Raw genomic sequence first — 121,896 nt, forward strand, 5'->3', positions numbered from 1 at the left:
GTTTTTCACCAATGCGAAGATAAAATTCAATTAAAATTACATATTTATATCAATACAAATGTATGTCAAGGCGTATCATTAATGAGGATAAGTAAAGAATACCCTTGCACATCTGCGTCTTGAATATATAAAACAATGAATATACGTAATTCGCGTAATGTTTGCAAAGAGTTCGTTGACCGAATTGAATGGACAAAAGCAAATATTTCCTATAATATTACATAAATTGAAAGTAGAATTTCAAGGATTAAATGAAAACAATTAACTATTTTTATTTAAATGGTATTTCCAGAAATATTTTTGTAGTCAACCTTTTTGAAAATTAAGTAGCAATTCGCACCGGAATATGTTTATTGAAATTCCAATGTTCATGATCATTCATAGTTGATGCATGATTATAATGAATAAATATTTTTTCATAATTTTAATAATAATTTAACTATGCATTAAATGTATAAAAAAAATAAAAGTCGAAGTTGAGATAAGTATTACGTATATTACTTATACTGAAATAAAAAATTATGGAACATAAAAATAAAATGGTACCTAAGAGTAGGTAAAGGTATATAGGTAGGCTCATTACATGTAGGTACAAGTATACAGGCGCAGACATAAGTACTTACAGAGATGTATAGTGTAAGTAGGAATATTTCCAGCTGTTGTTGTTGTAGGTATAAATAAAAAAATAATTTTCATAACTTGTATTTTATAATTATTGTCATCATTGTTGCTCAGTATGACGATCCCCATAATTTCTAGAATATTTGTTCTTTTACGATATGTAGTATATTCATGTACTTATTACCTATCTGATGTAGGTGTGTAAGGCTCATATATAAATTTTTACTACCTATATTATCATAAATGATAATATGTAGAGTTGTTACATAACATAAAGCTTTGTGTGTTCCTATTTTTGTTTCATACAAACACTACATCACGAGCTCGAATTAATAAATTATTTATAGTAATAAGAACATTTCCCTTTTTTTCTTTTTTTTCATTTAGAGTCAAATGGAGGCTCTTATTGTCGGAGGCCAAGACTCACTTTGGGTCCCTGCGCCACTCTAGTAAGTAAGTAAGTAAGTAATAATAACATTTCTATTTAGTTCACTACTTCTTCAAATAAATATTATTGGAAATAGCTTTATAAATACATATATCTAAAGTATCATGGCGCCTACTTTTCATTTGGCTCCATTTGAAAGTTGTGAGAACGCAAACGATGCCTATAAACGACACAAATTATTGGAAAGGTATTTCATCTTCTGTACGTACTACTAACTAATTGTAATAAATCACAGCCTTATAATAGAAGATTACTTAGTGGGTACGTTTGTATCATCAAATTACATTTTTTTTTCAAAATAATTTGCATATTAGCGCATATTGTAAACAGTTTTTTTTAAAGCAAAGAAAATCCAAATTCAGTAAAGATTTATTTAACTTTATTTATTCGACTTCATTTGTATATCGTAGTTTCATCATTGTTTCACATTTATTTTAAAATTAAAAAAACGTGACACAGAAGCAGGAAATTTTTCAGATAAAACAATTGAACATCGTGAAGAATCAAATGACTTACATCTCTCTGTGTGTTTGTATTTAGTATTTATTTTGGTTAACAAGCAAACGGTTACACATTCCCAGCTCGGCCCGTATTATAATATCAAGACACAAGACACAAGCATTGCAACAAAAGACCCAATGTGACGGTCATTGATCTTTTGGCCGAGTGCTCGTTGCACTCGTTGGTGAACTTAATCTAACGTTGTCTAAAATCTCGGACACAACGTAGGTCTACACAGCGATCTTATCGTGCAATTGCGTTTTACTTATTATCAATTACACACTTGTAGAACAGCAAATAGATAAAACGCCGTAATTGATAGGCAAATATTAATTAGTACCAAATTAGGTCTCTCACAGAATTGTACGGCGTGTACCTACATTGTGCGTAGTCATGTTTTCAAATCAATATTTGAGAAAATATCGCGAGAAACGTTGCTAATAAAAATTAAAAACCATAATTTATTAACTTAACTATACTTTAACACTTCTTATAACTTCACTTACTAATAAATTTTCGTTTAATTGCTATTTTTTATTGAAGATAGTTCTATAAATTATTATATAATAATTAGGAAATTTAAGGAACATGTAATTTTGAAGCAAAAAAAAGACTCGGCAAATAATCAAGATTATTTTCTTCCATCTAAATTGTTAAGCAGCAGACAGTTAAAAAGTAGACACGTAGAATTCCTGACCAAATAAAAATATATTGGATTCCATTCTAACGTCTGTGAAGTCTTTCTTGGAATTAGAACAAAGGGTTTAGATTTATCTTTTTGTTATCAAAAATCTTAGTCCTAGAATGCTACCCAAACATTAAATTTAACAATCGTCTGTTTCACTTTTTATATCACGTCTGTTTTGTTTGAATAACTAACCAACCAATGTATGGGATTTATTTAGAAAATATATATTAAATATTTCATGATTAAATTAAAATTTCAAGAAACTATGTATCTAATAACTACCTAATAAAGTAAAAGCAACACGACTCGCAGCAGACACATTTTTTGACGTCGATCACAATTCAACATTTATCATCAAAATTAAAAAAATACCAATTACATACAACCTTTGCCAAAAATACAAACAGTTATTTAATTATTAAGTTTATTTACTTACTTCTCACATTAAATGTTCACGTATCGAAACTATGCATATAATTTAGTCAATTTGGAAACGATATTCGAGTGTCGATCAGAGGTCGAAACTCGTAGAGCTCTGCCCAAGGCTCTCCGGCTTGAGTCGTCGACCCGCCTTTACCTTGCTTCGCGGCAACTTACGCAATTCGTTAATCTTATCATCTGCATGCACACCCGCTCGACCTCGCTGGCCTCTTGCACCCCTCGCTAAACACATCTCTTGCTCACAAATCAACACCAATAGTTTTGTTCTTATTATCTAATACCGCTTCACAGATGATACTGTCTATTACACGAGGTTTACAATACAAATTTATTGTTTGTTACCTTAATAGCTCTTAATCCTACACAATTAAAATGTACAAAAAACTTTTACTTTTCACAAAGTGGAAACTTGATATCTACGGGTGTAGTGGTGCTACGCCTCGTAGCAAGCCGGCGATCGATGGAAAAGCAGAGGAGAGAGGAGTGCCGGTGGGACGAACCTGCGCGCGCGCCACCCGCGCGTATTTATTCGCAAGGCCACGCCAGCGCCGCGCCAGTGCGCAAACGACGGTCGCACGCGGTATACGATTAGCGCTTACAGCGACGTACTACCGCGATAACTACGCGCACGAATTTTGTTCAGTTCAGTTCAGTTGACTGTTCATAAAAAATATTTCACACAAATAAAAACAAAGACATTCAAAATGATAACGATGTTTTCAAATTCAAAGTTATTATGGGGTTTGTGGCAAGTGTTGAATTATTGTTCTTCGCGGACGACTCTACCGTTGCTACTAGCAGTCGGCGTAGCATACCTGGTGATGCGGCTCATGAACGTTGTGCGTGAAATCCGTAAGCTGCCGCCGGGTCCGTGGGGGCCGCCTGTGGTGGGCTACCTGCCGTTCCTGGGCGTGCGACACAAGACATTCCTGGAGCTGGCTCGTTGCTACGGCGCCTTGTTCTCCGCCCGCCTCGGCAACCAGCTGACTGTTGTGTTAAGTGACTACAAACTGATTAGAGAAGCTTTCCGCCGTGAAGAATTTACAGGGCGCCCAAGCACGCCTCTGATGCATACATTGGATGGTCTCGGTAAGCAATTCAATATTTTTAACTGTATAATTTTAGTCGTTTTTTTAATTTAAAAGTTCTTGCTATAAATTTCAATACTTGAAATGTTTAACAAAAAATTATAAGATCTATTTAACATTAAAAGAAAAATTTAAGTTGAGTATTTATTTATCTACAACAAAAATATAACTTATGTTTTTTAACGTTCGTAATTGTTAGTTAGCAGTCAAATAATAACCTGAAATTTATTACATTATATAAATTTACCATTTAATAACATTTTATAGAATTCAATACATATTAGTTTAATTGTAAGAAAAGTATATAGTAGAGATAATAACGAAATCACATGTGCGCGGGGCGTCTCGTGCTCCGTAAGGCCTCCCGTATATACAAAGCACCGCCCACATGCATATACTTCAACCTCCTCCCTCTGTGCAGGAATCATTAACAGTGAGGGTCGCCTCTGGAAGAATCAACGTCGATTCTTACACGAAAAACTACGTGAATTCGGCATGACATATATGGGCAACGGCAAGAAAATTATGGAAGGCAGAATTAAGGTTCGTACTCTCTAAATGCCAATAATGTGTCGTTAAAAATTATTCAGATATAAAAAGAACAACGAGGCTAATATCAATTAAAATTTTAGACTGAAGTTCAAGAACTAATGGTGAATCTGCATTGCGCTGATGGCGCGCCTATTGATGCCAATCCTCTGTTCGCGCTAGGTGTTTCTAACGTGATTTGCGGCATTACCATGTCGGTCCGCTTCAGTAACGGTGACGCTCGATTCGCGAGACTTAATCATCTTATCGAGGAAGGCATGAGACTGTTTGGACAAATTCATTATGGAGAATACATACCACTATATAATGTAAATATAATTTTATATATTTTGAAGTTTAATACATAACAATATCTTATCCTTCCAGTACTAATTTGTAATGTGTTTCTAGTATTTGCCGGGAAAAGCCCAAGTTCAAGAGAAAGTGGCAAAAAATCGAGAAGAAATGTTTTCGTTTTATCAAACTTTGATTGACGAACACCGAGAGACGTTAGATATCAACAATGCGAGGGATCTCATTGATGTTTATCTTATTGAAATCGAAAAGGCTAAAACTGAAGGTCGTACTGGAGATTTATTCGATGGAAGAGACCAAGGTAAGATAAAGTACTTGAAAATAAAAGTACTTAATGTCATTTTATTATTTTAAAAGCTCAAGACTCGTTTTTTCTAAATTTCAACTTCTCTTACAGAATTGCAACTTAAACAAATACTTGGCGATCTTTTCTCCGCTGGAGTGGAAACAATAAAGTCATCACTGCTGTGGATGCTTGTGTTCATGTTACGCAACCCCGACGTGAAGAGACGTGTTCAGGAAGAACTCGACGCCGTCGTGGGCCGCGACCGCCTCCCTACTATTGAAGATATGCCTAGTCTCGTGTATACTGAAACGACTATCTTGGAAACACTGCGTATGTCGAGCATTGTCCCCTTAGCTACGACTCATTCACCTACTAAGTAAGTATAATACTATCTTCTGTAACGATGCATATCTTTAAATTAATATCGTATCTAACATTATTCTTTTTTATTTAACAGGGATGTCAATCTTAATGGCTACAGGATTCCTGCCGGTTCACAAGTAGTACCGCTCATCAACTGTGTCCACATGGACCCGAACCTCTGGGATGAACCTAACAAATTCAATCCGAGCAGATTCATCGATGACAATGGCAAGATTCGTCGACCTGAATACTTTATGCCATTCGGTGTGGGACGACGTATGTGCCTGGGTGACGTTCTCGCCCGGATGGAGATGTTCATGTTTTTCGCAAGCATGATGCACCAATTCGACGTTCAAATGGAATCCGGGGTCGCTCCGCCGTCGTTGGAGGGCACGGTGGGCGCTACGATCGCGCCGGAAGCTTTCCGCGTGAAGTTCGTGCCGCGCGCGCCAGCCGCGCCCGCCCCGCCCGTCGCCAGCGTGCCAGACCACCCGCACCTACGTCACGTCGGATCGCACTGAGCGCCCTGACGTATTGCCGCCACACACCCACCAGTATTCAAGATCACTCGTTTTAGAGCGCATCGATGATAAATATAATTAAGTTTAATAATAAGTGACGACTTCGCCTCGGCGATAGTCAGGCTGTGCATAAAGTGTTCAATTAAATAGTAAACCGAACTAATTTTAGATGTATGTACTAAAATTCCCATCGTTGAGATTATAAATGTTATTTTTGTGTCAACAGTATTATTTATAGATGTCCGATCTTAGAGATCGCCGCCAATCAAGCATTGAGTAAAATTGATAGGAAACAGGTTTATTGACATTTTAAGCTCTAGTTTCTTTATACCAAATTAATGTATAAATCTAGATCATTATTTATTAGTGCGAGTAGTGTCACTTGAGTGTTGAATGTTGAGTGTGATCTCATGTTAATTGTGTAATGAATGTGTTAGTTAGTATTTGATTAAGAAATTTACGTGTTCACTCATACTTTTCTAGTTTAAATGTACCTATCATGAGTAATATACGTAGTAACATTCCATGGTAGAGTAGAAACCAGCAACTAGTCTAAGAGCGGTAATATTGTCGCTATAAGTATAACTTTATGAAATAACTTAATGACATTTTGTATAGTTTTGTTTACAAGCTGTTAGCAACCAAGTTGCTTTACTGTCAATACATTACAAGCGTGAAGCGACCCATCATCCGCAGTAAATTACCATTGTTTACCCTCGCTTTGTAGATATTGCGTTATTTTTTAAAATGTTTACAGATTGATAATTTTATAAATAAACTTTAAAAATTCGTATATATTTTTCTCTTTGATTTATACATCCTTTACCTGTCAAATAATCACTATTCAAATTTAAACACATTTTTGGTTTCAAAATGTTTAAGTCATATACAGCATTCATGGTATAAATACCATGTAATATCTAATTACATAAGTGAAGACTGAACATTATCAAAAAGTTAATATCAAAACAGAACAATTGCAGTCCATTAAACAATAAACAAACAATAAAAAGCAAAAAACCTGTCGTATGACAAAGTAAAAGCTTTTACTTCTAACTACCTTCAATTTACAGAAGCATTAATTTTTTTTAAATATACATATGTACGTAACTTTCATGTACGAAAAGGATTTTCAAGAATTAAACAAATCACATTTATCCATTATTTTATTAGTTCCAAAAAGCTTTTCATGCCTACAAAAGCTCACATATATACATCGTTTTGGGCGGAGCTAGCGTCAGTCCAACTTTGCCCATAAGATCTTCTTCTGAAGGTGGTTCAGATGCGAGTCGTAGTCTCACGCAGCGAAGGAATCTTGTAATCAGACCAACTGACAACATTCTAGATAATTCATCCCCAGGGCACATTCGCTTACCTAAAAATATCCGCATTCATTAAGAAGTGTTCACATATTTTTGCTATGACTTGTGAACCGGTTTTGGTTAAAGCAGTGGTATTAAAATACAACCAGTGAAATTATTTTCAGTCGTTTCATTCTTTTTTTACGTCACTTGTGCAAACTCACTCGCTTGCCTTTCCGCCTAGTCATTATTCCATATTAGTATCTTATATCTACTTAATATACAATAACTATTGGCTATGTATCTATGATAAAGGACAGATTAAAAAAAATTGCGACATGTATATTTCACATTATCTCTTACCAGTTTGGAACGGTATAAACTCTTGTGGTTTCAGTAGATTACCCTCATCATCTATAAATCGCCGAGGTCTAAATTCATTAGGATCCTCCCAAATATTAGGATCCGTGTGTATTGCCCATTGTAGAGGCACCACCATAGTTCCTTTTGGTATACGATAATTTGCCAAATAAGTATCCTGAAATTAAAATTACCTTAATTACTCCATAATAATCGCTCATACCAGCTATATCAGCTGTCATAAGCGACTTCTTTTCTATTGCCTGTATAAAAATGTATCTTAAATAACGAATATTGAAATAAAGGAGAAAACATTCATGAATAGACAGAAGAATAAAAATATTATTTGTCTAAAGTCTAATCTCAAAGGGCGTCGTAAGCTTTACCTTTTACGTAATCAAAATGCGCATATTGGTGAGAATGCCGAACCCGAGAACGGTATCTTATGTCTACTATCTTATGTATAAATTTTCCATCCCGATTTCTTCTTTTAAAATATCGTAGTTAAGCTTGTAATTTAGCATATTTATAGACGAGTGTAAGAAAAAAAATGTATATATTTAGTTAGAAAAAAACAAAAGTCAATATAACATTTCTATACTCGAAAACAAATAATAATATGTTTTACCTATTGAAAAACAATGTCTAGACATAGGAACAATTTATTCAATTTCGGAAGATCTTTGTTTGTTCGTCATTTTTTGTTAATTAGTTATTATACAGTGACATCAGTACGTCCGCGTCGGATCGACTTGTAATAATTATAAAATTAAACGCTATCTATAAAAAAAGCAAATAACCAATAATGGTCATTGCGATTTTAGAAAAATAGTGGTCATCAAATAGCCAACGTAGATGGAGCCATTATCAACTTTAGACTTCTAGTTGACAGATCAAATTGAGGGTACCACATGACATCTTTTTTTTATAAAATTTTATATAAAATAATGTCGCGGAGCTGATAATATAATTTGCACGCCATTTATGGCTAATGTGTTGATTCGACCTATAATGTAATTTGTTATCTTTGTACACACATTATGCAAATAAAGAGATTTATTTATTTATTTATAATTTATCTCAATATGGTTATTTTAACTATAGACTTCATTAGCGAGGTCTGAACTTACTTGTGTGCATCCATGAGGTATTCCAACTGGTACAATAGAGCGAATTCTTTGAGTCTCACATATTGTAGCCATTAAATAAGGTAATTTTGAAATATCTATCTGAGAGTCATCAGGACATACAGACATAATTTCTTGGCGGACACGTTCCTAAAAGAAAAGGAAAAGTCATAAGCTTGGGACTTGGAAGTTTCCAGATTCGTTGCTTTATCTCCTACCGCAAATTAAAACAATGTCATATATCTGGATATTACTAAAAATTAGACCTCCATGATTCAAGTTTTTATTACAATTATTACCAACCTGTTCGTCTGGAAATATAGACATGTACAAAAAGTACCACGCAAGTGTCACTGACGTCGTATCAAGACCAGCTCCGAACATATCTGCTAAGAGATACATCAATTGTTCATCTTTCATATATTTGGCCGACTCTTCGTTAGATTCAAACCTTCGCTTTTGCTCTTTGAGGAAATTGTCCACAATACATTCATCTTCAGAAGCAATTAGAACGTTTGGATCAAAGTAATGCTCTTCTGTGTTACTTGAATATTTACTGTATTTTATACATTTGATAAAGCCTTCGGGATGTTGGCCATAGAGATCGTCATGTGCTGCGTATGCTGCCCCCTCAGGTGTTTCAATTCCAAGCATTTTGCGACGTCTTGCTACGATGCTCGCATAAAGTCTATGGGTTTGAGCTTGACCACGTACAAGAACTTCTATGGTCTTCTGAATGGATGGTTGAATAAAACTGAAAATTAATTTCAATTGATAAACTTATTACCTATTGACTGTTTTATTTAAAGTTGATAATTCTTATAAATTTATAAATAATAGAAAAAATTCGATCACGAGGCGGGACGATCGAACCCGCATCCTTTCGCGCCATTCCGGGGCGGATGCCTGACCAATTCAGCCACTCGTGACCCGCCAGAGCAATCGAATTTATTCTATGCTTTCAGTTTTATGTGTCAAAGGAACACACCGCGCGCCATCTATTGAGGTGATAAACAACCATCTCAACCAACACGAAACACTTTACAGTGAATACAGTAACGATGGAACACGACCTTTTTTGTTGAAATTGAAATTTTTGGTTAAGGCATGGCAAAGAATAGAAAACATAAAATGATAATTCTTTTCATTTTGTTCGATAATCATACCGAAGAAATGGAAGAAAATTGACAGCACCGGCTACACCCATTTCATGACATCCTTCTTCTTGTATTTTCCTAAACCATTGCCAAGTAACATCGTTTGGTGGAAATTTGTATCCAAAAATAATATCATTAATAACGTTTCCAAGTGAATTTGTCACTTTTTCTGCCAAATCAGTAGGGGTTCCTGAAGCTTCCTTCACGTTCTAAAATTTAAATTATCTCATTTATAATCTCATCAAAAATTATGTAAAAATATTCGAACCGGGCTCGACACAACGATTGTTGAACAACCTATTATAAAAACACATGTAAAGTGTCTGAGTCGTTTTTATATATCTTTAGATTTGTTGTTGCCACCTAGAGGTCACTTTCTGGAATATTAATGTCATTTTTTGTTATCTTGAATCATATTATTTGCATGGGTCGCAGTATCGCCGAATAAGCTCTGAGATTTTAAATCTGTACAAGTTAATGCAAACTTAAAGCTTTCGTATTATATTGTCACATACATATATTTAACTTTATATTAATTATGAAATGTTACTAAATTTTAATATTAATCTTAAAAATATAGTATCATTTTCCAGACGACTTATATTTAAAAATTCTTATTTATATTATTTAGTTGATGTTATTTTCACTATTACTTTATAGGTATGTATTAAACTATTAAGTGTTTTTTCCAATATTAAATATTCAGAAGATACAGATAAAATCATAAAATTACTTGTAATAACTCGTACACGCCTGAAGCGATCCTCTTCTCCAATTTATCACGAGACGTACTGTGTTTACTCATACCGAAACTCTTAAGCCAAGCCGTTATCGATTTACGCTGATCTTTCCACAGGGCTCCTTCAGCACAAATAATACCTTCGAAAGCAACCGACACCATTAATTTGAGCGTGACAAGACTAATAATCATGATTATCAGATCGAATACATACCATTTCCCTGCATAATGCCATGCGTCAAATACAACGGTGCGCGTCCAGAGAAACTATCTTTAGCAAAAGCTTCTCGTATTAACTTGTGGTCAGAAAGTACGACCGTGTATACACTCCCCATTCCAATTGAATATATTGGTCCATACTCCTTCGCTAGTTTCGTCAACGTTAGATGGGGGTTAAAACGATCAAAAAATGGTAAATAACCAACTACAGGGAGACCCCAGGGCCCTGGAGGTAAGTCCTTCCATTGCTTTATTTTCTTGCAAATCCAGAAGCCTAGGACGAAAGTAACCAGCCAAAGAAATATAAAATCCATTTCTGTAAATAATAAAAGAAGTTAAGTAAAATTAACTTGAACTGATTTATAATAATAAACTTGTTAGATATTTGAATATATAATCGTTTTGTATTTGAAATAATTCTGCATATATAGGTACAACGGACATATTCAACAATCGTGTAATAACAGGTATGTTATACGAGAAAATTATGAAGCTAGCTGCACATTTTGAGCTTATAGACAGATGCTATCCATCAATTAACCGCCGACACTTGTGCGACCAAACGAACCGTAGTTGTGTCTGGAATTAATTAACAAAACTTCAAAAGGTAATACGAAAAACGTAGCTATACATTGAGGGTATATTACTATACTGGTAGTTGGGATATTGATTTTTTTATTACTTGGCCAAAATAACTAGCTTTCATATAATTAATATTTTGATACTTGATTTTATGAAAAGTTGGATAAAACTTATTGGAATCCATAAACAACGATTTTTTTAATTAGATACCATCAAGTAAAAATAAAAAATGGCCGTTATTTTGTCTGAAGCTTTTGACCTTTACTTATGATATTTCCCAAAAAAGCTCTCTGAGATCTGGATTTAAAACGATACTAACAAAAATGTTTTCACACGGCATTGTATGTTATCGCTCTACAATAAGTTATCGTCTGCAAAATTATTTAATCTTTGTTATCTTAATGACATAAATGACCTTTGTAATATTTCTACGTTACGGTGCTACCAACATAAAAACATGCGCGTGAGTATGACGCATCTAGAGCTCTATAAATGACATGCCTATTTACGGTAAGCGCCAGTTAATTCCAGTGCAGTGATTGTAAATAGCTATAAATAAAGTGGGTTTCTTACCTTGTTGGCAAGCTGCAATCTATCTCGACAATATGATGTCACACTGCAATAAAGATTCGCTGGAATCTGACACGGGACGAAGCCAACGACATCTACTAAAAAAAATCTTTTAGACCACTGATCACGTGGCCCGGCGACAGTAAACTGACGGTATCACTCAATATAAAATGATAATACATTCGTTTAATAATACAGAACACCAAAATGGAGCACATACGACTACCTGGATGGGCATTTGAAATGGTAATCGTAAGGAGATACCTGAGCAATCCACGTCTTTTATTTTATTGCTTATAGTATAAAATTTGCTAATTATATGTATAAAAATTACGCTTAAGTATGTAATAAAATAGAGCAAAGAAAATAACCACTTAATAAACAAACAAGATTTCATTTTATTAGTCATGAAATTCTTATAGTAATGCGTGTTGTGTATTTGTGGGTTATTTTACAATTAATGATAAAGTTATCATTTTAGTATTAAGTAGGAAATCATTATTTTTTATTAGTTATTGTTTCCTCTCTTTTTTCACACTCAACACTGATGAAAAACTTCTTTCAAGATCGTGATAGATCGTTACATGCGATTATTAGACCGATCGACATTAATTATTTACGACTATTTTTGTAACTTTTGATAGGTACATCAGTGATGATGATTTTGATACAACCACATACAACAGTGTGTCCTAAATCAAACTATACTTACAATTTATCTTGACGTATCTGATCACACTTCACCGTTCCACTGTTTTAGTTTAATAGTTGGAAATATTTTAAAATTAAAACAAGTTTGGAAACGTCGGCATCAAGCAAGATTATTCTAATTATGAAGCTCTCATAATCATCGTTCGCGTTAAAAATATCCGTATTTCCATGTGTACAACAATTTTTTTATACTTTGGGTTAAAATTATCCAGGCCTTAATTATCAAGGAAAAACCTTTGGTTTATAATTCAAATTAAGCAGATTAATTTAATTTAAAGATTTTGTAGTTATCTGTCTTATCTTTACATTCAATTAATAAGAATGTTCAGAAAAGTTTTACAATATTCTCGTGTTAATTTGGTCATCGGAAGCTCGAAAGAACGACGCTAGAAATATCTGGCCTCTCCTAAAAAATATCAAGTTGAGTTATGTAGACAAGCACGATGTTCCATTCTTTTGTTGTAGACACAAAAACTCTGACCTAAATAGTTCACTTTGAATACCTTAGCAACAGCGTCGACCCTAGCGCAAACCAAACAGTGGACTTTTTGCGAAGCAAACATTTTCAAACATCTCGATCTTCTTTGTTTTAGAATCTTTTGACAGAGAAATAAATACTGAGCTGTCTTGTGAATTGTTTGGCATAAGATATTTTAGGGCCGATTTTTCAATCTCTGGTTAAAACTTCTCCGCCCAATAAAGTATTACACGATAATATTAAAATGTCACCTGTAAACTGTCAATTGCGGGCAATAAGAATACATTTTGAAATGGTAGTTTTATACGTTATTCGACGAATAAGTTTTAACCAAGGATTGAAAAATTAGCCTGGCGTATTGTCCTTAAAAATGAAATAGATGTCTCTAAACAGTTTTTAGCTAGTTGGTTTATTGATAAAACAAATAGTTGGCGATATAAAATTAAAAAATGACTGATTTTTTTTTAAATCGTACTACATTTTTTTTGCTTAAGAATCAAATTTGTAATTTTAAATCAAAGTTCCATCCTGTGCACATCCGTGATCAAAAAACGACTGAACCGTGCCATAATGTACATTTTTTTTTAATTCTTACTCTTTAAAGTTTTTAACTTGAATTGTGTCAGCCACTATTTATTTATCGACAATGTTGTAAATTTTTTTGTCAATTTCGCGTTCTATTAAAAAAATGCTACATTATATTTGAGGTAGTTATAATTACATTACATACTTAGACAACAAGTTATGTAATGTATGAAGGTAATGAGGATAAATTTTCATAGAACACAGATGATTCCAGAATAATCTTTAAGTTTTCCTCCTTTGAATCCATTCATGTTTCTGATTCATATTCGTTTTATGCTCATCGCCGAGTTCCCATAAATAACTACGGGTTCTTTTTTTCTTTTTTAACGTATAATCGTATGAGCTCATATAATAAAAGGATATAATAATCATACTCTATTATTACCAGATAAAAGCTATGAAAGTCTCTCCAGAAAATGGCTCTCCTTAGTTATCATTTTTGTTTTAAATATTGTTACATTTTTGATTACATTCTATGCTTAGTTCCATTGTTAAAGGTGGTCGAAGCATTATTCTTACAAACCCTGATAGGTGGCATTTGTTACTTTTGTATAGAGGATAGAAATGGGATAGAAGTTAAAAGCGTTGCCTTTTATTCTTATTATCTGATGTGATGTTCAAATATCTGCATTTACATAATGAGTGTTTTAAATTTTAATATCGACTTCAACATATTCATCACATCGTAAACAATTCCGTTTGGAAGGCGAGTCGTAATAAGTTGTAGTTTATAGATGGGCTTGTTAGCTTGGTCAGCCTGAGACGGACGGCGAGGTCATGCAGTCACAGGCGCAGGCGACGTGAAGTGTGAAGGTCGGTCAGCGGCCGAGCTGCTGTTATCGGACCAATAATAGCGACCAACTCTTAGCAAGATTCCAAATAATGCTCATAAGCCTATCCACGTGCCGCAGCCGCCACGGATCATTATGTCAAACACATACAAATGTCAACGCACACAGATGCACACAACCAAACTTGTGGCGCATATGCGATAGAGAATGTAACTTCTTTGACCATGATACGATAAGTACTGTAAATGTAAAGCATTAAATTGAGCGATCGCTGACATTAAACAAGTTATAAAAGGCTACAATGTAATTAAAGATGTTAAAACTGTCCTTCATTAATTCCACGTAGATATAAATCAAAATGTTAGCCTGTTTTAAAAGCAATATTTAAGTTATTACACAGCATTTAGTCGTAAATAAAGTGTTAAAGTATTCAAACAAGATTTTCGAATATGGTTACATATTTAAATATTGAGAATTTAGTAGATCTAATGATTTAATACAAAATAAGGAACCACAGTAAGGAACCTTATTTCATCATTGATGTAACGATAAAGAACAGAAGTCACAAACAAGAATTTTTGACTTTTTAGTTTCCATTCAATTAATTCTCTTGAAAAACTTAATGTAAAAGTAGGTACTTGTTACTGGACGTGCATGCACGGACATGCACAATTTATATTACTACATACTATGTAAAACTGCTTTAAATTGTGCAAGTAACTTAATGAATTTTCCCGATTACGCCACAGGACTAAAATACCTTTAAATCCTACACGTATCCCAAATGACATCATGAGTTCGGATGCGTTGATGAATCGACCAATTTCTCCTCAATCTTAAAATAGTTTCATATGCATTACTTAAAGTCTATAAATACAGCTTACGTCTAGGACTCACGACGGAGCTGTACTTGATGTGGTCCCTTTTTTTTCGTTATTCTCATTCAACTATCGTACAGTTATCCCATCGCCGGTGTTACTGACACAATGCAAGGCTAACTTGAGGTGCACGGCCCCACAAATATAAAGGGACCTTACGACTTTATCGGACGCGAAACAGGACAAACGCTTCGTCCATAATTAACTTTACGTACGGACAACAGATTTAAATTAAGCCAGTTCCCCGCTGACAAGGAGATGAATAGTCTTTTTGGAACCAAAATGTGTATGTTTTGACGAATGTTCGGTGACAAGATAGAAACAATGAAGGTATATTCATTTTCTTTAATTTTTTATTTTTAATTAATTAGAGAATAAACTATTGTTATTAATTTTAGAATAAGTACTTATTTTAATCATACTTCAAAATATTTCATTTATTTAAAAAATAAACCTAGATTTCTTATATGCTTCACGGTTCGTTGGTTCACATTTTCGTAGTACGCATTTAGAATATTTCAAACCACCGCATCGGCCTGCATCATAAATTATGTGACATAAAATTTCAGAAATTTGCATAAAAAATCACACTTTTAGAAAATCTATTATAAAATATCTTTCCTTTATAAATTATTATAGTTTAAATGAGTATGAAAACATAATTCTATATTCCCCAACCCCTCTTAATCGAACGTCGACTTAAAGTGCGGTCGTCTACTCGCCGTACGGGCCATTGAACGTCTTAGATTCTTTTATTTCCTTTTGAAAATTTTATGGTCTGGAATGCTTGAATCCTATGTACATTTCTTCCTTCTTTTATTTTTACTTTAGCGAAAAATGTAGTCGAAGACGGGTCAATGTATTCAAGGTTTTTACCCTCATACACTGCAGGTGTTGCACAATTTCGAGAATGTTCCTGGAATATCCAATGAACGCTGAAGTAATCAGCCTATTTATAGAACCTGCGGAGGAAAAAATATGTTCCTTGTAGAGTTTTCTAGGTTAACGTAGCCTGTATGTTAATGTGTAGAGTTTTCTACTCCATATATGTTGTAAAATTAAGTGACATTATTAATTTACATATTACCTACTTCCTACGAAGATAATATTTTATTAAAAACGTTAGTTCTAAACAAGCCGCATTGATACATTTATCGAGCCATGAAAATATTTAAAAATATACTCGACTCAGATTCTTCATTTTTGTTTTTCTTAATATCGACTTCAAACGAAAGCGTTCGTTATTGTACTTTTAAAAAATTCGATACAAAGAATGACTCGACGAAAGTACAAAGCTATATACGTATAAAGTATTTTTTGTGTCGATACATATTATAGATAAGACACATCATCTCGTATTCAGTGGATATTTCATAAACAAGCAGCTGAGCAGCTTAGGGCAAAAACCGAATAGGTACATACCAGAGATGTAACGGAGCTTCGATTCCGGTTCCGTTAAGTAGGAACTTCCGATTATTATTACACTTTCGGTTCCGACTTCGGTTCCGATACTTTTGTATCGGATGTTAATCGGAGGTCGAACGAAACAAAGCGGGCGGCGCGCGACGGCCTGTACCGAACAGGTTCATACATGTCGCGCGGGGAATCCCCCGACCCCCACTACGTGCACTCTATCATCAATTATTTTTTCACTTGTTAGTTGTTACAAAGCATCAAAGCTTTTGTTCATAAAGTACAATACATTACTTTTGGAGTCCATTTTGATTTAATTTGCTTTAGCTTTTGTTCATTTATTGTAATGTCACCAAATGTAACACGCTACTTTGGGTTTTAATTTTAATTAAACTTTAAATTCATTAATTTTATCTTTTGTTCATTTGGAATTATGCCAATTTTTTTTCACAGTTGTTTTTTATTTTATAATAAAAAATAAAAATGAAAAGAATTGACTATAAATCATGTTTTATTTGTCTTTAAACAAACTGACCCTGCCTCCGATTTCGATTCCGATTCCGATAAACCAAATTTGAAAACTCCGATTCCGATTTCGGTTCCGATAAAACTACCTCCGTTACATCCCTGGTACATACCTATCGCGAATGACTAGCGGCTTCATCTCACCCTACCGGTAAACTGCTGCGTGAGTAATTGTGCCGGACTTTTACTTTTTATATTATTTCTTAATACAAAATTAAAATATAAGGTTGCAATTGTTTGACATGCCGTCCCATAAATTAAGTACGTTCTTTCCCAACTTTCCGGTAGGTAAATTAAAATAACCCAAATAACATAAGACATTGCTTATCTCAGAATTGGTACCAGTAAAACTCTACTTCAACTATTATTTAACCATACTCTAAAACAAGCTCAAATTAACATTACGTTTAAGCGTTGAAACTTTTGCATTATTCAGTGCAGTACCGGTTCATTGACCTGTGACTAGTGAAGGGATCAAGAGTGTATTTACAGGTAGTTTCCATGACAGTTTCAGATATGCAACAAAAAATATAGATTGCATCTTTAACATTCCATGGCATAAAATGTGTAGGTATGCGTTTATTTACTGAATTATCATTATTGTACCATAAAATATTTTTAACTGTGTCAAAATATTATACCTAAAGACGATATGATGGTACGTTCTAAATTCTCTTAAAAAAAATCTATTTAGCTATCTGAATGTAGAAGTGAACATCATGGACATACGAACAGATAAAAAAATACTATGGTCATACATATTATTATCTTGTTCTACCACCAGTTACCGTCAAAGATCTAAAAAAATATAGATACTTGTTAACACAACTTACCGGTAATTACAATTACAAAATAAATACATTTAAATAACTTTGTGTTTTTATTTCGAATAGCGATGTATAATTCAAAATAGTAGCTTACCTATACTGTAATGAGTTTCCTAACATTTCATATGCAACGATTATATTATAGAGATATCCAAATTTAGGTATCTTAATTAACGAGTCCACTCAGCTCATGGACCATGGTGGCAAATGGAATGCCCGAATTAGGGTCAAATCTCATGCGATGTTCATACGCACGAATTGTTTCAAACCTATGATGACCACATGGTTACCTATACTCATGAAATAAACACACTGCTCACTTTCGACGTTAAAATTACGATATAAAATATCTCGTATGCATTTTCTGAAGTCGAAATATAATTTTCTTAGTGTAATGTTAGTACAGCCGCTTGCTAATGAAAGTCAAGTACGCAATGAATAGCCCCTTGCAATGATCGTGACATTTTGTAGTGGTCTATAAAATTGAGCCAAGTATAGGCTGAGAGCTGACAAAGCTTTGTTACTTACATATCAAGGTTACGATCCGAGTGTTGTTTTATCTATTTTTAAGCCGCTAAGAGCTTTACATGTATATAATATTTTTATTGAAATTGTAAACTTGTTCATTTAATTCCATTTGCTCTTTTACTAAATAAAAGCCAGTAATCTGACAGACTTCCTCAGTAAACATTAAAATTTTACTGACACGTCAATTTAATAATAAGCAATGTTGAAAAGTTTTATGAAAAGAAATACAACGAGCGCACATGTCAACCGGTTTAGATAAAATAAATAGTGACATTTAAAAACTTACGACTTACTTTCAATTATCAATTCTTTCCTGGGAACGATTAAGCAAGAGAGGTTTTGAGAAAAACCACAATATATTGTAATAATAGATTAAGTGGCATTCATAATTCAGTGCCAACTAGCGGATAAAATAAGAAGCAAACTTCTTTGAATTAAGGTAAATGTCAATTGTATCGTATACTAGCGGTCCGCCCCGGCTTCGCCCGTGGTACATGTTTACGTTTTCTCTACATAAGAACCATCCTCGTACTTCAAGGAATATAATAAAAAAAGAATTATCGAAATCGGTTCAGCCGTTCTCGAGTTATGCGCTTACCAACACATTTTGCGATTCATTTTTATATATAAGACTAGCGCCGCCCCGGCTTCGCCCGTGGTACATATTTACGTATTCTCTACATAAAAACCATCCTCGTACTTCAAGGAATATAATAAAAAAAGAATTATCGAAATCGGTTTAGCCGTTCTCGAGTTATGCGCTTACCAACACATTTTGCGATTCATTTTTATATATAAGAAGAAGAAGATACATATAGACTACAGGCCCATGTTGAAAAATTTATGGGTCATTTGAACCACCAGGTGACCTATCTAGAACGAAATAAGAGCATAAAATAATAAGATTCAGCACTATGTCGTCACTTAGTGCAGGTCCACACTGCGAGCCTAGCGCGGTTGCGACGGCGGGCGCGAAATATCAAACGTATGAAACGCGCCTTTGCGTCCACATTGAAATGACTATGGCGGAAGCCTAGTGCGACGGTAATGAGCGAGCCAGCGCGCGTAGTTTTCAAACTCTCCTATCCGCGCGTTCTGGCCACACTACGGGCCTAGTCAGCAAGCGACCCAATGCGCGGACGGCGGGGGTATCAAACCAGTTCGGTCTTGTCGCTCGACTTCTTATATTATATCCTTTATTGTTTTTCGTAAAATAGCGGTAAATACTTAATTGTTGAAGTGAAACTTCTTTATTTATAAGTGCGATTCAATCTAAAACACTTATATACACCACAGTAATTTTGTAGGGTATAATCTCAATTCTTCATATAAGATTCACCCGTTATTCCTCTGTTTTATTTATTTCGTGTACAACTTCTATAATGATCTCATCTCAAAATCGGACTGTCCAGTAAAAATAGCAAATCGTCCAAAGTTTGCAACACCCGAAAAACGTCGAACCGCTACTTGAGCTCGCGCGTCGGTGTGGCCACCGCGAGCGCCCGCTCGTCGCGCCAAAGGCCGCCGCCACCGCGCATTCAGTGTGGACGCACACTTATAATACTATTTCACATACTGCTTTTAATCCATTATTCCGCAACGCCCTACAAAAATCATGGAGACAAGGGGAAAAATCTCTACCTGTACTTTCGAATTCTCATCTGCACTCAGATGGACTGCAGCTTACATATATATACCTATCCTACAGGGTGTCCCACTATCCCGCGAAGGGATATGTTATTTTTGCATACACTGATGACTTATGTCAATTTTTTTTTGCTAAATTTTTCCTTAAAATCCATGTTTTCTTCTCTAACTTCGCGCAGCCGGCATATTCCGCTTCGCTAATGTATGCATTTTGTCTATGAAAACATAGTTTTAAAATATAGTTCGCAGCAGTTAGGCGGGTTGCTTATTAGGGGTGTACACTGTACATATATAGAGTTTTAAGAATTAATCTATTTGAAAAAAAAATGCGTCTGGAATTTTTTAAGTGTTTTTTACGTACTCAGCGTATGCAAAACTATAACCCCCTTTGAGCTTAGTATACCAACGGTGGGACACCCGGTATATCTATACCTACTCAATAATTTTAACGTAAGTAATAATATGATTAAACTTCTCTGTACCATACAGATGTGTTTTTTTATTTCTAAATATAAAAATTTACTAGGTGGTAAACCCTTCCTATAGTAGCTCTACATTTTATAAAACGTAAAATTTTATTCTAAATGTTACTTCATGTACGTATTTTATTGCCACTGCCTATTTACTGACCCAGTATAATAAAAAAAATCGATTCCATATGCTGAACAATAAATTATATGAATTTAATTAATTAAAAAGCTATATAAATACCTAATGCCCACAAAAGGAGTAAAAATAATTTAATCAATGACTAAAAGTAAGCAAATTGACATACATTTATATTTTCTATATATTTTAATATGATTTATCACAAAATTAATAAATATCTATTTAAAGATAAACGACTTCTATAATTTAAATAATATAGGTAACACGATTCAAAATCAATCAACGCTGCAAGTCCAACATGAAGACATTGGCGTTATCTTTTTTTGAATCAACTATGCCGCTTTCTTAAAATTTGAAAATGAGCTAAAAAGTACGTATCTATATTCAAATTAAAAAGCATTTGGTATATGAAAGTTAAACTTCGAGTTTCATATTGGAGAGGGCGCGGTGAAGCGGTGGCAGCGACGCCATGTTTACAAACAAAGAGATCAACGCACCCCAAGTAGGTTACCGCAACGGGCCGAGAGCGCCCGCGCAGCGTATTGCGCGGGTCGTGGTCACGCTCACCTCCCAAATATTGAACAAACCAGCCAATTAACATCCACAATCTTTCCATACCAAATGGCACATGGCAATACGTCGGCTGACGTATTTGAATAATCGACCAATTTAGAATCTATCAGTTCGAACGACTCTACATTTGGATTATTTGATTAAAATCTTAATATATATAAATCTCGTGTCACAATGTTTGTCCTCAATGGACTCCTAAACAACTTAACCGATTATAATAAAATTCGCACACCATGTGCAGTTCGATCCAACTTGAGAGATAGGATAGTTTAAACATGTAGGTACCACGGGCGAAGCCGGGGCGGACCGCTAGTACTTTGTAATAATAGCTTTGATGGAATTTGTTTATCTGTAATACATGTGTTTATATTATCTGTAATAAAAAACTTTATTTATACAATACATTATCAATATCCATGTGTAAGTTCAACTAAGCTTTGCTCACGAATTCTAAAGCTTCAATTGAACTGCGAGGGCCGACAACCATCACCGTACAATGACATCGTTTTACACGCCGGAAGAAAGTACCTACTGATTTGCATAGAGTTCAACATTTGAGTACTATCCCGTGTCTCGCGATGACCTACATAGACACGCTATAAGGTTTATTGTCGTAAACCCATTTCCTCGGTGCACGACTACTTTGGCCGACATCGATGCACTCCGAAAGTTTCACCGAAGGAGAAATTTACTATATCTAATAACTTCAACATCCGTCTATGCAGATTTCCAGAGCAAACCTCTATTGAGAAGTCGTTGACCTACTTTCGGTATTACTGTTCAATGTCCTTTCGATTGTATCAAAATAATTGATAGTTGAGGCTTTTGATAATATTGGGACGATATTTAATAGGCGTGGAGAGAGACACAATGTTGTTTCCAAATAAAAATTCAAACAGTATTCATAAAGTATATAACAAAAACTTTTTATCAGGCTATCAGGGCATTTACTATCTACAAATATATAACTCAGATAAAATATGGGATCAAGATTGTGTCAAATTCATGGTTATCACGATAAGATTATTGAACTAAAAGTATGTACATAACACAACACAACACATAAAATGCGATGAGCGCTTAATATATAAAGCGGTATCATCTCGTTTTCATTGAAAGGCGGGTAAGAAAAACTTGCACTAGTGTGACGTTAGAAAGCGTAGGCATTTCACCATGAAACCTAGAAAGTGTACATAAGAAGAAAGTGAAGAAGTAGGGGAAAAAAGTGCAATGAATGCACCGAGTCGCGGCTCACGTGAATGATACACAATGCTCGCTCCCAATCAATGCGGTTTCCTCTAGAATCCTCATTACTTTTTCTCCCTACAAGAGATAAATCGCACCGCGTTCACTTGCACACTTTTCTCCGTGCATGTTCGCCTAGTTTATATTTATATCATTGCACTTATTTTTACTTTCTTTTCATTCGCTCTTGTTTGTTTCACTTCTGCAGTTTAAAAGTTTTTGTTCGCGTCTAACTCGTTCTAGTGTAAAAGAAATCAAACAGTAATTAAACAATAAGTAAATGCCTTTACTGCCAGATGTTTCTAGGTTTATACAAAGACATTTATGTCTTACTTTCCTTATAGGTAGGCTATAAAAAAGAAGGTTTGATGTCAGCTATAGTTGTATTCCATATGAGGATATATTTTAATATGCAACGATATAGGAGCTCTGTGTTTTATGCCAGCGTTATATAGGTCGGTCCTTTGTGAATATGATACATTCACAATTACAGTTTAACAAGTCCATGTTCCATTCATACAATTAACAGAATTCGGGATGTTGATGTATATTATACATATTGTTATGATGACAAACACATGATAACGTTTCGTATCATAAAGCTGGTCTCTCAGACTCCGACCGGGTGATCTTTATTTTTTTTAAGTTTTTAAAGTTTCTAGAAGTTATTATTCCAATACAAGCTGAGATAAATACAACAACCAAAAAATAATTAAATTCCGTTCGGTCGTTCATGTGTTATAACTGTGATAAACAATCACGACTTTCTTTTAGATATAACTATATAGATGTTTACTTTATATTTCGAAATTCAATGAGAGTAACTATTATTTTACTGGTTTATTACAACGTTTTTATCCATCTTATATTAATGATTTTTATGCTTATTACGTTAGGTACGTAATCGTTATTCTTGAGTGTGTCATAATTTACGTCTTGTCATAGTCATGTCATAAATCCATTAAAAATACAGTGCATCCTTGTATCCTATGTTGTAAGCCAAGAAACAATGTGATGTTATCCAATTATTCCTTTTAATTCGTTACTTATTATTTAGATGTCTGTCAATTTAATAAGAAGGGGCATATTGACATTAAGAAAACTCGGAGGATTTATTACGTACGGCTTGCTTAATTCTTAATGAACAATATCAAGACAATATCAGTCTGAAAGTGAAACGGAAACGTGGTTTCAACATTCTAAGAATTACTGTAAACGTTGATCACGTTAGCACCGCACACACACGTACCTACACACTACACACGAAGATGCAACCGCAGCATTCGTTCGAGATGATTAATTTTCACGTGCATTACCTGTCGCCTTGCGTAAATTGCGAATAACTGATTATGGGCAAAAAAGAATATTTCGTTTTATTTGATATTTTAATGACAATTTCTTATGTGTCATTTCCGTCAAATAGTTCGAATGACAACATGCAAGCGGAATATCCGAGAGAAAATTATAGGTACCGGCACGATAACTCGTGCACATGACATTCTGTTGGATATTTATCAGACGACATTTGAAACTCCTAGTTTTTTATTGGCATCATTATCGTATTCGTGCCGCGCACTTCAAGCTGTCGATCAAAAATAGACCAGTCAGGCAGTTCTGTATACGCAATTGACTCGGCACAGAGGTGTAAGGTTATAAGCGTGTAGGTGCCGGGAAAGCCGTTGCTAAGTGACAGCTTTGAGAGAAAGAGTGTAGGAGAGATGTTAGCATTTCACCGCGCGGGGTCAACGCGCTCGCTGTACTGTCGCTGATTGTGCCCCAATTGCAGTATGTGGGTCTAGGCCGGCGTTCGTCGACCTGCGTGACACACTTCGAGCAGCGCGCGACCGCGGTGCTTTCACGCGCGGTGGGGAGTGCAGAGATCACAGAAAGCCATGGAAAATTAATACACCGCGTGGATGGGATCACGTTTCGACGACAAAAGGTTTCCCTTCACGATACGGATGTCATCGCGCATCGTGCATCGGCTCGATGCGTTGCGACACTCGCAGATCATACCAATTGGTACAATAGACACGTCTTATATAATTTATTCGTAACGTTTCTCAGAATTTAAATGAAGGTGTAATAATAAGCAATGTTTTTTCTTGACATGCTAACCCTCATTTAGTTTAATCTCGAAGATCCATTCAGAACGGAGTTTTTATAACGTTTTCAAGTACGTCCTAACTTTGAATGAGTCATTGCCACAATCATTGCATTCTTATTGTACATCTAATTTTAAACCTGTAATCACCTCGCAGAAGTTTGCACGGAGTATCGATTACTCAAATACATTCATTGCATGTCAAATGACAATTGTACTGGATGTAGGTTGGATGTAGGTATATGCTGCATTACGTCATGTTTAGATAATTTAAATTCAATATTTTCTCTGAGTTGCATAAAACAGATCTCAAAGATCCGAAGACCTATATGGGCTTTAATGGTATTTTCTATTGCAAACAATACCTATTATTATCGACATAATAATATGTTTTTCGGCTTCCTTTTCACTCATGGCGTAGATACACGAGTGAAATCCTTTTCACTCATGGCGTAGATACGTGAGTGAAAAGCGCTACGTTAATTTAAATGCATTTTCAGCGTTCTCTTCTTGCTTGCCTGTATGTTGCCTTTCTGTCTCAGGAAAAGACATTAAAACATTTAGCAAAGATACCTTAAATCACTTTGAAATGAAGAAAATCAACAATGAAATTTCAAAGCAAATAAATCCATTTAGCTGGCTTATGAGTAAGTAAATTATTACGTATTTCTCTAATTAATGTTATTTATTTATATTTTTAATTTAAAGCATTTCGTCAAATGAAATGTTATTTCTAAACCTTTTGCATCACTGCGATGACCTAAAAATATAAAAAAACACGCTATTTGAATTCCCGCCTTAAAAACTTTTCCAAATTAAAAATAATAAGTTTTCCTTGGATACTCAACCCACTTTATAAATGTTTATGAATTTAGATATTTGAATATTTATAACGAAATCAAATGGCTTTCCCAAGTTGGGATGCAATTTTATGCATTTGATAAAGCACACAAAATGGCTGATTTAATTTAAATTGAATATGATAAGTACATACATACATATATGTATTAGAAAATATGTATTCTATATTTATTACATGGGTATCGTGGTTAGTTCGAAATTATGTATAGTAATTATAAATTTTGAGAAATCTACTTAGGATACTTAAATGAAAAAAAATTGGACAATACTATTTTCAGATTAAAGTGTACATATGATTTATTATCACGATTAAGATTAGAATATATGTACATATTATGTATCTTTCTGTCCAATTCGAATATACCCACTGTTTCAGTTATGTACCTACCTTATTTTGTATTAAGAAACCTTTGCAAGCACCTTCCACCAACGCCTTCAGAAAATCACCTACGATGCTGTTATTTTTTTATCTTTTGTAAATCACATAGAAATCAAAGAATATCTTTTAACACAATATATATAATTCCGTAACTTGTTAATTGACTATTTTTCGAAAATAATGTAAGAAAAAGAAAATGCATCCTGCGCAATAATTAAAATTTAAAATGTTTGAATTTTATACAAAATAAAATTATAAATTAAACAAGCATCAAAATGCATGGAAATAAAACACATTTGACCTATATAAATATCATTCCGTATGTATAATTCACTGAAATCATTAGTAGCAAAGCCTACGCTTATTAAAAACAGCGATTTCAAGTATCGCTTGAAATGTGAAAATCTTTCAAAGTGCGCGCAGAATTATAGCGATACAATTTTTAATGAACGTGGCATATTTCTTTTTTTAATTACTCCCACTTAATATCGACATTCAAGTTGAAATGCATAGGCTTCAATAACCATTGACACAGTGCCTGCGTTCTTTCATCTTTGGACAACAAAATTGTAACATTAAGTGTCTGAGTATATTATCTAAGTCAAAAACCCTACGGGCATATGCGTGGTAACGAGTGGGAATGCCACTTAATTAAGCGCAGTGGGCCAGCCATTGAAACTAATGCATAGCTACGAGATAAGAGACAGTACTCGTTAGCCTGGTGGAGAGAACAAGGTCGGGAGATTCGGAGCAAGGTCAGAGCGGGCACTCATCGAGTGATAGCATGACCTTTACATTCATTATCGCTTCGATCGCAAACGTCAAATGTATACACGGTACATGTAGGACGGGACCAACGTCACTCGATTGCGTGAGTAGAGATACACCTACATGCTCTGTTTATGAAATGCAATCACTGAATTCATAACGCTCGGTGCTCAAGTTTTCATGTTGAGTCCAACAGCCGTGGTGGCCACTTCCTCGCTGTAAAAACCGTCGTCGATTTATAAGGTATGAAAGTGAAATGTGAATGTTGAATGAATACGTACTCTTTAAACCGGCGGTGTAAATTTGAAATGCCATTAAAATATTTGAAACAGAAATAAATAAATGCTAAGCGAGGCGGTGAGCACTCTTTTCATGTTAAACGACGTTCTCTTATGAATGATGTGGGTATGAAAAGAAGCTTTTCATAACTGTGTAAACAGAAACCACGGCTGAAAAGGTTTTATATTTAAAAATAATTCTATTTCAAAAATTGTATTTATCTTAAGTACTTTATCTATAAGTTCTCGGGATACGATAAGATATTCCTATCTACCTACATAAGCATTGTCTTTACATGCATAAAATATGATAACAGAGACCTTCCCATTGGCCTACAACTAAGCTGTGGATACGAGTTATTATAACACACATATTGTAAGCGAGTCGAGTCAGACAAAAAGAAGCTGTCACGATAATTGATGGCCGCATTCGCTACACGCTTACAATTAAAAGAGGTCCGAATAAGAGCAGGTGCAAAGGAAGTATACTTCAAGGAAACATGAGACCATTCTAAGAACTTGTTGTGGGAATATAATTTATCTTTCTATTATTAAGAGTATGTATTGTGCTTCAACTAGACATGTGTAACGAAAACGTCGACCTTCCTTCGCTGTTCCTTTTTGTCTGTTTTGTAAACTCGTTTAGATGTGCCTACTTTGAAATACTTTTTCGCTTTGTGATCTTGTAATCAGATTTTTTAAGTATGGGTTTGTTATTTGTCTTAACAATGACAGGATACGACGAATTATGTGTAGGTATATTTTACAAAAATTAACCTTCTATTTAATGAAAATTGAGGATACTATGAGTAACAATACAATAACAGGAAATGCGAGTTGAAAATAACTCGTATCGTCGTTTTAATAAAAAGTACCTTAAGATAGTTCAAGACCTTAAGGATAGGAGTCATTGGCTAGGCGTTATGAGTCAGACTTTATTTAAGGCACCAACGCTTCTGAGAACCGCCGCATAGCAACTAAAGAATACATAAAATTTCCGGATCTGAATCTTTAGAACGAATCGTAACTCGCTTTGCATATCCTGTTATTTATTTACTGTTATTTAAATAGTAAAAGTATTCATTAAGTTGGTAACACTATAAATAAAAATTACAATTACAAACCGGATTGCCTAAGCAGCAGCTGTATTTTGTAGAAAATCTATTTAAAAAACCAATATCGATGATTTCAGGTCACCAGTCCTGAGAGGCGTAACTCGTACGTAACTCTGAAAAGCACAAAAAGCCTTATTTAATTTAGATTCGTGCAGAATGATTTCGTAGAATAAGTAATGTTTAAGTAGTTGCTATTTAAAGAAAATTAAGAAAACTTTTAAAGCGTATGGTGGCATTAAGCAAAATTAAAGAACGCTTTAGATGCAAAGACAAAATTAGTGATTATAGTTTTAAGTTTTCAATAGGTATTCTTCCGTTTCCAAAAAATAAAGATATTATTCACAAAGATTTTAAACGCAATTAGTATGCAATATTAAAACAATCTCAACTCAATATATTTTGTATATATTCACAATTTTAACGCAAGATCTAGTTTACCAGTACATATATTTTACACGAACATATATATTGGAAAGTCGGAAAAGTTAATAGACTTGTGTCTACGCCGTAGTTCATCCGGTGTTTAGTGATCCCATCTATTTCCCCGACTGGTTCGAGTCGTTAAATTTGCGGTGAAAAGCTAGTCTCGTGGAAACTGTGCCACGGCGTACGTCTTCGAGTAAAAGTACTTTCTTCAAGCCACATTCGGAAAGTAGTTTAGTACCAATTTCCTTACACTAACCTTGTGAGACATGACATAAGGCGTTTCCCTGCGTGTGTTCTATAATTAGATCTGCCATTTTATTGGCTTTCGAGTAACACAATCTATATATCAACCACACCGCGATGAACGTGTGAATAAGTAAATAATAAAAGTTATATGTACTACTAGCTGCTCCACGCGGTTTCACCCCCGTGGCTTCACTCCTGTTGGTCGTAGCGTGATGATATATAGCCTATAACCTTCCTCGATAAGTGGGCTATCTAACACCGAAAGAATTTTTCAAATCGGACCAGTAGTTGCCGAAATTAGCACGTTCAAACAAACAAACAAACAAACTCTTCAGCTTTATAATATTTATTAGTACCTATAGATTGTTTAACAAACTGTATTATGACACGTTTTAGTGGTATATAACATTTTATATTTCTTTTTCTGCATATATTTGTTTATCAAAGCACAGTTCAATAGCTTGCAATTTGGAAAGTAGTAAGCTTTCGAAATGGGTAAATGAATACTGTTATAAGTTTAAGAGATTATTGGATGTGCTGTGAAGTTCGGTGTTAGCTATGTATTTTTTTATATTCTATTAAAACAGAATACGTATAAGAAATAATTAATTGTTTGTTTTTTGTTAAATTATAATATGTATAAATAATTTTGTTTCTATGTTTATAAGAGTTTGAGACATCAGTAATAGCAATATTTATAAGGTTTTAATCGAGGAATCAAATCAAGTAATGAGTATATAATATTTGTTAAGTCATAATCAAATTAGATCACTTCATTCTTTATTCATTTTACACGACATGTAAAATTGAGCTGTTTATACCACCATCGGCGTGCGTCGCTTCGGTTTCGCCGTGCAAACTGCAACAGTCAGCAATTCACTACATATGCAACAATAAAATTGAAATGCATCCTGTAAAATAATCCCGAAATGACTTTTAAGAAAAATGCTCAGTTGACTTTCAGACTTTCGCTATTTTTCCGACGAGTTCGACTAACGCCCACGCGACTAAGCCGCCGGTACCAGCGTTCACACCATCGTTTTTTTAGGGTTCCGTAGCCAAAATGGCAAAAACGGAACCCTTATAGTTTCGTCATGTCCGTCTGTCCGTCTGTCCGTCTGTCCGTCTGTCACAGCCGATTTACTCGGAAACTATAAGTACTACAGTGATGAAATTTGATGGGAATATGTGTTGTATGAACCGCTACAAAAATATGACACTAAATAGTAAAAAAAAGAATTGGGGGTGGGGCCCCCCATACATGTAACTGAGGGATGAAATTTTTTTTTTCGATGTACATACCCGTGTGGGGTATCAATGGAAAGGTCTTTTAAAATGATATAAAGTTTTCTAAAAAACATTTTTCTTAAAGTGAACGGTTTTTGAGATATCAGCTCTCAAAGTCGTAAAAAGTATGTCCCCCCCCCTCTATTTTTATAACTACGGGGTATAAAATTCTAAAAAAAATAGAGGTGATGCATGCTAATTAACTCTTTCAACGATTTTTGGTTTGATCAAAGTATCTCTTATAGTTTTTGAGATAGGTTGATTTAACTGTAATTTATTATATTTGCTGCTACGGAACCCTTTGTGCGCGAGCCCGACTCGCACTTGGCCGGTTTTATTCTTTTTGTCATTGCGTACTAAGAACCCTGTAGAACCGCCATCCTGATACAAATGACTCGAAATTTTGTGTCAGTATCTCCCGGTCTAATACTGCTTACCTTTAAAATAAATGTCATTCAAATAAGTTTCAACAGTTCATATATTGTTCAGAATTTGCTTCGGTTCGTGACGAGCGTGAACAAAACCTAATCTTTCCTTCGTGTGGTAATTACCCGGAAAGGGCGGATTTACTATAATGGCTGAAGTCGTAGCATTTAAGTATTAACCTTTTACCTTTGAGCAACATACATTACATTCATAAAAACATTACATATTAAATTGTTGTATCAATTATTTCTTATCGACGTTAGTTTAATTTAGGCATTTATTCCTGCGATGGAAGCTAATGATACCTTAGCCTGACTATATATAATATACCTTAATTTTTTAAATTACATTAGGTAATTATAAAAGTCAATTATATACCAACATGAAAATATCAGGCAAATCTGATCGAATAAAAAAATTAATAATATATGAAAAATAAAGACATATTTAATAAAATGATTAAACGATTAAAATTTTGTCAACTGCAAATAATTTAATAACAGCCCTGTCAACATTAATTATTTACGAGTATGATTTTATAAACAAAAATGTTAAAATGTTAGCACATCTCAATTCTGATCATTCAGCACAAATAAAATAGTAATAGTAGTAGACAAATTTAGTCATCTAATGATAGGCATATAATAAGACTTACGCATACAATTTACAGTGCTTAGGAAGCAATTGTTCAGAATATGACACAGTTTTCTAATTAAATCCGTAAGTTACAATTCCAGTTGCGAAGAATTTTGTACTGTTGTTAGGTTGTTATTGCTAATAGATATGTTTTTGTGATCTAATAAAATTAGCAAGTATGAAAAATATAAGCCTAAATGAGGCTTATGTTAAAACACATTATAATAAAAATATTTTTCAAACAAAACAATCGTCTGTTGATGCTGTGTAAAATGTAAATAAGGATCATATATATGTTTTAGATATCTTGGATTACTGGTACATAATATAATATGAGGTCTATATTATCGTGTATGCTGAAGTCCCGTATCTGATACAATGTAAAAGCTATTAACCAATGCATAGCGAGGCGGGCCGTTCGCAGCGCTGGCACGGCCGCGGCGCGCGAGCGCATGCGACGCCCGCGCCGGTCGTTCCGTGCGCAGACTCTCGACTCCGCAGCAAATTTCGCCGCTCTCGCCCACTGATCTACATTTCACTACCAATATGGGTCAATAACTGCCCACGCTCAGCCCCTCCGAGCGCGGTCGTTCACCTCGCCACTCCAAATCATTGTTCGCCAAATGTAAAGCGAAGCCGGAGGTCGACGACCGGGCCGATGGTGTGGCAGCTGTCAATGCGAGATTCTTCTTCGAATGATACTCGACACACTGCGGTGATCTACGAACATAAACATCCTTTGGATGCTAGATATAATAGCTGAGTAGGGCCCTTGATTGTCTGTGATAAGTGTCACACACACGCTATAAAATATATGTGACATAGAGCTAGGAATGTTTACGATTATTCGTATTTGTATTTTTGCTATAACCTAAAGATTATAGATATAATATCAAAAAACTAGCCTCTATCAATTCATAATACAACTAGATTATCTATAATACTGTGTAATTGTTCAAACATAATATTCTATGAAATTAAAACAAAAAAACCGGCCAAGTGCGAGTCGGGCTCGCGCACAAAGGGTTCCGTAGCAGCAAATATAATAAATTACAGTTAAATCAACCTATCTCAAAAACTATAAGAGATACTTTGATCAAACCAAAAATCGTTGAAAGAGTTAATTAGCATGCATCACCTCTATTTTTTTTAGAATTTTATACCCCGTAGTTATAAAAATAGAGGGGGGGGGACATACTTTTTACGACTTTGAGAGCTGATATCTCAAAAACCGTTCACTTTAAGAAAAATGTTTTTTAGAAAACTTTATATCATTTTAAAAGACCTTTCCATTGATACCCCACACGGGTATGTACATCGAAAAAAAAAATTTCATCCCTCAGTTACATGTATGGGGGGCCCCACCCCCAATTCTTTTTTTTACTATTTAGTGTCATATTTTTGTAGCGGTTCATACAACACATATTCCCATCAAATTTCATCACTGTAGTACTTATAGTTTCCGAGTAAATCGGCTGTGACAGACGGACAGACGGACAGACGGACAGACGGACATGACGAAACTATAAGGGTTCCGTTTTTGCCATTTTGGCTACGGAACCCTAAAAAAAGAAAGCTAATTGTGTACAAAAGAACAAAGATAGGCAAATAGAAAATAATATATCATACTAGCGGTCCGCCCCGGCTGCGCCCGTTTTCTCTACATAGAACCATCGTAGTTCCAGGAATATAATAAAAAAAGAATTATCGAAATCGGTCCACCCGTTCACACGTGATGCCGTGACAACGCGGCACTTCTATTTACTTTGAAAACGTAAAAAAGTTGTTGTAGTAACATAACTTCTGAAGATGGACATAATATGGTATCGCGGACTTTCTTGTAGATATTGATCCATTCTATGTATTATACTGTAGAACATTTTTTTGTTCTATCTTCAATAGATTCCGCAGCGCACGCGATGACACAATTTTTATTAAGGAATTTTTTACACCTTTATTATTTGCCACCACATTATTGCATGTTTGGTAAGGATCTCTAATTTTTTTTTAAAATGCAATATAATATGTTGCTCAGTGAAGATGCAGCTTTCTAATGAAAAAAATTTTTGAAATCGGTCCAGTAGTTTATGCGTGAAAACCATACATACATACATAATTACAAACCTTTGCTCTTTATAATACATATTAATATAGATTATTTTCTATTTGCCTATCTAATACGATGAATATTTCTTAATAGAAGCAAAAATTAAGAGATTCTATTTTTTATTCAAATAGCACAGATTTCGATGGATTCTGTTTACGATTAGTTTACTTAGTTTGAAATATTTAAGCAAATGGACGAATATATCGCGGCACATTTGCTCGGCAGCACAACAAACATAACAAAGCAAACGTTTCACAAGAGCTACTCACTTGTGGCATTAAGGTAGGAAACGTTCTAACATCTAGAATGACCTACAAAACTCTAGAACCTGTATCACGATTCTCCCCGGGATATTGCTTTCACTATTTTATTGCATGAATGAGAACTGAAATGCCTTCGCCTATCATAAACTTTGACACGACATATTTAATAAACGTTGCGATGCGAGGTATTAAACGCTAATATTATTGCCTGGTGAGTTTCCATTTACACAATGTCGAATGTTGAATCGTGTTCGCTTATCGTAGGGATACTTTATGAAACGTTGTTAAGCAAATATTTGGTCAGAAGGAAAGTGGCCCGCAGAACGGCCTGCGACGGCTCCACGAAGTATCACGTTGAACTCTTACATAAGGACTCGCTGTGCTTTCGAAAATATAATCAGCAATTTGAGCATTTCTTTACCCAACTATGGACATGTCGTGTAACTCATGTCGCCGAATATCTTATCTGTGTAAAACCGTTTAATGAATCGGTGGGTATATTGCGATTTGCGATCTATTTACATTGTACGAGTTGAATGTTGTAAAGATTGAAAAGCGGCCGATGTTACTGATCCTTGCATGCATTCTTTTTTGGAAACTTGCGGTATTGCAATAGGGATTCTTTCAAAATATTTAATGTATTGATATAATAAACTTTTATTGCTACAAGAACTTTAAAATAATTCTTGTGAGTACATATAGTAACCACCATGATTATAATTATGTATAACTTCAGGTGACTAAGACATAAAATATCTAACAGTCAAGAAGTTCCAGTTACCTGCCGTGTAAGTAGAGCCATAAATAATTAAACGATTTATTAGCATCTAGATACACAAAGCTTACATTGTAACGTTTAAGTACCAGATAGAGCAAGTTACTTTGACCAAGGTTTTAAGCGGCATATTTCACTCACTCTCCAATCTCTACACAGTAACAGTGAGCGAGTATGTGAAGCGAAGATTCCTTTGTAACCGTGTCCTCTTTAGTACTACTATATTCACCAAATTTCTCTCTTCTGTTCCGAATATCCATGAACAAAAAGCCAAAACCCGTTTGGTGTAATCGCGTCCTAGTTGCGATGTTGCCGTGGCATCAAATATTTCTACGAGTTCGTCAAAAATTTCAACTTTTCTTCTTATTTATAGCATATAATATTATGGCCGAGGTGTGTATGGATGCTATTGTGCAATTTTGTTGATAATAGAATAATTACATTTGAACGTTTATTTTTTAATATTAAAAAACTATCATACATCAGTTCAATTACAGATATAAATATACTGAAATTTAAAAAAAAACTTGGTTGCTATTTTATGATTTGCTTTGTATTGCAAAAAACATGCATAGGCTCTTAATTGAATATTTGGATTTAGAACAAAAGTATTAATTTTTACAAAACTAATGCTGCCTATAACCAATTTTCTTATACTGAAAGAAGTTCGAGCTTTTTAACTTCGTAATCATAACATTAATACCTTGTTCGACGTAGGTAATAACGTAATAGTATGTGTTAAACATTGATAAAACAACATTATCGTAAAAAAAACTTAGCTAATAGCTTCTACGTGTAACTTTCACTGAATTTTTATTTTACGACTAAGAAGAGTACGCGTATAGATTAACGACTGGGTGATTTAACACTTACGATTGTTTGAATAAATAGAAGAAATTTTGAGGGTCCATATTACGTTCACTTTTATTAATAAAAACGGTTCATAAAATAAATGGAATGTTGAGTGCATTACCGATGCGTGCACGTTTGGTCAGGGCGCGTCCACATCATTGGTAAATGTTATATGTACATGGCCTCTACTTACAAACGGCCTTTGCAGTTCGGTCCGGTCGACGACCCGCATGGGGTCAATGACCATACCCGCATTTAGTTTTCACTTTCGTTCACTAAGGATAACTGTTCCATACCTATACGTCACTTGCATACCCACAAATGCGTTCGCGACCGATACGGCATCGAAGTTCCTACAACCTGCACAGAATTTGCAAGCGCTCGCATATTTTAGCACACGCTGTATCATTTTTTTTTAATTACATATAGTACATAATTTAGTCCTTGCATTTATTTCATAGTGTCATCTTGTGATCATAAGTACGTCGCAACGATGTCGAAGTTCTAGCATTTACAAATTAAATAGTCACACATTCACAGCAGTTTTGCATAGTAAATGTTAAACGAGATGAACGCAAGTTAAATGTTAGAATTGAGTTCGCTGAGGTTGTTGCTCCAATGATTGCCGATGTGGTAACGCGGGCGTTAAACCAGTGTCCTTTTGACGCATTTTGGTTACAATTAGGTAATTTTCATGGCGGTGGGGGATCGGACCGTGAGCGGCTAGGAGGTGCGGTGCGTGGGGTTGCGGGTTCGGCGGTGGTTGCGCAAGAGCGGTCGTCGACTCGGTTATGTCAGCTGTTTACGTAAGCGTCACCTCGCAACGCTCTCGGGCAGCCGTCAATTGTAGCCCCGCGACCGATTCGCACTTCTCGCGGACTATTTGCGGTTCACCGATACTACTTAGCGCTTGCATACTTGTTAACGCTCTCAATGGGTACGCCGTTTATCACATCCAACTTAAAACAAATAACAGCAAATATAACGCGAACGATACACTTTTATTATCGCTAATAAAATGTAACGTTTATAAATTAGATTTTTCAGGCCAAGCGTTAAGTATAATAAATGTTATTTAAACTATACATCCGATCGTATCTTATCACGTTCCGCAAATAATCGCCTTCAATTAACTGCAACCTTTCAAAAGCCGATTAAAGGGTGCTTAATAATCATTCATTGTTGTCGATAAAGAATGGATATGCCCTAAAGGGATAATTATGTGAATAGTAGAATTGGAGAAGGGGCTGAAGCGGTTGCGTCAGCGTACGGAGAGCGGTTGGACTCAACGCACAAGGTTGCAGAGGTTCAATGCTCTAGAAATACGACACCCGACCGCGAACCACCACACGCTAGCGCCCGCGCCGGAGTTGCGGCGGCTAGCGGCTGCGTACTCGGTACTACGCAGCGCATCGTAGACAACGCGACTACGAACCCGTAGTACATCAAAACTTGCCTATTTTGTTAAAATATATTAATACGCTGAGCACATTTCTGAAACCATATAAAATTATTTCAGTGCAAACTTTATTAAAGGCAACATTTATTCAAGTTTCACAGAACAAGTCCGGATCCCAGTACATGGTTATGTGAAAGATTCATACCAAAAACCGCCGTAGTCGCGTTTCATATGTATACAGTTACATTATCGTTGGTAAACTAGGTCTTCGAAATTATGACAGTTTTGTTTTAACGGTACACACACGCACAACTTCGCGGTGTAACCTTCAAAAGAGAGAACGGGGCGCCGTAAGCACGTCCAATGTGCCAACTCTTTTTATGTAGATGTTTCGCAATTTTTTATAAACCATTTTGCCTTCGACCTTTGTAAGGCGCCCAATTCAGCTCGATTGGTATTCCTGTGGCGCCGGCGATGCTTTTCGTAACATGCGTTTCAGCGCAACGCGACCGCAACGTGATCCACATAAACCGTGCATGGGAATTAACTTGGAATAAATTATAAAACTTAAGCCATAAACGTTATAATCACACGTTATATAAAGTTATTGAATGAGCGTCAGATTGGATTGTTTTATAGTCCTGGCATGATTGAGCATTGCTCTGTAATACAAGAAACAACTTTGATTATATATTATAACAGAGACTTTCGCATACACTCTTTCAAATAATATGTCTATGAAGTGTATGTATTTATTTTAAATAAAATAATAAGATAGAGATGTTTTTAAAAAATACTATCAATGTTTCCTGCCAATTGAATTTGTTTTATTTTTTTACAAGGAATAACATACTTAAACCTTTTTACGATAGAAATAATATTTACAAATTAATCAGGAAATATTTGCTTATCAACCCAAAATAACCAAGACATAATCATGTTTACAATTATTGTGACTAGCCTTAAACAGGGACACATATAATGAAAACAGTGGCACAATTTATGTTAAAACAACTCTGCTTGGCGAATGGCGAAAATGGATATCATGTTGTAAGTGTCTTTACAAAAAAAGCTTCATATAAATTCAATAATTGTAAAATATCTGTTACATTTTATCAGCATTTATTCTCCATACAGTATGCCGTTATACGTTGAAAATTTCTCCGCTCACTTCTTTGCTTATTCTGATTACAAGCCGTAGAAAGCGTTACAGCGCTTATACAACTCTTTAAGAACTCGCCTCGGGTTACCAAAATCGTCTTCGGATTCGCAATGAAGCAGCTACTTAACCTTAAGTTCACCGACCTCGGTTACTCAATTGATTGCTTGCGAAGAAGCTGATCAACATGCTACACAAAGAAATGCTTTTTCAATTCTTAAGGAATTAAGGTATAACACCTTACAGAACATTGCCTTTCGAGAGTAGATTAGTAGTAGGCCTCGAGCCGCCTCATTGGTAGCTATCCAAAGGCATGGCTACGCAGCCTTTCACGTACTTATTTTGGCAGGACCCCCTTCACGCCTCCCTACCGTGCCCCGCTTTGCCCCAACATCAAGAGAAAGTAGCTAGCCTACGCAATTCTAGGGTCAACGACCGAACTCGAAAATGCTTACTTCTGACAAAAAGTGACACATTAAACTGCGTATATTTCATATTCAGTATGAGTGGTCAGTTTCTTGAGCGGATGTTGTATGGCCGATGCGATTAGGTCAGGTAGTAGGCAAGCAGCTATTGTTACTGAGGCGAATACCTACCGATCTCACGTGTACGAGTTCGTGATATTCTTCTATTAATACAGTTAGACTGATTGATTTCTGAAAAAAAAATCAACTATACGAATACTAGCGATTAAAAAGATAATTGCACATCAATGGTTGAGTAATCATTTTTGTAGGAAAATAAGCTATCATTGCAAAATAAACTGTTAACTCTGTATTTCTAAGGTTATGTATAATTTCACTTTATCTTCCCTCTTTCAAAATAATAATAATTCATTTTAAATTTGACTTCTGATTATAATATCTGATTGCATTATAATTTGAGTCTCTGATGTTGTAAAGAACTTGAAATATGTATACTACATTTTATGTGATTTCAAAATATTCAATGATTTTTTAAAGTAGTAATATATAGTATTTAGAGTATAGTTTAAATATTTTTAAATATTTATCACCAAAAAGCAACGCACATTGGCCAGATAGTTAACTAGGTAGAAGTTAGAACGTTTTTAAAAGCATAGAGTAAAAAAGTGTTTACATTATAAAGAAAAAGTAAATCAAAACACCGAAGGGCTCCACTTAAACCCGACAACTTCGTCTGTCAAAAAAATAACCGTATTAAAAACATAACAGAATAGTGTTCCACTGCTCTACTAAGAGCTTAGCAACAAAATGTGCCTCTAGGCTGTGTCAAATTATTATTACTATCGATCTCACTATGTTCACAGAACAAGTTTTACAATTATTTATCATTCTGATCTCTCGAAAAATTGACGTGTTTAAATGGATGCTACCAGTTAAAATGCGTAACACTTTTAACCGATCTCCAATTTAAATTATGTACAAATCTGCTTCGAGTTTTGTATATGAATTAGTTATGTTAAAGAACTCGTGAATATATTCATAATTATGATGTACTTACATATTATTACAAAACTAGAGTATTCATAATGCAGTATTTACGTGTAACTGAAGGAATTTCTTCAATTATTTTAATTTTTTTAATCAGTTTTATATCTTAATGACTTTTTCCGTATCATAACGAAGTGGGATTATAACTTTCTTTTAACTCAATTAAGGATCGTTATTAAAATTACATAATGCTTTCTGCTCTCACTTATTTATGATTTCTGGTGTAAAACCCACACAATTTAAAAGATTTCACTCTGCTAAAGAAAGGGTTGCTTTACCGGTAAATTAATTTCTACTATACACTTTAAGCAGTAATAAAACTGAAAGAAAATATTGTCATGTGACTCAAAGCTCCATGGATTTATTATTTTTTATTTTGTTTTCTTTTACTAAAAATGCTTAATTGGAAAATTGATATTTATTATCTACGTTGTTAAGGAGCTGAAATTTAATATAAATGGTTAGAATATCACAATGATCTTCACTTAACGACACCTTGTACAATTGGCATTGCAGCGCGACCATATTCATTACATATGCGCAGTAAGTCTAGGCAATGTACTCTGTAGATGTATCTAATCGAGCATTAATTAACGTGCAGTATTATCTTGCATACAAATCAGTTGTACAAGATGCACGTGAGAATGGCTTCGATATCTGTGTAAGTACCAAAAGGTATGCCAAGATCTGATTGTTAAGCACGTGCCACGACAGTCCGCCATGGAAAATCACAGAAAACAAGGACACGATGCAATGGTTCATTCAACCGGACGTTATTATTCAACAAGCGCACTGTGATGAAACTACGCAGATCTTCATTATTATTAACAAAGCCCAGCGTTTCGAAATGTTGGACACGAACCTACGAAACGCTGCAACCCTGGGCCCTTACGCATAATCTGTCGCCCAACTTAACTATGTATGCTCTACAGAAAGAAGAAAGTTCCTAAGTTTTGTTCGGTGTATATGAGGTCTTCTTAATTTAACTCAATTATCCAATCCCTGAAGGAGGTTCTCTATTGGTATTGTATTAATTATTGTTGTCCAAAAATCTGAGATTATGCTCTACATGAGATGATTAGTGAAATGCGTCGGAAGTTTGACGCTTATTGCGTTATTTATTTATTTATTTATGATAAGGTACCTTACAGCTAGTGATACAATTTTTGAGATGAATAAATACTAAGCTACGCCAATTAAAAGGTACACCAATAGGTAGTAAAAATAATATACGTATGTGAACAAAGACTAGTATTAGTACTTATTAAATGTAAAATTAATTGTCCAATATAACCAATCAGGTTTCAATAAGGTTCTATAAGTTTCAGTAAAGTTTATTCAAATAATTTTACTGAAGCTTCATTGAAATTTTTATACTTCGTACATAAAGTACTTTACACAAGATATAAATTATAACATAGGCAGATTCCAATACGCCATTTTATTAACTGCGTACTTCAAAATTATTTTGTAATAATATTGACTCAAATGGGAAAATACCAAAGGCCTAATTAATTCCGATCTAAAGTGGTTTCGATATACTTGGTTTTGATCAATGAGTTATCATACAAGCAGCGCACCACAAAGGTCGCAGTATAAAATTAATTAATATACGAATAATAAACGTTATTTACTACAATACTATATAATTTATTTAATAATTTATCACTTATTTTAATAGCTATATCATTTGAAGTAATTTTCATAGCATGAATACATAATAGCCGATATTATTTACCATTCAGGTAACTCTAGACTTAAGACGTATGTTTACTATTACGACTCAGTTATAATGATTCATATTTTAATAAATTCATTTTATTGTTGTTAACAATAAAATTTTATTTAGAAAATTCCAGAAATAAAGACTGAAAAAAAAATGCAAAACGCTATCTAATGTATCTAACATCATACAATTTTTGTTAACATATTTTGGACAGTCAAACGTGTGAATGCAAAGGCGCATATTATCGATCTAAAAAAAACAATTTGAATAATATTCATAATTATATATGATCAATCCATATATTGACTAAATAGCAATTGCACAGCAGTAGGTTCACGCCATGCACCAAAGAGAAATCTTACCATCACAATCCTAATAAAGTGGCATTAGTATGCATACCGATACGACAAACGTAGCCAAAACCGACCTGCGTGATGGTGTAACCGCGTGAGTGCGGTAGTAATGGGCCGGGTTCGTTCTCCGATAAAAGCGAAAGTGCTGCGTTCAGTGGGACAACGACCGGCTCCTGCTGCCCTGTCCACTTCCTGCACCCGACTCATCATCATACCAACGTCATCGGATAATCTCACTTGGCAACACACGCCAAGGAAAGTTTATTCACCTCACTGGCCGTACCATAAACCAACATAATATTATCTAACACGATTTAGAACTCGATAAAGTTTATGTCCATGATGTGCATAGTTTTGATACTTAAGGTCTATTTTGGGACATGCGACGTATTAAGATCGTTCATACATGATGAAAACAGGATAATATGTCTACTGGGAAAAATAGAATAACTATCGTACCGTAGGTACCTACCTATGTATCGGTATGCGTGCAGATTCTAAATTTCCGCGTATGATTAATTGATTAATCAACTATTTGAATGTAGCCAGAGCAAGAAAAATATTTTCGGTATTCACAAAGAATACTAAGAATTGCAAAATGACTACCTAGTTAACACAATGTTATTAAATTATTATGCATACTGTGTGCATACTCTTATTCTGAAAACGAAAATGTATTTACGTTTTCAGATTATTCTGAAACTGCTTAAAGATTTTTTAAACTGCATAATATACTTTGATGGTAAAGTTTTTTGAATTTTGAATTTAATATACTTAAAAGATTTTGAAAATCTAATCTCACATCCAGAACTAAAACGAATGTAACGAATCTTAGCGATGTAATAAAAACCAAACAACACGACATCTGCTCTTTTTTTTTCATTTTATACGTTTAATTGAAATACTAATGGTACCTTTAAATGTGAAAGTATATCTGGGCTTTCTATCTGTTACGCTTTCATGCTGAACTGCAAGACTTTCATGCTGAATTCTCGGAAAAAAATGGTATGGAAACAGCTAAACAACAACCATCATAAACATATTGTCTTTGTAAGGTCTTTGTATATTTCTCGAAATAAATTATAGATATGTAAGGGAAAGGCTTTCGCATGCTGTATTAAGTTGCGTCCATTTTAAACGAATTAAGTACTTTTTATTTAGTACCTACATATTTTAATATTATGTATTATATTTTATTATGATGATATTTGGCTTGGAGATTATACCCCCTAATTAGTGAACAATCTTAAATTGCTATACCTATATAGAGCTTTTGTATTTATTAAAATTATCTACACTGAAAGTGATTGCTGATTAAATATGGCGATCCCCTTTTATCATCAGAGACTTGATCAGAGATCATGTTTCATTGTTTCTTGACCGAATAAACTTCTTATTTTTAAACATAGAGAATAAAAAAGTTTTTTTAATCATCACAATCATTTGACTCTACAAATTAAGTATGCTAATATTTTAGTGTCGGAATATTTTAAGAAACAGAATTGTGAGTTTTTGCATAAAATTGGCATAAAATTCATTTCTTATTCCTATAGTAAATTTAATTATTGTATGGAGTAACAATTTCAGTAACGAATTCTTATAGTAGGTACCTATTGAGTGTTTCAAAGTTGTATCGAAAAGATCGTGAATCGTGATTGCCGTCATTAAACACTATCAAGTATCAACTCCTTGAAGATTGGTTGATGTACCTACATTGGTTGATGTTGTTTATGTTTATGTAAAAGACTTAGATTAAGGATTGGTCTCCGACCAATCCATAATCTAAGGTAAAAGACTTGAAATTATCAACTCGGAAAAAATAAGCACCGCAGAGAAAGGATGGTTGCAAACAAAGACATAGCAAAATAAAGTATTATAACTGTTGAACATTGACTAAAAACCAGAACTAGGTATAACTAGATAATAATTTTATTATATATAATACTATACTAGTAGATAGTATAACTAAAAAACCCTCCCTTAGCGCCTGCTTCGGACACTTCAATACTTCAAAGCTTGCATAAATATAGAATTAAAACGAAATAAGTAAGTAAGTATATATTTTTTGAATAAAGTCTGGAGTATTTATAAATAAAATGAACTATTACGAGGAAGAATGAAAAATGAAAAAAGGTACCTATATCTTATGATACCACCGATATCGCTAAACTTAAATTATTGCTAATTTGTTTGGAATAACACCTCGATCATCGTACTTACAAAGTAACTATAATGCACGTTCTTTCAAACGACTTCAAAAAAGGAGGATATTATTTGTTACTTCTATAGAGAACTGGCAGTTACTCATATGGTCATTGGTCACACACCCACACCCGGACCTCCCATATAATATATATTCGTAATTACCCTTAAAAATCTTTATGTTGATACAACACTAATACATTTTGACAATATGTTTTTTTCAAATTACTTTTAAAATCATTAATTTTGTATTTTTATGTATCTAATCTATTGACACCACTCACATAAAAGTCCGACAAGGTTGCCGAAGAAATATAATATATACGTGGGCCACACTGAAAGTTTTGCGTAACGCATATGTAAAACAATTTATTTGAGTAATATTATATTTACTCCTTTTTAAAGTATTCTCCGTTACATTTAAAACACTTTTTCATCCGTTCAAACCATTTCTGGAAACATGAGGACCATTGGTCCGAGGGTATGTTTTCTGCGTGCTGTTTGAAAGCATTCGCGGCCTCTTCTGGCCACGTAAATGTCGAACCACTCATTGAATCTTAGATTTTTGGGAAAACGAAGAAATCGCACGGTGCTAGGTAAAGACTGCGTGCGGCATGGGTCACGTGCTCTATGTTTTCAGAAACTAAAAATGACTTTGTTTTGTTCGCGGTGTGCGCCGAAGCACTGTCATGGTGCAACTTCTAGATCGCTTTTCCCTCATTTTTTCTAAGACAATGGGCAAACAAATAGTAGTGTATGACTCAGCATTAACAGTATTTTGTTGCTCAAGTGGGATAGTACAGACAGAACCCGTCTTAGAGAAAAAAAACGCAATCATTTGTTTGTCGACCCTTCTCGCCTCCCTCAATTTTGTTGGTTTGCTGTCACTTTCAAACACCCAAAATTAATTATTGGTAATTTCTTTCTGGAATATAACAATATATTCATGTTTCATATCATCATCATCATCATCATTTCCAGCCTTTCAGGACGTCCACTGCAGGACATAGGCCTCCCCCAAAGATTTCCAAAACGACCGATCACCAGCGGCCTGAATCCAGCGGCTCCCCGCCACTTTGATCAGGTCGTCTGTCCATCGCGTTGTAGGCCGTCCCACACTGCGACGTCCTGTACTTACGTGGTCGCCACTCAAGAACCTTTTTGCCCCAACGGCCATCGGTTCTGCGGGCTATATGCCCAGCCCAGCGCCACTTCAACTTACTAATACGGTGGGCTATGTCAGTGACTTTAGTTCTTTTGCGTGTTTCATATCCTGTTACGATATTATACACAGCATTAGAATGTCCGTGATTGTACTTTAATAGCATTTATTTACATCAATCTACTCGATGTCGTTTTGTTCTGGAGTGAGTTTGTGAGCAATCCACTGGCAACAAAGCTTCCTAACCTTGAAATGTTCATGTAAATTTTTCTGACTTGGGCTCATACCAATCCCCAAATGTCCTCGAATCTCCTAATAAGTGATATGGCAATTTTCTTAAATTAGTCGTCTGACGGTAGCCATATTTTCCTCCGTGATCGCAGTTGAGGGTTGACCTTCACGAATGTCATCATGGAGAGAAACATGGCCGCGATGAAATTCAGCATATCAATGCCTTACAGTCCTCAACTGAGGTGCTTCCCTCCCAAAAGTATTTTAAAGGCGAGCAGTGCAAGTTTTCGGAGAAAGCGAACTTTTAAAATCTTAAAAAATCATCGCCCTAAAATTCTTTCGTATTAGCACACCCCGGACACTCCATACAAAATGATCGTTTTGACAGTCACACTGTAGAGACTGCAAATGTGTGTGTTAACGCTTTATGGTTGGCACATTTGTGACTAGCGTAAAAAAAAATCGCGTTTTTCTGATGAAATACACAATATCTAAACAGTAAACAGCACAATATCTAACCATTTTCTACGAAAAACGATAATCACAAATCCAAAATAATAAAATTACTTTAAGTCAATTTTTTGATTAATGTTGTCAATCTTCGTTGCGTATCGTCCTTGCAGAAAAATATGGCCCATTTTAATGTCTGATCGCGCGGGGGTGAGGTAAGTTTAATTTTGGCGGGAGGCGGAGAGTGTCCGTTCTGTAGCGTTTAGCTACTATTATGTATTCTGTGGTATTAGCTCCATTTTTGCTACGGACAACGAACTTCAAGTTGAGATAAAAAAACAATTGACAAGCGCTTCCCGCCAAATTTTTTTTTCTACAGCTAATGAGACTTCATATGTTAAAAAAATATAACATTCAAAATTCTAACATTTATGGTTGGCCCGCAACGCAAAACTTTTAGTGTGCACTACGTACACACATGCACTACATGAGACATGACCGTCATTATGTCGCAGTCGGATAAAAATACAATCCTTTCATTATTTACTATCCAATTTTATTTCTAACTCGTGGAATAACAAAGCGCCTAACGGAAAAGTGCAGCAATTTACGCATTTTTGTGTATTTGAATTACAGGAAACATTTGCATAATATACATACTTATAATCACAGCTTTTAATTTTATCTTACTTTTCTCTATGTTAAATAAACAATAAATATAATCGATAGGTGCTGCTCCAATGACAACTTGAATTTATATGCTTAAGACAAGAATGAAATTATGTAATAGAATAACTCCAATACCAAAAAATTCAAATATGGACTACTTAGGTGTCAAATTAATAGTATTTTTTCTTATTAAAAAGAACAACAACATTATATAAATATTAACAAAACACTACATATATTATCTCACACACAACAAAAATATGTTTCGTAATGAAAAGCTGATACATGTTTGATGACATTATCTTTAACTTCAGTTCTAACTTCTACCACGATCTACTATACAAAATTATAAATCCTTCTCTGTATAAAATTGGCGATATCCCGTTTAAAATAAAGAGCGCTGAAGTAAACAAAGACACTTAAAAACGGTGACTCATGATTTATTTGCTGCATCGGACTTTTTAAATTTCCCTCGTGGCAGTGGAGACAGTAAGTCTGTATCGCAAAGCGTCGCAATCGTTATTGTGTTATGTGCGTCTGCATCTACGAGCATGCGCAGTGTGTCCATCCCGACGATCAGGCAAAAGGGAAGTGAAGAGGATCGACGCTGCACGCGGCCGACTGGCCTGTTCCGCCGACCGCCACCGCGCCGCACCGCCCGCACCGCAGTTCTCCCGTCGCGCTGGTTGTGCGCGCTCCACGCTAACTGCATCATGGTGAGTCATGCTTCAGTGCGAAACTATTCATTTGGGACGACCTTTACTTCTAATGTCGGCATGTTCTCATTTGCTTTAGTAAAAGTTTAAGCAAATGTTTTAAATGAAGGTCATGTTGATAAGTGTAACGTAATGTGTGTATTTTATATCTACGCTTAACCTAATTATAACATAAAGATTTAAAGCCTTTGAGGCTTAACAATAATGACAGATTTTCAATGGCATAACATGCAATAATAAAATTATTTCCAGGTAATGGACAACCGAACGAATGAACCAAACAGAAATGAACAAAACTCTATATTTATTACAAATTTTCAACACGGTGAAACCGTAAATTATTCTTTAGTTTTGTTAAAAGGTATTATCACATATGGAGCTTGTAATAATTATGAAAAAATAAAATGTGCTCTAACGACCAGTGGAAACAAAATCGAGACGTTTTGGGATGTATATAACCGAGAATTTAAAATGATAATTGATCTTCAGAAAGGTGAAAACATCATTGATTTAGAATTTAACGGTGTGCAAAAAAATAATCTCATTTTAAGGTACGAACCACGCAGGACGAATCTGAGAGTTACACCAGTCTTTATAGTCTGTCAAGGCCACGATGGTTGTTTTCAGTGTCCACCTGAAATCGATAACTCCATTGAGAGTGCCTGCTCTCGTATTGCTATTGGTGCAAAGATTATACAGAGTGTCACGGCCGAAAAACTTTATGAAAGCGGTGTCGGCCGTAAAACATTTCAACTTGAACATGAAGTAAACAATAAAAATCCCGAATGCATTGTTTTTAAGAGTTCCTTAAATGTAAATAAAGCGCGAAAAATGAAACAGGATGAGCTATGGACTCATTTCGGAAGAGAACTCATGTTATCAGACTTAGGAAGTAATGAAAGAAAGTTCTTAGGATTTATTTCCTGTACAAGATTTAAAGGCACCGATAATGATAAACCTCTTACCCATGACGAAATTGTATCTTACACTGAAGCATATGCGGCTTTAGGTGGAGGTGGATTAGCTTTGTTTGGATCAGCTTGCTTATACACATGGCCATCGACTATTGCAGACATTGTGCCAAAATTGTTGGACCCCACTCCTGTCAATACCAGAAGATTTATGGACGACAGTGGATATCGTGGAACATGGGGAGGGTGTTTTGCAACAACATTGGGATCTGTATTGCATGAATTGGGTCATACTTTTGATCTTGGACATACAAAAGATGGAATCATGGGCAGAGGTTTCGACAATTTAGATCGTGTGTTTCTAGTCGGAGATAAAAGATCAGCATTAACAAAAGACAATATGAATAATTTTAATGGTAAGCCAGTGCAACATTCTACAGTTTCTTTACAACGAAATATAAACGTCACTATGAATGTGGCCGAACCCTTGAGAATATTGGGACCCCGAAGTAAGACGACCCTTGGTAACTTTGTTTCTATGTCCAAATCGGATATAGTTCGACGGAGTCCCAACGTTACTCCCATAACAAGACCTTCTAGTGTTTATTCTACTATAACTAATAGAATGTCAGACTCTAAGAGAAATGCAAACCGTTCAAATGGTAATGATTCAATTTATTGGACCCGAAATTGTGCAGTTCTGTTATCATACCATAGGTGGTTTAACAATGAGTACGGCAGAGAGAGACAAGCCATAACAAGATCATTAAAGTTTGATAAAAACAAGATGTTGATATTATCGACGGCAGGAATAAGAATTGTGGAAGTTAGAGATGAGACGAGTGGAATGGTTTTGGATTCATACGAATTCACTAATGTTCTTCCGGAAAAGAGATTTTTAGTTCCGTTTACATTTTCTCCAAAAAGCAGAGTATTAACAATTATTGTAGAAGATGACTTAGGAAACGTGTTAAAACAAACATTTTCATACTAAAACGTGTAATAGTGATGGAATCGTTATAAACCAAATGCAAACTCAAAAAGTGACAATTATTATGGTGACAATAAAGAACATGTACATAAATGTCAGCAAGGACTGAAAAGTGGCGAAATCAGCAAGTTTGCAATAGCATATTTACAATAAGTAATATACCTAGTTAGACTATGCTTTAACATTTTCAGCTAAGCATAAAAATAGAATAATAATACGAGAAAAATTACAAAGCGGAGCCCATACTAAAACAAAATTTTTAATACATAAGACTGACTGACTACTCCACCCTTTTAAGTGTAGCCTATGAAATTCGAAAAAAAATCTATAAAGTCCAAAAAAATAATTAAATTTTATGTTTGACCCTAAGTACAAATAAGCAAAAATACATTGGATGCCATACAAATATACATTTAATTGAATATCCATATGTAAATAGTTACTTAATTTATTTTTAAACAAGTAACTATGTTAAAAATAAAAAATGATGTGTAACAAACGACAAATGATTTACCATCGACGAGGAAATTATTCTATTTAGGGATAATCTGAAGTATATTTCTGTATATTTTAGCAATTATCTAAAATCTTAGTTATGTTAAATACTTATTGCCTTAGCTTAAAATATACTAAAACTATCAAATGAATAAGTTTTTCGCTGTATGCCGCCGGTGATATTATAAGTAAAGACTATAACTGTGGCTATACATACTTTTGTTTTATTTTAAAAGTTGTATATGAGAAAATGTCCTTTACTTCATGAGCTATATGCATAGAAATCTAAATAACAAGACACATAGAAGTGCTATAATGTCATAATTCGTATGAAAACCGCTGTCGCCAAAATCAACACATTCAAACCGAAAGCTAAACAGTACACACAAGTAAACTATGCCTTTTATTGGACAGCTTGATTTTAGTGAAAAAAAAACTTATCTATTAAATTAAGCTTTTGAATATGTATCCTAACGCACGAATTTACGGTTTATTTTAGAATAACATCCCTAAGTATATGAGACTTTTTGCTCCAATACGAACAAACGTGATAATAAGAATGGTCGACTGTGTCATTCATTGTTATTTCGATTACTATGGTGACACTCGTAATACTTGTAAATATTCTATAATTTTAAGGAAAAACGGCATTATTTCTAAAAAAAATATTTTCCGATGAAATATTATTCCTTTATAAGTATAATTACAACTTGTGGAAGAATTTCCGCAATGGGAATTGCTGAAACACACCATGTATACACTCATACGTCTCCAGAGCAACTGAACAGTGACGAATGCACTGGTGATGTGCAAATCACCTGAGTGGCGACAAGGTCACGCACGCTTACGACTTCTAGTGCCTTGTTATTTAGATTTCTATGGCTATATGCTCAATCTATATCTCATGTGTACTAAAGTAATAATCTCAGAATTATAGTTTATTTTAAGAATAATATTGTATGTACGCTGTACCTACAATTTTATTATTAGTAGATACCTATTTAATGATTATATTTTAATCAAAGTTAAAGGTAACAGAGTCATTAATTATTTCTATATAGACCAATCTCAAAGAGTTCTTACAGAGCCGGCTATACAATCATACCCTAGTAAGTACTACGAATTTTTTCCGTCCCTATATTTTATTCTTACGGGTGTCCTATTCTGTTCCTTTTGCAAGTTATTTTAAATGTACTAAATTATTGCCTGAGCATATGAGCAACGCTAATCACTGAAGCTATGGAACGATTTAAAACCTGCAGTGTTGCCGAATCCCGAACAACTACGACGTTGGGGAATGGGGCCTTCAAGAAAAGAGCTTATTTGTACATAAAAGACCGGCAAAGCACCTGTAACACCGTCAGTGTTACTAGTGTTTACGTATGTGTTACTGTATGTTTTTTGGTGGTGACCACTAACATCAGATGGCCCACCTGGCCCTTTACTTGCACTGACATAAAAAAAACTGAGTATCAGGTGACGCGTCTGCTCCGTTGCTTCCTCATATCTTATAAAAAAAATCTGCCGCTGAATGCGAGTTCAAGAAAAGCCGCCACGGATTTTGCAAGCAAGTCTAGTACTTAAGGGGGCGCATAAAGCAAAATAACCAATCTTCTATTAGATGATACGTGTAATATGCAAGACCAAATCTAAAAAATAAAATATATATCAAACTAGATGATATGTTCAACGATTCTGTTTAATCAAAAACATAAAATATTAAAATTTACTCGATAAAAAAAAATCACCAAGTTAGCTCTAATTTTCACACTTTTACGTTTTCTACTTGACATGGTAATACTTATTATGATTTTTTTTTCATAAACAATTATATTAAAACATTTACAAGATATTTGTCAGAGCATTTTGTGTAATTACTTTTAGTTTTGGTTTTATCTGCGATAAACCACTTTTATCGTGACAAAATCAAACGTTTATCTCGAGAAAAAAAGAGCGCCAAAAGTGGTTTATCGCAGATAAAACCAAAACTAAAAGTAATTACACAAAATGCTCTGACAAATATCTTGCAAATGTTTTAATATAATTGTTTATGAAAAAAAAATCATAATAAGTATTACCATATTGTCAAGTAGAAAACGTAAAAGTGTGAAAATTAGAGCTAACTTGGTGATTTTTTTTTATCGAGTAAATTTTAATATTTTATGTTTTTGATTAAACAGAATCGTTGAACATATCATCTAGTTTGATATATATTTTATTTTTTAGATTTGGTCTTGCATATTACACGTATCATCTAATAGAAGATTGGTTATTTTGCTTTATGCGCCCCCTTAATGTATTACGCTAATTTTGCCTACGGTACGTGATTTTGTATAAGTACCTACATTTCGAATAGGACAGATACTTACTTTATACAATAATATCTTACCTTGGTCACAGAATAATAACTAGTAGGTACGTTGGTACCAAAACGGAGCATTATGGGTGTCAGTACTAACTTATGCAGCTGTTCTGTTTAGATTAGACCCAACTAATTGAGTATAATATCAATTAAAATATTATTTGACAGTTATAAAATACATAATACCAAATCTCATTTCGTTTATTCACATGCTATGTGTTCATCCAAACTTGATAGTTAGCTAATGTGTGTATATATAATGTTTATTGCACTAACTTCGAAGTGCTTGACCATTTGCTTGACTGGAATAACTCTACTTCCCGAACGCAAATTAGTTTTTAGTGTTTTTTTTAATACCACTTTTGTACAATATAATATTTTCAAGTTTCAACATAATTATTATAACTTCAGTCGGATAAATAAAATTCAAGACATTTTTTCATATTGTTCCTATGGGAGACAAACTCCAATATTATAGAAGGGATTTATATGTATATATATTTTTATTATAAAGAATTTCTTAACATGGCTTTGTAAATTATGTACGTTTGAAATTTTATTTTTTAAAATTTTAAAGTGCTTAAGCCTAGCAACACAGTAAGTTCGACTGTCAAATAATATTGTCAAATTATTTTATCCATTTTATCACTGTGATCACACCACAACCAAAACATGATGATTTTTTTTAATACCTATCTACACTTACAATGAAATGATATTTTTATCACTTTGCTTATCTGATAACAATATTGTAAGCTGTAACAAAATTATTTAACAATGAAACATACGTTGTCCCCTATTTATCTACCATGGCAGGGCCGTCCACTCAATCGCAAAAACAAATTGATTTTGAAGACCTGAATTACTTTCCACCTATACAGAATGGACGAATAAATTTAATGGAATTTGTGAAGGCTTCATCAGATTTAGTATCAATTGTTGGTAAGTAAATTTAACTAGTACCTACTTTTCATGGTTAGATAATCGACATACTTACAGAAATTTAAAATGTACAGTTTATAAATTATTAGATTAGTAGTTATATAAAATATATGTATTACATACATATACCACATACAGTTTATTTTAATGATGAAACGAATCCCACTATATTCATGGGAATAAAGTACATAGTAGTTAGCTAGTAAAACATTTAAAATTTTTGTCATTATGATTGGACTGACTGATCATAGTACTTAATTTTTGGTTAGAGTAAATAGTTTAAAAAATCTTTGAATACTATTTGTTATTATGTTTTTACTTTAATATAAAGAATTAACTTTAAATTACTTACCTACATGAGCATCTATAATATGAAAGAAGGTACATACAATATTGGTTTCATACATAATAATCTGGTTTTTTCTGATAAGAAAATGTCTTCTATTTTTGTATTGCAGATAGTCTTGGCAAAATCTTTAGTCCTGTAAAAAATGACATGCAAGGTAATATAGATGTAAGTATAATTTCTTTTTTAAAGCAATCATTATATCTATGACAAGTTAAAACTAAATGATTAAAGAGTTTTTTTTTTATATTTTCCAGAAAATAAAAAACAATTTTACTTATGATGAGAATTCCTGTCTATTTGAATTAATAATGAAAGAAAAATCAAAAGGTGGATGCACGGGTGCTGAGGCTACATTATGGCTCAATAGGTAGGTATGTACAACTCTCAATCTAACTAAAGGTTGACAGTAAAATCGTTTATATCTCACTCATAGTTCTATGTTTTGACTGTATCAATAGAAAAGATGTGTACAAGGTTTTATTTCGATGTATTTAAATTGATTCTTGCCTATTTATTGGCATTATAAATAGAAAAATGACATAAAAAGGATATTAACATAATTATCATATATTTTCTTCATTTAAGCTTTTGAGTTTGTATGTTGTTAATCTTTCAGGCTCTATGGTACGGGAGCTATTAACGTTTAAAAAAAAGTCATTTTAGTATAGTTGGTTTTTTTATATAGGTACTGTTCCTCTTGCTATTTCGGTTAGAGTCCGGGCTGTCTGGCTGGTCGCAGTGGTTGCGTTTTTTAGTGCGCATCTTATCTGCACAGGATAATTTCCTTAATTTTAAGTCATTTTTTAACGCATAATTTTTAATATTTTGCCTTTAGATAGATCCATCAGACATAATTTTTTTATTGCAAGACGTTTTTTTCGTTGTTAAATAGGTGCCAGACGCAATTTTTTATTTCGTTTTTATAAAAAATTCAAATTATTTTAGAATGTCTGTAAATTTCATATTAGTTATGTTCTTCAAACATAATATAATCTAAAATTAATTAGCCAGACGCTAATTCGATTGTTAAGTATTAAATATGTACAAATAAAAACGTAGTGAAAGTAGGTAAGTATAACAATTTGATGATTGTGTATATGGAGAGATAGTTTAAAGTGCAAGAGAAATAGAAAGGGTCGGCCGCGAAAATTAAATAACAATAAAAATAACTTTTTTTTTTCGAAAATATAAGATGCATAGAAATTGAATTGTTCCTACTCTAGGATTCCCTGTGTTGTAGGAACAAGTACCTTTCATTGGTACATTTTATTCCTTAGGCTAAAAAATATTCCTTAGGCTAAAAAATAAACTATTAGGGTACATCAACAAAAAAATTTTTTTTATAACTAACTAGCGACCCGCCCGGCCCTGGCTTCGCACGGGTGCAATGCTGATACTAAATACACTACAGAAAAGCTGTGAACGTTGAATATAATAACATAGCGGCCCGCTCCGGCTTCGCACGGGTATAAAATATATAGCCGGGTGGCCGGCCGGTACCGCCGCAAACGCTATGTCCCGCAATTTTTAAATCCATACTAATATTATAATGCGAAAGTAACTCTGTCTGTCTGTCTGTTACTCAATCACGCCTAAATTACTTAACCAATTTGCATGAAATTTGGTATGGAGATATTTTGATACCCGAGAAAGGACATAGGCTACCTTTTATTGCGAAATATGTACCACGGGAGAAGCCGGGGCGGGCCACTAGTCTGTAATATCTTCGAAAATATTCACTTAAATCATACGGTGTAAAGGACCATATACATAGATCTATATTAAATGAACAATGTATTCAAGGTATTTAATTGGTTAAGGATTAATGCTGTATTGGTTAAAATCGCATCGAAAATTAGCCATTATTTGTCGTAAAAAGTAAATGACAAAAAAAAGTTATTGTGGGTTATCCATAAGAGATAGACATATACCATCGCGGACTTTTCTGTAGACCTTTTCAATGTGTATAATACTTAGTACATTATTTTGATAAAACTCGTAGGGTTCAGCCTGCGTTTGCAATGTAAGCGGAAAAAATGTAATTTTTTACGACATCACATTGGAAACCTCAAAAATAACAGTACTTCTCCACTATTTAATGGATGTTATTATACATATAAACCTTCCTCTTAAATCACTCTATCTATTAAAAAAACCGCATCAAAATCCGTTGCGTAGTTTCAAAGATTTAAAGGGACATAGGGACAGAGAAAGCGACTTTGTTTTATACTATGTAGTGATGATGATAAGAATATTAATTCATTAATCTTAATTTTTAATATATATACATAAATCTCGTGTCATAATGTTTGTCATCAATGGACTCCTAAACCACTTAACCGATTATAATAAAATTCGCACACCAAGTGCAGTTCGATCCAACCTGAGAGATAGGATAGTTTAAACATGTAGGTACCACGGGCGAAGCCGGGGCGGACCGCTAGTATACTAGCTATATAAATTCATGCTAACTACTTTAGTTAAATTCAATACAAACTTAAACATGCGAGTGTGTGTGTGTTCACGTGTGTGTGTCGTGTGTGGTGTGGTGTGTGATGATGATGATGATTATGAAGATGGCTTTTTAAATTTAACAATGTAATTGTTTAACCTTTATTGATATAGATTTTATTCTATTCTTTTCAATGTATGGTAACTTTAATTTATTTTTCACTTTTATTTTTTTTTTTTCATTTTTGCTTTTATTTATAAGAACAAGTGTAAATAATATTGTATTCTTGCAATTATTTCCTGTCGCATAATTTAAATACACTAGCTGATGAGCTGCATGCTTCATTACTTTTTTTTATTTATACACATTATTTAATACTTAACAATCGAATTAGCGTCTGGCTAATTAATTTTAGATTATATTATGTTTGAAGAACATAATATGAAATTTACAGACATTCTAAAATAATTTGAATTTTTTATAAAAACGAAATAAAAAATTGCGTCTGGCACCTATTTAACAACGAAAAAAACGTCTTGCAATAAAAAAATTATGTCTGATGGATCTATCTAAAGGCAAAATATTAAAAATTACGCGTTAAAAAATGACTTAAAATTAAGGAAATTATCCTGTGCAGATAAGATGCGCACTAAAAAACGCAACCACTGCGACCAGCCAGACAGCCCGGACTCTAACCGAAATAGCAAGAGGAACAGTATATCAAAGAACCAACTATACTAAAATTCTCTCTTGTCAACGTTGGTAGCTCCTATACGACTATGTGAAATTTTAATTAAAAAATGATTGTATTTCAAATTTCAGGGCATTACTGTTTTTTGAGCTCACATTTGATGGTATTTTGCAAGGCTTGAAGAGTGAAGTCAAGAGTGATGATATAAACATGAAGGCTATCTTCTCATCAGCTTATGAAGGCTCTGTGAAAAAATATCATAATTGGATAGTACAGCGCCTGTTTTCGGTACATTTAAATTTTCATATATGTATCATATTTTAACTTGAAACACATACCTATGGATAGAAATACACATTTCATTAAATAAGTAATTAGGTACCTGTTTTTAAACTAAGTCTTTGAGCTAAGTAATAATATTTAAATCATATTCAATCCATAGTGTTGATTTTTATCATTATTTATTTGTCTTTTTATTATCCAAATGCTTTAAAGCATAGTGAATTTGTTTATAATACATGAATTTAAATTACTAATATGTATGCTAATACTGAATACATTTCCAAATATATTGCAAAATTATTATTATTTAAATTGATTGATATTTAAAAAAAAAGAAAGACCCACTATAATAACATTTCACAAAATTAAAACTTTTTAATTCTCCATTATAGTTAACGATTTTAAATCTCCAACCAACTTAGTTAAATAGCCCACTTTAAATTGCTACTTCATTGTGAGGTTATTAATAAATTTATTTTTATTTCCAGGTCATCTGCAAAATGTCTCCTACACTTCCGCAAATGATCGCATCTTTAGGCTTGGCCAGTGTTGAGTCATTTGAAACCAAAATGGCAACTTTTACATCATCTTTACATGTTGTAAGATTGGAAATTGATATTTTTTTTAAAGACAGTGGCTTATTCCTTGAAGTTTAGATACTTTATTAATGTACACACTGTGATCTTTTCCAAAATTTTGTTACACTGAAAATTCTGTTTCTCATGACATCAACACAATATCTTTTCTTTCACTTTAAGTAGGCAATTTTGACTCCCATAAAATGATAACTTTGTGTAAGTTATGTACCAGTAACGAATACAATAATTTTTGTAATGTGATATTCAACAATTGTTGAGTTATTAAAAACAGAAAGAGCCAAAGATTTTCTATTGTAATATGTATTTATAAATTTTATGTAACAATTAATCTGGAATTACAAATTAAGAAAAAATGTTGAACTTGATAATGGCAAGCATTGCTCCTATTCTTGATAAAAATTACATACAGTAGACCCGCGCTACACCGGCCCCTGTCTAATCAGCCGCCCCCTATAATCCGACATGTCTGTTACCTAATTTTTCCCAATTTTTGCGTCAATCATGCATGTTTGGACAAGTTTGAACCTGACCTGTACAAAAAAACGTGTCTTCCCCCATAACTATGTGCCCTACTCGAAGAAATTATTTTAATATCAAATCGATACTCCAACATTGCCCTGCAAAACGATTGTCGGAATACCCCGGGTCTACTTTAACAATATTTTGTTTTATTTCCAGATTTTCATTAAAATTGATAAAACTGTTTGAATTAATAATTTTTAGCCAGAAACCCAATAGTTAATGGTATTATATTTATTAATAATTAATTTATTCAAATAGACATAAGATATGCACAAATCAGGAGCAGGCATAACAGTTTATACATATTATAATAATTTCACGAAAAAATATAGTAAGGATTACATAATATGTATTTAAAATGGTCCTTGAATTGAAAATATGTGTTTTCGATAATATTGATTAAATCCCTAATAACAAGTACCTACTTAGGTATTATTACAGTTGTATGCAAATAATTCAATTGAATAATAATATTATGATTAAGCAAATTAATTATTTTTTGTATCAAAAATAATATGGTGCTGTTTGTGCAAACATTAAAAATACCTTCATTGAAGAGTTTCGCCTTTGTAGTGTATGAAGTAACATAGAAAAGGTGTGTAAGGTACTAAAATATTTTTGTATGTAAAGTTCCAAAAGTAACACATTATTAAATTCTGTACTATTTTAGCTTATAAAGTACTTAGATTTATATAATAAACCAATGAGGAAGCTTTAATGTGAAGTAATAAAATAATAAATAAATACATTTTTTTTTATTTCTCCATTTATTTATGTACTTCATTTATTTTGTAATTTTCTTACTCCTCAGTCCTCACATCTGCTTAAATATATTTTTTTTTGTATAGGTATTTATTATTTTACCTTTAATATTCAATAATCCTTATCACAAACAAGTTTCATAAAAGTCTATTTCTTGAAGTGGATAAATAAACTCCCTTTGCTATGGAAGATGCTTGCTTTAAAGCTTGAAAACTAATGCGGCGATTACACCTAACGAGTACAGTGGCGAGTCAGTGTCCTCGGCCGAGTGCTCGGTTGGTATAAACACTTCAACGAGTGCTCGGCCGAGTACTCGGCCGAGAAGAGCGGCGAGACAGTCACTAGAATCCCAATTTGTTTACTCGGCCGAGTACCCACTCGCTATCCCGCTCGGCAGGTATAAACACGCACTCGTCGCGTCACTCGGCCACTCGCCACTCGTTCGTTTCGTCATTGTATTTTTTCAAAGAATTATTATTTTTATTTATTATTTCTAATAAATCCCACAATTCGTTAATTATATCTGGTAACAGCCGATTTAAAACCCGTTTAAATTCTTTTTTTTTTCGATCCATTGCAGACGTCCGCGTCGTGATCAAAACTGAACTGACTCGCCACTAGTGAAATACGTGTAAACACCCACTCGGTTCGGCAACTGTCTCGGCCGAGAGCGTATTTACTGACTCGCCACTGTACTCGTTAGGTGTAATCAGCGCATAAGCAGAATTTCTGACGAAATTGAAATCCAAAGTATAGCATGCAATGTTACTTCTAGAGGAGTATTCAATACGTATGGATTGAATAGAAAATAAGTTATGAGGGGAAATTGCATGAATACACTTAACATTATAAAGCTGGCCAGTTCTGGGACCTGAAATGATATGATTTAATAATATAGGTAAATTAAATTGAAACTATTATTTGCGTAGTGGTGGCAATACATGTACTAATATTATAAACTAGGTACTCTTTTAGTGGTAGGGTTGCCACTTGTCACCCGTACTATTATGTAATAAGTAATAACTAATAATTATAAACTGTATGTCCTATAAAACATATCCCACAGCCACAGAATGGCTTGGATTTTCGAGAATTATGAACTAAGTATTCTAATTAACTTTAAAATACATTTGACACAAATTCGATTTTCCTATCTTCAGTTGAATCACATATTAATTTTATAAATAAACTGGTAATAATAACACAAAAAGAGTTAATAATTTTTTTGTTGTGTATTAAATATCAAATCCTTACCCTATATAATAAATTTCCACTATGTCCAAGATACAGTCTTATGCTTTCTATGCTGGTGAACATTATGAATAAGGTTATTGATAGATATTTTATAAGCTGATCATACTCATTATTCTGTAAATGAAAGAGAATTGTTGGTTCGTTTGACAGCTATTCACTAGTAAATACTTAATTAGCTTTTCTACACACTGACTAAAATACCTATTTTAAGATTTTCTAGCGAAAAAACATCTTAAAAAATAATTTAAATTAGTAGTTAGGTTAAAAATACTTAATTAGCTTTTCTACACACTGACTAAAATACCTATTTTAAGATTTTCTAGCGAAAAAACATCTTAAAAAATAATTTAAATTAGTAGTTAGGTATACAAACCTTAACGTAAAAATAAAATAATTCAACAATGGTCCATACGCAATAAACGTAACTATTGATATATAAGCACTTTTGTAAGTTCAACATTATTTTATAATTCATATTACTTTTCTTTTTATCAACGTTTACATTTAAATTTAAAATTATTTTATAGAATATTCGTACTATGTTATTTAGTTCTTCCTTTGTTAATCCATTTGCAAATTTATCATTATATTAAAAAATGTTTGTCCTATGTCCTATTATTTGTTTTTTTACCATTTATTGCTAGGCAACCTAGTTGGTTGCCAGAAGGTTGCCAGTGGTTGTAGTAGGACGTTAACTTAAAAATCAGATGATATACCGTAGTTCTCATTATATCGTTTTATTTTGTTTTTTCCGATTATTATAATTATCACAGAATTACATACAATTATTAGTCAGTTCAATAAAGAAACGAATCTTCAATGGCGGCCAAAGCTGACTTTGACAGATGGTAGGATCAGCAAAAAAGAAAATAAAAATAACGTAAATTGATAATTATTTTATTAATTATTTCAAATTGTTTGTTGGCAAACTTTTTTGTTATTGTATTTGTGTATTTATATGAATTATCATATTTACGTATACAGAATGTAATAAAATCCCCATAATACTTGTAATATGCCCATAAAACTGAACAACTTTTCCCAAAGAACATATTTTGTCAAATTCCAATAAAACATTATTTACTTTCGCAAATGCATAATTGTCATTGTAAATTTATGATAAAAACTATTATAGGGAAAATCAAATACATTTTAGTAATTTTATTTTTCCATTTTTTTTTTGCATACCGTACGGCCGTGTGTGAGCGAGAGGGAATGATAAGCGCCGCCATTGAAGATTCGTTTCTTTAAAGAACTGATTAATACCATGAAAAACTAAACTAAATTTTAAAACGTTTCGTGTATGTCATTGTCATTGACGTTGAAATGACTAATGACAGCCATTGCCCATTGGATTAAAACGTCAAACTCGCATAAATTTAATTTCACATAACCTAAAATGTTTATATAAAATAATATCATTTTTCTTTGCATTACATACAAAAATATATTAAAAGTCTAATATTGAATGCCTTTTTAGAATAAAATATCATACAAAATGATGAGGCGTACGTGGAATATCGCAGCAAGTGTGTAATCAAAATGAAACAATATTACGATAATCATTTGAATCGCAACCTATTTGTTAATTTATTGAATTAAATTACAGATATTTTACGACCTGAAAAACTTCAGATGATCTTCACAGCGGGAATAAAATACTTCCCTCCTCCGAAAAACTATGACGGTATAACTTTTTTAGATCTAAGTAATAAATAAAAATAAACTAATAATTGGGCGTATGGAATAAAATCTTATTAAAAATATTTCAGATATTCAGATACCGGAACGGCAAAGATTGAGAGTATATGATAAAGTGCCCCTCTATCCTTCTAATATAAAACCACCTAAAATGCAAAAGAGGTTGCGTTACATGAGAGGACCAGAACCAGTACACAATACACTGCAGTTGCAACAGTATGGTGTTGTGGTCAGTAACATTTATTTTATATATTTTAATATTTTATAATATAAATATTTATATGTTTAAGTTAATTAAATCTACATTAAAAAGCTCCAAGATGACATGAAAATTTATTTCAGCTACATCAATTATTATAGTAAGGGTGGGTAATTGTGAACAGGGGTTTTCATTCACAATAACCCACATTGATGTTATTATGGTTATCATTCATTTTAAATAATATCATAAAATAAACAAACTTCATGATAAAAAGAGCGTGTGCCTTACTGCATAATGTGACGGTATTGCCATGACGCCATCTTGAAATTTTACTCTCAAAGTGCCTAAAGAAGTTTCAATCAATAAAAGGGCGTGTGTACCAAGCATACAAAGTCAGAAGTGAAAACACTTTGGCAAGATTAAAAAATATGGTATGTCAATGCACTTACAGAAGTTTCAATTTAAAACTATTCATTCATCACAACAGATTAATAACTCGAATAAAGAAAACATCTGCAGATCAGCCCTAATAGATTGATCCATATTAGGATCAACTTCAAAATATTTATTTATTAATATAGGAATCTTTCAAAAGGCAAGGGGTGGCGGTAGAATGCGTCATGAACATTTTGAGATGGTCCGTCTTCAAGTTGCAAGGAGATTAGACCAAAAGAAAATGTTTGCAATCTGGCGTATTGATCCTCCATGGCAACCAATCACAAAGAAGGGTCAGGGCCAACGTATGGGAGGTGGTAAAGGTGCTATTGACCATTATGTCACTCCAATAAAAAATGGACGCATAATTTTTGAAGTTGGTGGAAAATGTGAATATGCTGAGGTAGGTAGAATTTCACTACAGTCTCTTCTTGTCTTTTTCTTTACTTTTCTTCTTGTTATCAGTTTATAAGATTATAATAATAAAACAAATCATTATATTATCATGATTAAGTCCATTCGATCTTTGTGTATGCATTTTTTTTTAATTCATTTGGTATATTGAAATTACACTTATTTTGTTATGAATGTTAAGTTATACTGGAGTTATGTTAATAGGAAACACATGACAAGGTTACATTGTTGAATTTTGTTGAACTTTCAAATGTTGCCTATTCAAATTAATCTACTATAGCTAATTTCGATGTTTAAAAAACGAATAATCTCTCCTTTTTTACCTCTTGATTTATTTTACACTTTGTATCTTACAGGTAAAAAACATGTTACGAATCATTGCCGAGAGACTGCCTTTCAAAGCTGAGCCAGTGTCACAGGAAATAATGGAGAAATTTGCAGCCGACGAACAGTGGAGGGAAGAAAATAACCAAAATAATTACACAATGAAATATTTAATCCAAAACAATATGGGCGGCTGTCACAAGCATATATCGAAATATGACCATAGATGGTTCTGCAAATATTTGTAAGATGTAATGGAATAGACAATAGAATTTAGTGAATAGTAATAATTGTAGTTTTTTTTTTCGTTACTCATTAATGTGTACATATTTGAATCACTCTTAAATTTATAAGTTTCAATAGATGGCGCTACCTTTATTAAAAACTGTGATTAAAAATGTGAAATGTAATGACAATATTATTATCTAACAACTCTTTGATACTTGCAAAATATAAGAAAGACTCACAACAGCATATAAGTCAATAGTGTACAAAATACTCATTAGAAAACAGTACTGCTATTCTTCATACAATATAGAGAATATAGTTACTTACGTATTCAAAATCTGCTTCATAGATTTGAATGTGGGCAATATTTTCTTGAGCCTGTTTGCTGTAGCGCCCGGCTTAGATTAATTATTGCCCTTCTACTTTCGAATCGACCGCCTCCTTGGTACAGTGGTTGACGCGTGAGCGTAGAACCGAGGGGTCCTGGGTTCGATTCCCGGTGGAAGAAAAAAAATGTCTCGGTCTGGCAGGACATAGAAGGCTGATCACCTACTTGTCCCTAAAGGAAATGGATGAGTGAAACAGATGTATGCATATAATGCATCTGCCCCACTAGGGGACACGGGACTTCACTTTACTTTAGAATCGGTAGTCACTTGACTCGAAAACTAGCTGTATGAGGTTCTGCTTTGTTATCACTGATCAGCTCATGATCGATTTAGTTCCATTAAAAAAAGATGCTTTAGTGAAAAAAATATATGCTAATAATATGATTGCCCAATATCACTTCTCTTGAGGTAATGCCCACAACGATCGATATTTAACGAGTGTTTAACCTTCATGGTATAACCCTATTAAAATAGAAATTACTGAATTCCAGAATATAATAACCTTTTTCCAATTCCCCTTCCTGCAGGTACTTAAAGTTTTATTTTTCAAAATCAATGGGTTCTATAGGTAACTGGTAAGGAATATTGATTTATCAAAAAACTAATAATGCAGTTTTAGTTTTCATCAAATCGGCCACCTTTCAGTGTTTTTGATTATTTCACATACCTAGATTCGGATGATGTAAATAAAAAACAACTGGATTTTTTCATAATTGTTTATTATATTTGACATTTCATTAAGGGATTCTCGTGACAAGCCTCAGTCTGTAGCAATAATTTATTAATAAACTTCTTTATATAAGGAAAAACCCAACAAAAACAATTGTTATAGTAACAAATTCTACTGCATAATGTAGGTATATAAGTGATCTGTGACTTGTCCCTAAACTAACGACAAAAGCCCAAACGTTACGAATAATATCAATATTATCAGATTAAAGTTAAAGCTGAATAGATCGTTATAACAGTTTGCTTTGAAAAGGAAAAAATAGTTAACATAAAAGGGAGATTTCGCTAGAAACATCTTCTAGAAGGGTCACATCAATACACAATTACAAGATCAATTACATTTACTATTCCGTGTACAATAATAACAGACATGAAACTTTTATTATATAATTCAGTGCAGCCTACTCTGTCGATAGTATATAAGCAACTCTACCACATTTATACATCTATTTCCTTTGTATCTTCGCACACATACCTATAAATTATATAACATCATAACAATATTTACAAAACCTATAAAACTAACTTACAAGTAAATGCAATTTACATTTTAATAAATTAATAAGATACATTACAATATATGATACAAGCAACTAGATTTCATAATATGATATGGCTTTTTAATTTAAAGTCGGCCGCCAAAAATCAACAAGAGCAGCCATATTATCACAAAGTTATACAATATTGATTGAGATATAATGTACGTGTGTATAGAACGTTGTACAGTAATGTCCCAAGATATAAAGTTACACAAACGTGGAAGATATTTTAGGCCAAATTTTATTTTGTTCAACATCAATAAATGAAGTGGTAAAACAATAGGAACGTAAAATATTCAGTATTTTATTGAAAACAGTAAATTTGAGCAAATAAAAATTAGCCCTTACATAAACATATTTGACTAGGTTTGTCTTATAAATAGTCCCTAAACTAATAAATATTTTCTAAACACTGGCAAATTGCAGTCTTAAAGCCTATTTCATGTCTTTGTTAAGGGAAAAAGAAGTGGAATAAATTAGGTAGAACCTAAAATAATAATTAAATACGCGTATTAAATAGTTGTTATATAAATACATTTTGCTTTGCTCATGGATCTATGTAATTGCTAAGCTATAAGTTAAGACATAAGTGAGGTAGCGTTTTCACATCATCTATAATGGAAAATATGTACATACTATTCAGAGAAAAATGCAACGTTTTTTTTATTGGTATTTGGATAATAATTATAGCTCCAACCGCTAAAAGCTCGTATATTATATTATTTTATTAACGAGACACCAAAACCAAAGAAGTCATATCGTCAAACAGACAAACAACGCGATCTATCTACAACATTATATCATAGATTATAATATATTTGAGTATTAACTACATGCACACAGATACATCATTAAATACATAAACATGTGCAACTTTGTCGATGACTAGAGTAAATACGTTAAACGTTACAGGTATACGTATAAAACAATTACATAGTTTATATCGTTTTCGATCACTGCAAGGATCCACTTCGGACACATATTGTACGGAGGATAATATATTGACCAACAACTCTACTCGTACGCCTCGCTTAAGTGTTCCAGGAGGAACTTAAGGCGGCGTTTCATAAAGGTGTTTCTGTGCGCGATCGAGTCACAGAGCACCTGCGTGTGCGCGGCACTGTGTGTGTGTGCGTCGCTTGGCGGCAGGTTGTTGTTGAGTGAGTCAATAGTACTATCCTCGCGCCCGGCGCCGCTCGCTCCGGCGGGCGCATTGTATACGTCGATCGGAGCAGCTTTGGTGATATGCTGATATTTAAACGTAGACAATATCTGCCGGATCTTTGCAATGATCTGCTCTACTCAGGCGTTCGATTCCTGCGAAAAATTTTATCGAATGAGTCATAGTTTGCGGCGATTGCAATGTGATTACTGATTATTGTGATCGACTGTGAGATGTGCTACTTCTAGGTTAGTGAGAAGAGACGGATTCTATTCTAGCTGTCTACGAGATCAAATATAGGGGATGATGTCATCGATATAGAGGCGGTACTAGACGTAATATAAAGGTAGTGCTACCGAGGCGTACATTATACTCGCTGAGACAAGACTAACGTTACTTCTATGAGACAATACCGTTAATGCACAGCTACACGTCCTTACATTAATTAATACTGCACGACACAATGTATATTCGTATAAAACGTAGTCATATAAAATACTATACTACATCGACATTAAATGCATCAAAAGTCAGGCTCTAATTCATAAGTAGATTACGTAGACACCGACGTACGCGGTACGATATGATAGAACGCGGCAGCCGAGCGGTATCGCAAGCAGCAACGTCTACACTAGAAGCGTGGGGACGGTGGGCTGTGGCGGTTTATACCTTGAGGTTATGGAAATAGTGCATGATTTGATCGTAGTCCATGTGCAGGTCGTCGAGGCCGAGCGGCTCTACGGCTGGCTCGGCTCCCCCCGCCCCCGCACCCCCCACTCCCCCCACACCCCCCGCTCCCCCCACACCCGCGGCCCCGCGCGAGTACATCGGGTTGCCCACTATGGTGGCGCGCTTCACTTCGGGGGATGGGGTACCTGGTGGAAACAAGACATAGTTCGTGGAGATATAGTTAGTGCAAATGTACGTGAATAGGTGCGTTCTGACTATAATAGGTGCGCTCCATAGAAATCTAAATAACAAGACACTAGAAGTCGTAAGCGTGCGTGACCTTGTCGCCACTCAGGTGATTTGCACATCACCAGTGCATTCGTCACTGTTCAGTTGCTCTGGAGACGTATGAGTGTATACATGGTGTGTTTCAGCAATTCCCATTGCGGAAATTCTTCCACAAGTTGTAATTATACTTATAAAGGAATAATATTTCATTGGAAAATATTTTTTTTTAGAAATAATGCCGTTTTTCCTTAAAATTATAGAATATTTACAAGTATTACGAGTGTCACCATAGTAATCGAAATAACAATGAATGACACAGTCGACCATTCTTATTATCACGTTTGTTCGTATTGGAGCAAAAAGTCTCATATACTTAGGGATGTTATTCTAAAATAAACCGTAAATTCGTGCGTTAGGATACATATTCAAAAGCTTAATTTAATAGATAAGTTAGTTTTCACTAAAATCAAGCTGTCCAATAAAAGGCATAGTTTACTTGTGTGTACTGTTTAGCTTTCGGTTTGAATGTGTTGATTTTGGCGACAGCGGTTTTCATACGAATTATGACATTACAGCACTTCTATGTGTCTTGTTATTTAGATTTCTATGGTGCGCTCTGTCTATAATAGGTGCGCTCTGTCTATAATAGATGGAGCGCACAATAGTTAAGTATTTACTTTATAATTTAAAAGAGATAGAGATTCTAGGGAGCTAGAAATTTGCCTATGGCTATGGTAAATAAACGAATGCTCCACTATTGGTAATTTAACATTTCCTTAGAATTCTACACTTCTACCAATCATCTAGGTATAAAAGGAGTACAGTCATATAATATAATAATGAGAAATAGTTAAACATATCTTACCTTTATTTTGATTGGACAATTCAACGAAATCTCCTTTGCCATTAGCATCCTTTGATTTACTCTTGTGTCTCATTTGCAAATCAGGTAGACCTGGAAATGACAGAGATTACGATTTAATATTGATAGAACCATTTCATAGAACTAATTCAAGTAAAAAAGGTTAACATTTAATAAAAGTTACTTTCGAAATAAAATACCTACTGCTTTTTGCATTCTTACAACTCAGAAGGATTGCGTAACAATGTAATAAGATAAAAAAATACTTTAAAATGAACAATGAAAGTGTTCCAAATAGTAATTACGATCGAAAAGTGGTACTTATAATAAAATACATAATAATATTACCGATTCCAGAGTCGTGCATGTAGTCAGGGCTTTCCGGCTTAGTGAAGGTGCGTCGTGAGTCATCAGTTCCTCTGTTGAGGCCAACAATCTCTCGATAGTCCTTATTCTCCATGATAAGAGGAGCATCGTTATCAAACTCAAATAATCTGGCACAATCGTCCTTATCAGTAAGGTTTTCCATTGGATCGTCGTCAAAGTCGTTGCGGAGTCGAAGAGGGTAAGAGTCGCGTTTGTATTGGTCTTTAATTTCTCGGCTCGGAATGTATGGGGACTCGGCTTTATTCAAATCAATAATTCTGAAATGGAGACATGATTTCAATTAAATTTTGAATAGATTATGAAAATATTACACAATCAAACAATATTATTTCAACTCTCAAATCTAGATAGGTATTTGTTGTAGAAGCAGTTATTATAAATTGGCTACCTTAAGTTATAATTTGTCCTTTGCCTGAAGGTTGCCTGGCAGAGACGGCTTTGAGCCATAAGGCCGCCATTTATACAATTTAAATGGTTTTGTTTTATGTACTTTCATTTTAATATGTTGTACAATAAAGAGTAAATAAATAAAAAAATTAATATAAAAAAACGTACCGGTCTGGGTGGCGTTGATTTTCCGGAGATCTCTTGGTAGGCTCGTGCTCGCGATCGTGTTTCTTATGATGATTCCTGGAGTGGCTTCGTCTAGCTGGTGGCATGACTGACTCCGGCAAAATCTGCAAGATCATTATTATAAAGATTTGAAAGTTTGAAAAGTAATCATACTGATTTAGTTACTATTTCAAGTAAAAACATCTGATCGGATCTGAATAAAATTTTGTGGAGAAGCACATAATCTTAATATACATTCGTACAAGAGGAAATGAGGGATCAAGTTGGTATTCATTGTTACAACAAAAAATGAAATGGCAACTCACTTTATTGGAATTCCGTGGTGGCACCGGTACTTGAGGCTGAGGTGTCGAAGAGTTTCTGTGCGGAGGCACGGGCGGTCGATACTCGTCTTGGTTATTGGTATCCCTAAAATTACACAACACATTATACACAAATGCAAAAATAGTAGCAAACATCTAGTCAGCATGTAACTAATGTCTGTGTGGTTGTGAAGCATGCAAGAAATGATGGCAATGATAATCTTACTGCCAATGACCGTCTCCGGAGTTAGTCCGCGCGTGTCTCGAGGGTTTCTTGCAATATGTCGTTGAGTCTATGATCCTGTCACGTTTCTCGTTCTGCGATGGTAATTCTATGGAGTTGGGGTTATCGAAGCTGGTGACCATAATGTTTCCATTATCTCGGATAGCATCATCTGGGTCGACGTAGTTGTAGTTCAAAGGGTTGGACGTTATGCGCATCTCTTGGTTGTTGTTCCCCTTGTCGCATTGCATCGGTTGCATCGAGTTTCTGTTTGTTGGGTGGCGGTTGCCGTTCTTTTCGATTGTTGCCCTTCCTGTAAATGAACAGTGTAATAAAAATTAGTTATATGCCTTAACAGATATTTTATTGAAACGTGAAACTTTTATCGTTCATTTTATCTACCTAAATGTGTTATTTGTGATCACATTAATATCATGTTATTAATTTATCATTAAATTTCATGTCATCTTACCGAGCCACACCCAATCATGGGCATTAGTAGTAGACTCCCTTGAGGGCTTTTCTTTAGCTAGACCAAGTGTAGTTCCAACCAAATTAGTAACTTGTAAGCGTCCACTTTCAGTAGCGCCGGGACTGTTTCTACATCCACCACCTCCTGGACTGTTCACTCTTTTCAATTTGTATGCGTATACAACACATGACACCACAAATACCTATAAAAATAAATAAAAATAGGGATTAAAGAATAAGAAAAAGATCGTCCAATTAACATAGAATGAATAGTGAAATAAATAATAATTACCATTATCGCGAAACAAAATGCTCCCAGTAAGATAGTCATTCCTGTAACGACAAAATTATTGGTTAAATTTGAGTTCAGTAAACATACCAAATATTTAAAATATTTTTTTTCTCTATATAAAAAAATGTTCTTGTCCTCCCTATTTTTTCATGGAATAAACATATAATATTTATATGTAATACCAACCGATTTGTACTTGCGACTCATTTTTCTGCGCAATATGCCTTGGATGGTGAGCGGCGTTCGGTCGGTGAATGGATCCGTATTGCTGCGCTTGCACTGTGGGATTGTGGTTGTTTTCATCTTTAATACGTGAAATATCTACAAACACAAATGGTAGTTTAGTATTGGTTTTATTAGAGGGTTTTTTTAATAATAATTCTACTTGGTACAGTAATTTGGATAACTAAGATTGTATATTATCTACATAACAATGAGTTATTAGAGTTATAACATTATTTTAATCATATTATATCAATATTACTTCAATATCTCAAAAAACAAATGAAAATTGATTTATAAGATAACATAAAATAATTATTAATACGACTATGCTACTTTACTTAATTTGACATACCAAAAAAATAACTACTCAACAGAACTATCAACCAACTCAATACACCTTTACCTTTAAGCAAATCAGTCAGATCGTTCATTCCAGTTCTGATCCCACCCCTGGCCATGATATCATCATTTTGCGGTGTATCTGGTCTCTGTGGAGCATCAGTTCCAGTGAAGTCGACATCAACACTAGCAGCAGCAGTGGCTAGAGCCCCGGGAATGTTCTTAATGTTCGCGGGAGTTTTGGTGTCGCCTTTCCCGGGGAGAGATACTCGCCGGATCGGACCGGAACGACACTGGTCGGGCGTTAGCAGGGTTACGCGTAGAAGTTCGCCGCTACCTGTGATAAATTAGATTTATATTAGTCTTATGGCCAGATTCAAAGCTACCGTACCATGATGTCTTATAGTATTATTTCTAATGTAGAAAAATTACAGGTCGTCTAGCGCCATCAATTTCTCACACTGGAAATTTAAAACATCATGAATCATGATAACCCCCATATTAGCTTGTCAGTTAAAATAACAAACAATATGAACTCACGTTTATTATTGAAAAAATAATAAAAAGCTCCTTTTCAGCACGAGATGAAACCCTTATATTATCAAAAAAGAAATTCAAATTTCTCATAATTAATAATGAACTTACGTTTACTCTTTATTTTAATTAATATATCTGGATTCGTTAATATTTCTTAAAATAATATGTCATACCTTCACCAACAGCAATAACTCTAGGATGCACCGAAGCCAGCATGGGCGCAAAGGCCACAACTTCGATATCCAAGCTTTCCACTAACAAGTGGTAGTCCGATGTGGCCACATCGCGCAGTGCTGTGTGAGTTCCGTCGGAAAACTCTATGTCTATGTCTAGAAGCCCTTCCTGTAATAAAGAAGAAAAAAATAATAATAATTATTGATTGAGAAGGAGATTCAGAATTAAAATAGTAAAAGAAAAAATGCTATTTTTAAAAAGTAATTTGAAGGTCATATTGGCAAAATTAAATCGAAGTCAGCATGAAATTGATATTTATTGTTTTATGGCATTCAATTTTATAAATTTATATCGAAGTCAGCATTTCTTATGCCATCTTAAAACTGAAACAAAGATTAATGTGTATTGCGTATAGTTATTTTAACAGAGCATATGTATAATTTTCAAATATACTACATCCTTTGAAACGAAAATTCATCGAACAATTTGATTCTACCTTCATGTCTACGTTCCGATAAATCAATTTCCTGCCCTAATAAATCACACTAAAGCTTCCGAAGCCCCATCTCACCTGGTATTGGGCTGTCAATCGTCTTGTAACAGTAGTTTCGGACACGTATCCGTTCTCAATGGCCGTGTCTGGAGAAATGTTCAGTTGTAAACCAGATATCACTCGCACTAGGAGTCGGGTAATCGACACCTTGTCGTTGACCACACGGACCTCGCGGAGACCAATTACACGCCCTGTAATAAAGATTTTTTTATGTCTTTTTAATTCCAAATATTTTATTGTGAAGAAAACATTATTGTATTATTTTCAAGGAGTGTCAATATAAGAATGTAAAATAAGTGTTTATAGGAGTGACTGAAAGTTTTGGAAAATATCAATCAATTGGTTTATTAAAATTGGTGTCAAATAAACCTCAATTTCAAACTTGTTCAAGGATACTTGAAAATGTTTAAATAAATCAATTTAGTAGAGTAAAGTTAGTAGGTAGGCGTTTTCGGACACAAGTAGGAGGTAATTATAGGCTTAAACGAGGCTTGATTAAAAGACTTGTTTGCAACATTCATACTATTATTTCCTTTCTAGAATCAATAGAAACAGTACACCGTACAAAAGCTCAGAATTCCAGGTTAAGTATTTCTTAGCCATAATTGTGGTAATTATGAGCAGTCGTAATGCCACCGTAATACGAACACTTAGACTCGAGTTACGCAATTTAATACGCATTTTGTTTTTACACGGACTCGTTTCAGTTACACAGTTGATTTTTCACAGAAAACTTTATGTTGCATAGAATAACGCCGTGTTAATAGTAGGTAGTGAAAAATAAAATAACGAAAATTAAGAATCCAGACAGAAATATTCTCGGATATTTATGTAGAGTTGGCGCAATGAATTTAAATTAAGGAACGAAATCATTAATTGGTTAATTGAATTTGCTTTGCAAACTCATTACTTCTTTAGTATTTTTTGTCTAGATTATCAATAACGCTTGAATACGCGCCAAAAATATGTATACAATTACGTGTACAAGTAATAATAATAAAATAATTAAAAATAATTAATTAATTAATTATTAATTATATTAATTCAATAATTAGTGTCTGTTAAGTCACTTTGCTCGTGTGCTTTGGCAAAAATTTAACATATATGTATAATTAAAAAAAAAAAGACGGGTTGCACTCCGGGAGTGCCGGCAGAAGTGAAAACTTGATTATTAACGTTGAGCATGTTTGATATCCAACCGTCTTACGCTTTTTCGATCAGGTCACGTGTCCTGACGCGAGTTTAAGATTTTATACCCAACGCCGCTAAAGAAGTTTTCACTTCAAAAAAACCTATTTATATTTACCCGTTATAGGCGACAGCACTTGCACCTCAGTGCGTCCAGTACTGCGTCCCTGTAACACGCGGTTCCGTAGTGACGCTATACGCGGGTCCGATACACGCATCAGAGACAACACTAGTTCCGTCACTTTGAGCCACGTGCGACGGGACACGAAGTAGGAGACCCGACCTGAGTCGTGGTCTTTGGCTAGGAAACGCGCGTATACCTGTGGATATACATTTTATTAGGCATATTAATAAACATGTTATTATTATGACGTATTATTTAATTTGTTCGTAATATGATAAATTAACTATGATATGCGGAGAAATTCGTGGGCGAAAACGACTATTTCTATAGTTTTGTAATGTTTTTAAGATATTCGAGTTCATTCCGGACTAATAAAATATAACTCGAAACGTAAGTCGTCAAAAGCTGTGTTCAATAGTTTTTGCGTGTTCGAGTACCTAACAAACATCCATACCAATAACAGATAATATGTCATGATATGTATAGCATTTAATAATAATATAGCAAGAAAGAAGAAAACAACGATATTAATTTGAAATAATCTTCCGGTTACTCTTCAATATAACAAATTCTATCGAATAAAAATGCAAGAAAAAAAGATATCCCTAAAAACAGGATCCGTTTGATAGAGTGCCAAATTCATATAGCTACTTCAAAGATCCGTTATTCTATTTTCTATAATATAGGAATTTAGGTGGATGGCCATGTTCGACTTATTTTGTCTAAAGCATAAATTGGCTAACTTCCAGGATGCAAAATGTGTTGACACAGATTACCAATAATTTATCGTCGTAAATAAAATACTGAAGTACACAGATGATTTATTGCACCGGTATCGTTTTAATCGATTTCTTGAAGCTATTAAGCTTGCTATAATTTAAGCGAAAAATATCTTAAGCTAAGTATTTAGTTTTAATCCATTACCTATTACTTACTTGAATATTTATTAAGTATGTTTTGTGTTAAACCGACATTGCTTGTATAAAACACTATTCGGTTTCCAATTTGTCTATATCTATAGATTCTATAAATAGAAACTTTTAAACGAAATGACGATACATTTCAGTGAGAACTGCTGAGTTTTATCGGCACAAGGCTAGGTCAAGTAAAGTTTTTATTGTTTTGATGTGACCTGATTCGTACGCTACTTACGTCATGGACTTAATATTGAGGCCTATTAAAAATTAAAATTGTCTTTTATATTTTTAGCGTTATTTAGTACAAACCTCGACGTTGCTTTGTTGGTATCTGAGCCGGCAAGAGCGCTGATCCGTCAAGGTATTAGGGCCATCGGGTCTGGTTGCCCCCCACCCCCTCGATGAAAGAGACCTTTTTAATCTGTCTTTAGCGTTCGTTTCATCTAAAACTTTCCAACCTGGGAAGAAAACAATGCCCCATCTAGGTCAATATGCAGATGGAATGTAGGTTGTACATTCGCGTATGAAAAAAAAACTATGACGATTTTAACATTGTTTCCTTACATGAAACACGAAACGGCTCCCATCGGCCGAATAATAAATGGAACGCAACAGAAATGTTCAGAAAAACATTTCGTTTTGTTAACGAGCAATTGTTATTTTTAATACACATAATATGTTTTGTAGATTAAATAGAATGCGGCTTTACCTTTAATTTGTGATAGTCTATTATCATCCACGTCGATTTCAAGCGGGTATTCCGGCATCCAAACAGTGAATCTTGCTAGGCCAGTATAAGTTCCATATTTCACAATCACTGAAGCGTTTGAGGATCCTCGAATTTCTGATCCATCCACATAGACGGAACTGCACGATGACGACACCTATTTAAAAGAAGAATGGGTATTGGTACAAGTACGTACTCTAGGGCGTTAATGACCCTTATGGGATGAAATTTGTGAATAGATTTTTCCTTCAGAAAGGCAATTAACCTCCCGTACTTTACGAGGCCTCGAAAATGTCCCTTAACATTTGACCTCTTGAGGAAAATTTATTGAGAGCACTTAACAAGTCAGGAACACTTAATTTTTCGTCTGTATACATTTTTCTGTGCGGAGAAGTACTGATCAGCATTTTAATGACCTAAGAGTCTTTAATATTTTTACTGGATAGTGGGTGCTTTTAGGTCGATAATGTCTAACATTAATAACTTAGCACCTTGACACAAGTACGTGTAAGATGTGGTCATAAGTGGACTATCAGCAAATAGAGCGACCCTTCGATCGATATGGCCTCCAATCTATTGAAGTGCGCACCCATTACGGCCACTATTAATTGTGTTACTCACTTTGAGGACACTCTCGTCCTCCGAGTGGCAAGAGCTCTGGAGCGTGACGTCAGCGACCTGCCCCGCCTGCGACACTATCAGCACCTTCATCGCTTGCGATACTTGGCGACCCGTGAGCACTGCTGTGTTTAACACCTCCCAGTTCTAAACAAATATGATATATAACTTTTAGTTTTGTCGCATTCAATTTTGCTTTATAAATGACAAATTTTAAAGAATGGGAAAAAATCACATCCCGGGCGGGATTAGACCCCATAGAATAATGCGGAATTAGATATATTACGCTGTACCGTGGTACAAAAATAATAATACAAAGATTTTTTATAAATCCTATACCCTCAATCAATTTTTTTTAATATTAAAAAGCGTACTATTCTTAGTATAATAATTATATTACAAAATTTGAAGTATCGATTATATTAAATATTATGTAGTTAAGTAGTTTAAATTGTTACGTATATATTTTTTAATGAAGCCTACGTTATACCTAGACCTTGGATAGACGAAATAATGTAAGCACGAATCCTCTATTACACAGCTCAACAAAAAAACAATTTTTTTTTGTTGCCCTGGATATTTCTACATATTTATATATTTCAAGCACCCAGTTTGCGAATGTAATCATTAAAATTATTTAATTGGCTCTAGTTTTTTTTATATTTGGATTTTCATATATTAAATTTTCTTACGTCCCTTCAGAATACGGGTTACTAATAAGTGTTTATTTTTTTGGTGAATTACGTCTGCACATTTCTTCGCTCAGACATAACCCTATTCTATAAAACTGACTGTAGAATATCAGAATAATAAATAGTTTCTGTAAAAAAATCATTTTTATGAACAACAATGTTCGGTTTGTATTGAGTTGAAGAAACCCAATAGCACTTGGTCAGCAAAGTGGATAGGTATACGAAATTCCCTTGATGTTTTTATAAATAGAATTAGACAAAGCAAATCCATTAGGAATAATTAATAAATATGAAAATTTAATCCTTTGAGGGAATCTAGAAGTATAAGAAGAATACCCGATGTCCCTACAGGACGGGCGTGTCGAAAATTCATAAAAGATGAAAATTTAACAAAATTTTATAACTGATGCTGAAAGTAAATAATGGAGAGATATAGTATTGGTTAATTTAAGGTAAATTAAAAACACTAAATTATAAAGAAATTGCACAACAGTTGTTAAAAAACTTCATTATTTTATGAGCAAATACGAACATAAAGCTAAACTTCCCCCACAGTCTCCTGGATAGATGTCCAGTAAATCTGCGAAATTTCTGTGAGAAACAGGAAGAACGCATCGAAAAAGAAGTAAAAATTATAGAATAAAGGTATCAGGGTATATGGGACCGTCACATGATGGCAGATTACTGATGGTCCATTACAAAACTTTTGTCCCAAAATTAACTAAGAAGAGAAGCTTATACAATCTATTTCCTTGTACTATTTCATAAGTTTACATGATTTTTCTCTATTTTTATATCCATTTGAATTAATTAAATATTAAAACAAAACAATAAGTAAAACTTTGTAATAAATAAATGATGTTAAAAAAATATAGTACCTTCTATTTCATGCTGCGTTTTAGTCTAATAAGAAAATTAGGATTAAAAAAAAACTAGAGCCAATCTACCAAAACCATTAATAGTTTTATATATAATTTGCATTAAATTATTCGAAACCACTTTCACATCCAGGGCAACAAAATCATTGTTGACACGATATTCATACTACATTTTACTTTTGATTGATTGAATTTAAAGCTTGGGAACTTACTTGGGAAATTTAGATTCATTTCAACGTTAATCCTCGAAGATTTTGTATTTTTAAATTTAACATAATATACACGAGTAAATTGAAGCAAAGAACATAATATGATAATAGAAAATAATTGTCACGACAATAATATAAACCACATTTAAGTGTCGGCATTTATGTACCCTAATTAATTTGAAAGATAACGGCTCACAATAACTTCTATATATGTTGCGGCAATAAAATGATATCATACTAATTGAGAGCACGCACTTACAGTTAGTTCAATTGTCGATTCATTTGTATCGGCTACGACTGTTTTAATTATCTGTTAGGTATATTCCATCACGAAATGAGTTTTGTCCATCAATGAAACCGCATGGCCGCTGATTGCCCGAAGGGAAACTTAATAACTGACGCTAATAACTTTAGAGAAATATTTCACTGATAGAAGTGTTTTCAATTTACGAGCCACACAAGAAGATTATTATAATAGCTTCATTTTATAGTCCGTGTCCACTAAGCGGGTAAATTTAATTATAAGGAAATGGATCGAACGGTAAACGTTGTGTTTTTTTTACACATTATATACTATACCTACCTGTTAAACGTTACACCTAGTAAATACTTAGAGGTTTAAATTATACTATGTTTTTTTTTATAATTTAAACTATTATTTATTTCAACATATTATATTATGTATGTTGTCTAAAAATAGTTTAGTTTAGTTTTACCACAGGTTCTACATTCATAAAATATCAATGTGTTGAGGTTTGTAATTTAAAACCATCTAGGCGGATAGGTAAAAGGTACATAAAATAATACGGTACGTACTTGACTTGTTTCATTTGATACTTATTGATTTAATTTTAGCAATCTAGGTTAATACTCGATAGTGATCTTATCGTGTAACAGTAATAATACTAAAAAGCCAAGGTGAGTGTTTAAGTAATATATTATCTCTCAATACGATACCATTATAACCCAATTAGTTGGTAATCCTCAGTCAATCTAAGAACCTTTGAGAGTCAATAAAGATATCGTTATTGCGTTAATACCTTAAAAAGTGCTCTTCGTTCCCCTGATCCATTAATTATTGAGGATGAAACTACTTAATTTATCTTTACTATCGGTGTCTTAATAAATTGTGAATTTCGTGCGGCAGACTCGATCGAGGTAGTCGTAAAATTAAGTGAATTATAATAGCATGATAATCAGCTTAAACATTATCGTAGCTCATTGGAAACTTTATAACCGTTTAATGAGTTTAATCAGAAGTAACGAACTATGGTACCTATTTTACTATTTTGTAATAATGATTTCAGTAACTATGCAAAGATTACTATCATGTACTCAAAATTAAGTTATCCACTTATAAAAACACCATAGGTTCTGTTTTCACTAATGATTTGTACTATTATATATTATTATCTACTATTATACGTTTAAAATTTTATTCGAAACTTAAAGTTTACATTTTAACTCATCACAATCTTTATAAATAACAAGATTCATTTTTTAACCGTAAATGACATGTACTAAAATACATACCTTAGAAATCGGCAGGACAGCTTGAATATCATCCTTTTCAATATCCAGTCGAGTATTCACTCGATGTTCATGAGGAGTCTCTTCGGTAGTGGAAGTGCCACTTGGTGTGGACGATACTCTTGCTGACCAGCTGATACGAGCTGTACCACGACCTGATTCTCCCTCTGAACCCTCAGCGTCACCTTCTCCTTCAGCGCCCACTTCCACTAACCATGTTAGAACTTCTTCCCATCCCGGACCTCCCGCACCACTAGTGTCTTCTTCGTCCCTGTATGGAATTAGTAACTATTCAATATTTGAAAGGATTGCTGGAATTAATTTGTGGTATTGATTTTAGATATGCAATCTGATTTAGGATTATGAATGTCAAGGTAACGTATTTCTGTTAGATGATATCTGAGATAGAGTTAGAATGACATATCTATAACTATAGCAATTAATCTCATTATCGTTTTAAGTGCAATTTATACCAAGCCATCCACTAACATAATATGTAGGTATGTATAAATAATAATTAGATTTATCATTGTAAACAGGGACTTTTCTTACTTTGAACTTAACATTTAGTTTGTTTTAATTGTATGTGCAAAACGTTAAACTCCATTTTAAATAGGCACTGTGCCAATAAACCCTGCCAAGAACGACGTGTTCATTGCAAATGTTAAACTAGTGAAAAATTAACAATGTATTTAGATGAATGTTTAAACAATGACTGTATATGATTCAAAACAACATCTGACAATTTTATTTAAAGTTAATCAAAAAATTGATTAAATTCATCTAGTAAGGGCCGATTTTTCAATGCTTGGTTAAAACTTATCTGTCCAATAAAGTATTACACGATAATATTAAAATGTCACGTAAACTGTCAAGTACGGATAATTAGAATCCGTTTTTAAAATGGTAGTTTTATACATTATTCGACGAATAAGTTTTAACCAAGGTTTGAAAAATCAGCCCTAAAAAATATAAATAAAATGAGTTGTTCGTTAAAATGACGAACAAGAAAAATAGGCTGTCTAAAATAACGTATTATTAGAAGCCGCATTTAAATTTTACTATCAAGTGAACAAAAGGTTTTCTCTTTAATGTATCCTCGGGGAAATTTACCGAGATCTGCCTAACTTTGTACTTTATTTAAACTTTATGAAGATAAAACTTATTTTCTCAAATTGCTTTTCTTCAATTGGAATGCGTTTCGTTTACTTTATGAAATTGTATCTGCTAGATACTATTACATTTTTATATCGAAGTAAGATCATTCGTATTAGGATTGAATATTATTCAAATGTTTCGTTTTGACAAAAATGTATATTCTCGTATAGGGCTGAAAATACATAATTTCGTGTTCAAATTACCCATACGAAATTATTTCAACTGTTTACTTTAATTTAAAATTATACGAAAATACGAAACTATTTCAACCCTTTTCGAATTTATTTCAACTGTTAACTTTAACTGAGTCACTTTTCTAGCAACTAACTAAAATTAGTTGCATTAGGTATCTAAATTCTCAAAGCTCAAAATAGGGCATACAGTTTAATTTTTCAATTAGGTAGATAATAATATATTAGGTGTCCGGTTAAAGCAGACATTTTAATAATTTTAAGATAATATTTACTCTATAAAAAATCGATATTCGATTACCTAATAAAAATATAGACTTTACATTTTTGTGAAAAAGTTTGAGCATATGTTGAAGAACATTTAAAGCATTAAATTATCTTTTATGAGGAATATTTCAGTACGTTTATTAAAGAAACACTTACAGTTCTAGCCCACTATCGTCTCGAAGTGGTTGCTCAAGTCGGGTAGCTGTCACAGTAGCGCTCCTAGGCTTCACCTCCGCGGTCACCGCCCAGTGAGAGTTCGCCGCAGTCACACTCACCAACCTCAAACCAGATTTCACTTTCATCCTGCCAAAACAATCGTTTATTTTTCAATTTCACTTTTCATTAAAACAGTGGAAATGTTTTTTAATCCTCAATATTTGAGAAACAATAACAACGGCGTTCTCGCTTTGTTTAAATTCAGTGATTTTTTTCAGGCATTTCATTGTTTTGCATATTTGTTTCTATCCATAGGCAATCAAATAAACTCAATCAGCGCGAACAAATAACAATTATATCTTTTAACGTATTTACAAAGGAGGAATTTATGTAAACAATGAACGTGTATCCTAGCTTTAGTACTATAATTTCTCTCGCAAATCCGTACACCATTACTGTTCTAAGTCACGTTCTTTATGATTAAAGATAAACAAAGGAAGGAATTTATTCAATTAGTGACTTGCAAATTTACTAAGATAGCAAGTAAGTAAAAGTCAGCTCGTAAAGTCAACAAAATGTTCGAACCGGGTCGAACGATCGGGAAGGAAAAAATCTGAAATTGTAATTCATTAAACAAAGCTAGATTGAATAGTTAATTATTTAAATTGCGATGTTCTTCCTTCCAACCTTTATTTTTTGCTTTTCGCCTTTGATGAAAGACTTTTTCCAATTACCTGGTTTGTAGATATTTAAATAATTGTTCTACAATGTTTTTTCTTTATAATAGAAAAAAACTTTCACTTTTTTATATTAAAATGACAAAAAATATCGAGAATTTAAAATGTCGCGTTGACCTGATTCTGAATGAAAAGTCAAGCACTGCTTAAAAGCTCTTCATTAACGTAGTTCTAATATCGAGTTGTTCTGGCTCAGGCTCAAGCAATAAACCTAGTTGTTAATTTTTCAAACTCAATGAAGACATGTAACTTAATACTTATAACAAATATCAAGAGCGATATTAGGAAGCTGTTACAAAATTGCCTTAAGTAAAAAATAATAATATAGAAAGCTATTTATTCCTTACACAATACACATTCATATATGTAACTTTACAAATATTTTAGTACTAACATAATAAGTAAACTCTTCTATATGTGGTTATTTTACAGAGTGCGTGGGACGTAGTTGATGTCAACTCAAAGAGATTTTATGGTGACAGCAATTTGCACGTCAATGTCAGGACTTAAGAGCTCTCTAAAGGCTCTTTACTATACGACCGTTATAACTCGGTAGCGCTGATTGGTATTGATTTTACTTGAAGTAAGTAAACAAGGATATGGAAATATTTCGTCTCGTGTCTCATTTGATGCGAATTGAAATTTGAAAATAAATACATTAAATATGAATCAGATCGATCATAAAAATTAATTAAAATAAGGTTATAATTATTATTCATGTGTTATTAACAATTGAACAGAATATTCTTTGGTGAATGTGCCGAGGAGTTACATAACTTGATACCGGCATCACCTTTTCACCATCGAACAACCAGACGCCGAGCAGATTTCCATCCTTATGTTGTAGACATCCCTAAAATTCGCACAAAGCGATTCACGTCATCATTTCTCTTGCGAACATCTAAGGACTGGAACTCTCTACCGAATACAGTTTTTCCACCTTCTTACAATCTATCCAAATTTAAAGCAAATGTGAATAGGCATCTTCTAGGTAAACATGTTCCAACTTAGGACGCGTTGTCACTTACCATCAGGTGAAACAGCGGCCAAATGTTTACCTATTCATGAATAAAAAAATAAAAAAAAAATTGATTAACAGTACCTAAGCTAGTAAGTTAACATTTTAACTGTAATTAATTAGATATTTAAAATATTGATATTTAGAACAATACTAACCTGATTACTACATGTCCGATAGAATGGCTCGCATCTCGGCGCACCACAAAAGGAATGTGCAAACGAAAATGAGGATATAACGGTGCGCGTGGCAAAAGGAGTGCTGTGTCGCCTGCCCGAGCCTCTCTGTACCCAGCACGTGCGCCGGCCAGCGTCACAGTTCCCAAGGGCCAAGCGGGTTGAACTGACACTTTTCCACATACTCCTTCTCCAGTTTCACCACTATTAGCTTCTGCTGCACTATAAGCTAATTTAAGCGCTCGTGGAGGCCTTTTCCCCTTGCCGTCAGCGGGCCACCAAGCTGCAGGCACAGTCAACTCTGCAAGACATGCACCTTCTTCTCCTTCCGGGCCACATGTTGCGGTTAACACTTTTGATCCTAAGCTTGCATGTAGTGTTATGCACACTCTGCGAAGTCGTGAAGCAGCTCTACGCGCACCTCCTTCACCACCAGTGTGGAATAAAACCCGCAGAACAGGAGCATCGCGTGGTAATTCTCTGAATACAAGGTGGGCGGATACGTCGAGCCTATGAGCAGTCGCGTCTTGTAACTCAAGTAATGTTGCGTTCCTTCGAGGTGGTTCTAACGGATCAGGTACGGCATATCGAGCCGGCACTGTCTGTTTTGTTGAAAAAGGCCCGTAAGTCGCTCTAACTGACGCCGGAGCTGAACCTTGCAGTACCGTGAAACGATCTAGAGAAAGAAGGGCACCAGGTAGAGCGGTACCCATCGGCTCCGGTGGAGGTCCAGCTCCATTCCATCTCGCCGTGTGTTTGAGAAAAAATCCACTGTCTTTATTCTCGAAGTGGACTTCTACCGCTACCACGGAACCTGTGAACAAACAATGTAAGTGAATGCAACAATAAAATAACATTGTCATCACTAGTAAATACCGTGACATACGTAAATGCACACTTTTATTTTTTTGGTTGACAAGAGATAAAAGAACGCTTTAAATGTTGGCGAGCTTCCAACTGCAATCGTGTAATGCAGTGAGATATTTTGTGTTGTGCCTCAGTGTTTACAAACAATTGAATGTATTATTAGGTTTTGTTTTAATTTATGAAGGCTGTTGGAATCTAGTACAAGAAATAACAATATAATGAATTATGAATGTTTAGTATTAATTTATTCTAGCCCTAAATAATAACATTTAGCGAACGGTAATGTAAATTTATGATTAGCATTCAGCAATAATTAAAGACTCATTAATATTAAAACCGGGTCTGAATTGAATGAATAATAGAATACAATTTCTTTGACGAATGCATCGTCAGGCGTCGCATCGTCAGTCGTCTCACTGATTGCGGGGATTTGTGTCACATTCTCCGATTGGAACGTGTCTCTACGCTCTTCATTAAGTTAATTTTGCATTTGCAAAATGATTTACAGGAATACATTCATAGCATGATTCCGTATAAATTTTTAATTAAACCTGAAAGTAAATAGTTATGTTCAACGAATTTTATTCACAACTTTACTCTGATTACAGTATGTACATAATTAAGTTTGCTTACAATTAAATCAATCGTGAAAACTGCATGTATTAACCTTATAACGCAGGTACACGAGTATATTTATGTTCCATGTTTTTAATTTAATATGTATCTAACTTTAAGAAAATTCAAAAGTCACAACTTATCACCACTTATTAACACATGTTCACAAAGAATCGCCATTCGTCTTCTAAAGTAGCAATAAAAGTAATTCCAACTTCAAACACTTATTAAAACAATGTTATATGATAATAGTGGTTTCCTTGAGCACGGGAGGGCTTCATTTGCAACGGAATGACTCTTCAGAACACGCGCCGTAGAGCTCTCACCGTCGCGAGGATAGAGCACGTATAATAAAAAGCTTTAGCACGTGACGCGCTTAGAACAAAGAATAGCTGGCTTTCAATCCCGCTAAGATATGATACTCTTTATTGCATTTTGAGAAATATTTCCCTACGATATCAGTACATACGTGTTCTAATTTTCCGTATGTTATTGTATTAGGTTCTGGCACGTTCTGGCGCGTAAATTTGAAAATGGAATTGACGTTTTTTAATCATCGATGACACAATGACGAAATATTTATGAGGAATCATTTTAATTTTAATTAATAACATTGTAAATGTAGTATTAAAGAATTTTATATGATTTTAGTACCAATGATTGTATAGATAATTCGGTTTCATATTCAAACATTCAGGGCACATAATGTACAGACAAATAATAAATGAGGCAGATGTACTGACAGCTAATTTCTGAAATAGATGAGGTCATACTGTCATCATAATACGAAGCCGTAATAAATGAGCTAATATTTGTACGATAATGGAATCTTCCGTCGCTGTACAGCTTTAACGTAATTAACAACCTTTGAAAGCTTTGTAATATACTATTTTAATTTGTGTTTTACTAGCAAAAGCACATATTTATAAATTCATTTGTAAACATAATTGTCTTATGACAATGTATGATATAAATGGTAAAACAATTCTTGTTAACACTAAACTCCGTCCCGCTATCGTTATTTTAATTTGAGAACCCTCGAAAGTCGAGTTGATTAAAATAAAATTGGATCAGGCTATTGAAAAATATTTAACTGAATAGGATTTCTTGTTTTTTATTTATATTGGATCAATTATGATAATATCTTCCAGTCTGAAATTAATCTTAATCTTAATCTTAATATCTTAATACTATTATAAAGGCGAAAGTTTGTATGGATGTATGGATGTTTGTTACTCTTTCACGTAAAAACTACTGAACCGATTACAATGAAATTTAGCACACATATAGAGGGTAACTTGGATTAACACATAGGATAGGTTTTATCCCGGAAATCCCACGGGAACGGGAACTATGCGGGTTTTCCTTTGAAAACGCGGGCGAAGCCGCGGGCGGAAATCTAGTAACTAATATTAACCCATTGAGCCCCAAGCGGCCCGATCGGTCCCAGACACAATAGATTTTCTATTGTGTCCGAGGTTCCGGGGCCTGAGTTATTTATTCCACATGCTCACAATTTTGCAGAATATCGATAGCAAAACAAACGTTGTGAACGTTGTCTGGCAAGTTATAAAGTTCGACTTTTTTATGCATGAAAAACCTAAAACTGAAGGAGAATGTCTCAGTGCCCTTCAAAGGTCAGTCCAATAAAGACGCATATCGCGCAGCGGTCACGCCTGCTTTATCTTGGATTAGGCTGGAACTTACCTATAGTATATTATATTATCTGTGCAGTTACGATCATGCTTTGTGCCTCACCCTAACGCCTATCGCCCTCTACGCTCCAATCGATCGGAAAAACTAAAGCCTTCCCGAATGTTCTCTTTTTACGACAACAGCAAAAGCAATTAAAACTGCGAACCGGGAATTTAACGAAGTGCGAATACTTTGTCGTAATAAAAATCTGCGGTTCTTGTAATTTGAGAATTGTTTTTCAAAAAATACTTACCTTACGTTATTAATACCTATTTTCTGTGTTCATTTTGACGTCTTCATTTTAAAAGCTTTTTTGTTTGCTTAGATACCTACTACGACTATTTCTCATTATGAAATAAATGTCATTTTAAACACTATTAACACAACACGGCTTTTCATATAATAAATGTACTTCTTATTCATAATAATTCAGATACCATTACAATGATCACACTTGAAAACTACGCATTTTCACTTAATCGTTAACGGTCTAATGTAGGTACAATTTGAATGTTTCTTTGTAAAATACTGATATATTTCAACAAATAAATAATATTTCGAAATGTTATTCAAATTATAATTTCAGGATTCGTAATAAAATGTTATAGCTTGAGGCTAACCGTTTTGTTATTATCTCATCTTTTACCCGGAATGTAGCTGTAACAATATTCTTTAAACATAAGCCGATGGAGGTTTTCAAAATTTGTATAAAATAACAATAAACCGAAGAAAATCGAGGTAACAGAACGGCGCATAAAAAATTATGGTTCACCCTTCGTGCATGGCGGGGTGGCTACTAAATAAATTGCTCCGTTTCTTTCAATTTGAATAACGAAAGCCAACATTAGCATATTTATAGTACCACATTCAATTAAATACATTCTGCCGTATTGTCACATTTACAGGAGGTACTGAAACGTTTTTTTTTTTTTTTTTTTTTTTATGTTAATAGCAGGCAAACGAGCAGACGGGTCACCTGATGTTAAGTGAACATCGTCGCCCACTTGCACCCACAATACCAGGGGTATGGCGAGTGTGTTGCCGGCCTTTAAGGTAAGTGTACGCTCTTTTCTTGAAGGTCCCCAAATCGTATCTCATTGGAAACACTGCCCGCGGGAGCAGATTCCAAATTTCCGTAGCACGAGGCAAAAAGCTTCTTTTAAAGCGAACTGTTGTTGATCGCCAGCTGTCCAGATGGTATGGATGGAATTTGAGCTTGTGACGTGCTGTACGGTGGTGGAATTCAGCCGCAGGCAGTGTTCCAAACAGTTCTTCAGAGCACTCCCCATGATAAATGCGGTAGAAGACGCATAATGAGGCGACTTCTCTACGCAGTGCTAAAGAATCAAGCCGATCGGTTAGACTTGGCTCGCCAACGAGGCGCACAGCTCTCCGTTGGATTCGGTCAAATGGAAGGAGATACTGTTGAGGTGCACCGGCCCAGAGATGGGAGCAGTATTCCATATGCGGCCTGACTTGCGCCTTATAAAGGTTAAGGCGATGGCTCGGAGTGAAATACTGCCCCGCTCTACAGAGTACACCTAATTTCTGGGAAGCTAACTTAGCTTTTCCTTCCAGATGACAAGAGAACTGCACATCACTCGTGATTTCGAGACCAAGAATTCCGATACTGGCTGTGGCTTTAAGGGGAGTACTTTGAAAAATGGGAGTCGCGATAAAGGGATTCTTCTTAGCGGTAAATGCGCAGACTTGTGTCTTATTGGGGTTAAATTGGACCAGGTTAATTCGACCCCAATTCGAGACTTCATCTAAGGAAGTTTCGTACGTAATTTGTCTTTTAACGTAATTTAAGGGAGAATAAATGAGAACCATTATAATATTTTCTTTTTTATTCGTAACAGACTCCTGAAAACAGTATTTTTTTGTAATGAGAGCAACATACAGCTTGTTAAGTTTAGTTTATCTAAGTCGTTTATTGTACAATTTAAGTACTAAAATAATTGATTAATATATTTAACAATAAAGCAATCAATTTTAAACAATACACGAATAACAACTTCCACGAGCTATTTGTAAATCTTTGATCCTTTTATGTTATATTTGAAAGAGTGCTCAAATAACAAAACCATTTGTGCATCGTTTACGATTTTGTAAACCTGTTTATGAACGATATTTATTACTGGTTACAGCATAAAGGATTTTTATGTACTCAGGGATTGGCCGAATAACTTACGATTACGGTCAACGCTGTTAAGAATCGATCTCAAACATTAGCTGTCACTGTTACACATACTGTAAGAGAAAGAAACAGGTGAAAAGTCATGTGCTTATATTGACTCGGTTGTATGTTTGAGATAAATTTCTTGGAACCGTGCATTTTCTGAGTCATGCGATAATATTTACAAAGTTATTCGATAAAGCTAACGTTCATTATAATCACAAGAGCTTTTTTTGTTTTAAACGATTATCGCGTAACAAACGCATACTACCATGAATTAAAACGCGTAATATACTGCTATTTTCTTCTCTTATCGAGCAATATCAAACAAGGAAACTTATTTATCGTTTAGCTACAAAGAATCACTCATCAAATATCTTAGGTCAATTACAAATGAAAGCTTTTTCACGGACGATTGTTAAAAATATTTACCTATTTACCTACTTTGTAAATATTGATATTCATTTGGTAGATACTAAAGTTCTAAGTGCAATCTATTCCACTAGTTACTTCATTATCTTAGATATTAAGATTTTGAAAATGTGCCATTAAGTTTTCAAGTCTGAGATCTGTATGCTCGCTGAGGCAGCATTATTTAGGCGAAGATATCTCGAAAATGTCTCCACTCAGCACATCAACCTCTTGAGAATAGTTCAAGAGCACCACTATGAATTTGCTTTACCTTTTACATTTCTCGTGGCTTCTATTTGCATTTGTAATATAGGTACAATTTCAAATCATTGTATAAATTATAATGCAACATTATAGAAATTGCACTAATGTTCAATGGTTTGTTTCCCAAAAGGTATTCTAAATTCATTACTTATAAATATATAAAAAATATAAAGGACAATTTTCATAAACTATTTGTCACTATTTGTAATTTTAACATAGAGATAAACTAAATAGAACATATCCAGAAGTGGTAAAACCAGACATTACAGTTGCAGCTATCATTGAACTATCGATTGCATGGGATTATAAAATGTGTCAAACACGCTGTAAAGTTCTTAAGATAAAATCATTATAATATTATTTACATAAATACGTAATTAAGTATCTACTAATGGGATATCAAATGTTTTATTTATGAGGTCAAGACTAGAGATAAATATCCTGAATAATTAAGGACACTAGAAAGAACAGAGAATCTATGTATGCATAGAAAATATCGCCTGATCCCTGATAGTTTGTCCGATCCATTCCAAGCTAAGTAGATTAGGGTCAATTACAAATGGAAGCCTTTTCACGAACGATTACGCAACGCCGTAACAAACTAATCGGCCCATCAGTTTCCTAGACAGATCACCCTCTTTACAAAGCAGTCTTGTTCACACGTCTGCATATTAATCCGTCTTAGCTCCAACTTGGCACACACATGCATCGACTTTTCACACCTAGGCCCTTAGGTCCAAGTCGTCTAACGGTGCTCTTTATCTGTTGTTTGACGACAAAGATTTACTGTACACCTGTTCGTGTGACGCACTGCAACTCATGTTTGAACTGTTGGGAAAGTTTTTATCACTCGTTGTGAACAAAAGGCTCGGTTGTGTACATTTTTAATTTGGTTTAATTGTTTGGTTTTATGGAAATGAGTCAGACGAAAGCCTCATTAAGTGGGAACGTCTGGAAAATGGTTTGTTTATAATTAGAAAAATATAACTGGCGCTTTTTCCCGTTTCGTTAACGTCTCTATAATAAGTTGTCGCGCCATCTAAATGCAAATACAACTGTGGCCAGAGGCGGCTCGCCCTAAGGAGCGCTGGTGCAGTGAACTCCCAATAAAATCATACTCCTTAATTTCATTATTAATATTAATTATTACTATTTAAAATCAATCGTAATCGTAAAAAACTACTGTCAATACCAATGAATATATCCATCATTCCATCATTCCATACACCTGAATAATACTGTATTATACAGTAACGCGCGAAGCGGAGCGCTCACGATTGCGCTCCAATGAAAAAATATTTAGTACATTTCCTAATACGAAATCCAATAGGAGTGAAAGAGAGGGTTTGCCAGTGCCCTGCGCGCGTGAAACAGAAGATTTTCTATGGAAAAATAGCAAAATTCGGAGCGCCGCTCCCGCAAACGTTGCCGGTTCGTTTTTACCGCCGCGCCTGGGCGCCCGTACACAGGACAGCGATGTTGCCATTCTCTATATTATAAACAAACACTCGACTCTCGAGTCAACTTCAATGCACGCGCGCGAATGCAAATTCGGGAATTTTCTAATTAAAATCATAAGATACGTGTTGAAATAGTCTGTAGTTATCAGTATTACTTGTGAGTGTGAAAATGAACAATTATAATGTGGCGTTCATTAAAAAGTGTGTTAAAACGTTACAAATTCGGCTTAAATTGAAAGCTAAGGGACTGCCACGGCCTGAACTTGACCTTACGCAAAAATGTACGACAAAAACGAAAACATATACCTACGCGTGTGTTTAAATCCGAACAATATTATGTGGTTGTGATGAAAGCAACAAAGTGTTTTATTTCAAGTGAACACCCATAAAATTTTGTCACGAGCCGCCTCTGACTGTGGCACCCCTTGATCTTTGTTTTCATATCCCTTATTTGTTGGGTCGCGGGATAAGGATTTGTAAGGCTTACTTTGGCGTATTGCAGGGTTGTTTTAATGACTCTAGATGAGAAACATTGCATACATTGACTGGAAATGAATATTGAAACGTGAAAAACATTGTAACAAGAAAAGTATTGTAAAATGTATGTACTTTTTGTTACATTTTTATATAAGTGTCGAAATAATTTAAAAAGTTATTAATACAAACTTAAATACAAAGTATAAAACTATGCTTAAAAAAATATCCAGAATTAAGACGGAAGGGATCATTTTAACTTTTCTAAAGATTCCAAAGATAATCCGAAGAACTACGGACTGGAAAATTATTAGAGTCAAAGGTCTCGAGAGAATAAAGCACATTGGTACGGTAGAAAATTCCATTTACACTTTACGTTATTGTAATTTGTTTCAGCTTTTGCTGGCACTGGGCTAGGCTTGGGTAGAAATAAAGCAAGAGTGTGCAAATCACCCGTGAAATTGACTTCAAGTCGACACTGGGGTCGTATTTCGTTTTTAAAATAACTACGATTTTGCCTTGCACATTAAATCGATTTATTTATCACGTAGAAACATTGTAGTAAATGGCGTGATTTACAAAACTTAAAAGCATTTTGACATTGAGTAATTTACTTTAAATTCAATGACCGTGGAAAAAGTTAAAAGGATCCATAATTCATAACTTGGATTCGGGGGTTGGTAAAGATGTCGCAAAGTTTCATATTTTAAGAGCAAACCGCCCCCGAGTGTGCCCGAGCGGCTCGTTTATCATAAATGGTAATTAATTAATTGGAATGATGTTATCATTTTGCGTATGTAAGTTATTCTCATCTATCATATTAATGTTCATAATTTAATACGTTTTACTTACTTTTTTTAAAAAATGTTTCGCTTTAAATATAAAATATCTTATTTAATATACTTACTTATTCACGGAATTTTTATTCATTAAAACCAAAGGGTTCTTTAAATTTATTAATTATATTAAAAATAAACATATATTAAAGCACTCTATTTCTGGCTTTACCTTGCTGTTTATGTAAGCTTCATAGTTTAGTATTAGAACACGATAACATAGACAGCACTCGTAATGCACACAATACCTTTCATAGCCAAATGTCCGTACTGAAAGCTAATAAGCCCGGTACATTCAAAGCGAATACGCATTAATAGCGAACTTGGCTAATGCAGGCAATATTGAGAGCATCACAGTTAAGCGTCGTTCCTCTCGCTGTTAGGTGATTTCCATTTTATTCGTGACACGTCCGGTTATGCAAATAAGGGCCGCATCTAACGTTTGCGAGTTCACACGCCATACCATCCACTGGAGCTATCATGCACGTTTAATCCACCTATCACTATACCCTATCATTACCATTTTCAAACGACTTTGTAGCGAAATGAGCTCCAATCCCGCTGCAACATTTAACCTGTGTAAAAGCGCCATTTCCATTAAGTTGTTTTAGTACAGAATATAAATCATCTTCAGAATTCTCGTTTACTAAAGGGAGTATGTATGTTACATTTGTCCCCAAAAAGCCTAAAGGAGATTTTCAGTATTATCGAATAAAACCAACCCTGTATTACGTTAGCATTTCAATAGCGATGAATAAAAAAAAGTCTTTATATGGATCCTTCGATATAAATATTGCATAACCACATAGCGCTAAACTTAAACCTCCTCTAATGTAAAATCGATCAGGGCAACAGATGTAGAAATACATCTGCGCCATGCCCCAATATAGAATACGAGTGACAAGACATTTTGCCTGTAGCTTATATTTTGTTTATTAAAGTTCCCGGAAAAAGCTTTCACGAATTATGATATTAACCTGAACTTTTAGAATTATTATTTCCAATTGTTCTTCCGCTATTTCGATAATTACAATTTACAAAGTATTCTAACATCACAAATTGTATACAAACATTACATGCCAATTCACAATTCATTCGTAACTAACAGTTAAGTACAATTGGTATTGTTTCCCTAAACCGCAAATTTATCGTACACAATTTGGGTACTAAATAGTGACTTTCAAAACGTAAATGCTATTAATTGGTCCAAAGGCCGGCGCGGCGTCGACAACTCTCAGCATACCCTGTGGAGTACAGAGTCATAGATAATGGATGTGGTTTTACAATAATTATCGACGTAGGTACCGTACCCATTACGTTAACATTCTACACCATTTTACGAGAGAATAAAAATATATTAAGCTACCTTTTTAAGAGTCAATTTTCACTATCATTTTTTAAAATCACCACATTTATCAACTTAAAAATATTATAGCACTAAAAATTTAAAACACGGTTGAAAAATTGTCAACATTTTTCTTGTTAAAAACTCATCGTCTAACACTGAAAATTCTCAGAAACGCTCCAATTAGAATACGATTCAAACACTTCTCAAACAACGGACGCTAGTTTCCAGTCGTCGAAATAAACGAGTTCTCAGGAATATATCTGGGAGAGAAAAGCGTAGTTCCGTTTACGTCGACATCACTAATGCACTCGGCTTAATCAAATTACTGCTCGACTAGAAGTGCAGTCCCGTTCAAAGAGTTACTTATTGAAAATCTTTCGTGATCGGAAATGTATGCAAAGAACTCCGAACTGTGCTTTATGAAGTTTGTAGGGAAACTTCTTGGAAGAATTTCACTTTATTGCGCAGTAAATTTAATCTCATTCTTATACTAATATTATAAGTATTGTATCTAATTTATTAGAACTTTCTTTGTGATGTATTTTACCGTGACTACCTATAGGTAGGTTTACTGCCACCTATAAATTATTTTCATTAAATTTCAAAGAAGGATATATTAATTTATATCCAAATTCAATAAAGTATTAATGGTTTAGACTTTAGCATAATAATAGTTTTAAATATATGAAACATGTAAAAAATAGAAACTTGTCACAGTACAATAGCAGCAGTTCATATCTTATAACGTGTGAACGAGTAAACAGATATAGGTAAAAATACCGGTTTGATTCATTTTCTCGCCAGATTCTGTAATAAATGGATTCCATACCATTTTAAGATATATTGAGAAAGTAGACTTACAATTTACGTAGGTTGTAATGCACATAAATTATCTTATGCATTAACATTATTAAGTTTTAAAAGTATACATTTAATCATCTTAAACGTGTAAAGACGATATATGAAACCAAAGTACGAAACATAATCAATTTCTGTGCAATTCTGGCATGATGAAATTTGAATATTTGCATATTGCCAGATAGGTTCTTGTTCACATAACAATTTTCTCAAATGTATCATCCTGAAAAATCCATAACGTACATACACATTAGACAATGTCAAAGACCATTATCTACTTTCGTAAAAGAAAATTGCAACATAAACTCATCGTATAACGTATTCCGTATAATAGACCGGGAGATACTGACACAAAATTTCGAGTCATTTGTAACAGGATGGCGGTTCTACAGGGGTCTTAGTACGCAATGACAAAAAGAAAAACGATGGTGTGAACGCTGGTACCGGCGGCTTAGTCGCGTGGGCGTTAGTCGAACTCGTCGGAAAAATAGCGAAGTCAAACGATTTGTAACACAAAAATTTTAGAATTTACCGATAGCCCATAAAAAAGAAGTAGGCGGTAGTGTCATGCCATACTTTTCCGGTGTGACTTACAGCCCGCCATACCGACGCGAATGTGTTGATTTAAAAAAAACAATTCAACCATTTGTACCAGGCTAACTTTTGCACAGGTAACCATAGTCGTGCAGCCATTTACGAAAATCACCATGCCATACTTTTCGGACGATTCCAAATGGTCGCCATACCGCCGAAAATCTGCAAATTTTTTTTTCGCCGAACCATTTGTAACACCCTAAATTTTTTTTTCAACAACTCCTGAATGATTATAAATAGAAGTGTGATAATGCCATACCTGTGGGAGGTGGCGAATGTGTATAAGATTTTTTTTTATTGTATGATTTTATTCGTATTTTGAACGATTTGTAACAGTATGGCATTAATCTTTCCTATAAGTTTGAGGTTCAACAAATATAAATACAAAATTTCAAAGATCTAGATGGTAGAAATCTTCACTTCTATAAATTAATAATAAATTTATTTATGAAGTATGGCAGCACTTTTTCCCCCTACTAGAAGTATGGCAAACATAATAATGGTCACATTTTATCAAATACTCTCCAAAAATCCAAATGCAATACTGGTACAAAAAGTTTGGCGAAAAAAAAAAATTTTTGCAGATTTTCGGCGGTATGGCGACCATCTGGAATCGTCCGAAAAGTATGGTATGGTGATTTTCGTAAATGGCTACACGACGATGGTTACCTGTGCAAAAGTTAGCCTGGTACAAATGGTTGAATTGTTTTTTTTTAAATCAACACATTTGCGTCGGTATGGCGGGCTGTAAGTCACACTGGAAAAGTATGGCATGACACTACCGCCTACTTCTTTTTTATGGGCTATCGGTAAATTCTAAAATTTTTGTGTTACAAATCGTTTGACTTTCGCTATTTTTACGACGAGTTCGACTAACGCCCACGCGACTAAGCCGCCGGTACCAGTGTTCACACCATCGTTTTTCTTTTTGTCATTGCGTACTAAGACCCCTGTAGAACCGCCATCCTGTTACAAATGACTCGAAATTTTGTGTCAGTATCTCCCGGTCTATAATCTTATATTCCTTTTAGTAGGCACGTTTTCAAATAAGTTCTTTTTCAGGCTTAAGTAAATAAACCTCTCCAGTAAAGAGTTAAAAGTGGAGCTTTCCTGTGGATTTTCGAGGTGCCGTTCAATTCAGAGAATTTATGTAAATTGCACGTTTGCATTTTTCAACAAACAGTTAATTTTTGCTCTTTTTTAAATTATGAAATTTTAATAACCACGTTTCTACCTTGCTTTGTGGATTTCGTTTGCGTTATAATTAAGGTGATATTATGTTAATTGGCTAAAATAGGTGATATTGAAGAGTGTGATTTCCACTTTATTAGGTAGACCATAAATATTTTTTAATTGGAATTGATTTCAAAAGTATATCCTACCATATGACATATCTACTATATTATGTACGTTTTTATTGAATAATTAAGCTAATTTAATGACATTATGTTATTCCCAACGAAAACGTAATTACTTGCAATTACGCATACCTACCTACAAATAATTTAGAGCTTTTACATTACCTGATTAAACTGTTGAAAATTACTCCAATAATTACTAGTGGCACTAAATTATCTTTATCATTCATTATTACCTAGATAAGTCAGCGTTTAAAAAACCACTATACAATTATCTATTCACAAAGAAGGCCCTGGCTGTGATGCTACTATAAATGTTCCTATTCCACAAGCAACATATTTTATTGATGCTCGTTTATTTTCAAAGGTTACGTACCTGATCTGTCAGCAAGCTCACGAATGCACAGCAGGAGACCCCGATTTTAACAATATACAATTGCATTCGATGAGTTTCGATTAAACTTTATCCCATATTGAACTGAAGGAAGTGAAAGGGCTTTAGGTCTTCTAATAATACAAACAAACTTCATTATAAACTTTAAATATACGTAGATATACGTATGTGGATATTGGAAAAGAGACAAAACAGAAAACAGTCCAATAAAATACAGTAGCAAAGTTCTATACTAAACGGGGACAAACAACGTTCATGTAACATCATGTGGCTCAGCACAGGGTAAGTCCCAAGTCGACAGTTTGATATATTAAGTTGCTTTGTAAGGTGAACGAGCAAACATTCGCAACTAGAGCACCTTCCGATAACATTTTCCCGTTGAGGGGCCACTAAATTACTTTTATCTCCCACGCGCATGCGGCACATTAGTGCTTTTTATCAACTTATTCTCAAAGGTTGCATAAGATCAATTTCTCACGGCACTCTGTACTAAATCAGCTATAAAAAGCACATACACAGAAGTAATTTATGAGAATTTAATTTTGGAGAACGCTAACTTTTTCAGATTTTGGGTTAATCTCAAATTCATTAAATTCTCAAAATTTCGAAAAGGTTCGATATTCGATTTTCTTTCATTTAAGCAAAAAAATGAAATTCATCGGATTCGGTTGAAAATTGAAAGCACAGATTAAAAAGCTGTTACAATCCCTTAAATTCCTGCACCCACATATGTTTTACTGACAAGCTTTTTATGTGCTATTGTGTGCAGTAAGTATTTTCGATGGACAGTATATTATTTTCCGCCATAAAAATATTACAACAACTAACCAAACCATTGTTATTGACGTAACAACTTCGAAATTTACGATAATTGAAGCAGCTTGATGTGCCAGAAAACTTTAACAGTGAGTGTGAATCCAGTTACTAAATTTTGCGGCACGATACAGCACCATATTGCTTGGAACGTTATGACCGGCAAACGACATGTTTGTGAGAGAGTGAAGAAGGCGGCAAGCCGATAAAAAGTCCATTGTCGACACCACGAGGGTTTTGTAAATGACGGGAGGATGTTGCAGGATACGCGATAAAAACTGCGAACACCCTTACTTCGTACATGATGGAGCGTGTGTGCCCGAAACTTGCAGAAACAGGAAAATTGCTTGTCACTATAAAACGTTACATTGTTTCATTTACATATATACTTTACATGTAAGAACAAAGCGTTATAATAAACGCACAATATACGTTCCAAAGAAAGATGTTTTCTTACCGATTGCGAGACAAAGAAATCTCGAATATTTTTTCTTCCATTAAAACAATATCTGTCATGGGAGACAGCCTCGATTTATTTCCTTGTTATTTAACCCCATATGAATGATGTAACGAACGTTGAAATATAGGAGGATATCGAAGAACTGTTGTTTTATGCATCTTCTCACATACCTACTAAATGCATAACATGTTTCACGTATATGCCAGCATAGTAAATTATAGACTTTCATATTGTTAGAGCTATGTTTTTAGCAGGGAAATTTACGAAATAATAAGACAAGTACATATTCATAAATACGGAAATTGGTTGATACAAAGTATTAACTACGTAGGTACTTCTGCTGGAATTAGATAGTGGCAACGAAGATGAAAATATGAAATTCATTACATTATTCTATTCATTACTCCGCCCATACTATCGTCAACTCCAGACTAATATCAGATAAATACTCACATACTCACTAAAACATCAAATACGTCCTTTCAAAACACAAACTCTGTGGTACAAAGTAGGTTAATATAAAATCGGTCAATCTATTGCGTGACTCGACAAATGGTTGGAAACCGAGGAAAGTTTTACAGTCTGTTTTCCTCTTTCCAACTTCAACCCGCCCCAGAACTTTGACATTTCTGTACGTACAACAGTTTTACAATGTTATATTACTTCGTTTTCCGCATCCCTATGTTATTTTATTGGATGTTGTGTCCATTATGCAAATACAAGGCTCGAACACGCATAAAGTCGATCTATTCTTGGTTCCAGGAGAAGCTAATGGAGACCTGATAAAGTAATGAGGACTGGTTTTAGAAATATCGACTTCGACAAGCTATTTTTGTGAGGCTTTCAAGGATTGACTGTAGCTTGGGTTGATTTTTAGTTCACTTTATTAAATGAAGTGTCAGTATAATTGGATTTCTATTTCTGTTATTTCTCGAGGCCTATCTTGCACTTTTCAAATTAGAAAAATGTTTAAAATTTCATATTGTAAATAATAATAGGTTTATATAAAAATATTAGTTAAAAAACAACGGATTCGTTCTACTATCCAATTTTCTGTCTATTTAATTGTATCTTGTAGTGTACTAGGTCTACAAATACAAACACAATGAAATTGGAATACCTACCTCCTAAGGTGGAAGGCATTGTATCGCTTCAATTTCCTAGAATGGCCTAAATCGAAACGTGATCAGTGATAAAAAGATTTGGGTATACGATATAACTGCCCTAACTATAATGTAAAATTATGTAACTATATTTGGTATAGTTTAGATTTAAGCTTATTTCAAAAAATAGATTTTATCTAGATCTTCATATTTGTAGATCAGTTTTGGGGAATACAAGGAACACAAATACAAGCAGAAAGGTCTTAACAAATATTGTTTAATTTAATCGTCAACTTCTGAACTTGACTACAGTACGCCATTAATATGCATACCTATGTTCCTAGAGATAACATAATAAAATAAACTTTATTGAATTGGTTGTTTTACGACGACACTCGGCTCACTATAATAGCCATTGTCACGAAACTGAAATTATTGATTAGAAATACCTAACATGCAATGCTCAGTGAGGATTTTATTTACGTAATACTGGGCGCACACCCCGTTACATTTAAACAAGTAATATTTAAATTAATCATAATAATAAATATACAGAGGGAATATTAGAGGGTTTTTTGTCTATAAAATAAAATAAATATTAGCCGCCGTTATACGTATATGTATATAAAAGTAAAACAGAAACGCTTATATATAATATATAAAAAGTACATTAACTTGCTAAAGAAAATGACAATTGAAGAAAAGCTCAAATAACCTCGAAATTGAGGAAGTTTACGATTCAATCAAAATTTTTGATATCTACGGCAAGACATTAATTTACTCCTGTATATTGCTTTTATGGTGTAATTTTACGAGAATATTTTTAGAAAAAGCTGGAGTTATTTCAGCCTGTTTACGGAAGTTTACGTAGCGTAGGCGGAGGTTTCATTTGAAGATATTGCGCCTGAACGCGAGACTTCTTATATAACTTCCCTGAGGCGGCCAAGATTTGCTGCCTGCGAAATGCAAAGCGAGATGAAAATTGTTCCGCCTTCATTTCTGCAACTTTCTTAGAATGAATACTAAATTAATGAAACAAATATGAACGTATTTTGTTTCATGAGTTTTCTAATAGGGTTAGGTACTTACTTATCAATCTCATGATACCTTTTTATTGAAAGCTTAATTAAGTCTCAAATCTGGCTAGATATAGACGCAAAGTCCAGCTTGAATGTGGGGACAAGTTAGTAGCACACAAAAGGCTAGTCGCCTTTGTGTCGAAATATCGATCAGTGCAACCATACCCAGCTTGCCCTACCTACTATACCTCTACCCTGCGTTGAAAGGATGAAGTTACTTTTGTCAAGAGCACAGGAATATATTGTTAAAATTGTCACTTCGTAAAAAGCAGAACTTCGAAGATCTATATGTGCAGCGTTTCTGTAACATTGCATTTTCGTACACGTCATAACCGCGTAGCGTGAAGCTTCTTTACAGTTTACACATACATTACCCGGCAAGTCTGCTTACATAGATAATCTAAAAGCCTGGCGAAGTCTACTGTGATATCGACGTCGGAACTATTAAAGCTAGAAGCTAGGAGAGAGTATATCGAAAACTCACTGGAAAACTTTAATTAGAAAATGTTTCTCTTCCTCATATATAACTTGGACGATAACGTTCAATTTAATTTCCGAGTTAAGAGTATCGAAATTTCATTTATTTGGACGAGATAAAAATATCAGTGTGACACGCGAAACGAATGGTTTAATACGTTACGCGTGTCATTCATTTAAACCAATACTCATTTTAATAATTCATTATTAGAATGTTTCAGAGTGAAATAAAACGTATTTCTGCACTATCTGCATCCCATTGTTGAATAATTCAGCATACCTAAAATACAATGCTACCAAATGAAAATCCCGAGAGCGTTGCGCGCAAAATACCTAACGGAATGGAAGCATTAGCATTATAGAGCCTAAATAAAATAGAATGTAATTAAATTGCACATTAGAAATAACACTTTTTCAAAAAATATTTACCTACTTAATTTTGAAAGGTTTACATAAAAATGTCACCTGATTCCACGTAACCTACATAAAAAAAAACCGGCCAAGTGCGAGTCGGGCTCGCGCACAAAGGGTTCCGTAGCAGCAAATATAATAAATTACAGTTAAATCAACCTATCTCAAAAACTATAAGAGATACTTTGATCAAACCAAAAATCGTTGAAAGAGTTAATTAGCATGCATCACCTCTATTTTTTTTAGAATTTTATACCCCGTAGTTATAAAAATAGAGGGGGGGGGACATACTTTTTACGACTTTGAGAGCTGATATCTCAAAAACCGTTCACTTTAAGAAAAATGTTTTTTAGAAAACTTTATATCATTTTAAAAGACCTTTCCATTGATACCCCACACGGGTATGTACATCGAAAAAAAAAATTTCATCCCTCAGTTACATGTATGGGGGGCCCCACCCCCAATTCTTTTTTTTACTATTTAGTGTCATATTTTTGTAGCGGTTCATACAACACATATTCCCATCAAATTTCATCACTGTAGTACTTATAGTTTCCGAGTAAATCGGCTGTGACAGACGGACAGACGGACAGACGGACAGACGGACATGACGAAACTATAAGGGTTCCGTTTTTGCCATTTTGGCTACGGAACCCTAAAAATATAGAGCTCATAAGGATTAAGGAATAACAAATAAACCAATTAATCTGACCTCACCAACTATAACATTGCCAGTCCTGAATTTAGTTACTCAATTAAAAGACGCTAACGAGGTGAGCAGTGTTGAAATAAAGAGTAGGTAGGTACGTATATAAAAATAGAAAAATCGATACTTCGTTTCGAATTTTAACTTGTTCCAGAAGTGCACACGGCGTTTCTGAAAATAATTAAAGCTCTCTCTACAAAGTATTAAGTTCTCGGTAGCGTAAAAATAAATCTGAGAGAAGTTTGTTACTTATTAAAATTTCGATATTAAACGATATTCATCGCTCTCGTTTACTTACTAGAAAACTACTCTCATTAATATAAAATAATATCATGTATTATTCAGACCATTATTATTTATTAGGTACTAATAAACGAGCCTTTATTTAAAGGATGTGTGGGTGTGTAACTCAAGCCTTAATTGAGTTACATAACATTTTCTTTTACTTATTCAATTCTGAATGAATTTGTTTTTGCTAACGACGCGTCCTCGTGGATGGTTTCGTTTTGAATACTCAGGGGGAGGGAAGATTTCATCCCTAGGTTTCTACGTATCCTACATACATAGCTATATTTCTTGAACGCCGCACTTCCTGGGCGTTAATTAAGCTTTCAGACATTTTCATCGTTAAATTAAATTCTTAGACAACGTTAAATAAGGCACGTGTAAGGAAAGAGCTATTGTAGCTAAGTAGTAATAATAATTATACTGGGTATATATTATATTCTATAAGATGTGTTCATCCTTTAATGTTGATGTCATTCGGGATATGTTTAAACATAGATAGGCGGCTCTTCTTTACGAAAACCGTTAAAAACGGACTGTTTTGCTATCTAATTCTACGGTCTTGTTCCTTGTGCAGAAAGCGGCTGTGTAATTGATGAAATGAATGCTTATTATGAAAGAAATATTTTAAATGATAACATATTATACACAATATCTATAATAAATACGAATATGAACCGGCATAAAGTTATAACGCCAATGTAAAACTTAAACAAGAACGAGGATCTGAGTTGGAAAGTTTAATTAGAAATGTCTACAAAAATTGACAAGTAACTAACTTCGGAAGTCGAGAAAACTCGCTTTTGAAATTTTCAGATTTAATTTTCAGTTTTTAATTTCATAATTATTATGTATGATATTAAAATTTTTCGTAACGTGTTAATTAATGTGGGACTGAGGGGATTAACAAACGAATGGGAGTATGAACAATTACGGGCTACGCTACAATATCCAATATTTTGGATTTCTTTATGAATTTTATTTTATTTAATTTATGAATAAAAAGCTTAATCAGCTTACAGAATTTAGGTTATTACTCCCAGCACTAATTAAGTAACTTTTTTCTTATCTACTAGGGTTTGATTAAAACATTACGCTATCAGTTATACCAACCAAATACATACTTTTGCATTTTAGTAAACACAAAAACATAAATAAACACGCATAAAAGCGCCGTAATCAAGCTGAAGTAGTTATTGTCCTGTAGGGTGTATTTTCATACGAAAATTAAGCCCTGCGGAGTGAAAGGCAGTAAAGTTTTTGTTAAGGTCATAAGTTCGCGTGAGCGGACACACGTTGCATGCCGATTACGCGATAACTTTTATATTACAAACCGTAACTAGGGGTAGAAGGAAAAATAACACCACTTCGTGAGTGGTCACAACATGCCTCATGTTATTTCTTGTTTCGAAGACAATTCTCTATTAATAACAATATGGAACAGTCAATATATTATGTAAAAGTGGGAGTAGGAGCATTTAAACTCGTGTAGTGATAAACAGCCATTTAAGGTGTAATCTCACATGCACCACCATTGACATGCACGCCTGCACCTCCTCTATTATCATAACTAGCTCGTCTCTGCAATGTTGGGAGTATAAAGTACCATTAAAGCGTACGAGATAGTAACAATGCATAATACACTTTGAATTTTCAACAATACGTAATATAAATTCTAGTTTGGATATGGGAGTATCTTCTTTTGAAGCCGTGAAAAGAGTAGACGTTATCCTGTTATTTATAAGCATAAGCCAATTACCCATGATATTTAATTTGTTATAGTGGTCTTGATAATTTATTTTAATTTCAAAATTTGGTTAAGTTAATTTAATTAGAGTTAGGTAACTAGTCCAATTTATGTTATCTTGAGTAGACTTCAAAAGATAAGTTTAGAACCTTTGTAAATACAATTACGTTGGTAAATACTAAAATGTTTATTAATAAATGATTGACGTACTTATATAAATATAGATAAAAGGATCGAAGAACTTAATTATTTAATTAAATATAGCTCAGATTAGTTTTTGTGTTAAGCATTATTCTACCTTTTACCTTTTAAAACTTTTATGCGAAGGGAAGTTCAATGCTAAACATACATTTCCGATTGATAGTATTAAGTATACTAATTTGTATTCTAGGTACGTTTTATTCAGGAATTCGATAATTTTTAATGCAAGCAGCATAACTCGCATTCTTGTCCTTGTGTCAGATGCGATTCCATGAAATGTAATTACGTAATCGGAAGTCCTTACTCTACATAGACGCAAATCGTATTCCGCATACAGATAAATGTTGCCGTATTATATGCATGCTATTTACATAATGAATATGCAAGATGATTTAATTGTTATTGTGTTTCTTTAGGCAACCGAAATCAATTGTTTGAACTATTTTGGCTAGACCTTTGTTCTATGCCTAGTTAAAATAATTTAATGAGATCATCGGTCCTCACTTAAAATAGGTACTAAAAAGCTCTCAAATTGTGTAACATAATCTTTATTATAATTTAAAGTCACTATTTTTTTATTTATTGTTAACGATTTATTGTTAGATCATTAGAAGATAATTATAATTATGAAAATTTTTATACTTTTCCTGTTTTACAAAACTTATTCTAACAATACATAGTAGGAAAAATCTTATGAATCACAAGTTGTTTCTTATAAATTATTAAGTTGTTAAAAGTCTAATCATTAAAAACTTGAAACTGCATCCCAACTAAAATGTTGTAACAGAACAGCTGGATTACGTTATAAATTTATTTTACTGGTCATATTTCAAATAAATTCCCTTCGTGAGAGGAGTAACAGCATACAGTGAAATCTGTATCGAATGATTAAGTGACGATGAATAAGCAGTGCGGTATCTCGTTTGTGGGTAGATCCAGTGCCTTTGCTCTCCAGTTACATTCTCCTACATGATATGTACCAATATAAATATTGTTCTAAATACATATTCACTATTCATTAGACGCTCATCTTAGAGGAATAGACATGACAATGACGGCTGTTATAATTATTAAGCCTCAAACTTAGCCTCAAATGTTTAGCTAGGTATGTTCTCTTAGTATTATTTTAATACATATTTCTTCATTTTGATTTTATCGGTATCATTAAGGGGATTAACAAATGTCTTATTTTATTACTTTCATGTGCCATTAAAATGTTGTCAAATCTCACTAACATTGTAAAAAATATACCGCATTATCGTTAATAATAGAACCATTCATCATCTAAAACCCCAAAATGTTATTGTTGCTTATGTCAATGTAATAAACAATTTCTATACAATACAAAGGACCGAAGTTCGTAAGTCCAGTATTATACAGGGGTTTCATATTAATATTTATGACCGGAAAATTATCATCAAAATGTATATCGGTTTGCAATTTAGCCTTTGTCGACAATATAAGCAAATAATAGGTTACTTATGTATTGTCTATGTTTTATATGCACATATATAATTTGACCACATTGATAGAAAGATCGTTTACCTTTTTACTCCGGCTTTAATCTAGTTAAGTACAGAATTGTTTGCTTTTCTTCCGGATCCGTGCGTCACGCTCCCTCTTGGCTAATTAAATTTACGCCTTTTACTGTTATTCTCGTAAAAAGGAACATATTGTTCTTGTAATAGGAACGCAATTAGATGCAAGAAAAAATAAAAAATATATTATGGTACTTAATCAACTTTTATGTAGATTATATTTTATTCTGTAAGGCTCACATAACACGTTTTCTGAATTCTCCAAAGTGTAATATTTTTTAATTTAAGATTGCTTTACATTATCTCTCTGTTAAAGATAAAACGGAATAAAGTGAATATAAATGGGTACTTATACGATTGAAGAAATGTAACCGCTAAACTTACAAGATATTTGATAAAGCATCGAAACTTTTAATAAAATTTTATTATACCTACATATATTATTATTCTTTATTTTCGCTCAAAAACCAAATCGTTGATCTTCTAAAAAAAAATACACATAACGACGTACCTACCTATGATTTACTTGTCTGAGAATCTATCAATACATCGTCATAATATTATATTTAGCGTTCCGCTTTGCAGACATGTAAGTAACTACTTTATTATTTTTAACGCTTCCTGTTAAACTTTCCCGGTAAAATATAACAGTGCACCTGGTGCAATATTTTACCAGCATTCCCCATAAATCTCCACATGCGCACACGCATTAGAGCACTAACTCGACCCAGAATCCTCAACATAAACACCACTTGCTTACCCGAACACTTCATAATCAATTTGCTAAGCATATGGAAGTATTAAGTGTTGAAATTCAAATATTTATCTTCAGTTCCCATACGTAAGCGCAACCGACCGTTGACCCTGGTCGGTCGTATGGGCGCCTTTAGTCGTGAGTACATCTACTTTTTGTACAAAAGCTGTTCGCTCTGGGAGTTGAGATATTATGTTGACAACTAAAAGTTCCTCCTACACGTATCCCGCGTTAATTCTGATGTTAAGTAATGAGGAAGAGGAAGTTGTTAATGAAACTTCGACGGCGTTTCGTCAAAGATATAACGGTAATTTAGTATCTTGCATAATTTTAGTATGAAATTTGAATTAACATAAAACCTTTAGAACAGAGTAGATTAATTTTAATTGTTTAATGTGTTCTTTAAAATATTGAATTGTATTATTATTATACGAGTACCTAATAGAAATCGTAAAAATCATGTTTGAAAAAGTAAATTAAATTAGAATAAGTAACCTCCGTATTATTTTTTAAGTAAGTACCTAATGTTTTTTGCATACGATTCTTATGAGTCAATATAATTCTTGTTTTCTTATAAACCTTCAGAACTTAGCACTAACAAGAACAACCTAGACAAGAACACCAGACTAGAAACCTTCTAATAGTTTGCAAAATATTATCCTCCACAACAAATATTGTACGTTCGAAGTATTCTTTACTAGTTTATCCAACAACAATATTTGCTTTGTACAAAGATACGGAGCGGGTCGAGTATAATATAATTTTTGTAACCCAATTTTCCACGTTCCACAACATAAAGTAGGAGTAGTGGGTTGACAATTCAATTTCCTTATAATATTTTAGCGTTGGTTTGAGCTAACGAATTTTATAAAATAGTGTAAAAATGTTTGGTCGCAATTTTAAACCAACTTCATTATTTGTGTTAAAGAGTAATGCTACCGTAATAATCGATGCTACCAATTAACGGAATAATAACATATTGGCCACAGAGTATAAACGGCTGTAACATCATAACGAGAGTGGAATGAAATGGTTTTGTGTCGTATTCCACCGGGCGCTCGCCGCGGGTCAGCGAGTCGCGGTGGACACGAGTCAATTTAATTAAAACGTCGACGCGGCCAATGCACCTAAAACGATGAATGCACCGAATTACAATCTGTATTCAATCAGACAATGCTGACGCAAATTGTATTGATAGATTACTTTATTGATGAAAATGTTCTAAAAGCTTCTGAACAAACCGAACAAATCGTTAGCAAATGTAATTCGCAAATATACAAGCCTTTTCAGTAACTCATATCGTTAGATTAGATCATCGAGGTAATCCGTTTCTTTATTTTCAAAAGTTCAATAGGATTACATTGGTTAGATAAACAAACTCTGCTTGCAGAAATGGGAAAACCGAGGATTCTGAACAATCCATAACGGTAATTTGCGGAGCTTTCGTCGTATAATTCAAAGGTCCCGTTTCATTAGCTCCATATAAAGGTTACCTGAGCTCTCTGCCATTGCGAAGACTCAATTATACCATTATTTCCTACACTGAGGGTAGCTTATTACGTTATGAGTTGGCTTTCTTCCTAATAGCCCTTAATGACTGTGGACATTTTTTTGCAAAGAATGCTAAATTAGTAGAGAGTATAGACTAATTGATAAAGAGTCAGTATTTGATCAGAAGGGATTCCATCTTTTTTTCTAAGTAAAAGAATAACAAGGCAGATTAATTGAGAGTTTTAAAATAAAACAAACTTAAAAATATTGAAAATAGAGCAAGTTACATCTCAGTTATTATTAACGTAGAAACAAGAATGTTCGTATAACTTCATACGATTTACAAAATAACTATGAAATATGCGACTTCAGTAAGATTGTAGTCTTTGATTAGCAAAGAATGTTTCATAAAATACATATCTTCTATCTAGAAAACAATATATCATACAACACAGTGTCTTTGTTGTGACATTCCAATGTTTAAAAATTACGTTTTATACAAACTACTACTCCTTTTCATACAACTACTTTTATTAAATAATGGGCGCCCCATATTTAAGACAGAAGCGGAAAGGCTTATATGTTATGAGCCCAATGAAAACCTTAGTATGAATATTTATTTTCTGATGAATACCTGTAACAACAATATGGAATCAGCGCTAAGCCCATTACAATACTGTGGCATTGCATTGTTAAAAGTTTATTCATTCTTTTTTTAAAGACAACCAATACATACCTATGTTTTATCTAGAAAAGTTTTATTCAATTTTGTATTTACATATTAATATGTTGTTTTTTTTTTCAATATATAATCTACTTGTGGTTGTGCGGTGTGCAACATATATACTCTTTCAAAAAAAAAATGATAAATATACTGATCAATAAAACCGGGTAATAGAAATCTGGTTCGTTTAGTAGAATACCTATTGATTGAGTTAAATCCAGATACGAGCTAATCACTACGTAAAAGAGGTGTTCTATATCCCAAATTCGACCTCCTAAGCTAAAATCAGTTCCGTCTGATTGAACACTAATCGACAAACCCAATCACGTTTGTAACATTCGTGATTCGTACAAATACGAGTATATAATTAAATAGTCTACGTAGTTTATTGCTGCTATCTTTTTGTAGAAACTAAAAGTACCTAATTCAAATACTAATTTAACTTAAACATTCGTTGAATATTATGATTAAGCATACACGATGGATACAAATAGTTCAAGGAAATTTATGTACAAAACAAAGTTTGTAGAGCAAGTAAGCCTTATGCCGAATTTTCAGAGTTTGCAAGACTCGACAACTCGCTACGAAGTAGCATCTGAAATTCTTAAGAGCTTTTGGTATTACCTAAATTAAGACGTAGTACGTTGACTGTATTTAAATTGAAGAGAAGTTGTGCTCGTATTGTCTTGTGTTTGAATTTATACAAGTACAATACTTGTAGATATCTAATTTCCGAAATAAATGACATATTATAATACATATATGTATAAGACGCAATGGAGAAATTATATATTTGTTTATTTTTTTCACATTAGCTCTACAAATCTCTACAAATTGACGATCATCGAATTTTGGAGATGTGATCAAAGTAACAACAGAATGCAGAATACGAATAACATTTAAAAATCGCAAAACATATTCCCTCTACAAAAGTATAATTTTGTTAACTCTTGTTATTTTATAAATACATAATTGATTTTCTTCCACAAAGGAAGTATAGTTCTTTAATCTTAAAGCTTTGCCATTTTGTAGCGAGCGTTTTGTTGACAGTCCACGATTTAGATGCAATCTTTTAATTACATTGAACCCGTTTGTATAAAGTTAAGTAATTTTGAGAATTTATTTCCACATAAATCCCATGCATACAAATTCGAATTTATATAAACAATTTCCGTACGTATACAAATTATTTTTGTAATGAATCATTCTTGCATCATCTGAGGACATAAAGTCTAATCGTCTTCACGGGAAATAGCTCAGTTTTATTGAAGAATGGCAATAAAACACCTACCTTTATTGACCTGCCATTAAAATTTATTGTCCAACATTATATTGTGTATATTTAAGGAAAGGTTTGTTTACGCATGTCGCGTCTTCAATTTAAAATAGACTGAATGTTCGGCAACATTTTAACAGGATGTAAAAGTCACTATAGTTACAGTTATATGAGACCAAATCGTAACTTTTTCATTACCCCTCTACATGACACGTCTCGCCGGCGTCACTGAAATGTGAATGGCTAGACAGTAGACGGCGCGGCACCGCATTGTGCATTACCACTTCTTTACGAAAACGAGTTTCTCTTTAGGTGTTTTCTTTAAAGTCCTCGACATGTGTACCTACAGATAGTGACTTCACTTTTATTCACCGTGATTTTCAGCGGGAACAAAGTGCAACGTTCCTCAGACGCCTTCGTTTATTATTATCCACACGTATCGCTGACTTATCGTGATCGTTATCTACACCGCTGTGGTCGTGTAATTAAGCTCCATAATTACGTTAGACGAAACAAAGGGGGCGCATCGTGATACCATTTGAGGGAAAACCTGCCTTTCCCTTTTTTTGCGAAAGCCGAAAGACCTATAGAACTCGCAATAAAAGAGAAACCGCACTATGTTCAAGCGTTGGTGTTAATAAAAAATATTAGATACGTCCCTATAGATAGTGAAATATGTTTTTTGCATCGATGAATTTTTTATGATCGTTTGACATTCGAATCCGTAGAAACTAGAAATTATACACAATACATGACGCAAAACCAAACGAATAGCTTTGTGTAAACTCACATTATAATTTTAAAGAAGAGAGTCTATGTTTTGGATTTTTTATTGGTTTTATACCCGCATAATTACCTGAAATCTAAATTTATACAGTAAGAGGAAGAGGGATATGCAAATTGCAATGTATATGTAAATTATGCATTACTTATACATATTTTGCATAATATATGCGCTAGTACATTCTTCGCAAGGGTCAAACGCAAAGCCTATTAAAACATTAGATCAAAAGATTATCGTCTCAGTTTTTACGTATTTACTGGAATTTATCAGACCGTTTATGACTTACTAGTTAAGGGTTAAGATTAGTAACAATTTATAAAATAATGAAATTAACTCATAAACTATGCATATAACATTTCAAGCTCTTAATATTAGGAAACTATTTTCGATTGAATCATTTCGATTGGTTATGGTTTGGCGTAGGAAATAAAAGATTAAACTTAATATAGCGGCTTTAGTGTGGAACGTTTAACAAAAGAAACTATTTGATGCATATGCACGATCATCACTATTGGAACCTCGGCTAGCATTCTTACAGATGAAATCTTTTGTGACTCGATTCAGTAAATTAAAAGCGGTTGAGTAAGCTTTTACGAAAGCAACTCTTATTTAACTGAACACTCGTGTACCAATACATTTGCTAGCTAATAGTCGAAATTCTCCCTAAGACAGAATTCTATTCTGTCGTCACGTACTAGAATGCACTTAAACAAAGCTGTTCTTGGAAGTTTTAAAGTAAATTTTTCGACTGAAGCAAGTTACAAACGGTGCGTGTCCCAAATGGCGAATGTCGTTAACTTTGGCTGGTTATAAATCTTCCGAATAGCTCTCTTTATCGGCTTTCGTTAAACCCTGCAACAGACACTTCAAAGTGTATATCTAAAGATTTTTTAAATTGATCTGTCGACCAATGTTTATAGATCCATCGCCGTGATTATTTTTATAAGATGCATTGATCTTGATTATGGAGTGATGTTGTTTAAACAAATATTTTAACAGTTTAAGTGTACCCTTTCACTTTTATGAAATAGGTACTTCACTAGTTAATATTATTATTGTGAAGAACGATTTATATTGAGCTTTTATGAAAGAATTGGTGTTCTTGAAATATCATGAATCAGTTATAAATACCTGTCAACATCTTTTGATATTTTTAATATACATAGTAGTTATCTACTGCCACACAATTGTATATTTTCGTTGCTCTTACCAAATATAAACATAAATTCACTCTTGAGTACGTAAAACCGATTGAAAAAAAAGCTTGTTAAAAAGCACGTTCATCCCGCTTCAAGTAAAATATATTTCTTATTTTGCAAAGAAAATATTCTATTTCGTTTTGCGGAAATAGGAAAGGTATTAATGCACGTTAGCTTTGAAACGGCACAACAACGAAACAGGTCGGCAAAGATTAATGGACTCAAAATTGCATCCAGTAATGCAATAACGCCGACTTTGCGAAGCTCAATGTTTTGTTGTTTAGACATGTGACCGTTTGAATGATGTAAGATTTCACAGTTTCATCTCTAAGATGAGCTGCATGTGTTCATTATTGTTCCTGGAATTCAACTGTGTTCTACTCTAATTTGTATTACTTTATGTGTAATATATTTTTTTTTAATATCTCCTAATTACAAATGTTATAGAAAGCATTGAAGAAAAATTTAAATAACCGACTAGAAAGACAAAAAGCTCCACTTTCAAAGCTAGTAATTTGCACTCTCCTAAAGCAGTTAGAAAATACAACTTAAACTATATCATTTCATTTAATTAAAGTAGGAAGAGTAAACTTCTACAATGTCAATAGACTCCGTAGTTCTAGCAGTGTCCATTTCACTAATTAAAATGCTTTTAAGTGCAGCTTAACCAATGGCATAGGCTAATAAAATCGAGCGACAACGATTACTGCTTGAGCCGGGATTATTACAGAATTACAAAATGAGAGCCAGGCCTCCTAAAAGGTTTATATAATCGGTTATAAAGGGGATAATACGGTTTTATGGTCTGAAAAGAAAGCCAAAAGTTATGTGGGCTTATACACCGTGTTGTCACTAAAGATACTGTTGCTTTAATTGAGCTAAGTTTGAAGAGTATATTAGTTTAGTTGAGAACATACCAAAGTTAAAAACATGAGATTGCAATAATTTAAAATTATCAAATTGCTTGCTATAATGAAGTAATCAAATATAGGTATCCCTTGAAACTTTTAATCGACATGCAAATTAGAATACGATTTTAAACTGTATTTATACTTATCTAAAATTGCATCTCTTTATAATAACGCGTGAAATTGCATTAATTACTATAATTACATTATCGTAAATACAGTTGGTGTGTATTTATGCGGTGCATAAAATGACAGTGTTGTCTGATAACCACTGCAGCTTAAATATTTGCAACTATTGTTATCACGTCAATAATTTAATGGACTGCACTATCCATGCTTACAGGATTGCAAACCATATTATTATAATAAATGAACGTGAAATACTCTTTATATGAAACAATTAATGCGTAAAGTTTGGTATTTCAACAATTTCCAGTGATTTGGTATGAAACATTTTAATAAATGTAAACATAATATTTTAGTTCGAAGAATTCGAAGCGTTACCCTGAAATTTAATTAATCGAATATTTATAAAATATCTACAATAATAAATGTATACTTTCAAAATATAGCAAGAAATCTAATAAAAACACAAATTATAAATTTTATCAAAAGCGTATTAATCAGTAGGCACCTGAACATACATACAATGTTTACGTTCTAACTAGCCCTTAAATGTTCTATTACGATTAGAATAAAACAAATTCGCAATGACCTCGGCATTCAGTAACTAAATAAACTAAATAGAGGGGTTAGTAGAGCTCTCCCTAGTCCCTACAAACTATCCCCTTAAGAGGACACAGATGCCCGCCCTCCGCCAAGAGCCATTTAACGTTCAAGGGTTCCAAAGGTTCAATTGTAGTAAATATTTTTACGGTATTTATTAAGTACTTTTTTCTGAATGAGACGAATCGATATCAATAATATTTTATCAACAAAATTAAATATTTTAGTGAATATTCATTTGTGCACATTTTTACGCGTAAAAATATATTGAATGATAGATTTATTATGTTAAATCTCTATATATGTAATATTTATCCACCAAGCGTGTTATTCTCCGTCATTTTGAATTTTTAAATTTTCTATTATTAATTATGTTATGTATAAAAAGTAATCACATCGTTATTGCAAACGTAAAGTAAATAGCAAATTTTACTCAGCTTTTTCGGAGAACGATAAAGTTGCAAAGTTTTAAGAATGAAGGGAATGTGTTTTATTGTATGACCCCTCATATGTCTGGATAATCCCCTCTTCGAGAAACCCGGCGCCCGTATCGCGACACGCGGCGTGGGGCAAAAATTTCTACTCAGATTTCTAACAGCTAAGCCCGATATAAAGTATCGATAAAAGATAACTCGTAACTCCTCATTGAAAGGAACATCGATAAATTATGTATTGAACAAATCTTTGCGATTTATGGTAAAAAGTTCGCGTAGACGACAGGGAAAGTTGCGCTAAAAGCAAATAAATCTAATTGAGAACAAATTCGACTCAATGCTATACTTATACATTACTATTATAAAAAGTACAATTTTAAAGTTAAATACGACATTAGCAAACAAATTGAGTCCATTCATAGAAAACTTGAAAACCGTAAGAATGTTAAGTGAGCTCAGAGCAATGTTTGAGATTTGTATCAAGTTGCTACCGTGTTACCCACATTATGTGGCTTCATGCCGCAAGTTGTATACCTACTTCCATATATTATGAACACTAATAGGTATCAACTATCAAGCCAATGGCTTATTACAAAACAGGCCCGATTAATCGTATTAAAGCAGTTATGCGCAACCCAATGACCACTCATGAATAAAAAAATGTATATTATGACAATTTGCATTTTAGATTGGAATGTGGACTACCGTTTAGATTAAACATGTTCTAATTTAAGTTAATCTCACGTTCATGCAACCCATCCCGGCTTAATCTTTCCTGATACAACCCCAACGAAAGCGTAATTTTGGTATGTAGGTTAGTACGAGATTAAAATATGAATCTATTTCGGTATATATTTAGCAAGTTTTACGCGCAAAAAAGGTAATCCACATCTGAAAAAAATGTAGTTTATCTACATTTATTAGCAATGTAAACAAATCTTTTTTTAAATAAGTAATCATACTGATCAATCAACATAATATGCATAATTAACTTTTAAAATTTCTAAAGTACCTATATTATGAAAAAAGACATCGATGCGAACGATAAAACTAATAACGGCCAGTATTAATCATTGAAAGGAGCTTATGCATTATACTCCTCTTTTGTGACATAATCCGTATTAGGTATTGAATCTTATGAAGTCATTCCTTTATGTGAGGCGATCGATAGGTCGCGCTCAAAATAAATGGAACAATGGAAGAAGCGATATCATTGGAATTGCTTAAAATGCTTTCCATGTATCGACGCGCCGACCGCTCGCCCTACACCGGAACTAACGTAATATATTTGTGAGCCTTATCTGTACACAAATTTAACAGTTAATGAAAATAAATCATGTTTAGAAAATCATTAATTTCACTGGAGTACAGGATGTGAGATGAGGGTGTGATTATCGAGATAAACCTGTGCGGGTCACGAAGTTAATGTTATGGTAATTGATTTCTCTTATTCTTAGGTTACTTTCTATGGAATAAATAAAATATTATATCGTCACAGTGGATGATGCAGCGAACCCTTCCAGTTTTAATTAGTAGATTTCTTACAAAGTGTAGTTTTTAATATCAAATGTTGGTATACGTAACTTTATAACTCGCAAATTAAGTTATGCAAAGTTGATATTAATTAATTAATGTATCCAACACTATCCCAATTAAGAAGCATATAAGTATATCAAAAATGTATTCCCATCTTTTATACTTTAATATTTTTTCTAGTCGCAAGCTAGGTATTTTCATTTATTTAATGAGCTCATGAGCTCTATGGTTAATAAAACCTTCTTGACTTTTTGATGAAAGTAGGCAAACATTTTTTACTCTTATATTTGAACGACAATTTTGAATTGTAGCGACCCAAATGTTTTACATGAGTCTGCAGAATGTTACCCTAATGGATCCATTCCACAATAAGGATTGGCAGAGAATAGAGCTTTCTCATGGCTCAACCTACTCTGCGTAAGTTAAATTGTTGTGCAATATTTTTTATCTAAATATATGAGAGCAAATAAATGCAGCTTGGTAACAAGTGGATCCATATGTTCAAAAAGTTAATACGTGAGAAATAATTCTGCATGACATTTTTACAAGAACAAACCACTAGATACGAAATGTAGGTAGGTACTGATACAAATAAAAAAAATCATGCATTAGGTTATGGAAATTTTCAATATTTTTTTTAATTTTGCGGATAAATATTTCATAGCACTATGTTGAATAAATAACAATTATGAATTATGCATTTTAAATACCGTTACCTATATTCACATAAAATTGGATAAATTATGATTATAAGTTTAGGACCATAGTTCCCCTTTTCCTATGACAATTGTTATTTATTCCATGTTTAAATACAGCTTTAACACGGCTTTGTTAGTAGAGATAGCAAATAAGGGCGATTTATATTTAACGAGTTATTTCCTCGACCATAATTGTTTTTAATTTAAAACATTCAATTAGTGGCTATTAGTCATTATACAATTCTGCTCTTACACATACTATTGAATGATTGCGGTCAGTAGATAATTGAACTTTTAAATATAAATTGCTGATGCAAACGTGCTGAACTTTAACTATCACATCGTAATAATTGGTTGTATTCATAAAAATAATGAAGTATTTAAATTAATAACTACTCTCAGTGAACTTTAATAAATTATAATTTACACCAAAAACTGTTTAAGCGCCTTCAATATCACATCCAATTTTATGGACAATGTAGGCGACGTTGAAATATAATAACAAAACATAATTCCTATTGCGTAAAAGCAATCCAATCTTCTAAGCACACATGGTGACTTCATAAATCTCGTGTCAGATCGCTACAAGCGGGCTGTGTGTCATAAATACGACGGGTATGTATGTCAAAACATGGGGATTTGGGCCCTGTCTCCCGCGCCTGCGACGGCCCGGCGTTACTGACTGAGATAATGAGAAAAAAAAGATTTATGATCAAATGTAATCAAATTTTATTATCGTCCGTACGACCCCATACCATTAAACATACATAGTGCTTTAATAGCAATTCGAAATTTGTCGTTTACTATTCCACTTCAAAGAGCGCGCTATGTGAAAAGCTATTTATTTCAACGCCATTACGTAACGACATGTGTGCTTTCTTTATGTAAGTATACATGGAATGAATGAAATATCCAAATACCAGGATCTGTTGCCAACGAGGTCGTGATTGTGAGTCGCATTACCATAAAATTTTCAGTGGGAATGTAGTGTTGTAATAATGTCGCGTCGAATAGAATATAAACATTTCTACGCACAGTACGTACACCCTCTTCTCATCCTCCTCGACCTTCTTTGGCCGTCTCTTTGACCCAATTACGTACAACATATTACATTTTTAAACCGCACAAATAACGGCTTATATATTTTATGAGACGCCCATTCCGGCACCCATCTTTATTAATATTTGCTCTGAGATCGAGGCTATAAAAATTTGTATAATTAATTTGGTAACAAATATAACAGTGGATAGTAAATTCACTATCACGATTTGGATTGAGTTTGCCACGATTTGCCGTTAAATTTTTCGAGCAAGTAGGTTTCGAGCCGAGCCTTCTTTTTTAAGATTCTCTGTCCAGGATGACGCAATTGTTCATGTTTTCAGTCAAATCTACCAAATACCGACAATTTAGTAGTTTTGTTAATTTACTTTTCCCACCCAAACGTTTATAATTGTACAAGCTGACCCAATAAGTCACGAACGTCACACGCTGCGCTCCGTCGCTCTGAACATGACAGATTGTTAATTAATTTAATAAACAACTACAAGTTGACACACTTATCAAGATTACCACAAAATACTGTTTTCAAACTAGCCCGAGGTAAACGCTTGGCATTTCACGGCATCGTAAATCTGGTGAAATTCCACGCAAAAGTTTAAATAAGCCATTTTTTAATAACAAAATGAGTCTCATAATATGTATTTTCATATAAAACGATTCCAACTGTTCCTGTGTTACGCTACGAGTACAACAAAAGCACATAGGGTGCCGCAAAAGGGCCGCTGCCCATATTCGAGTGTTCTGACTTCAATTAGTTATTCAGTTGATTAAGAGTCCCCTTTAGCCACTCTATCATTATCGCTTTACTTTATGCACGTGCCGAGACTAGCTGTACAACCCTCATTCAAGGTCAACAAAACAAAAGAAGTAAATTTTGTACTTCATTGTTTGTTTATATAGCACCTACTTAAGAATTTCTGTTTTAAATAAGTACGAACAATTTGCTATTGTATTTTGAAATGACCAATATTAAAATATTTCAACAACAAAAAGATAAGTTTATACAAGAATTGTTAAAAAAATGAAAATGTAGTAACAATATTTACACAAACATTTCAAAATAATATATACAATACAAAAGACGCTGCCCTATTATATAATGTTACATCTGATATTATTAAAGCAACGAACAATTGGTCGAAAAATAAGAAAATTTCATTTCATTAAATCCCTTTGCTTCTGGGAAATCTTATCAGACGCGTGCTGTTCGAAATAAGATTCGAAATAGAAGAGCAAAAAGCAATTTACGACGAATATTCTTGAGACAGATTTTTATGTAAATGAAAAGAACACGTCGTATAAAAAAAAAGGTCAACAGATGATAAGTTTTAATTAATTTAGGGCTCAAAAGCGTCGCGTATTGTCATTACGAGAAACATGTTTGGCGCTGTCGAATATCGATACACGAGGGAGGCAATAAATAAAAAGGTTATCTTATGAGATAAGTCCCGACGCCGACGTCACCGCTACTGTGAATGAGCAGGGAGGACACTGTAATCGTAAATACCATTCGCAGCCGCCTCTGTGTTCCCCGATCTCAAATATTTGAGCTGTGGAGTGACTAGCTTATAAAAAAGATTTGTTTTTAAATTTCCGTTCCAAATGTCTGCGAAATATTGTAAAAAAATCAACATTAGTAGTTACAGATTTTTCAGTAATTGGGAGTAAATAATTTACTTATTATATCTCTCGAATTAAGTAAAAAGAATCTTGCGCATTTTATGTTATGCTTAATCATTATTATTCTCATTTTTAGACAAAAATCGTATAAACATTGTATTCACTCTATATAAAAATAAAATGACTCTAAACAATACTAGTTAGGTACCTATACCAAAGATATTTTTATGACCGTGAAATTACGATAACCTTTATAATAACAAAGAATTATTCAAACGAACTCATCAATGAATACATATTTATAATTCCGAAATAACTTATCTGCAACAAGAAGTAAGATATTGTAAAGCAAATGTATTTTTTAGTAAGTAATGTATACCCGGCGTAAACGCACACCAATGCGCGAAGATTGTAAACACATATCTTCAAACCAGATGAAAGCTGGCGCCCCGACCACTTATCGGCTCCCTACATTCATTCCGTAACAGACTCTGTCACTACCCCAAAATAGATATTGTATTATTATGAGAACAATGACAAAAATGCATGCTTCCATACTTGTGCGTTTATTTTTAACTCGGGATCCATTTCTCTGTGTCATATCTTTCTCGTAACTCTTAAAATATAGGTACTTATTTTATAATAAGTATAATATACGCAACATAACTTTTATGGTAAATAATTATTTATTTACCATAAAAGTTATATTGCGTATATTTTTCTTTTTTTAGACTTTTTTTACATCTCCATGCTCTCGGCTCAAAGCGTTGCTTTCCTTTCATATACATATATATTATATAGTTTTAATGTACCTATCTGTTCTATGAATTTTAATGTTAAGTACGTCCTATTATCAAAAGTACATAATATTTCAAGGATAAACTCTTTCTTAGTCTATAAAAGTAATAGGTATATATGGACTTTAGAGACCAACGACATGACGTCGTTGTTACAGACTCTACAATTTAAGCTCTACAATCTACAACTTAGCTTAACTTATGCCATACCGACAATGTTTGATACGATTCAACATTACATATTTTATTATTATTGCCGTTTAATGTTTTATCCTAAACCGAAATTCAAATTCTCAAATTAGCAAACAAAATGTAGTCAGCACCATTACTGTGTCCTCACATACATTCAATAGTCAATAGTTTCATTATTAGTACGTTCAACTACCATTTAACCAGACTAACTAACCGAAACGGTATAATGTGCTTCAATTTATACAGTTTAGTTTAACATTCAACGAATGTGTCCAAATCTTTAGGGAAAATTAATAAAGCTCATTTCGTGTAAGACTTCATATTTATTTACTAGCTAAGATGGAATTGTCTTTTGCAAAATTATATCTTACAACAATGATATACCTTTTTTCATATAGAATATGATTAACCTTTTTTCATATAGCCCGTAAATCGATCTACCTACAATTTAAGAGTGTAAATCTAAGCCATTTTTGTACCTACAAAAAAACTGTAAAGGCCAGGTGCGCCCAGCATCCGCCTTTGAGTTTAAACTTGTAGAAAAAAACTAGTTGCAGCTTGAGAGTTGGGACGCCTATTACATTGCGCTCCAGTATATTAAAAGCTCTAATTGCATTTTTATTGGACTATAATTCAGTAAACAGTGTTTTAACAGATACTTAAAAATTGAATGTATTTACATTTGCTTACTCATTAACTAGCTTTAGGAGATTCTGATTTTTAAGGCATAATGCCTTTTTGCAATCATAATAATTGCTACAATGAATGCGAGTTAGTCAAATTGAAAGGGATTACATACGAATAAATAATAGTAGTACCTATATGTATTTGAGTTCCGAAGAAAAAATTCATCTAAGAAAATTAAAAAGGGTACGACCTAAAAAACTATCGATACGCAATTTCTCTTAGTTTCTAACTTGTTCGAAGAAAAAGGGTACATTCTCTGGAGATCCATAACTTATTTTACTCTTATCATGATTTTTTAGGTCATCATTTAAATAACAATGTTTTTAATATTACAATATAAGTACCTAAAAAGTATTATTTTATTAAGAATTGTTTTATTTAAACTCATAAATAATAATAATACTTAGTTCAATCAGGAAACTTTTACACAATGTTCAAGTAAAATTTATTCATCGCATCTGGCATCTTTTTCGTCCATTTTTAAACAAATCTTTGTTAAGAGTTGCCGAGCGGGCTAAGCTTCTTTAATTTAGGTTGGTACCTGCGTTGAACACCTGTCAGTTTCCCCAAATCTTGACCAGATTTAAGAAGGAATACAAATCAACAAATTTAAAGAATTACATATTATAAAGAATGTATCTCACACATAAAAGTAATTCATGCACAATATATTACAAATTATTTTATTTATAAAAAAGCTGCTCAACGGCTGATCGATTTCCGTATCCACTCATTCCGATCTTTTCAATTGTCCTTCATAAAAAGGCGTAATAAAAAATTCCTGAAGAACCCTAAAATTTTGCGTCCTCTTAATAATGCTAAAATTATGTTTGGGTAAGCAAAAAAATGTTCTCTTTTCTTAGAAATGATCCAATTTGTTCCTTTTACTCTCACAACGGCCCTTTTAGAAATCATAACATCCACATAATATTAAGTTACCCCAAGTAAATAATACGTTATCGATGTCTTTATAATAGGTACAATTTGCTGAATACTGAGTACTTTTCTATTAATTAAATAATACGAAATTGAATCCCATAAATTGGTACATGTATAATCGCTACCTTTCCCAATCCTTTAGCGTGAAATGACAAATGCCACTTCCAGAAATAATGGAGGCAATTCATTTTAAAATGACAAGCATTAACTTCGTATGGGAGTAATCAACTTTAAGCCTTTTTGCAACATAAAAAAAACAAACGACGCGAAACCAATTTATGATGAGTCAGTCGTCTTCATGGGAATTAAATTGAATAGTAGTAGAGTTCCTTTAAAGTTAGTTCGCGAACTTTTTGCATTCCGCGGTTTGAATCCATGTAATAAGTACTTTATCTTTCTACTTAAAAAAAACACAACAGCGTGGGAAGTACTTTCAATGAGAAGTTTAGATAATAATTTAAACAATTAAGAACAAGCGATCAAACATAAGTGACAAGAAGTAAGAACGTACCTTCCCGATATAGGTATATATTTTATTTAAGTAATTGTACACATTACCTTTATTTCTTTTTTCTATTCGGATAAATAATAAAAACAAACACAGAAAAAAGCAGCATAACATGACTTACCTGTGATAAATAGTAGTAATAGTCCCCACATGATTTCAGTTTTGAAAGTCTCGGGACTTACGCTGGAACTGTAGCCATCGTCTCGTCAATTAAAACTCTATAATGTTTACGCGCCTCAGCTGACGTCTTTTCGTTTGCCAATCAACCACACACTCGCGCACTGCGGGACCCGCACGCTGCAGTGTCAACGGCCACAAGCTTGAGAAAAACTAGACACCCGGCGAAAGCTGTCTTTCGAGGTCTAGGAGCAGACGCTCAGATAAAGTCTAATTATCCAGGGAATTATTCATTGTTCCAAACGATGGAAACAAAAGTTGACAGGTCTCTTCTGTGATGAAAACATTCACATGGCTCGAGAATGACTAGGAGAGCTCAGTCGAGCGCGATCGCAGCGCACGACGGCTGACTCGCGAGTTGGCCGAGTGGGCCGGCAACTGCGGGGGCCGGGGGATACGCCTGCGCACCGCGCCCGCACCGCACCACCTAGTATTGACCGACGACGCCTCCTTCCCACATCGAACATCCTTAACTAGGCACTACGAATTCTCCTTTGAAAAATCCCTCAATTTCTTCCTTCGAGAAAGATAGGCCACGTGTAGTTTATAGCTCTACCTAGTATGTTCATTCAAAATTTTCTTGGGGAGGGTTCGATTTTCACCTATTTTATTAAATTAAATGAACTTAAACCTTTTACATCGTAAAAGTTTTTATTACCAAACGTTTATGTAACATAAGTACTCCTTGTTACACAACGCCCTCATTGTCAGATAAGTTCCATGTACTTTAAAGCTCTAAGATTTTTACGAATTTAAGCTTTTTCTCTCTCTGGACAGTTACAACTTACAAAGTTTTACAGGAATGTCGAGACATTTAAATTTAATTTTGTTAGGATTTAATTTATTTCTCTCCTATTTGTCTCTACATAGTTTTTTTCTGCAATTTGGTATGTTGATCATTTGGATTTGTTACATCACATCGTTTAAATGGTTACAGAAAAAAAATTATTTAAATTATATTTTGCTTTTGTATATATGTATCAATACAGTCCTAATAAAGTCATTATTTGAGCTAAATTCATTACGACTCTATCTTGCTTTTAAAAATCAATATATCACTTATAATAGAATACTTTTAAAAAATATTAAATAAAAATTAATAAATATACATACTTATCGATAAGGTATTTTTTGCACTTATTTTTTTAAACTAATACTTTAAACTATCCATTTGTTAGGTCTTGCGGTTTGGGTGCTTTATGGAGCAAAGTTGGAGAGTTTGTTTGTCGGTTGGTTTGCTTGAACGCGCTAATATCAGGAACCACGAGTCC

At 33.7% G+C, this 121,896-nt stretch overlaps 6 protein-coding genes across 8 annotated transcripts; 4 read left to right on the plus strand and 2 right to left on the minus strand.

Moving 5' to 3' along the window:
* Positions 1 to 3,231: 3,231 nt before the first annotated feature.
* Positions 3,232 to 6,597, plus strand: LOC149485804 (cytochrome P450 18a1-like). The gene is made up of 6 exons (XM_089699094.1): positions 3,232 to 3,788; positions 4,209 to 4,330; positions 4,420 to 4,644; positions 4,727 to 4,931; positions 5,028 to 5,292; positions 5,374 to 6,597. The coding sequence occupies exons 1-6, from the start codon at positions 3,404 to 3,406 to the stop codon at positions 5,798 to 5,800; spliced, it is 1,629 nt and encodes a 542-aa protein (XP_089555220.1). The 5' UTR covers positions 3,232 to 3,403; the 3' UTR covers positions 5,801 to 6,597.
* A 351-nt stretch (positions 6,598 to 6,948) lies between these two features.
* On the minus strand, positions 6,949 to 12,681 carry phtm (cytochrome P450 enzyme phantom). Its single transcript, XM_089699095.1, has 9 exons — positions 12,568 to 12,681; positions 11,859 to 11,953; positions 10,699 to 11,019; positions 10,479 to 10,624; positions 9,755 to 9,954; positions 8,892 to 9,342; positions 8,592 to 8,738; positions 7,465 to 7,639; positions 6,949 to 7,175 (listed from the first exon to the last, which is right to left on the minus strand). The coding sequence occupies exons 3-9, from the start codon at positions 11,015 to 11,017 to the stop codon at positions 6,994 to 6,996; spliced, it is 1,620 nt and encodes a 539-aa protein (XP_089555221.1). The 5' UTR covers positions 11,018 to 11,019; positions 11,859 to 11,953; positions 12,568 to 12,681; the 3' UTR covers positions 6,949 to 6,993.
* A 33,866-nt stretch (positions 12,682 to 46,547) lies between these two features.
* LOC149485806 (uncharacterized) lies at positions 46,548 to 51,421 on the plus strand. Of its 2 annotated transcripts, none has more exons than XM_089699099.1 (2): positions 46,548 to 46,727; positions 46,980 to 51,421. In XM_089699099.1, exons 1-2 carry the CDS (start codon positions 46,563 to 46,565, stop codon positions 48,630 to 48,632), a joined length of 1,818 nt encoding a protein of 605 aa, XP_089555225.1. In that variant the 5' UTR covers positions 46,548 to 46,562; the 3' UTR covers positions 48,633 to 51,421. The 2 variants fall into 2 exon arrangements, with proteins under 2 accessions (XP_089555225.1, XP_089555226.1); XM_089699100.1 differs by lacking the exon at positions 46,548 to 46,727 and adding an exon at positions 46,748 to 46,861.
* A 723-nt stretch (positions 51,422 to 52,144) lies between these two features.
* On the plus strand, positions 52,145 to 58,053 carry LOC149485807 (uncharacterized). The gene is made up of 5 exons (XM_089699101.1): positions 52,145 to 52,428; positions 52,887 to 52,942; positions 53,032 to 53,144; positions 56,052 to 56,208; positions 56,691 to 58,053. The coding sequence occupies exons 1-5, from the start codon at positions 52,296 to 52,298 to the stop codon at positions 56,856 to 56,858; spliced, it is 627 nt and encodes a 208-aa protein (XP_089555227.1). The 5' UTR covers positions 52,145 to 52,295; the 3' UTR covers positions 56,859 to 58,053.
* Positions 58,054 to 60,682: 2,629 nt separating this feature from the next.
* On the plus strand, positions 60,683 to 62,705 carry mRpL16 (mitochondrial ribosomal protein L16). The gene is made up of 5 exons (XM_089699102.1): positions 60,683 to 60,868; positions 60,949 to 61,026; positions 61,112 to 61,269; positions 61,838 to 62,080; positions 62,448 to 62,705. Exons 1-5 carry the CDS (start codon positions 60,838 to 60,840, stop codon positions 62,661 to 62,663), a joined length of 726 nt encoding a protein of 241 aa, XP_089555228.1. The 5' UTR covers positions 60,683 to 60,837; the 3' UTR covers positions 62,664 to 62,705.
* Positions 62,706 to 63,808: 1,103 nt separating this feature from the next.
* Positions 63,809 to 121,006, minus strand: dtn (transmembrane protein 132C dtn). Of its 2 annotated transcripts, XM_089699103.1 has the most exons (21): positions 120,570 to 121,006; positions 81,926 to 82,757; positions 80,013 to 80,159; positions 78,244 to 78,511; positions 74,935 to 75,078; positions 74,296 to 74,470; positions 73,896 to 74,044; positions 72,664 to 72,865; positions 71,376 to 71,548; positions 70,804 to 70,972; positions 70,158 to 70,430; positions 69,716 to 69,850; positions 69,530 to 69,570; positions 69,239 to 69,440; positions 68,770 to 69,079; positions 68,547 to 68,649; positions 68,224 to 68,345; positions 67,630 to 67,925; positions 67,285 to 67,374; positions 66,132 to 66,337; positions 63,809 to 65,617 (listed from the first exon to the last, which is right to left on the minus strand). In XM_089699103.1, the coding sequence occupies exons 1-21, from the start codon at positions 120,598 to 120,600 to the stop codon at positions 65,603 to 65,605; spliced, it is 4,083 nt and encodes a 1,360-aa protein (XP_089555229.1). In that variant the 5' UTR covers positions 120,601 to 121,006; the 3' UTR covers positions 63,809 to 65,602. The 2 variants fall into 2 exon arrangements, with proteins under 2 accessions (XP_089555229.1, XP_089555230.1); XM_089699104.1 differs by having other exon boundaries at positions 63,809 to 66,337.
* Positions 121,007 to 121,896: the final 890 nt, after the last annotated feature.

The sequence above is a fragment of the Colias philodice genome, chromosome 9 (assembly GCF_061535455.1).
Source record: "Colias philodice isolate Cphi_HAF_F1 chromosome 9, ilColPhil1 Martin Lab GWU primary, whole genome shotgun sequence".
NCBI classification, from domain to species: Eukaryota; Metazoa; Arthropoda; class Insecta; order Lepidoptera; family Pieridae; genus Colias; species Colias philodice.

Excerpts from the sequence above, each read along its gene's own strand:
- LOC149485804 (XM_089699094.1), top strand. The coding sequence starts at position 3,404 with ATGATAACGATGTTTTCAAATTCAAAGTTATTATGGGGTTTGTGGCAA. Across the intron at positions 3,789-4,208 it reads GCATACATTGGATGGTCTCG|GAATCATTAACAGTGAGGGT; the intron begins GTAAGCAATTCA and ends CCCTCTGTGCAG. Across the intron at positions 4,645-4,726 it reads AATACATACCACTATATAAT|TATTTGCCGGGAAAAGCCCA; the intron begins GTAAATATAATT and ends ATGTGTTTCTAG.
- dtn (XM_089699103.1), bottom strand. The coding sequence starts at position 120,600 with ATGTGGGGACTATTACTACTATTTATCACAG. Across the intron at positions 80,160-81,925 it reads ATCGGACATGTAGTAATCAG|GATGAAAGTGAAATCTGGTT; the intron begins GTTAGTATTGTT and ends TTGTTTTGGCAG. Across the intron at positions 67,926-68,223 it reads AATCAACGCCACCCAGACCG|AATTATTGATTTGAATAAAG; the intron begins GTACGTTTTTTT and ends TCTCCATTTCAG.
- LOC149485807 (XM_089699101.1), top strand. The coding sequence starts at position 52,296 with ATGGCAGGGCCGTCCACTCAATCGCAAAAACAAATTGATTTTGAAGAC. Across the intron at positions 52,429-52,886 it reads AGATTTAGTATCAATTGTTG|ATAGTCTTGGCAAAATCTTT; the intron begins GTAAGTAAATTT and ends TTTGTATTGCAG. Across the intron at positions 56,209-56,690 it reads TAGTACAGCGCCTGTTTTCG|GTCATCTGCAAAATGTCTCC; the intron begins GTACATTTAAAT and ends TTTTATTTCCAG.
- LOC149485806 (XM_089699099.1), top strand. The coding sequence starts at position 46,563 with ATGCGCAGTGTGTCCATCCCGACGATCAGGCAAAAGGGAAGTGAAGAG. Across the intron at positions 46,728-46,979 it reads TCCACGCTAACTGCATCATG|GTAATGGACAACCGAACGAA; the intron begins GTGAGTCATGCT and ends AATTATTTCCAG.
- mRpL16 (XM_089699102.1), top strand. The coding sequence starts at position 60,838 with ATGATGAGGCGTACGTGGAATATCGCAGCAA. Across the intron at positions 61,270-61,837 it reads TGCAACAGTATGGTGTTGTG|GCAAGGGGTGGCGGTAGAAT; the intron begins GTCAGTAACATT and ends ATCTTTCAAAAG. Across the intron at positions 62,081-62,447 it reads GAAAATGTGAATATGCTGAG|GTAAAAAACATGTTACGAAT; the intron begins GTAGGTAGAATT and ends TGTATCTTACAG.
- phtm (XM_089699095.1), bottom strand. The coding sequence starts at position 11,017 with ATGGATTTTATATTTCTTTGGCTGGTTACTTTCGTCCTAGGCTTCTGG. Across the intron at positions 9,343-9,754 it reads AATTTTCTTCCATTTCTTCG|TTTTATTCAACCATCCATTC; the intron begins GTATGATTATCG and ends ATTAATTTTCAG. Across the intron at positions 7,640-8,591 it reads TACCTCATGGATGCACACAA|GATACTTATTTGGCAAATTA; the intron begins GTAAGTTCAGAC and ends TTTTAATTTCAG.